General features: G+C 43.7%; 2 protein-coding genes across 5 annotated transcripts in view; one reads left to right on the top strand and one right to left on the bottom strand.

The window, feature by feature from the left end:
- Positions 1-5,789, top strand: part of ZBTB2 (zinc finger and BTB domain containing 2) — a 24,399-nt gene extending 18,610 nt beyond the window's left edge. For all 3 annotated transcript variants that reach the window (XM_046670693.1, XM_046670695.1, XM_046670694.1), the window contains one exon: positions 3,013-5,789. In XM_046670693.1, the coding sequence (XP_046526649.1) occupies positions 3,013-4,384 (1,372 nt within the window). In that variant the 3' untranslated portion in view covers positions 4,385-5,789. The remainder of the gene's footprint in view (positions 1-3,012) is intronic.
- A 10,010-nt stretch (positions 5,790-15,799) lies between these two features.
- AKAP12 (A-kinase anchoring protein 12) lies at positions 15,800-102,440 on the bottom strand. Of its 2 annotated transcripts, XM_046669927.1 has the most exons (4): positions 102,132-102,440; positions 51,063-51,180; positions 17,560-22,516; positions 15,800-16,855 (listed from the first exon to the last, which is right to left on the bottom strand). In XM_046669927.1, exons 1-3 carry the CDS (start codon positions 102,291-102,293, stop codon positions 17,568-17,570), a joined length of 5,229 nt encoding a protein of 1,742 aa, XP_046525883.1. In that variant the 5' UTR covers positions 102,294-102,440; the 3' UTR covers positions 15,800-16,855; positions 17,560-17,567. The 2 variants fall into 2 exon arrangements, with proteins under 2 accessions (XP_046525883.1, XP_046525884.1); XM_046669928.1 differs by lacking the exons at positions 51,063-51,180; positions 102,132-102,440 and adding an exon at positions 35,853-36,130.
- Positions 102,441-144,179: the final 41,739 nt, after the last annotated feature.

The raw sequence follows: 144,179 nt of genomic DNA on the forward strand, positions 1-144,179 counted from the left end.
TAAAAATCCTTATTTTCAAATTTCTTTAAGCCCATCTTTTGAGATCCTAGTAAAAGGAAAATTGAAAATTAAATGACTGGGAAAGTTGATGTGAAGGGCTTGTGGCTGTGCTAAACTATATTTTCCCTACATAAAAGTGTTATGTCACACAGACATCTGCAGGTCACACCACTTAGGTGTAATTACATCGTAGAGAGCTGTGTGCTTCCCAGAGGACTTGAAAGTGACCAAAGTCTGGCCCCCAGCGAGCTGAGTGATTAAGAAAGGAAGTCAGGCTGCCTGGGAGGGAAAGCAAAGGATGGAGACGGCTGGCATGTGCCATAAGGAACTTTCTTAAATAATTTTTTTAAGTGTCTGTGTGTGTATATGTGTATACATGTACTTCTGCTTTAAGAAAAAAACCTAAACAAATCAAGATAGATTGGTGTCTGGCAACCTCCCTGGGCCCTGGGCGCTGGCAGTAAAGCCCCGGGGACTCCGCATTCCTCCCCCTGGTGGTTTCTCCCCATCTCTGTGGGGGGGCGGGGGGACCTTGGAGTCCTTCCCTCAAGGCCTCGCTGGGCCTCCCCAGCTCCACCCTTCTTTTCCGTCAGAGACTACACAGAGCTCTTTAAAATTTGAGAGGTTAAATGTTGAGTGTCCATCCTTCACAGGTGGTAGACAATGGACAACCTATACAGTAACAAAAGAGGGGAAATTATGAAACTTACAACAGAGGTTTTTATGGAAGGGGACCCTGTGTCGTAGTAGTTACCTCTCCTGGATACTGAAAAACACAGCCCCATGTGGGATTTCTGCCTGTCCCTTTTCTTTTCTGGGGGCTGAGGGGCTCACTAACTATCCCCTCCTTCTGCCTGAAGGAACATTCCATCCGGGCAGAAGAAAAGGTGCCCTAGAGTCTCTTGGGGGTATTTGCATCTCTAAAGGCTGTCGTTTCCCAGTTTACTAGGCCTCTGCCTGGCCCTGGAAAGATCCCTCTAGCTGTCTTCCCTTTGGAGGGGATTGTTTACATTATTCTTCTTCTCCACACATCATCCCTGAAGTTTTGTGCTGAGTATTGAACTTCCTTAGAGCATCTAAATATGGGCTAGTGTACACCTAATATTGTGGGCACTCACCTCATGCTTAAAGGGAAGACCGCCTGTATTTGCATTCCTATTTAAAGGAAGATAAATAATTTAAAAGACTATAAAAAAAACTCCAAATAAAGATATGAATGATCTGTGTGTCTTTTTTAAAAATAGTCACATAAATTCTTCCCTTTATACTATCAAAGGAGTGCTAGTTTCTATGCTTGATCTTTATTCTTTGCTTCCATACTTTGTAGTTAAACATTTTGCATGATTATTTCTTTGTAGTCATCTTGAAATGTACACACATTGACACATTGATAGCAATTCAGTACTTATTCAAGTCTGTCCTGTCACAAATTGCTGCTAAAGTCACTTTTTCTTTTTTTTAAGAGAATAAAATATTAAATTTAGAAGAGCAGGGCACACTGCTCCTATTTTAGCATATTGGAAAATATTTGTTAATAAGATAAACAGCAAACGGAGCCAAAAAGAGTTATAGTAGTGAGAAGTAGTATAACAAAAAGTGATTATAAATTCTAAAGGCATTCAAGGAAGGTGACTTTGAAGTTGAAAATGCATTGTCTATAGAATACATTCACTCAGTAGATGATGGCACACACCTCGCAATAGGCACATACATATCTCACTGATTTCTCATGATGCGTTGGAATCCCTGTCATTGCCGATGTTCTAGGAAGAGTGCTCAGTGACCTCTTGATTATTGCTGCTTGATCAGGATGGTGTTTCTAGAATGATGCCAACACTAGAGTCTAAAAGTTAGAAAATCAGCAACACCCCAGCTGCTTTAGGTGCCTCGGATAAGTCACTTGACTTTTCGGGACCTCAGTTTCCATATCTGTCAAATGGGAATAATCAGATCTGCCTTAACTACTACACAGGATTGTTTTAATGCTCTAAAGAATCTTGACTTTGGAATTAGACCCAGATTTAAATCCCACTTCCACCAATTACTAACCCTGTGAAGTTGAGCAAAGTTTTAATGCCCTTGAGCCTCAATCCCTTATCTGTAAAATGAGAATGAATGGCAGTTAAATGAGATAATGCCTGCAAAGCTCCGCTGCGGTGGTGATGACGATGGCAATGATGTCGATGATGATGATGATGATGACAACGATGCTGCTCACATTTGATGAGGAGGGGAGCTGTCCAGAGCCGCCTTTTAATGCAGTCTAGCAACACTGGGAAGGTGATCTGACGCCGTCAGAGCTGCACTGCAGCTAGCCTCCCCTTTAGGGCACCTCCACCTTCACGGTGGAGCCAGATCAGAGCACCGAGCGAATTAGGTTTTATTTTTCTCTCATTTCCATTGTCTTGCTCTTAGGCACCTGTTCTTACTAGTCCAGCTCCCTCATGTCATTTACAAGTGAGGAAACTCTCTAATCAGGTAGATTGCCTTACCTTAAAAGACCTGCTCAGCTCTGCCGCCATTGGGTCAGTACAGAATCCTAGACTTTTAGCTAAAGATCTGCCAGGGCGGTGATTCCTAACCATTCCTAGGTCACAGGCCACTCTCAGACTGATAGAAAAGCAATGGATCCTCTCTGTGAAACACAGAATTTTTTGTAGAGAACTCTTGAAGTTCTCTATAAATGATACAATGTTACATAGATTAGTAGGAGAAAAACTGCTTCAAGAGTCTATGAGTAAAGATATCACATTTGTTTGACATGAACTTTTCCTTCTTAGTCCTTTAAACACATTTATTATATTTCTCCCTGTTTTTAATATAATTAAATTTAAACTTATATAGGTTCCAGTTATCTGTCTTGAGTATTCCATTCCATTTCATGAAACTTACAGTAAGAAATGGGGAATGTTCGTGTTTCATTTGCCTTTAAAAGCGCTGTTTTTTTCTTCAGGCTTATGTTATTGAAGACGTAGATTGACACTTAACAGACGTTTTCCTTGTTTCTTTCAGTGAGTGTGTCCGTTTGAAACCAACTGACATACAGCCTGACATCTTCAGCTATCTCTTACATTTGATGTACACTGGAAAGATGGCGCCCCAGCTGATTGATCCTGTTCGATTAGAACAGGGGATCAAGTTTCTACACGCTTACCCTCTGATCCAGGAAGCTAGCCTGGCCAGCCAAGGAGCCTTTTCTCATCCTGACCAAGTTTTCCCGCTGGCTTCTTCCTTGTATGGCATTCAGATTGCAGACCATCAGTTGAGACAAGCCACCAAGATTGCCTCCGCACCTGAAAAACTTGCCCGAGAACCACGGCCGCAGGCGTCGAGGATGAGCCAGGAGCCGGTCCCTGAGGCCTCCCAGCTCTCTCAGCTGACTTCAAATCTGACCCAGGTGAATCGGACACACATGACCCCCTCGGATCCCCTGCAGACCTCACTGTCTCCGGAACTCGTTTCCACTCCCGTTCCTCCCCCTCCTCCTGGGGAGGAGACCAACCTGGAAGCTTCTTCCTCTGATGAACAGCCTGCATCCCTCACCATAGCCCACGTCAAGCCCAGCATCATGAAGAGGAACGGCAGCTTTCCAAAGTACTACGCCTGCCACCTGTGTGGGCGGCGCTTTACCCTCCGGAGCAGCTTGCGGGAACACCTCCAGATCCACACGGGGGTGCCTTTTACATCAAGCCAAGCGGGAGAGAGCCGTGTGCCCCTGTCTCTTTGTAGCAATGCAGCTGACCTGGGAAAAGACGCCATGGAAGTGCCTGAAGCTGGGATGATAAGTGACAGTGAGCTGCAGCACATCTCAGACTCTCCAGTCATCGACGGACAGCAGCACTCAGAGACGCCGCCACCCTCTGACATCGCGGACATTGACAACCTGGAGCAGGCGGACCAAGAGAGGGAGGTAAAGAGGCGGAAGTACGAGTGCACGATATGCGGACGCAAGTTCATCCAGAAAAGCCACTGGCGGGAGCACATGTACATCCACACGGGGAAGCCTTTCAAGTGCAGCACTTGTGACAAGAGCTTTTGCAGGGCCAACCAGGCTGCCCGGCACGTGTGCCTCAACCAGAGCATCGACACGTACACCATGGTGGACAAACAGACTCTGGAGCTCTGCACCTTTGAGGAGGGCAGCCAGATGGACAACATGTTGGTCCAAACCAACAAACCCTACAAATGCAACTTGTGTGACAAAACGTTCTCCACCCCCAATGAGGTTGTTAAACATTCATGCCAAAACCAGAACTCGGACGTTTTTGCCCTAGACGAAGGGCGTTCCATTCTCCTGGGCGGTGGGGACTCGGAAGTAACGGAAACTGACCACCCAGTGTTAGCTTCCATCAAAAAGGAACAGGAAACAGTGTTGTTAGACTGAATGTTACTTACCTTTTTAAAAACTGTCATTTTTACAAAGACTATCTTCCTTCCCTTCCCCCAATTCAGAACTATAGTTCTCCATGGCATGATGCGAACAGGACCCCGGGCCCTCTCTCCTCGCCGCCTTCCGCCGTCCCCAGCCCCTCCTCCCTAAAGGTTTTGTGCATTATCAACCTGGAACATATTTACTTTAATTCAGGGGATATTGGAAAGATAATGGTCAGTAGTACTTATAAACTCAAATAGATTTTGAGAAGCTTAGATTATTTCAAAGCATACTTGGAACTAATGAAGGGTATATAACAAAACAACTAGAATGCAATTTGGTGAGCTAAAATTATGAGTGTCCCTGGGTAATAAGTCTTCCTTCTCAGAAAAACGATGTTCGAAAATACAGCATGCTTCTTAGACATACCGCTGGGCTCTGAACTATGCAAAATCTAGAAGGTGTGGGAAAACTTTAAACCCAAGAAAACGTTCTTAGGATTCATCCTCCAGGCGTCTTATTTCAGAATGCATCCTTTGAGATTATGTCCAGTCAAGAAAAATCATTAGTTAAGAAATCTACTTGAACAAAACACAAAAGAGAAAAAGTAATAATGTGATGGCAATCTTAATTTTTGGATAAAACATGACAAGCTGTGAGTTTGTGTGATTGTAAGAGAAAATGTGTGGGTACTTGGTGTAAACAGGTGAACTAATGCACATGCCTTATCCAGTTGCTGGCTTCTTTCAAAGTTGAACAACGACAAAGTACTGTATTTTAGTTTTTGACAAATTTGTTGGTTGTTTTAAACATCAGATTTGAAGGTACTATTCTATACGTTGTCTTTCTGATTAGAAAAGGACAGCCCATTCTCACAGTTGCCAATGGTAAACTTGTTTTAGCACCAACCATCTGCTCTTTATTCGGAGTTCATACTGCAGGAAGAAGGGTACCAGGATGTGTATCTTACAGGGGAGGTTGTGAGCAGAAGATGTAGTAACTTTAATGTCTTTAAAAGTTCATGCTAATAGTTTACTGGCAACGTTCATTGAAACATCAAAAATGGCAAACAGAAATCAGGACAAAAGAACTAACTGCTCTTGGGGAAAAAACTTGATTTTGATGTTTGGTCTCCAAATTTTTTTTTTTTTTTAACACCTGGAATTTTTTCCATTGGCCTGAAAGCAGTAAAATTTGTCCATTAATCTTCGCTTGGGCCAATAACAGAGTGGTCTCACAGGACAAAACAGGAGCCAGAAATAAGGACCGAAGGGGAAGGGGAAACAGGTCATAGCTGTGCTGTGCGTCTATGTTAAAAACTGAATATCCCGTCATCCTATTTCATGTATAGTTGAGTTCTCAGATTTGTAAGTTTTTATACATACTTTCATTGAATAAACATTTAATTAAATGGGAATATGATTTTGTCTGTGTATTACTTGGTCTACCCAAAAAGATGCAGGAAGGGGAAGTAGAAAGCATCACCAAGGCGTCACTTTCTCACTGGATCTCCTCTTTCTGTCTGCAGAACTTTGGGCAATTCCCCTGGGTGGCATTTTCCACCTTTTCAAAATGAAGACCTTGAAAACTGCGTTAGGGCATAAGATGGTGAGAATCAAATGAGTAAACTCCATATGAAGATGCTACAGTCTGAGTTTGACCAGGAATGGGTCTAGAGAAGGTCTTATCCAACTTTCTTTTACAAGAAGGGAAAGAGGCCAAGAGGTGTTTGCCCAAAGATGACACACATTCATGCTATATGAACCTAGATTATTAAATATTGAGAGGTTTCCACTGGTTTCATCTTTTGCTTTTTAAACTATATTCACACCTCCCAACTTAAATGAGAGTGTTGTGCCAAGTTAACTTCTCTGAATATCTGTGAAAGGGGAAATCTGGGTGATCCTACATAGCCTTTCTCATCACCCCCAGGCAACCTTGAAGGGACAGGAGGTGCAGCCAAAGGGTTCTGAAGACCAGAAAGTCGTGGGAATCACAGGTCCTTGGTTGAGGAAGGGAGAGAGGTGAGCTCCCACAACTTGGTGGAGAAGGAGGGGCTGACGTGTTCACCTCCTCATTTTATGTGGGGTGCAGGGGTCTTAGCACCAGCTTATGGCCACCACCTCCACTGTGACAGACCCCAACAAGGCCAGTTCCCTCCCAAAATGAAGAGCTGGGGACAGACAGGGAAGCCCACCCACCCTACCCTGGAATGCTCCATGCCTACGTAATCCCAAGAGTTTATAAATTTAAGTTTATTCTGAGTTTTTGATGGTACCAGTTTCAATAAGCTTTGGAAATTTCAGCTGATGGCATGAGCAACCTGAAGACGTAAGCTTCAGAATTAATTTGAGGGATCATTCTCCACGTTCTAGCCCCTATTAACACCGCTGGTTCTATTACTTTTCCTTTCATAGGGAAAACAAAAAATGAGTCACTCATTCAACAGATGTGGGGGAGAAGATCCAAGATGGCGGCGTGAGCAGACTTCTTTGTCTCTCCCCCTTCGAATCCACAACTAATTGGACATTCATCGCTTGACAAAGGATATCTATATAGCATCTCAGGACGTCGGAGAGACCCACACTGCTATACATCGGAAGGAGGACGGACTTCCCTCCAGGAGGAGGTGGAGATAGGTGAAAACTCTCCAATCCCGACCCCCGAACAGCCTAGAGCCTGCGGGCAGCTTTCTTCCAGCGGACGCCCCCAGAACATCGCTGCACGCCAAGGGCAGGAGGGAGCACACACCAGAGGAGCGACGGTGGAAACAGGTGAACAGAGCCCTACCTAAGCACCCCACAATTACACCTGAGCCCAGAGGGAAGTCCAGAGTTTCACACCGGAGGCCGTGGGGAAAACCCCTACCCACCATTAGCGGAGAGGTCCCGCCCAGCATCCACAACGCCTGGGGGCTCCCGGAGAGAATCCCAAATGGCGCGTCAGCCCGCCAGCTGTTGCGACAGGCTCCACTGACCGGGATTTCGCCCGGGAGGAGCTCGGGACTACGGGAAATCTCCTGGGAGAGGACCGGGGCTGGGTGGAGCTCCAGTGGCTGGCTATGCAGCCCGGGGGAGAAACTCTAGAGTTCCGTCCCGGCAGCAGGCAGAGTCTTTACCAGCCATTATCGGAGAGACCCCGCCCAGCCTCCACAATGCCGGGAGGGTCCCAAAGAGGAGAATCCCAGGCAGGGCAGCAGCCAACCAGCTGCCACTGAACTCAAGGTATCTGGCTATCCCCCAGACAGGGCAATGGGCTCCCCGAGATCCTAGGGGAGAGGACTGTGGCTGGGTGGAGTTCCAGCGACCCAGCTCTGTGGCCCAGGGGGAAACTCTACAGTCTCAGAGAAGCTTCAGCGATAGCCTCTGCACAGCACTAGTAGAGAGCACCCATCCAGCAACCACAAGGCTGGAAGACCCTGGGACAAAAGTAGCATAGCTAGGCGAGCTAACCACAGACTGTAGAAAATGCCCATAGCTCTGCTGTGACCCATAGTGGACAAGCGAGGTTTTGTGGGCGCCGACAGTGACAGAGCTGCAAATATAAGTGATCCTGCCCCTGGCCACTAGGAAAGCCCATAAAACCGCTGCAGACCCCAAGGAGGGAGCACGTCTAGGTGGTCTGCAACAGTAGGCACCAGCAGTCTGAAGCCCCCCTGTGATGGCCTCCACAGCTGAAGAGGGAACCCACAGGATCACTGTGACTGCGAGGAGGGGCCCAGGCCCAGTTAGCAACAGCTGATAGGGTTCCTGGTTGGAGCAGTATAAACAGCTGTCCCCCCACCACACCAGTAGAAACAAGTGGAAACAGTAACTAAACTCTTTCTCTATGCGGAGGCACAAATCTACACCATAAAGCAATATGAAAAAATATATTAAATCTCCAGAACAGAAGGAAAATGACAAACACACAGAAAACAATCCCAAAGACAATGAAATATACAACCTAAATGATGATGACTTCAAAACAGCCATCATTAAAAAATTCAATGAGTTAAAAGAGAATTCAGATAGACAATTCAACGAGTTCAGGAGCTATGTCACAAAAGAGTTTGATACGATAAAGAAGAACCAAACAGAAATACTGGAAATGAAGAACACAATAGAGGAGATTAAGAAAAATCTAGACGCACTGAACAGTAGGGCCAATAATATGGAGGAAAGAATTAGCAATTTGGAAGATAGGAATATAGAAATGCTGCAGGCAGAGGAGGACAGAGAGCTAAGACTAAAAAGAAACGAAGAAACTCTCCAAGAATTATCTGACGCAATTAGGAGATGCAACCTAACGATTATAGGTATACCAGAGGGAGAAGAGAGGGAGAAGGGGCCAGAAAGCCTATTCAAAGAAATAATGGCTGAGAACTTCCCAGACCTGGGGAGAGAGATGGAACTTCATGTGACAGAAGCCAATAGATCTCCAAACTTTATCAATGCAAGTAGACCAACCCCAAGACATATAGTAGTGAAGCTAGCAAAAGTCAACGACAAGGAGAGAATACTAAGGGCAGCCAGGCAGAAGAAATTAACCTACAAAGGAACCTCCATCAGGCTTTCAGCAGATTTCTCAGCAGAAACTTTACAGGCTAGAAGAGAGTGGAATGATATATTCAATAATCTGAAGGACAAAAATCTGCAGCCGAGAATTCTCTACCCAGCGAAAATATCCTTCAAATATGATGGAGAAATAAAAACTTTCCCAGATAAACGAAAATTAAGGGAGTTCATTGCCACCAAACCTCCTCTTCAAGAAATGCTCAGGAAAACCCTCATTCCTGAAAAATCAAAAAAAGGAAAGGGACTACAAAACCAAGAGCAAAGGAGATAAGTAGAAGGACAACAACAGAGAGTAGCAGCTCTCCATCATTCAACAGATGTGGCTTAAAAAGTAGATTTGTAAAGTACTGTAGGATTTTATTTTGCCATAGGAAATACGGTTTTCATGGGAAGAAAGCATTCCATTAAAACATATTTGTCAATTATTCTTCAATAAAGCTGAAAATAAACAAGGTAGCTTTGGATAGTGCTGTAAGAATGGAGAATAGAGTGGACCCCAAACCTTCTCCTTGTTAAGATTATAGGAACTAGCCACTACTGTTTTTTGTAATTTCACCCTACAAGAAAGGGAGAGCTGAGGCATTCAAAATGAACCCTTCAGTTCAAAATGGACTTCATTCACACATTTCAGGTAAAACACCGAATGGCAGTGTTCAAAAAGATTAGGCACTTAGAAGGCTGTTTGGAGAGGATGGTAGGTGCATGGTACCTCCCATAATGATGGGAGAGGGGGAGCCCTTGTCACTAAGTCACTAGGAATGAATTCTAAGAGAAATTATTTGTATGGGGCATGTAGTTAATTGTAATAGAATATGACTTGTTCTTCAGGTTGACTTTGCGTTTTTATGACAATTTTCAGAACCCTCAAAATAGCTAAATTGCATTTTGCTTTGTTTTAGTCTTCCATGTTGGTCTAGAACAAATTATTGCTAAACATCATTTGCAGGTAAGCAAGATTTAGGCTTAGAAATCTTTAAGCAAATAAAAAATTAATTATCTCAAGATACAATCAATTAATCTGCCTTTTCTAGAACTCGCTTCTTAAACAATCAGAAGAATAGCGACTAAACTGTTAACAGCTCTCTCAATAAAATAAAAATTAGCCTGAGAATCTTTAGTGTAAAAAAAATGGACCAGGATGAAATGATATTCTGGTGCTTTCAATCTCTTCAGGCAAATCAAAATATTTTTGGACACAAAGAATGGTTACTAAATTCTTAACTCAAGCTTGTGCTGTTTTCTGGAAAATGGACAGAAGCAGCCCCTGCTTGAAGTCCCTGGTTGCTGTGACGATGGCTCCTTGTGAAGAACGCATTGTCACCTGAAGGGCTGCATGGGGAAAAGGGGAGACCCCGTATTGGGTGTTCACATGCTACGTGCTTATCTTTACTCTTCCTGACACTCCTGTCAGACACGTGTCCTGTTTTTACAGATGGGGAAACTGAGGCCCAGAGACGTAACTTTTCTTAGGTTACCCAGCCAAAGAGAGACAGCCAGGATTCAAACCCCTATGTGGCTCAAATGATGTTTTCCCAAATGAGCAAACATTTCTATGGGCTAGAAACAACTGGAAGGGTAAAGCTTTTTCAGCTGTTAACCTGTTTGTTTTGCTGTTGCGGCAATTAACTTCAATCCGTTTTGTATATTACTACAGTGGTCTTAAAACTTCAGCACATCAACATCTTCTGGATGGCTTGATAAAACAGATGGCAGGCCCGCCCCCCGAGGGTCTGACTCATTTGGTCCCGGGTGGGGCCCAATAATCTGCATTTCAACTGGGTTCCCAAACGATGCTGCTGCTGCTGCCAGTAGCCGCATTTTCAGAACCACAGCACTGCTGTGTAATTTCTGCTATAGTATTGCTGTCCTTTCTTGGGTCTGCTTTCTTCTCAGAATTAAAATAGCCAGGGGAGCTAATAAAGGGCCAGAAAGCAATCTGTGCCACTTCCAGGATACTTTCTTTGAAGCAAGGTGCTCCTTAATGAGACAGTGCAGAGGAACTAGCGCAGGAGCCCTTGGAAGAATTGCGTGTTTGAGGGGCCCCGGGATTTATTCTAATCCTCTCTGTTCTCATCTAATGGCCTTTGTAATGTGCAAGCACAGAAAAGAATGCAGCCAAAGTAACAAAATGCCCTAAGGAGTTTTTGAGGAAGCCACCTAGACGACCCCTCTTACTGTATGAGAGGCAAGGATCCAGATGAGGAAACAAAATGGCGTCAGGGAATTAGCCAAGATCATCCAACGACATCCCGTTAATTACAGAGCCCAGGTCTGCTGATTCGGGGCCCTTTCAGCTACCAGGACACTGCCCAGGAAAACTTTCCTAGCCATTAGTTGTTTAAATTTGTTTCTATAAATTTTTTGTTAGCAAAAGAAAATGGACTAAAGAATTCTTTTATCTTTCCAGTTAGGCAGAGATGCCTGTCAGCAGACAAAGGTCACACGGGCAGCCAGCCAGAGAGAACCGATACATGGCCAGGGCAACCCTGGGAAGGACCCTGAAGAGACTGCAGGTTTGGCTTCCTCCCAACCAGAGTCCCCCACCCCATGTTGCACCCCCACCCCCTTCAAGTCTCCCTGGGGAGACGTGCCAGCAGGCCATAAATGATGAAAAGGCCACAGGAAGAGGAGGAAAGAAAAGAAAGGCACACGACACACAAAGTGGATGTTTTATCCTTAAAAAAGAGCATGTCTAAATAAGTTGTATATTTATGATATTTCAGGAAGACCAATATCATTCTTCTGGATCTACCAAAATATCCAAGGACACAGCAGCCATCAGCAGTCGCAACATTGCGGCTGGTGACCAGTTTTATTAAAGTCTCTCCCTCTCTTCTAATTCTTAATGGTCACGCATTATGGGGGCATTTTGCTTTCTAGGTTATAAAGCATTTTCACAAGAGGGAAATCTTGGGAAGTAGTTAGTTATGCATTCAGAAATGAGGAAACTGCTGTGACAGGGTGAGTGGCCCCAACAGCCTCAGCTTTCTTAGTCACCAAAGTTTGTGCATGAGATCTTAGGAAATGTTGCACAGACTTGTGTAGGTTATTTTTCCCTCCGCGTCTCCAAGGACACAGAGAGGACCAGAGACCCACTGCTGTCTCTTTGTCCTGTTTAGAAGACCCATATATCCAGCTGACAATTCTGCATTTACCCCTGGAGATCTCATAGGTCTTGCAACATTTTCAAAACTAGTATTACTCTTCCGCCCCCATCCATGTCAGGATGTGGCTCCATACCCAGGTTGGCAATCCAGAAACTTCATTCTTCACCCAACCCTGTTCCCATGACAGATAATTGGATATCACAACTTGTTAATTCTACCTCCTAATATCTCTTGATCTCACCCACATCTTTCCAGCCAAATAGCCACTACTTTATTAGAGACCATTATCAGCTCTTGCCTGGGTTATTATAACGTTAGCTAGTCCCTCCCAACCTCCAGCCTTTAATTCTCTAGAAGCCAGAAGCAACTGTCTAAATCCACTGGCATTTGAGGTAGAAACTCCTTTCTCAAAAAGGGCTAGCCTAAACTTTGTGGGATCTTAAGCATCTGAGGCCCCAACTCATTAAGTTCCAGTAACACCCTGGCTATAGTGATCACAAAAAGCTACAAGGGAGAAGGGTGGGACAGAGTCATAACCCCCAAGACTGCCTTGGGGATCACTAACACAGAAGGAGAGCATCACTTCCCTGCTCGACTATTTTAATGACTCCGCAAGATAAACCGCACTCCTTAAAATGGCCTGCTGGCCAACTCTGCAGTATCATTTCTGTAAACTCTTTAGAAAGAAGCCTAATTGTGTTCTGTTTCAAGTTCTAGAGGCAACCCCACCTGCTTTTCCCGGAATTAGGTGAGCTCCTGAGGCGACCAGGAATAAGTAGGATCAAGTACAACGTGGGTTTTAAATTAGCCTAATTTATAGCATTGGCTCTGTGCTCCTTGATTATACCAAGTTGTTTGAGATAATTTGAACAAATAGAAGGAAAAGCACGGGCTTGAGTTAAAGCTGGGCTTTAGCACTCAACATCCTGCTGTGGGAGAATGCTACACTGGGTCCTACCTTTGTCATTTAGGAAGTGACATTCTACCTCGTCTCCAAACATGAGTGTTATCGCAAAGCTTCTCTGAAGGGGTTAGGTAAATACTTCTCGTGTCAACATTTTTAATGTCAACAAGCAATGGAAGAACATGCAAAGTTACGAGAATACCTCGCTCCGAACCGTACGCCACTCTAAAAAAAGTCATAATTATCTTCACCACCAAGTCCTGGTCACCTGAGCCAAAACCTGTTATCACTTAAAAGCCGGTGATCTAAATCTCAACTTCCTCATGTAAAAAAGTAGGCCCTGGGTCATTTTCCTACTTGCGGTGGTACAGGCTGGAGATGGTAAGGAATTTGGTGGAGTTGAAACTTGCATTTGCACAAGAATTGTGCCACGCTGCCCAGCAGATCCGTTTTCAGAATCACAATCAAAATGAATAGTCGTGTAGACTTGAGGTTCCGTGACATTGGTTGTGTTGAGGTTCCAACCTCTTAGTGCCTGGGAATCCTTGGACCCTATCCATTTCCTTCTTGCGGAGTTAGATAAGGGGTCTCTAACTCTGGTCCTGATTATTGGTTGGGATTTCAGAGAAGGTCTGTGCAATTATCCAACAACTGTACACAAAACTGTGTTCACTTTTGGGAGCTGGAGGTTGGACAGACGCTTAATGAGATTCTAGTCAAAGGGGCCCAGACCCAAAAAGGTTAAGAATCAGCGACAGAGATTTTTCTGCTTTCACACGTATCCCGGATACATTCCAAACTCCCACAATGCTCTGTGGACAGCGTCACAAAAGATGGCTAAGCAGTTTTAAGTAGAAGTTGAACGTGTCATGAATAGCACAAGAGTCAAGAGAAAAGGAGTCAAAACTGGTGAAATTACGTAAAGGAAATCCATGGCATTTAACTAGGTTGCATTTATTTAGATAAATGAAAATTTGCTCCCAAACAGAACTAGTAACCTAATATTGTCTCAGATTCAAGGAAATTGCTAAACTTGAAGCTTACACCGAAAGCCAGAATTTCCAGCCCTTGCCTATCTGTAGCTCCGAACATGGAGGGAAAATATCGGAACAAAGCATCTGTGGACAGAGAGGCAACTCACGTGTACCGTCAGCAACACGACCCGGAGGCGAACATGTTATATTCCTCAATTACAAGAAGTGGCGACAGTTTACAAGTCTTGCATTGTGTTCTATTGTACATGGCTCCATAGAAATGCCGAAAACAGCAAAATTGAGGCACTTGCTCCAACTTCGGCAGTATACATTGGATTATTACATACTTCATAAATTAACAGCAGCTTTAGAACTATAACACAGAATTGTCTTTCAGCTACTGTTAATAGCATTGCTCTTGCTAATAAAACAGTGTTGCTTAACGGACATAGGAATAGAATTTGCACAGCAGGACTCCAGGGCAGATCCGGATATTGGTACCGAAAAGCACAGTCGTGAAGCAACTACCACCAGAAAACCAGCTGTGATGGCCAGAATGACCTGGCCACACATGGTATGAGAAGGCCAAATATGGATGGGGTGAAGTGGCAGGATGGAATTGAAACCAAAAAAAAACCAAAACACAAAACTACCCAAATCTTCAATCTGTTCAAAATAGCACAGTTTCTTCCTACCATAGAGAGGAAGTCAGTCAACATTTGAAACTACCATAAACTCCTTAACAAATTGCTGTCATCTCCAACACCTTTTAGTCAATCTTCAAAAACTGACACCAGCACGTGGATCTTTTTTTAAGTTCAAAGTTGGCTAAAGAAAGATATTTAGATCAAAGAGGTTTTTAATTTTGAGTTTAAAAAATTTTAATCATTAAGCACAGGTGGCTAGTTTATATATATGAATAACTCCTAAAATGATATTACATGTTTTCCAACCACAAGGCCATACACTGTGATCACGAGATGTTTGTTTTGTTTTGAGGAAGATTAGCCCTGAGCTCACATCTGCTACCAATCCTCCTTTTTGCTGAGGAAGACTGGCCCTGAGCTAACATCTGTGCCCATCTTCCTCCACTTTTTATATGTGGGACGCCTGCCACAGCACGGCTTGCCAAGCAGTGCCATGTCCGCACCTAGGATCTGAACTGGCAAACACCGGGCCACCGAAGCAGAACGTGCACACTTAACCACTGTGCCACCAGGCCAGCCTCACGAGATGTCTTTCTAATATGGCCAATTTTTTTTTATTGTAGTTGCGTTTGTTGGTGTAAGAGAAATTATTTTCCAGTTTTAACAGCAAATCTTCTTTCTGTTAAAAGACTATTCTAGTCTTTCTAGAATGTTATGCTTTAAAATCGTTAATGGGCCATCAAAATTTGAGTAAAATTAAAGCAGCATATACACCAGGCTAGTTCCACATGCAAAAAAGTGGAACTTCAGGTAGTCAGGTGACTGCTCTTTGTGTGGCAATTGTCTGACAGAATCCTTTCTATATTAGCACGAATCATAAATCATTTGGACATTTAAAAAAATTTGCCAAGATCATCTGTAAGGCAAGGCATTTTTACTATGAGGTCTTCTTAAAATTTCTTTCTAGAGACATTTGTCATTAACAAATATTAACACAGAAAATTGACCTTTTCAGAAAAGATGCCACCAGATGGTAGCATTGCATCAGTGCTGTCACTCTGAGAAGCTCTGGTTAATTTCAGCAGCTCCTCTGCCATGACTTCCTCTGAACATCAGCTCAATGTGGTGTGAAGCGGTGACATCATCTAGTGACTACATTGGAAAGTTCTAGCTTATCTGCTTTTAGATTGCAGTAAACATACATCCCCAGGCTTCCTCATATCTAATAAAACCAGCAAATCTAAATGAAGCAAATATTTTATTTAAATCAGTTGTCAAATCACAATTTATCCAAATGAACAGACTGCAACATTGTTCTTAGAAGAGTGGGCACAAATATGGCAGACAATCCAGCATCTATCAAAATACCATCTGTGAAGAGCCTGACTTCTTTCATGCTGTGCGTGAACGGGGTCCAGCATGTGAGAGTAGAATCAAAAACTTAAAACAGTCAATTCTTTTGATAACATGAGAAACATTTCACCGCTCGGCCTCGGGACTAAGCACACTCACCTGTCCCGACAACCATGACAATAGGAGAAAAGACTTAAAGTTAATCCATTACTGGAAAAAGCTTCCTTCCAACCTCCACTGGGCTAGAAAGGAAAATTTCACAGTAACAATGGAACATTCTGTGTGTTTCAAAAAAAAAAAAAAAAAAAAAGCTTTTTATTTTTAGCACACTGTGCATAATAGAAAGTGACCAATTTCAGAGTAATACTAAACACGGACCTAGTCCTTAGTGAATTTTTAAAATAAGAATTGTAGCTTCTGGTCAGGAATGTTATTTCTAGGAAGCTCTGTTTTCACAGGGTATAACCGAGGCTTAAGGCTTCCCCATGGCTGCCCGCCCCATCATATAGTGTGTGATACAAAGGAAATGTATACTACACTGCACACTGCCTGAAACATTCAGAAAAAATATACAATAGATACAGAAGGAGGAGTACTTAAAACATACATATAAATACATAAAGAATGATGCTCCAGTTTGTGAAGTAGGACCAGGTGTTGCCACGTCCAGTTCCAGGTTAAGAATTTAGGATGTTAAATCAGAAACATTATATTGTATCAAGGGACATTAACAGGGTGGTCTTGAAAAGAGGAAATGCTAAATGGCTCTCGCTCCTGATGCAGCCTCAGGATTGTCGGGGGTTCGAGACACGAGATCAGCTGATGTGCCTGCTCTTCGGGTCTCCGAGTTCTGAAATCTCGCGGTCTTGAGTCTTCTCAGCAGCATTCCTTTTTCTTCTACTACTTGTCTTCACATTCTGGTCTTGCAAATACACCATGTACCTATAAAAAGAAGCAAGAATCAAAAGTAAATAAAATCTCCCTTCCCTCCCTCATTTAGTTAACAGAATAGTTGAGAAAGTGAGCCGCAGTAACTGGAAACCGTAAGAGCATAATTTAATTCCGTAAGAAAGCAAGCTGGTCGGGGTCCGGAAAACATCATGCTGCGTGGCCACAGAGCTGAGGGCTGTGGTTGCCCCACACCCACAGTTAGGCTGGTCCCAGGCACTGGAAAATTTTTTAAATGCTTGTTACTACTGCTGGACAAAATCCATTTTTTCTAGAGAGCTATAAACTAAATTTCAAGCAGTATGACTGAAACTTCCTTTGGACTTTTAGTTATAAAAAATTCAATAAACTTGGTATGGTGCTCCGCGAGCACGACATACTGCTTATGTCTTTGAGCCAAACACACACACAAACGCACACTTGTGCACACACATTTCCCTTTATTTTCTTTGAAAGCAGTCACATTGGCAGTAAAATGAAGTTGTTATTTTCATGACACCAAGACTGAATGGCATTTCAATGAGGAAAAAAAGGGAAACTAACCTAGACTCCTAATCTAGTTGATGGCTATTTCCCCCAGTTGAAGGTTCTGCATAAATTCATAATTATTGGAACTCCTGCTTCCCTTATAACAAATTGGCCATCAAATGGCATAAAAGAGGGAAAAATACTTTTAGAAGACCTGGAAGCTTACTTACATGATGTTTTAGGATTCTGTAAGTTCTGATTTTGCTGGTTCTCTCTCTTCTTTCTGTGTTTCCTCCTGTGTTTGTGTTTTGCTCTCTTTTTCTGAATCGCTGTGCACTTTTCCTTCCTGAAATTCTCCTTCCCGGCCAGCTTCCTTCTCTTTTAGTTTTGGTCCATTTGCATCCGAGGACTCTCTGGTTAAGCCTCCTGAGGCCTCAGCATCTTCCAGGGCCGCGTTCTGGTCCTCAGGGTAATCAACAGCGCCACCCTTTCCATCTTCCTGGGATTCAAGCAGTGACTTCTCTGTTCTTTCTCCTAACCCGGCACCATCATCTTCTTCCGGCACAGACTTTGTTCCAGTTGCTTCTCTGTCTCCCTCTGATGGGACAGTTACCTCTTCAAGCTGCTGGTCATTTACCCTGGAGCTTTCTACTTCAAAGGTTGTGGTCTCTTCCGAAGCGTCCTTCCCATCTGTGGAAACATCTGAATGTGTGTGCTCCACAGTGGTGAGCACAGACTCCTCTTCGGCTGCCATGGTAGGTGTTTCCTCCTGCACAGAGGCCTGAAGTTCCCTCTCTCCTTCCTCAATTTTCTGCCCAGCTTCCTGGCTGTCAGCTATTACGGGTTGAGCCTGTGTCTGGAAGTCAGAGGCGGCTGCTTCTGCACTGGCTAACTGGTCAACAACCGTCTGAATTACATTTTGCACCAGTTTACCGCTCTCAGTCTCAAGTTTCGAAATCTCATTTTCAGCCTTTAAATCTGCCTCTCTTGTTTCCACCTTTCTGACTTCCAGACAGACAACCTGCTCACCATCTTCATCGAGCTTCTGTTTCTGCGACGTGGTTTTATCTTCTTCCAGGTCAGCATGGATGCCTCTGTCGGGGGTGGCAGATATTACTTCCGGTGTAGATTCTGCCTGAGTCTCAGTTCCTGTGGGTGCTGCCTCGTCCCCCGGCTGAGCACTCAAGTCTTCATCTTTCTCAGAGGATTTTTCTTCTGGTACTAAATGTGCGTCTGCAGATTCCAAAGTTTCAGCCTTTGCTAAAATCTTGACGGTTTCTCTTAAGACCTTCTCCTCCACCGCTGCCACTGTTAGAGCTAACGGTGCCTCAGAGCTCTGAACTTCAATTTCTGTGCACGCCACCTCCTCTTGAACTAGCAAAGACGAACTTTCTTCAAAACTGACAACTTTCTTTTCCCCATCTATGACGGTCACCTGAACTGTCTGAACTAGTTGCTCACTGAGCATTTCAGACATGGGAACAGCTGGTTTTTGCTCAAGTTTCTCTTCACTCATTTGGGTTGGCTTTGCTTCCATTTTCTCCTTTTCTTCTTGAACGACCATCTCACTCTCTACTGGGGTTGGAAGAGACTCAGCTTGACTCTGGATTTCAATATCATCCTTCTTTTGCAACTCAGCTTCTTCAGGAACTTCATCTTTCAGGGTAACGTCAGTTATCTTTTTCTGACTGGGTGTTATTTCCGTGTCTGTAGACACCTCAAGTCCTTCGACAAATGGGACGTCTTTGGTTTCCTCATCAGCACCTCGGGCAGCCTCTTGAATCACCTCAGTCTTTGAAAGAACGGGTACAGTTTCTGCTGATAGCTCTTCATCCGTATGTTCTAGAACGTCTTCCATTTTTGAATGTTCTTTATTTTCTTCCTGGGGCTGAAAAGTAGACGGTACTGGAGATATCTCTTTCGGTTCAGGAACTGCCTCATCTTCTCCGACCTGTGATCGTGTACCAGATGCCACCTCCTTATCTTCATGGATTTCCATGACCTTGTCTTGCTGTGTTACACTTAGAGCTTCAAAATCTGCCACTGGGGTGCTTCCATTGGTCTCACTGTCTGTAAGGGTTTCAGCTGAGTCTGGAGCAACAGCCTGTTCTGGTATAATCTCTGATTTTACCCCAACCAAGGTTTCAGCTTGACACGTGGTTACGAGCTCACTGGACTCGACACTCCCCGTGACTTGAGGAACTTCTTCCAAGCTTTCTTGGATGGGCTGTGCAATCTCCTTCTCTTGTGTCAAAGTCTCAGTTTTAGTTTCTTGTAGGTGTTCTTTCAACACTACGTCCATCTCTTCCTTCACTTCTACTGCCTGAGAATCTTGTGCTTCTTCCACCTTCTCTGGTGTTTTTGACTCTTCCCTCTGCGTCGTCTCCATGGTGTCTTCTGGCCTTCGGGCGTCAGGCAGCTGAGATTCTTCTCTCACTTTTTCTGCGACGGCTTGCAGGACCTCCTGAGTTCGCCTCTCTTGGTCTTCTGCGTCTGGCATGCCGCCTTCCTCCTCCTGAACTGGTGTCGCTTCCTCTGTGGTGTCTGGAGACTCAGTTAACTGGGAAACAGCCGAGACCATGTCCGTGGTCTCTTCGGCGCCAGAAGCTTCTGTTGTTTCTTCAGCACAAAATGCCTCAGTAGCTGTCACAGCTTCAGAGGTGAACTCCACCTCACTGGCATCTTGGCCCTCAGGCAGAGTTTTGGGAACAATGGGCGCTTCCTCGGCAATGACTTCTCTTTCAAATACCTCCCCAGTTTGCGGTTCAGCATCATCTTCGGCTTGTTCAAGAGGTTCTGTCACAGAGGCAGATATCCAAGAAGGCGACCTTTCCTCAATACTGGTGACAGCCCTTGTCCCATCGACGACAGCCACGGTCACCGCTTGAACCAGACTCTTACTGAGCTCCTCAGACACATGAACAGCCGCCTTTGGCTCAGGCGCCTCCTCTTTTTGGGCTTGCTGAGCTTCGATTTTCTCCCTTTCGACTGCATCGTACTCAGACAGAGGTACCACGGCCGGGACATCAGAATCATCTTCGTTGACCTCGGCTGGCCCCGTATCTTCAGTCGTGGCTTGTTCTTGCTTCCCATCTGCCCTTTTCTTCCTTCGTCCAGGAATAAACTTCTTAATGGAAACCCAAGACTCTTCTTTTCCGGGTTCAACATCCGAGGCGGAATGTTCTAGACCAGACCCAGTTCCAGAGTCTTCACTTCTCTCTTCCAGTTTCGCCTTGGGTTTTTTCCTGGAGGTGACTAATCTCTTAAATGACTCCCAGGTGGAAACGCCCTCCCCTTCGGAGGGGCTCCCAGGCTGCTCAGGCGAGGAGCTTCCTGGCCCTTGATCGTGTTCCTGGGAACCAGCAGGCACAGTGTCTGCTCCTGTTTCTTCTGGCTTTTGGCTGTCTCCTCCCACTGTTTTTGGTCCCCCTTCCTCGTCGGAAGAGGATGCTTTTCTTGCTCTTTTCTTGGAAGATCCCACACAAATTAGAGCTTCCCAGGACACCGACGTGTCCACCTTGCGCTTCGGTTCTTCGGGCTTCTGCTCCTCTCCGTTGCCTTTGCCTTCCTCCTGCATCTCGGAGGCGGCGCTCTCAGTGGACGACAAGGTGGCACTCTTCATCTTCTCCAGTTCCTCCTCTTTATCACTTTCAGAAAGCCTCCGCACACGTTTCTTGGGCGTCACCATCTTTTTGAAGGATGCCCAGGGAGTAACACCCTCTCTCTTTTTTTCTCCGTCCGAAGTCGTTCCCTCTTCAACGTCGGCATCCTGGTGGACATCGGCGACGCCCTTGTCCAGACACGTGATCTCCTCGGGCTCTTCAGGGGACGAGGCAGAGCTCTCGCCCTTCTGCTCGTCTGTACTATCTGGAGAGTCTGCTGAACCTGGGTGTTCCCCTGACTCTTCATCTTCTCTTTTCCCTTTCTGTTTCTTTCCAGAAAGCTTTTTTAAGCCAGTGCTGGTAAACAGTTTCTTTAGAGGACTTCCTTGCACCTTTATTCTCTCTTGTGACGACAGCATTTCCGCCTCGCTTACAACGCCTTCGGGCTGTGTAGACACTGGTTTTTCATGAAGACTTAGTTCGCTGGGCTTGGTCTGTTCCCCTCCGGGGGCACACGCGTCCTCGGCCTTCAGATCCTCAGCAGGTTCAGCTGCCTCAAGTTCCACATCTGCTTCCACCAATTTCTCAGGCGGCAAAGACTCTCCTCTTTCCTCAGCCTCAGCCGTCTGCTCCTCTGTTTTCTTCTCTGTAGTGCTCACGTGGACTTCTGCAACAATCTCTACTTTCTCATCAAATATTTCTGTGGCTAACGGGGCAGTTTTCTCTTCAGGAGGTCCCTGCACTTGATCGCCAGAGGGCACCGCCGCTTTTTCATAGTCAGTTAACAATCCGGCGTCTTTAGGGCCCTCTGTGGGCTCCTGCGGGTGGGGTTGTTCAGAAGTAGCCAGTTTCTCCGAAGCATCTTCTGTCTTCCCATTCTCTTCTGTGTCTACTTTTTCTGCCTCTTGTTCCTTCTTCTTCTCTGACGCTTCCAGCTCCTCCTCCTTAGGCTTCCTGAAACTCGTCTTTTTTCGCCAGCCAGCCCACCCTTGAGTGAAGAATTTCTTGAAGGGGGATGCTGTTTCACTGGCCACCGGGCTGGTCGGGGACTCTGGAGATTTGGCGGGTTCTGTTTCTTGTTTCTCTTCTCCTTCCTCTTTGCCCTCCCCAGCTGCTGGACCAGACTCAGCCGGAAGAGGAATTTCTGGGCTGCTCTGCTCGTGTTTGAGAGTCTCTTCAGGCTTCTCCGTGGACTGTCTCAGTTCGCTTTCCTTCGGTGTTGCTTCTCCGGTCTCCCGGCTGGGCTCCGGGTGGTCACCAGCCCCATCGGATCCTCCGGCGCCTTCGCCTTCATCTTTTTTGACGGTGAGTAGCTGGACACTGTCAGACTTCTCGGCCTTATCCTTTTTCACAGTGAACTTGAAGCCGACAAACTTGAACACCTTCTTAAATCCAACATCATTAGCCTGGGACTCGGCAGCTTGTGTCAGCTCTTCCAGATTACTCTCTGAAGAAGGAATCTGTTCCATCATTTCAGGCATTTCCTCCTGCCCATCCTTTGTGATGTCCTGAACAACTGCCGCGTTAGCAGCCATCTCTTTATCTGAGTCCCTTTCACTCACATCTTCAGATTCTCTCTGTCCAACTATTGACAGAAAAAAAGAGAGGGGAGGGGGACAAGGGAGAAAATCATTACAATTCAAGAAAAGTAAACATTTTTAAAACATGACCAAGGAATACTTTTTTTTTTTTTTAAGGAAGATTAGCCCTGAGCTAACATCTGCTGCCAATCCTCCTCTTTTTGCTGAGGAAGACGGGCCCTGAGCTAACATCCATGCCTGTCTTCCTCTACTTTATATGTGGGATGCCTGCCACAGCATGGCTTGCCAAGCGGTGCATAGGTCCACACCCAGGATCCAAACTGGTGATCTGGGCTGCTGAAGCAGAACGTGGGAACTTAACCACTGCACCACCGGGCCAGCCCCTGAATACTCTCTTTAATGTCAGGCAATTCCAGGATAGGGTAAGGGTCTTATCAGTATTTGTAAATCTCAATAGATTAGGCAGCATCTCCTTCTTTCAAATGACATTTAAAAATTCAGGTTCATTGGGCCAGCCCCATGGATGAGTGGTTAAGTTCGCACACTCCACTTTGGCAGCCCAGGGTTCATGGCTTGGGTCCTGGGCACAGACCTACACACCAGTCATCAAGCCATGCTGAGGTGGGGTCGCACAGAGCAGAACTAGAAGGACTTACAACTAGAATATGCAAACTACATACTGGGGCTTTGGGGAAGAAAAACTAAAAGAGGAAGATTGGCAACAGATGTTAGCTCAGGGCCACACAGAGGCAAACTGGTATGGATGTCAAATTCAGGGCTAATCTTCCTCAACAAAAAAAGAGGAAGATTGGCAGTGGATGTTAGCTCACGGCTAATCTTCCTCGCCAAAAAAAAAGAGACAGAGAGAGACAAATCAATGTGATTTAATAAAAGGAGAAGCACCATGCTAAATTAAGAAATTTAAGTAATATTAACCACCAGAGATGGCAGGCATAGTTCTGGATTGGATATTCGTTTGGGCAAACCAGCTAAAGGACACTTTTGGGTCTTCTTGGGAAAATGTAAATATAATTTGGGATTAGATGAGATAAATTTTTACTGAAATGAAAGAGTAGAAATTTTGACTGAGAAAAGCAGGTTACCAAACAGTATATATAGTATGACCTCATTTTGCTTTAAAGAATCTGTCTCTTTCACATGCACACATTCCCATCACATATGATCTCCAGGGGGTGGGAATGTGACATATTTTAGTTTTGATTGTCTGAATTTTCTAATTTCCTACATAGGATATGTATTACTTTCTGCGGTAAACTAAAAGGTCAATTAAAATTGACACAAAGAAAGGTCTTAATAAACATATTCTAACAACATACTTAATGTTGCAGCACAAAATGAAGCTTAACAACTATAACTAGTCTCTATACCAATAGGGAACCATTAGAACACAGCAATTAATATTTGAAATACAATATTTGGAAATATAGAACCACACGCTTCCCAAAATCCATAAATTCCTTCAGTCTATATAATCCTATTTCCCCACAGATAATTTTATTTACTTATATATTGTAAATATGTAAAACATATTTATAAATCTATGTTTACAAATTTCCATCGTACTATTTATTGGGTTTTCTCTGGAAACTGAAGCGTAGAAATTAACTAAAGAACTGTTGAAGGTGCTACACCAAGTTAAGACTAGAGCCCTGTTTCAGTGTGCCTTGGATGGTGCTGTAAGTTAACCGAATGTCCTTTTTTTCCCACTTGCTTTTTCTTTTCAAACATCACCAGATGTATGGATATTCATACATGAAAACGGTAGATTATCTGGGCCTGTTATTCCACAGAGAGTAAGGAAGGGTACTGAGGACAAGTGCTAATTCTCCCCAGAGTGGCTGTGGGGGGCGGGCCTTTGCCCTGGTGACAGGGCCACAGTCGTCTCTGTCAAGAGTTTTGGGAATGAGCCAATCCTCACTTATTAGAACTGATATCACCATCTAAGGGAGCCTTAAAAAAATAAAAATTTGAAAATACTGAGAACTGAACATTTCAGATACCAAAGGAAGTTGGAAGGAAAACCAAAAATCTCATTATATGGACCTGAAGTACCCTTCCTAAGAGATTTTCTTTTTTTAAAAAAATCACTATGGGGGCCAGCCCCGTGACCGAGTGGTTAAGTTCGTGAGCTCCACTTTGGCAGCCTCGGGTTCACCAGTTCAGATCCTGGGCACAGACCTAGCACCACGCAACAAGCCATGCTGAGTCAGTGTCCCACATAGCACAACCAGAAGGACCCACAGCTAGAATATACAACTATGTACTGGAAGGCTTTGGGAAGAAGAAGAAAAACAAAAAGATGAAGATGAAGATGTCAGCTTAGGTGCCAATCTTAAAAAAGAAAAATTGCTATGGAATACACACGTTAGTGACCAACTTTAGATTTCATAAACAAGAAAGAAACAAAGATCATCCACATTAAACATGGAGGCAAATATTCCAAGAGAGAGAAAGAGCCAGACATCTATGTCCCACCCCCAACAGTGTTGTTTTTAGGTCAGAGTCTTCCAGGGAACATTATCTTTCCATTATTTTTTTTTAAACCATGTATAATCTTCAGAAATGAGAAGACAATGCTGTCAGTTTCCATTTTTTCCCATTATAGACCTCCTTGTAGTTAAATCTCAAGATTTCTTTAAGTGCATTTCAATGAACTACTTCTTACAAATTTCCCCAATTATTAAAGCATACCCACCACAGAACTTTCTACAAACACTTCTAATGCAACACAAGAGACGTGACAGTCTTTTTTAAAAGGTGGATGATATTGGAAATACACTAGAGAAAAAAGTCAAACCCCAATAATAAACTGTGTTCCAGTACAGTATTATTAGTAATGAACACAAACATAAGTTTCCTGCCACATGTACGAGTTAAAAACACTCATTAACTAACTTCTAGAATTCATTGGAAAAGGCAGACGTTTTGCTAACATACTGGGAGAAAACAGGTATTAAACACACCATATTCCCCCCAATTTTCCCTCCATGTTCCTAAATCTGTGTTTCCATTTGTAACACTTTTTTTAAAATTCTGGGATGATTGGAATGTTTACAGTCAAATCTAAGGAAACAAGGAGGAACAGCTGCCAACTGGCAAAACAAAACAGCTATTGATAGCCCTGGAACAGCTTAGCAATATTCAGATCTTCTCTTTAGATAGAATGTTCTACGAGCTGAACACATAAAAAAAGAAAAGTATAGAAAACATCACAGGAAAGTTTTAAATCCTAACTGGTCAACTGGTCTGTAGTCCCTTTTGACCTAAGTAATCCTGGGAGCTACTGTGGTCAGAGGAACCTTGCAGCCAGAGCCCCTGCTGGCCCAGATGACGCCTTTGTGCCTTGTGCACAGAGTGGGCAACCCAGCTCAGCCCTGAATGCAGCTCCCACTTGCGTTCTGCACAAGGCCAGGCCCCCGTAGAGACCTTACAGGGCCCAAGGCCGTTTAAATTAGGTTTCAACAGAAAAATCGAACTCTGATCGCACACTTGCACATTAGAGGTATGTATCCTGCCCCAAAACACGTGCGATCACGAGGCGACCCACTCGGAGGCTTGCAACCCGCACTGAAACCCACATCTTATTTTTCCTGTTACTCGCTACACATTCCCCAGGTTGCAGCCCCAGCAGCGAGGCCTGTCCATCCTGCCTCCACCCCACATTTCGCTCGTTTCCAGACTCTCTAATGAAAGCAATTTCTGGCCTTTGTGATTTTTTGAGACCTCATCAAATTATCATTTGAAAATGATAATTTTCTACCTCTTCTCCTGCCCAAAGCCCTTCCCAGCTGACTCCAGCCCGCACAGTCACTATTCCAACCCCGACACCCCTTCCAAATCAGTGTCTTCCAGGCTGCGCGCTCTTCCGGCAAGAAGCACCGAGCGGCCCGGGGCATCGCCTGCACTGCGGTCCTGTCCTCAAATCTCCGGGTTGGATGAAGGCTACAAGGATGGAGAGTTTGGGCAAACCCTGCCGAGGGCAGGACAAGGTCCAGGGCAGCAGGGTCTTGTGTTCGAGCCGGGAGGGTCTCTCCACAGCCCCGGGCATCGCCTGGTCCCCTCCCAACACCTCCCTGCGTGCGTCCAAGGATGGAAGCCCACACGCCCGTCTTTGGCCGGTGCTAACGGACACCAGGCGTCCCGCCCGCCACGTCCCCGGGGCGAACCGCCGCGGGGGGACGCGCCACTCACAGCAAAGGTGGCTCCACCAGGGCATGGCGCGCGCCCTACAGAGGCCCGGGAGACCCAGCCTTCCTCTCCCGGCTGCCCCATCGCTGGATGGACACTGGCGGCGGAGGGCAGGCCGGGCCGCTGACGAGGGCGTCCCCTGCGGGCCACCGCGCGCGTCACAGAGGGCGCAGCCGCCTCGCGCCTGCCGTCCCCAACGCTTCAGGCCTCCCAACCTGCAAGGAAAAGCCCCCGGAGACCCCGTGCTTCCCCCAATTGGGGACTCTCATCAAATCCCAGCACACTCGAGGCCGAAAACCAGTCCTAAATGGTTAAATGACCGCCAACATGCCGCTCAACCTCACTGCTGTTGCGTTCCACTGCCGCTCTGTCATACGCACTGCAATCCAGTAAGTGGCACCTTCCAAAAGCCACACAGCACGGCAATGGCCGCGGGCACGCAGGGACCGGGGCATGGGGGTGCCTGGTTGCCACGGCTTTAATGTCTGGGGACCTCGCACATGTTCACATGACAAAGCATCATTTGGTGTCATAGAGAGCCCTAGAATTTGAAGCTAGAGGTCACCTGGTCCCTCCAAACCGGTTTACCGGGAAGGAAACTGACTTCAAAAAGGGTTATACGTGGGAAATGCAAAATAGAGCAGTCACTGCAGAAGACAGTCTGGCAGTTTCTTACAAAACCAAACACACTCAACATTGGATCCAGCCATCATGCTCCTTGGTATTTACCCAAGTGAGTTGAAAACAGGTCCATACAAAAAGCTGCGCATGGATGTTCACAGCAGCTTTATTCTTAATTGCAAAAACTCAGAAGCAAGCAAGATGTTCTTCATTAGGTGAATGGATAAATAAACTATGGTACGTCCAAACAATGGAATATTAGCGCTAAAAAGAAATGAGCTATCAAGTCATGAAGAGATATGGAGGAACCTTAAATGCATATTATTAAGTGAAAGAAGCTGATCCTAAAAGGCTACATACTGAAGGATTCCAACTATATGACATTCTGGAAAAGGCTAACAATGGAGACAGTGAAAAAGATCAGTGTTGCCAGGGGTAGGGCGGGGGAGAGAGGGACCCACAGGCAGAGCAGAGGAAGTCAAGGGCCGTGAAACTACTCTGTATGATACTATAATGGTAAACGGATGTCATTATACACTTGGTCAAACCCATGCAATGACACCACCAAGAGTGAACCCTAATGTAAACTATGAGGTTGGGGTGATAATGATGTGTCACTGTAGGCTCATCAAATGTAACAAACGGACCGCTCTGGTGGGGATGTTGATAGAGACACTATGCATGTGTAGGGGCAGGGGGCATATAGGAATTCTCCATATTTTCCACTCATTTTTGCTGTGAACCTAAAACTGCTCTGAAAGATAAACTCTATTTGTTTAAACTGGTCATATGACTTGGCCAGTGTCATATAGTAGGTGTGTGGCATCTCTGGTGGGCCAAAGGCTGGCACCAGGGCACGTCGAGTCAATGCATTAAATAGGAGCAAAACACAAAGTTTGTCTTTTTAAAAGAACAATTAATTCTATATACTTTCAAAGCATTAAAATTCTTGTTTTCCGTAAATCGTTAAAACTTTTTAAAATTTGTAACTTTCACGTATGACAAGAAAAGGTATTTAGGCATGTCAACTCCCACATTTAGATGGAAAAATTGCTATATGTCTGGTGTGAACAGCAATTTAAATTCTATTTCAGCGTAAAAAGTGTTTTTTTCATGGTTACAGTCATGCTTTAAAAACAAGAAAGAATGGATATACCCTACCCACCCACTCACGGACAGTGATTCAAATGATGACCTGACCATCCTTTTGCAGCCATCAAGGTAAAGACTGGATAAAGCCAAGAATCAGTGGGTTCTTAATTGGGGGAGTGGGCAGGATATTTACATGCTTGATAGTCAAAAGAGTGAGGAAACCCCACTTATGCAGTGGAGAAGTCCGGCAACAGCTTAACATCGACCCATGAGGGACAGCTGGACACTGTGTGCAATACCCTGAGAAGGACACAGTAGCATCTGTGGCTAAGAATGCACAACCCAAATTGAATTAGGAGAAAACAAACAAAAAATAAAGAATTCGGTGGAAATGGAGAGAGGAGAACTATATGCTTCGAACATGTCAACGTCTACAAAGGCTACAGAAATGTTCCAGGTTGAAAGAAAGTAAAGAATATGGCATGTAGGGGCCAGCCCTGGTGGCACAGTGGTTGAGTCTGGCGTGCTCTGCTTCGGCGTCCCAGGTTCAGTACCCAGGCACAGACATACACCACTCATCTATCAGTGGCCATGCTGCGATGTCAGCTCACATACAAAACAGAGGAAGACTGGCAACAGACGTTAGTTCAAGGTGAATCTTCCTCAGCAATAAAATAAAATAAAATAAAATAAAGCCTCTTACCACCCCCCAAAAGCATATGGCATGTAATACCCAATCCAAAGATGGATCCTATAATGCAAGGGGAAAATGCTAAAGGAAATTATTAGATTAACTGATAAAACTGGAATAAGGATGGTGGATTAGTATAATAATAATGTAAACATATGGCATTGATAAGGGTACTAAGGTTATAAAGGGAATGCCTCTATTCTTAGGAAATACACACTCAAGTATTTAGGAGTAAAGGAACATGCTGTATGTAGCTTACCCTCAAATGGTTCAGAAACTTTTCTATCTCATGCCTACATAAGACACGACACAAACCTCCAAGCTGGTTTTTGTTTTCGTTTTGTTTTCCAACAGAAGAGATCAAATGAGGTAAAACGCTAACAGTGGGTAAATCTAGGTGAAGGGTGTATATATAAGGATGTTCTCTATACTATTTTTATTTTTGCAACTTTCTGTAAGCTTGAAGTTATTGTTTTAAAAAAATCACTCAGATGAATAAACAAGTGCGGATAACTAACAAAAATAGAGAAAACAGCAAAAATAGAAGAGAGTGAAGAGTCACCCTACCTGATTTTAGAGGAGGACACTGGATCTTTGCCTCACATCATATACCATAACAGAAATTTTATGCATGTAGTAAATCATCGAAAAACTGCCCTCCTTCTCCCTCCAAAAAGAGAGAGAATTCAGATAGAGGGGAAGAAGAATGAAGAGCAGAAATTCTGGAGACAATCTGTTGTTCAAATTTCAGCGGCGCCACTTAAGCACTGGGCCCTTGGGCAAATTTCCTGAAGCTTCTTAGTGACGTCACCTGTAACAGGTCACCTCCAGAACTTCCTGCAAAGGCTGGTTAGGTGGAGGAAGTCCCAGTTGGCCATCTTTAATGATAATACAACAAAAACTCTAATGATTCCTTTGTTTGCTTCTTGTTTTCTTCAGAACAGAACTACTTATTTTTAATTACTTTTTACCGATTCCAAAAGTAATCAATATAAATTGTAGTAGACTTTACAATATGGAAAATTGGGAATAACATCCATAAAGATAATGTCCAGAGATAATCACTATTAATATCTCTGAGTGTTTTCTTCTGGATTCAATAGTCTTCAAAACTACAACATAATGGCTGCATAATTAATTTTCACGTCTCCCTCATGTTAGACAATTTATGTTGGTCCAAGTCTTCACTATCGCACTACGTCACAAACATTCACGTGCACAAAATCACTGTCCAAACCCCAGAATGTGTCTCTGAACAGCAGAGGGCAGCATTGAGCAGCTTTCAGATCTTCCACGCTGGACCTCTTGAGACTTTCCCAGACCTTCAGGACCAGAAGATGCTGCAGAAATCCACCAATACATCAAGTGTAGGTGCCCTTTCAGATTCTGTAAAGTCAAACATCATATTGCACCTATTCTTACCTCTTTGACTTCCAACATAAACACTTCACAGGGAAAAAAACAGGGCACAGACATCTTGAGTTAGCTCCCTGTCCTCTCTCTTTATTTGTGAAGATCTAGACCCTTTCCTCATTTTGGGCCAAGAGCAAGTCCAATGTGGCCACAGCAGTTCTTTCTGTGAACTCCCTTCCTCACTTTTCCTTCTCTCCCAAACCAAACCGTATACAGTTCATCAAAATCACCCCACATTTCCCAGGGTCTGGCTGAAGGAGGAGATCCCCAGGCAAGATCATCGTCATTCCCACTCGTGTTCTAGTTTGTGGTTAGTTTTTTAAAGGTATTTCTATGTGCTGTCTGCATATGGTTCTGAATGAGTGAAAGATCACAGGTTGGTGAGCAAAAGGGAGGCTGCTAAATGCATACAAGAACAGCCTAAAGGATGTGGTGGCACAGACGAGAGGACCAAGCCAGCAGGTTTGGCTGTTGGGAATGAAGGGAGTACGTGAGTGACAGGAGGCTGATATTAATATCTTCCAGGTATCTTAAAGATGGCCCAATGTTCACCTGTTCAGACTCAGCATAACAGAATCCATTCACAACCATACTCACAAACATTCATTAATAAATTTGCTCTTAAGCAAGAATCTCAGACGCCCATAAAGTCAAAATACGACGCTCACTTATTCACTGATGCCACCATTCAGCTAGAAACTCCACATTCTCCCCAGGCATCAAAAATGGCCCAAAGGTTTGGAAAGAGAGTCAATCCATGAGTCAACCAGAAATGCTGTAGGAGGCAGGATTGGCTGACACTTCCAGCTTCATACTGTCCTGCTAGTCCCTGGTCCTCTCTCCCCACCCTACAGACACTGAAAAGGGCAGAAAAGACTACAGACCTTGCAAAGGTCCACACATTCTTTGGCACCACCCAGCACAGTCTTGCCTGGTATACAGCTTGTGTCGACATGTTTTTCCACATCCACCATTAGTGGAAGCAGCATCATCCAAGTCTTGTTTCTTACATGAACCCTACCACAGAAACCATGTCTTTCTGGTCTCTTCTTCTGGGAGGAGATTCTAATCATACGCCTGTCTGAGTGTCCGTATCTTGAAAACATTACTTGAAAAAGAAAAGAATGACTTCAACAGTGACCTAATTTTCTGAACATGCCCTCGCAGGAGGTTCCTTAGGATGAAGGTATGGCACAGAGATGCAGGAAGGGTACAGGCTGGACACGCACAAAGTCGCTAGTGCAGCTTCTTGAAGCTGCCTTATCTCAGCAAGGCTTTGGTATGCTTTTTGTTTGTCTTCTGCTTTTCTAAGGGAGATGAAAGATATCCTCAAATAAACAGTGAAAGGGAGAAGAAAAACGACAACCAGCAGTGCACACTTTCTGGAGTGAACATTTGTCACTATATTTTCATCATTAGAAGTATGAACTACTGTCAATTACATTACAGGAAAACTTACAACACAGTGTTAATAATGATCTCTTATGCGTTTTTTAATATTTTGAACAGCTTTGTCATCGCAAGTCCCTTCCAGGCTTAAAAAAAACAACTCTGGACTGAGGAATATTCATGAAGTCGAATGAACGTGGTATTACATGAAAAGTTGTATCTTTAATGGTGTCTCAAGACATCAATGCTTGAAATCATTTCACGTACAGAAACCCCACTTTGGCAGAACTGTTAAAGCTTTTCCCATTTAGGTGTTATCTTCTACTAAACTAAACTATGGTTATCTGTAGACAAATGTCCAGTGAATCTCAATGTATAAAATCAATCACAATGAATACAGGAAAATATACATTCTCCTTGTGAAAATATCATAATTCTCCTGCCTCCCCAGTCTCAAAGGGTCCATGATCCCAAAAAAGCAAAAGTTGCTTTCAGCATGGACACCCTGCCCTCAAGTTCCACAAAATGCAATAATCAGTTGTTCCAAAAGCTGCAAGATTGCCTTTCTTTTCCAAAAACTCAGAGATTAAGAGATGAAAGTATAACTTGTTTTCTTTCATTTTACAGGTATAAAAGAAAAAACAACACTTTGAAGGAATATTTCATATTCTGTATTACAAAATTTTAACTTTTTTTAATCCAAACTTAGCTATCATATTTCGATGAGACAACTATCATTTTTGTTAGAGAAAAAGTGCAATACCGCAAAAAGCTACAAGGCTGATTGTTTAAGTTTGGCGTAACCGAGTGTTCCCCACTCCCCACGCACATCGGGGCCGTTTGCTTCCACATCTGGAACTGGTTAGCTTTCCCCCACGATTTGCAGGGTTGTCCTGGAATTTTTCCAGGAATTCTCTGCATTCTAAATTCATCCCTTATATCCTACACACCCAACGTTCCTTGTTCTAACCTTCATTAACCACAAAACCTCCAAGGGGAGATGTTTCACTGAGATTAAAACTCAGAGAAGCGAAACCCCATACAGGAGCTCACAGGAGATGGTCATCATCGGCCCTGGTCTTGACAGTGGTGTTCAGTGATCCCTTAGACATCTGGGCAGGCTTGTAAAAATGTGGGTACCACTAGCCAATATCAGCATCCTTCACACCACGAGAAAGATTCTCACCAAGGCGCTCTGCAAGGGTGCTTCTTGTAGCTGCGGAGGGAGCACCAAGAGAAACTTCGTTTTCATGATGAAAAGGGGGTTCTGCAACCACTTTTTGCAGGATTATCGTGGGGAACAATAATGGCCACAGAGAATGAGCACTCAGTAAGCGGCAGTCATTACTCAATACTCAGACAGTCTATTTGCATAGAAAAGTGAGTTATAAATAAACTAGAATGTTAGGGAAATCAAGAAAGATAGTTTCCCAATTCAAAAAGCTTTCTTTTTTTTTTTGCTGGCATGCCATGGATATATGGGTGGGGGAGGGGACGTGTCCATCATCATCGGGTCAAATTGCTTATTTCCTAGTTTGTAAACTAAGTTATTGCTACCATGATGTGAGGGAAAGGCTTCAGGGAAGGCAATACTATGGAATGTGAAAAATCAATCATTTCACAATTCATGTTCTGCTGCATCCCTATCAGCAGTTTGTGTGTATGGGGCCCCGGGCGGGGGGGGGGGGGGGGGGGGACGACAGTCAGTCTTAAGTGTCAGCTTTCCCCTCCTTTCGGAAATGAAAACTCGTTCCTAAGAAGCTCTACAAAAATATCAATAGTCTTGTTTCTTTCCCATTAATTATAAACTTTAGGCACACTCCTCAAAGAAGGTAACACTACAACAAGGACGAGAATAACTTTCTTCCACATTTTAAATCAGTAATCCCAAAGTTAAAGACATCTTTGATTTTTAATTAATCTTTAATGCCAATTTTAAAACCTTCACTGCTTTTCAAGATTCTAACCAACGATTTCAAGACTACTGACTATAAATCTTCTTTATCTGGTAACTTGTCAGAGGGGAAACAAAAGCAGTTGAAACTCTTTGATTTTTTACTTCTTCCACTAAGAAACGTTTGCTCTTAAATTTTTGGAGTTAAGATTTGCTGTGCGTTTTCTTATCACCAGGAAAAAGTACCAAAATTTTGCTACATCCTCCATACCCACACTGTAATGAAAGTAAACCTCAAACAGCAACAGATCCAATTACATGAAATTGCCTTAAAAATTAGACAGTCTTTCCTACTGTTTCTGTTCATTAATCATTCCACTGGGATTATCTGAACCAATTTTTTAAAGCCCCAAGTACCCCAAGTTTAGCTCTTACTTACTGTTAAAATGGACCACATTAGGGGCCAGCCTGGCGCAGCGGTTAAGTGCGCATGTTCTGCTTCGGGGGCCCCGGGTTCCCTGGTTTGGATCCCGGGTGTGGACAAGGCACCGCTTGGCAAGCCGTGCTGTGCTAGGTGTCCCACATATAAAGTAGAGGAAGATGGGCACAGATGTTAGCACAGGGCCAGTCTTCCTCAGTGAAAAGAGGAGGATTGAGCAGCTAGCTCAGGGCTAATCCTCCTCCTCAAAAAAAAAAAAAAAAAAAAAAAAAAGGACCACCTTCCTTTCCCACAGGAAACTCAGCAAGTGATAAATTAAATAGTGTGCTACGGATGGAACTGCACACAAAAAGCACCCAGGAAAGAGCTGGGGTGGTAGAAGCCCCATGGGGTGGTAGAAGCCCCAGGACACCCCACAAACCACACTCCCAGGCAAACTTTCTCTGCATTGGGCGTTTGTATGTTTCATTCACAGAAAAATAGATAATCTGGAAAAATGGAGAATTTGGGTTTTTTTTATTTTGTAGAGTCTATTTAATAATAATTTCTAGGGATCATATGAACTTTCAAACTGAGTAAATGGTAGAAAGGCTGGTGAAATTAACTTGGGAAAGGAATTTTAAGGAAATCTCAAAATAAACAAGCTAATCTATAGGAAGTGTGAGATATTTTTAGTTTTGCTAAACTTTCACATCATTTAAAATTCCAAAGAAGGACAAAGCTTTGACGAAGCACTTATAGTGAGAAAAATTTTCAGTCCTAGAAATTCTATACTGTGCTTTTAAGAAAACGTAGATTTGGTGCGTAATGATCTCAAATATTTAGAGAAGAACAGGTTTTATAAATCTAAACCAGCAAATGGAGGTTAATTTTTCTTGATGGGGGAAAGGCAGAGAGAGGAAGAGGAAACAGGCAGATTCTTAAAGAGTCAGGCCACGGCACGAAGTGCACAAAACAATCAAAGTTTTGTTTTGTTAACAGAACGGCAAGGGAATTCTGCAAGTTTGATATATGTAACTTATTTGCTAGAAGGAAGTATTAAACATTATACTTCATACAGCCACACTTGTAGAAAGCAAGCTTATGAGGAAACACACATTTTTGTTTATTCATTGCCTAAATGCTATTGCCTGCCAGCCACCAATTTTGCGGTAACTATGGCCTTCTTAAAACCATCATTTAGACCTGAGTTGAAAGTTGAGTCTCATAAATCGCCAAGTGGCCCTTTACTGAAAGTTCCTAACAAGCAGGTCACAATGCCAAATATTGCAATTTCTCAAAAACAGGAATGTACTTTCTTTAGGACTACAGCAAATAGTTAGGCTGGCTTTCACAATCTATTTTCAAATTCATCCCAATTTAACATGGATCTCTTGGAAAAGTCATTCGAGGTTCCCCCAGGCACAGTGGAGAAGATTCCTTCACGGGTCGAAGGAAAACGTTAGGTTTCTCTGGTTCTTGCTAAGCCAGAGAGAAGGCTCTTCTGATGAGCACAGTGAGAGGAACAAATGCCAACCGCGCGTCCAGTCCCTGGCCTGGAGGCCCCCATCCAAACGCAGGTCGGAGGGAGGGAAGCACTTCCTCCACCTGCCGCCGCCCAGGGAGAACCCAGCAGACTGCCTTCTGCCTTACCTGTGATAGCAATGATCCCCAGCATATTTACTAGCACGCCTCCAGATGAGCGGAACAGCCCTGCCCTCCTTCGGCAGGTGGCTGAAGCGGCACGGGGTCTCCCCAAACCCGTGCAATCTTGCTGTGATCAGAAAGAACGCCGCGCCAAGCCCCCTTCAAGGATTCCGGAGAACTGGAGGTGCCTTCGGAGCTGCAGCAAAAGGCGGACTGAGGATGCATTTCCCTGGCTAATTATAGGAGGACCCAGCCCCCCGGGGCCGGGCGGGGGTCCGGCCCCGCCCCCGCCGCGCTCCAGGACTTGGCAGAGCGCTCCGCAGTCATGTGTTTCATTTTAAAGGAGGGGAGCCCTCCTTGTAGCTGAGCTCTTCGTGGTCACTAGGGCTCGGCAGAGAGACCCAGGGAGGGTTTAAAAGTTGCTGGGATGAATAAGACCGGAGTCAGCAGCATTTTTATCTAAACCATTACTTCATTCCTGGCACCAATCTACTCCTGTATCTCAGCTTTTCATATTACTTAAAGGAAATAGCCGCACAGATATTAAATTCTACTGCCTTTTTTGCATACTGTCTTTTTGTATCCTTATTTTGGTCTAAAGGCTGATGAGGCGCAAAACACAGTTTCCTTTTTAGCACCTATAGTATTTTATATTTTCACCATGTTTCACACACACGTTGCACTGATGTGAGGGGCTAGCAGCTAGCTCTCCGTTCCAGGACTCTTTGAGAAGGGCTGTCACGAGGGAACATTGTGTCTTTAACACTTGATCAAGGCAACTTGTAAAAGGCTCGAATATTTGAGCATTAAATCTCTTATTTTTGTTTTATGGCAGAAATTAGCTAAACTTTTAGACGAAACTATGCCATGTTCCAATACACAGACACGATCACACCTCTCATATCCAAGCACACGGCATGAAAACCCGTCAGAACCTAGTTTTTAAAATTCTGAAAATTTCAGGCAGCCCCTAAATTCTTAAGTTCTTTTCACGGAAACTTCAGATTTGCTGTCTATGTTGATACATAGTGTGATAAACAAGTTGGTGTGTTCCTACAATTTTGGCACACTCTTTGGTATGTCAATTTCCTGTTTCTTCCTTTTCCTATTTATCACTTCACGCTTTGCCTGTCTGACCCCATTAGAGCCAGCCCTTCCCCTACGCAAACAAAAGAACGGTTTTATTATTGCTCTTTCCTCCAGACGGTGAGGATCTTACTCATTAATTCTTAGGGCCAGGGAGGAGGTGGGGGCCTGGGGTGGCCCAGAGTGGGCACAGGAAAGAGAACAGTGGAGGAGAAGGGAGTTATCAAGAAAAAGCTGATAAGCGTGTAAATTTCAGGTGTACATCATTATATTTCAGCTTCTGTAGAGATCGCATCGTGTTCACCACCAACAGTCTAGTTTTTATCCGTCACCATATATATGTGCCCCTTTATCCATTTCTCACTCCCCCCGTCTTTTGTCATAAGCCAGTATGACTTCAATAAAATAAGAAAAAAGGAAAGGAAAAAGCTGGGAACCGCGAGCGGGCGGGTTGGGGGCATGGCACGTAGTTGCTCCTTCCGGCCACTGGGGGGCGCGGCGCACCACATTCGGGCCCAGACAGAGCAGAGCTAAGGCGGTGTTGCCGGCAATCAGACCGTGTTATAAAAATCAGCTTCAGCCTCTCCACAGACCGGGCTTCCCCCTTATATTCCGGCAAACACCCAACCTGATCCAAAGTATACGTGGGAACAGGGACTGATGTGCCTTATCCTGATGCCTGGGACTGATTTCCAGAGCGAGCCAGTTAGCAGCTTCCTAACCTTTTATCTTCCTGGAGGAGTCTTGACTTTGGTTCACAAAGTGCTTCAATTATAATGAGATTCTGGAGTGTGTGAAATGCTGCTGGTGCTAATGGTGTCTCTGCAGTCAGTCCACACAGCTAAAGGGTCAGAGCAGCTCCACATTCCTCTCCTCCCCAACGCACGTCCCCAGGCCCGGCCCTGGGGCATCCTGGCTGTGCAGATCATGGATAGAGCCCCCTCTGGCTGCTGTGCTGGTGGTCTGCATTAAATGAGCAGTCTACAGTCTTCCCAAGCCTGATGATCAGCCCAGACACTATGCCCTCAGGTGAAGCCCAAGCCCCTTCTCTAGAGGTTTCCCCACACCTGGGGCTACCTTGGGGATCTGAGGTCTCAGTTCTGCATGATGTCTCAGCACCAGCTGCTGGGGACAGCACATGGCCATCCGCTGGTGCCACCTCTGAAATACACGTCCTCATCTTCTGGGTGCATCTGTTCATTCTGACCTTGCTTAGCTGTGGCACCACTCCTTTCCTTCCTATAAGTCGAAATTCTAAAAATAGGACAAGCAACAGCTGTTGCCCTGAGCTGGACAGGAAGAAACTTCACTAGTTATGAATTTAAGGCCCCAAACAACATTTTAAAAGGTATATATATTGCTGTTTGGTTTTGTCACAAACTTTTTATTCCCTTTTATGGTGTCGGTAAAGATGCTAACACAGCTTTGATATTCTCAAAGAAGTAGTTAAAGCCACGAGGCAGAGCAGCAGATCATGTGGCAAGTTGCTGACCCTCAGCAGCCAGTTCTGCTTTGATCTCACCTCTAGGAGTGATCAAGGACGGGCGTGTAGCACAGCGGCCCCGTCAGCCTCTGCGTGTCTGGATTTACAAAGAAAAGTCATCAATCAGGAGAAAAGCAGGAGGAAAGATCAGACCTCCGGTCAGTGTACAACGCAGGCATCTTTCTTTTGTTGTCACTTCTATTCCAACTTCGCTTGTTTTTGTTAAATCCGAATTTTTAGATGAAGGCCTCATCACCCAAAGCATAAATTATGGGGAAATGTTTACCATATCATAAATGAGTGCATGGTAAAAAAAAAAAGTATTTTCCCAAATCTTCATAGTTCATTCACATTTACTGAGTTCTGGCTCCATGTTAATTGTACCAAGCGCTCAGAGAGACAAGTGGATATGGTCCTTGGCCTCAGGGAGCTCAGTCTTGGGTTGCAGACCACCTGAGGGAGAAGTGGGCACACCCCACTGCAGCTTGCTTCAGTAAGGATGGGGGGCAGGTGGGGGACAACCCTACCTGGGCACAGAGGAAGGCAGAGGGACCAGCATGGGCAAAGGCATGAAGAACATGACATTTAGGGAATCATAAGTGAGTTTCTTACAGCCACAAGCTCAGAGTCTACAGGGGAGGGGAAGGGAGGCACACCAGGGATAACTAGAAATGAGATTAGAAATATTACATGTGAGACCAGATTATAAAGGGTTTTGAAGGACATCTAACAAATAACCCAATTAAAAAAAGGGCCAAGGATCTGAGTAGACGTTTCATTAAAGCAGATACACAATGGCCAATGAGCACATGAAAAGATGCTCAACATCATAAGCCATTAGGAAAATGCAAATCAAAACCACAATGAGTTGCCAATTCACATCCACTAGGATGACTATAATCAAAAAGACAGACAATAGCAAGGAATGGAGACAGTGGAACCCTCATAAGTTGCTGGTGGGAATGGAAAATGGTGCACCTGCTTTGGGAAACAGTCTGGAAGCTCCTCGAAATCTTAAACATAGCTTTACAAGATGACTCAGCAACTCTACTCCTCGACATAGACCCAAGAGAAATGAAGACGACGTCCACACAAAAACTTGTACAGGAATATTGACAGCAGCATTATTCACAGTGGCCAAAAGGCAGAAGTGTATCTATACACTGGGATATTATTCAATAATAAAATGAAGCATTTATACATATATATAATATGGATAAATATTGAAAAATTTTGCTAAGGGAAGCAGCTAGTCACGAAAGAGCACATATTGACATACTGCTTAATCCTGTTTATATGAAATGTCCAGAATAGGCAAATCTATAAGACATAAAATAGATTACTGGTTACCTCCACCTGGGGCGCTGGGGCAAGAGAGGGAGTGACTGCTAACAGGTATGGGGGGCGTTCTTTATGGGGGACGAAAATGTTCTAAAATTGATCATGGTGATGGTGTACAACTCTGTGAATATACTAAAACCCAGTGAAATGCATACTTTCAATGGGCCAATTGCATGGTATGTGAATTACATCTCATTAAAGCTTTTGTTAAAGCTAATCTGATATTAGTTCTGAAGGCTGCATGGAACCACTGGAGGCTTTGGAGCAGAGTTAGTGGCACGTAACTCGAACTTGATTTAGAAAAAGATAGCTGGGCCATAATGACCAGGAGGAAGGTACTCCCGAAATAAAAGGGATAGAAACTGTGGTGATCAAGGTGAGGACGGAGTCAAAAGTGCCATCACCCACTAACTGAGAGATGCCTGTGGGGCCAGGGGAAGGCAGCTGAACGCACGCAAATCGATGAGATCACCTAAATGGGGTGATGCGTGTGAAATAACAAATACGACGCACACCTGAAATTTATGTTATCAGCTGACGTTAGCTCAAAAAAGAGAGAGAGAGAAAAAGGGTTAGGACCCTGAGGAAGAGGAAGCTGAAAAAGGACTCTGACAACGGACAGAGATTAGAGGCGAGCAGGGAGGAGGTGGCATCGGAAGGCAAAGGCACAGAGGATTGCAAGATGGAAATGGTGGTCAACAGCCTGGTGACACAGGCAGAGAGCTGAAGAGGCCTCACGGTCTGAGGAGGCGGGACCAGGACACAAATAGCTGCCATAAAGACAGATCCTTTACTCTCTTTCCTGAAAGGGAGGGGACAAGGGCCAATACACCAGAATTAGCACCCACACTAGGTTCATTCATTTCCTCCAAGCTTGAGTGTTTGACCCAAATATGGGAACTGGAGAAACTAGAGAAATGGATTCACCCACCAAATCCAGCCCTCCCGTCACCTCTCCTTTCATTCTCTTTTCAACCTGGCATTATTATATACTTGGAGGGAGATAAACCAGAACCCAGTGAGGTCTCTTTTCCTCTGGCCACTGTTACTTCTTTAAAATGCTTCAAAGATAACCTAAGGTTGAGTCAAGAGCTGTGGCAGACTGGGTAACCGACAGAGGAGATGAATACAGACACTGAATCTAAAGGACACTGGCAAGTTATACACAAGATGAGCAGGTTCTCCTGGACTCGTGTGTTTTCACGCAGGTCTCCGCCTCCTCTGATATGAACACAAGGACCGGCTGATTGAATGTTACGGTCCAGCTGAATTGGACATGTTTATATAACCACGGTCAGTGCCATTCAAAATCCAACGCAAATAATCCAAAGGCTAGTTCCTCAAAGGGACTGTTCGAAAATAACAGCTAATGGAAAACCTCAGGAGGATTTAAAAATCACTTAACAGGACAATTTACAAAGCAAAGGGAAATTAAAAAACCCAATCCAAATAATAAAAGTGATGTAAAAAGTATTATTTCTCCTCTTATTAAGTTCATGTATTTTTATATTCTTTGATTTGGCAATTCTACCGAATGAGAGGTATAGATTTATGTATGAAAATGTTTACTGCTTGAGATGTATAATATTTAGAAAGTAAAAAAATCCTGACACATGTAAGATTCTACTTAGAGGAGGCACCTAGAGTTGTCAAATTCAGAGACAGAAAGTAGACGGGTGGCTGCAGTGGCTGGGGGAGGGGAAGGGAATTGCTATTTAATGAGTTTCAGTTTTGCAAGATGAAAGCGTTCTGGAGATGGATGGGGGTGACGATTGCACAATGTGACTGTACTTAATGGCACTGATCTGTGCGCTTAAAAATGGTTAAGATGGTAAGTTTTATGTTATGTGTATTTTGCCATAATTTTAAAAATTTTACTTTTTTAAAAAAAGGACCCCCTAGGTCATCCCTCCCACATTGTATAGCCATGCGCTCTTCAGTCACCTGTCCTGGGATGTGATGGGAGGTTTATATTCTAAACAGGGTTAAACTGAGTCTCCAGGCGCAGGGGGGGGGGGGGGGGGGGCAGGCACACCCAAGGACACCACCATGAAACGCCCCTTGAGTTTATGCATCCTACTCCCACGCTCCCCCCCACACTAGGCTCCAGAATGTCAGCAGTCAGGCATATGCATTCCAAGAAGAAAGAGTCTTCTTGGGGGAATTGGAGTAGCCAGAGAAGAGTTGTTGAAAACAATCAGATCAGCCTCCAGAATGTCTACCACTGCCCCAGTACACACGGCTTCCAGTCAACTTTTGAGTATGACAAATTAGCCCCAAATCAGACATGGAACGAAAACCCCAACTATGAAAGACAAAAAACAAAACAAAAAAAAGCAATTTGGAAAAGACAGAGGCTATGCAGAGAAATAAACTTTTAAAGAAATCCTCAGAGAGATCAAAGATATTGCAGCCAAGAACAAACAGGATACTTCAAAACGGAGTCTTTAGACCAATAAGATCAGTTCTTAGAAATTAAAAATATAGTAATATGAAAGCTAGCCTTGAAAATGTTTTCCCAGAATCTAGAGCCAAATACTAAGAGATAGAAAACAGAGGAAAAAAGAAGAGTTTTAATTAGGACCATTCTAGAAGTTCTAAAATCTGAATAATAGTAATTCCAAAAAGAACAAAGAAAAAGAGGAAAACGGAAGAAATTTCCCAGAAATGAAGTGCGTGAGATTCTAGGCTGAACGAGGTCATGAGAACCCAGCCTGTTGAAGAAATGGATCCGCATGGAGATGCACCATCATCAGATCTTCAGAAGGCTGAGGACAAAAAGGACTCTGAGCTATACAAGCGATTAAGAATCAGATTCCAACAGAAATGCGTCTATCATGATGACACTGATGGAATCCGAATGTGCGTGAACGCTGAATGGAAATTAACCCAACTGGAGGACCGTTCAGGGCCAAGATTGACAAGCCTGAGGAAAACGTCGTACTTTTGTAAAAAGGTCATCACTGAGCTTACAAGGTTGAGGCCACAGACCTTGAGGTTAACCAGAGAGACTCTGCAGAGGACGCTGAGCCCCAAACCTGGCTCTGCCGAGGCCATTCCGCTGGAGAATAGATCTTCCACTTTATTAACAACTAACGATTATTTGGAAATTGGGAATTCTCTTAGTCTTATCTCTAGCTACTGTATCATGTAAGGCTGTATGTTTATGATCGTACTGAGTGAAGTACCAAGAGGGTGACATGATCCAGGGTAAGAAATACAAATCAACGTATATTACGTTTTTCTTTCTATCTCGCTTTAGAGCATTCAGCAACATCTTTCATTAAGGGACTCCTTTATATCCTTCTGTATCAATTTACTTATCTCCTCTAATCAGTTCTTTAGTACATAATACTTGGTTTAAAGCAAACTAAGTTATGTTTCAAAGAGTTTGAGAAATAAACTATTTTTTAAACGCGGGACTATCAAAATGGAAACCCAGTTGTACTTGGCAAGCTTCCATCAAACACATTCATATCTGAAATATATATAGAAGCCCTGGCATTTTTCTTTTAATGTGAGACAGCTTGTTTTCCCTGGAGATGTTTTGCCTAGAGAAGAAGATGAAAGGAAAGACATGATAAATGTTTTCAAATACCTAGAGGGCTACAGTGTGGAAAAAGGAGGTGAGTCTGTCCTAGGTGATTCCAGAAGGCAGCGCTCGGAACAGAGGCGAGCAGTGGTACGGAGGCATACTTTTGCTCCAGTGGCATAACAGGCTTCCTTTTATGGAGAAACTCCCCAGACCTCCCAGAGCTTAAGCAGAAGAGCCTCCTGCATGGGGGCGGGACCCTGGTTTAGCCAGCCTCGAAGTTCCCTTCCACTGGGGCTTCTTGGTCTCAAACCTGACTTTCCATCCGGTCAATCATGAAGGTGGCAGGTGTGGTGGGCGGAACTGTGTGCTCCCCAAATCCACATATTGAAGCCCCAAGCCCCGCACATCAGAATGTAACTGTATTTGCAGTGAAAGCTTTTAAAGAGGTGATGAAGCTAAAATGAGACCTTTAGGGTGGCCCGAATCCCATCTGACTGATGCCCTTATAAAAGGAGATGGGGACCCAAAGAGACACCAGGGATGTGTGCGTGGGGACACGGCAAGAAGGAAATCATCTGCGAGCCAAGGAGAGGCGTCGGAGAAACTAAACCTGATGACACCTTGATCTTGGACTTGCCAGCCTCCAGAACTGGTAAATTTCTGTTGTTTAAACCACCCTGTCTGTGATATTTTATTATGGCAGACCGAGCAGACTGATAGAGCAGGACAATGGCCTGGTGCTTGGTGGCAGTTGAAACATTGCATGTCCTGTTAAGACACATTAAAGCAACAGTCCGTTCAATTGATTAACTCTAGCATATGCCGCTTCTCCCCAAAATAACTAATGCGTGTGCCATTAACACTGAGGGGTCTGGCGGACTACTTGATATCCAACTGTCCAGACACATCACTACAAAAGCAGTGTGTGAAAATTTGAAGTATGGCACTCAGGAACAGACTCAACTGAGAGGCTAAAAAGTTGCAGAATTGAAGCCCAGAGAATGTATCTTCCGGAAGTTATCAGAGCATCCTTTATCTCACATAGGGACATGTGCTCTAGAACACCCCATTGTCAGAACCATTTGGGGGTTGCTATATTGGGTGAAACTGGATGTCTTTGAGAAAACACCTAAAGGATTTTCATAAATAAATAAAATGGCTGAAATAATTTAATGTTTCTGTTAGCAGCTTAGTCACGATTAGAGAACCGTTAGTGGTGGACCAGCCCAGTCCTGCAAGGGAAAGGGGATGGATCTTGGCATGTTACTCGGACAAGCCTATAGGCCATGTGAACTATGCTCCTCCTCCAGTGGGCCAGAACAGCAACCCTAGTCACAAACGGACTGCAGCACCCTCAGAACTACAGCCATTTATAGATAAGTCTTTGCAGTAATTTAAGATTGACTGACGGTCTTCAGTGCAAGTAGATAAGGCATTATTCAACATCTATCCGCCATCTTGTACCACAACCAATCCCTATGACAGAATTCAATCTTCTCCATCTAGGGAGAGAGAGGGTACCTTGTGGCACATTTATGAGGCAATTTCTCTTTCTTTCATACTTAAATGACTCTATATCGAGACATTCTTGAATAAATTTTCCCCTCTTGAACTTTTTGTTCATTAAACTAAAACTTCAAATCTAGAAGATGGCTTTTCAGATCAGACTAAAAGAAAAAGCATAAAAATGTTTTTATAAAAAGGCATAAGGAAATTGCCAAGTAGATGCCCGCCTGCCCAAGGTCACTTGGAGGTCCCTCAACGGCCAATCCATCATTGGGTTTTTAATGCCTCTATTACTAGCAATACTGATATCACTCAGTCATAGAATTTCAGAGATGGAAGAGAAGGCTCATTTTACCGATGAAAACACGCTCGGTGAGATAAAGGAATGTATCCAAGGTCACACAGAAAAATAGCAATTAAAGCAACCTTACACGTGTTTTAGTTCCCTGGAATGAACTGATTATAAAAGGGAGGGAAGAGGAATAGAAGTCTTGCTCCCCCTCCCCCCATTTTTCAAGTTCAAAGGAAAAAGAAAGGTTCGTTGCACAGTCAGACTTGAATACAGTTCAGAGGAAAAAGGTCTTCTCTATACAGCTTGGCTGTTAATTACTAAAAAATAAATCTGTGTTTCTTTAAAGATGAAAGCAGCGGAGTGTGTGGACTGGCCATTTGTCAATGATAAGTAATTTCAGAGAGGCACGCTAAAAATACTGCTGCGGAGCAGAGGAGGGAATTAAAAGCAATTCCCAGAAACTGGATACTATAGTCCTTTCGCCTAAGTTCAAGGCCTATTTTGTGAGTGTTCTCCCTAGTTTTCAAAACATTGCAAAACAGGATACAGCTTGAGAAAACGTCATGCAATAATATTGCATTCGAAATGCCAAACCGTTGCGGGGGTTGGGGACCCCTCTCTTTGTTGAGCACTCATGTTTAATAGCATTGCTAGGAGTCCTCACTTAATCACGAGCCGGCCAGGATCTGATTTCACATTTGCAGGCAACACTCAGATAACCAAGAGTGAGCACCCGTGAGAATCCAGCACAGTGGACTGAGAAGTACCTAGCTTTGTTGGGGCTGGTGCAACCAAGGAAAGGGAGCTGTGGATGAATCTGTAAAGCTGCGGTATTTAACTGTGCAGGAAATGAACTGATGTAACGTGAAAAGCCAACAGACCATCCTCTCCCGTATGAGTAAAAATGTAGTATTGCTAAGTCAAACTTAAAACTGGGTCTTCATTTATTCGACTATTTGTTGAGCACTTCTTCTGTGTCAGACGCTGTTCTAGGCTCGGGGAATCCAGCACTGAACCAGTTAGACCCCGTCCGTCGTCCCAAGAAATCTCTGCCTTCATGGTTCTTCTATTTTAGCAGAGGTGGGGGTAAGAGAGGGGCATATTGAACGCCATATGTTGACAGCTAATGTGGAGAAAAATTAACCAGGAACAGAGGGTAGTAATTGGGGTGTCGGGCATGTCTTCACGAGAATACTAACAAGATACCTGTTACATCACAAATTGAAACAGAAAGGGGACTGAATCATGAAAATGTTTCTTCCCAATGGAGAAGGCAGCCTCTCACAGAAAAACAAGTATTTTGCAGGGGTCATCTTTTAAGAGAGACCTGGAACAGCTCAAGGAACTCGCCATCCAGATGAAGTTATTAAATGATCAAAAAGCAACGAAGAACTACTGGTAAGTCCAGAATGGATTTTCTCTAAGTTCCCAAGGCCCGCGAGGAATGGGGCTGTGATCGCGTGGCGGTAACCTCCGGGCCCATCTACATCCCAAAGGGTACACCAGGAGTGGCGGATTCAAACAGCAAATTTAATAAAAGCAAAGACAGTGACAGTAAGCACCATTAGAAAAATGAAATTCTCCAGTGTTGCAAATTAAGCTTCTAGATAAGTGATGCAGTTTTGTTACTGTATCTGGGGGGAAATATCCAGATGTAGAAAAAGTGGAATCCTGTGAGGTGTAAGAAACACTCTCTAAAAGACTTCTGCTTTAAGCAATAAGATTTTGGGGCTTTTTTGGGTTTTACTCTTCTTATGGGGATGAGGGGTTGTTTTCTGGGACTGCCTCCCCGATCAGAGGATACGAGCAGATATAACAGCAGTGGTCCACGAGCATGTAACCCTAAGTAGCTTCCTCCTCATTCTGACCACATGACGAAGCCTGTTTATCTGCTTAGCTGGCTAATACTTTTAATGCAGTTGGCCTCAAAGTGCCAAGGCCAAGCGCAGAGAACCAACTGATGCTCCATTGCTGCTGGTGTTATGTGTGAGTATGCAGAGAGGATAAAGCATAGGCGAACAAAAATTTAAAAACCAACAAGAGGACCGCCATTGTTTGTTTCCTCACACAAACAAGTGTGACCTGTAGAGGATGCAGAAAACATGGCATATTCATACGCTTTACGATGTTTGCTGGGCTACCCTACAGAAAGGCAAATCTCCAAAAGAAAACAGAAATCACTGCCTTGTAAATGATAAATTCAAATGTATTAAGATCTGAGACATCCCTCGATTACCTGCATAAGGCAATGAGTTTTAGGAGGCACTTTATTTAACAAATATGTTATTATCAAAATAAAGACGTTTTTGTTTTATAATATTGAATTTTTCCATCTGTTGGGAATGGTCTGCCTAACCAATACTAAGATTGAATTTAAAAAAAAAATCTAAGAGTTCTAATTTGCAAAAGTTTTAAATCTGAAATTGGACCTGGACCAAAATGTTTCTAAAATCATTCTTGTTCAGGCATTAACTCATGGAAACCCAAATAAGGCAAAGACTACAGAACAAATGACAATTTGGTTTGGGAGGGGTCTTTTAATTTTTTTAAAATCTTTTCAGCAGAACCAGACTTTGCACAAAATTAATGGCACTTGTGCAGCCCTTGTGAATGCTGCGTGGCATGGCATGACAGAACTTTCTAGAAGGAAAAGGGCTGCACTTCTATAAGCAGTTTTGATAAATGAGAAATCATCTAAAAAGAATTCAGAAGAAAGGGACTAAATGTCCAAAGCTAATTTTTTGTGAATTCTTTTTCTTTTTTTCATTTTAATAGCTATTTGTTTTCATGCCTGATTGTGTACCCTCTAAAAGATGACTCCCAAAACTACATAATCTTCAAGTCCCCCCCCAAAACATATATGTATGCTGCACAGCTTAGAAAATATTTAGTAGGCAGTTCCCTTTATCCATCATTTAAAGAAAGTTTTACAAGGAAACAGGATTCCATTTTCCTTATAGTGAAAGGATTGGTTCTGAATTACCAGTATTTCTGGTTTCAGAAAGCGAGCAAGCAAGTCAGGATGGGAAAATATTTTCACTTTTGACTTTGTCTACATATTGTCTATCATTTTAAATTAAAAACCCTCTGGCAGGACCACCTCCTGTTCATAGTTTTCGTCTATCCATTGATCAATGTGGCAGGACCAAATTCCACTGCTGGTTAATCCTCCCAGGGACCAAGATGGGTCAGATCGTCTTACTGACGGGACAGTAGTAGAAACCAAGGTCCCCAGAATCCTACAATGGTTCCATACCAAAGTATGCCATAACCATAAAACCTAACCATCGATTTTAGGCTATCACTGATGTCAAAAGAAAAGCATGAAAAAATATTGTTTAATAACTTAGAATACAGACGCTGTATTTACATTGCCAGGCAGACAAAAATGGGGCAAGAAAAAACAGAGCAAGTATTCCAGGCTGCCTCAGAGACCATGATAAGCCAAATGAATAAAAGTTCTGCCTAAAACAGTCTAAGTTCATCCCAAAGCCAGGGCCTCCGGAAATGCCTCTGGTGGTGGCCTCTGCGGCCCTGGCCCCAGGGGGTCCTTTCCTAGGCAAGAGGGCCTTTGTGGACCTTTTGAAGGACGAGCTATATTAATTACTGGTCTTCCTGCAGCAGACATTTGGTATTTGCTCAGCCCCCCCAAGGCCATGTTCAGAAGCCTGAGTCGGCTCAGGGAGACAATGGAATAATCAGAGGGTGGGGACAGAATCACTTTCTATAAAAATCTGTGTTTTCCCACATGGTTGAAATGTGAAAGAAATCACATCTGGACGAAAGCAAGATAGCCAGCCAACCTCCAGTAAACATGCCACAGGTTAAAAAGGATTTCCAGGAGGCCTGCCCAGTGGTGGAGCGGTTACGTTCGAGCGCTCCACTTCGGGGACCCAGGGTTCACAGGTTTGGATCCCAGGCACGAACCTACACACCACTTGTCAAGCCATGCTGTGGCACCATCCCACATACAGAATAGAGGAAGACTGGTACAGATGGCGGCTAAGCAACAATCTTCCTCACCAAAAGAAATAAGTAAAAAAATAAATCAATCAATAAAAAGGATTTCCATGTTATCTGGTATTATATGGAAATTTGGGCATCTGCTAATGCCTGTCCTCACCTGTTCTCTCAGTCCTCTTATCAATCCTACACATCAGATAAGATGCCGGCCTGACCCTGACACACCCTTGTGGCATATTTCAGTGACCCCACCTTGCCTACTACTTACTTTCTGAGCTCCATCCACTCTGCTTTCAGAGCCCTATGACTCAGCCTGTTTTCCTTTCTGGGTTTTCATTGAACTCTCTGCTCAGGCTACGCTGTTCCTATAGACAAGCCTGAGGATGCGCCCTGCACAGTAGCAGCGCAGCGGTGAAGAGCTCGTGCTTGGGAATCTGCTGGTCTGGGTTCGAATCTTGAGAACAACAGGGTAGCCAGCTGTAGCCAGTACAGGCCATGTGCACTAAAGGCGCAATGCCAGGACCCATAATAATTAAAGATGGAGAAGTGTGGGCTGTTACTCTCCTCACTATGGCTGGTGTCCCTTGTCTCACGTCTCAACAAATCTAAATGCCATCTCCCCTCAGTCCTCAGATCTTACTCCGCCTCTCAGAGTTCAAAGGATTGCTACACCTGAACACTGAGCAGCTCTCATCTCTTGCAAAATTCATTAGATGACCACCACGTTGCCTTGTCTTAACCTTATTTCTATCTTCTGTATCCTTCCATAGACTAGCTTCTCGCCTCGTAAGTGATGGACCATTTCTTAGCTCTCTTCATCTTCTCTGCCCCCAGAGGCTTAACCACGGAAGGCTCAAAACTGCCGTGGTTTGATTGGATTCAAAAGTCACCACGGGAAGAACAAAGCATGGGACTTGAGATTTTAGTTGGGGCCATTCCAATTATTTTGGTAGAAATTATTTGGAACTCTCACACTAGGTCATGAAAATCCTCTTCTGTGAAAACGTGTGTATTTCTGACTTTAGATCGTGCCTGTGGTGCTATATAAAGATCAGTGTTCCCACCAACTTCAAAAGCAGCTCTCCGCTCGAAGCAGCTCCATGGGGGCCGGTGGACAAGAAGAGAAACAGGTTCCACATGTTGGAGGAATCTCATCTAACCAAGGCCACGGCCAGCCTCCTTTCGCAGGACTTTCCCCCTCATTTGTCTTATTCACGTTACCGAAGAGTCAGATTGCCGTATGCCAGATCATCTTATATATCTTTCACCGTGCTTGTTAAATTATCCCTTTATGATCAAATGGAACGATGAGACAAGAACTCAAGAACAGAGGAAGGTTCTTCTCCAACACGGGGCCCTTCACACGAGACCTGCTGGTCAAGGAGCTTGATTCTGCCTCCACGGTGTGATTCCCCCGCCCCACGTGGGCTGAAATCAAACCAGTGATAGTGTGCTGAAAGATTCGCTTGCCAAATGCCCACGCCTCTAGGATCTCCAGGCTCAAGAGCTACAAAACATGCAGCATATCGTAGTTTCGGCAGAGAGAGGTGTGCATTTTGAAATGTGCACTACCAGAAAAATCCAGGCACCGTAGCAGGCTGCTCTCTAGAGTGAGAGAAAATGACTCTCAGAGCAAGCACAATTCCAGTGTCTCCAAAAAGAAGTCACATTCGACACCAGACAAGTAGTTGGGGCAAGACAATCATAATGAATAATAGTAATAAAGTTCCAGGTAAGGCTGTCTAAGAAAGAGAAAGCACGACTTTACTTTCTGTACCCAAGTATAGGTATAACTTCCTATACCTGAGTATAAGGGTTACTCCAATGATCAGATAAATACTTCCTTTTGTAACCAATGGATTGCTTTTGTTGTTAACATCATCCACCCCCAGTAGGGTGACAATACATATCCTGCCCAGGCCTGTGTTTACTGTTCTCCATGGATTTGTTTCAAGTGCTACCCGCCCTCCGGCCCCTGATTCTGCACTGGAGCCTGGAACAGTGGCTTACCATCATCTGTGACAATGACTTCCTCCTCCTGGCCATTCAGGGCTCCCTCCTGGAGGCTGAGCTCTTCTTGCTCGGCTAAGCCGTTGACAGTGGACAGCTGACCATTCTTCTGGAGGAGCTGTGGGGAAGACAAAACCATGTCAACTTAATTTCAATCTTCACTGCCAAGTGAGAAGCAATACCATTTAAAGGAGAAATCCCAAGAAATGGAGGTTCGAGGACAATGAAGATTTGTCTTTTATTGTCCGAAGGCTCCCACCACCTTACCACATGTACCGGGAGCAATTACCAGGCAGACAGGGCTTTCCTTCTGGATAAATGTGCGCACCATTCGTTCATTTCAACACCATGCACGCTATCCACACCCACCATTCCAGGCCTACTTGAGATCTAACAATGAGTCAGTCAGGTGTGGTCCCCATCACACTGAGCTCACAAACTACTATGGAAGGCAAACTTTTAAAAAATGTTTTTGAGGGGCCGGCTCCGTGGCCGAGTGGTTAAGTTCGCGCACTCCGCTGCCGTGGCCCAGGGTTTGGATCCCGGGTGCAGACATGGCACCGCACGTCAGGCCACGTTGAGGCAGTGCCCCACATCCCAGAACTAGAAGGACGTGCAACTACGATATGCAACTGTTGTACACAGGGGGCAGTTTGGGGAGATAACGCAGAAAAAAAAAAAAACAAGATTGGTAACAGTTGTTAGCCCAGGTGCCGATCTTTAAATAAATAAATAAATAAAAATATTTTTGACTTAAAAGTTAAAAGAAACATTTCCTTGTGATTAGACGCAGGCCATGCCTATTTGACACAAACATACAGAAATGACCATGTGCCCTTCTCAGGGTAGAGGGCAGACATTTAAACAAATAATTAAAATTGCAGCTATGGAAACAGTCCTGGGAGAAATGCACAGAGCAAACGACAATTAGCAGAGGGCCCTGACCTAGGCGGGGATGTCCAGAGGGCTTCTCCAAGGAAGTCACGGTCGAACTGAGACCTAAGCTCCCAGGCGACGGGCATGTGAGAAAGGGGTGCAGGGGTGCAGAGAAGGGAGGCACGTTAGAAGGCGCCGTGGTTCCAAGGCCAGTGCACCCAGCGTGAACAAAGACGAGATACGTAACACACGCTTTCATGAGTCATTGTTTTTTTCCTTAAAAATATTACTAAAATGGTCATTTGCAATCTTCCCCATAGAATGGCCTGTGCAATTGATGTCGTCAGTTCCAAAAACAGTAGACATATAGAGATGTCCCTATGTCATTTTTTTAATCCTGAGACTATAGGTAAAAAATTTTAAGCCACATAAAAATAGCACAATGACCATTATGAGTCTAAAGATTTCAACAATGCTTTATAGGTCATAACATTGCTCATTTGTCTTAAAACCAACTTGGACAGGTGCTATGGTTTCCATTTTATAGATGAGGACACTGAGACCCACAGTGATCACAGAGGGTAGGGTTGCTTGGCCACAGATCCCACAGCTCAGCAATGGAGGTCCCAGGGCTCAAAGGCCAGGACTCATCAACTAGTTCCAGGGTTTTTCCACAACACGATGAACTGCTGAAGGACCTGTTACTACACACAATAATAAAATGCCTTCAAGAATATTCCACAGTACCTCCCTACTCCCAGGTCTCAAAGCTCAACCCTCCATTTGGCATCATTCCATCCTGCTCATAGGCCAACGGAGCACGCTGGCCAAACCACTGACTTCCATCAGGGCCTTGAAAGGATAGCGGGTTCAAGACCATCAATCCCGAAGGCTGGAATAGTGCTAAATTGATTTCACCTGGCCGTTCCCTGCTCCCAGCAAAGCCGTCCTTCCACCGCACGAGCTGCCTCCTGAAATAATACCGCAGTACTTGAATACTTACACTACAGATGGAATAGTTGGCTTCAAAATGCCCATGCTGGGGCTGGCCCCGTGGCCGAGTGGTTAAGTTTGCGCGCTCCGCTGCAGGCGGCCCAGTGTTTCGTCGGTTCGAATCCTGGGCGCGGACATGGCACTGCTTGTCAGACCACGCTGAGGCAGCGTCCCACATGCCACAACTAGAGGAACCCACAACGAAGAATACACAACTATGTACCGGGGGGCTTTGGGGAGAAAAAGGAAAAAATAAAAATAAAAAAAAAAAAAAGAATTATTTAAAAAAAAAAAAAAAGTGCCCATGCTGAGTCCATTTATTAGAATACTCGGATCATGTTTCCATTTACAGTCTTCTCTTACCAAAATATGAAAGATAGGAATTTTAAATGAAACCTAAAGACAAAAGCAGGGGGAGAGAGGGAAGGTCCTCACAGTGACTATCAGTAAAAATGCTGGCATTTAAGGGAATTTTAACTAAATATCACTAGTTACGTACGTAAGTTAGACTTAGAATTGATTGGTAACATGAAAAAGAGCCAGAGGAGAAAAGCAGGAAACATTATTGTGGGCTACAGGGTAACCCAATGAATCTTACACCTAAAAAATGTGGACATACACACCACGATATGGCAAACTAGATGGGCAACACGACACGGCCGTTCTAATACCTCAGTTTCAATGCAGTAAACTTTTGGTCAAGTGCGTCCTTGCTTAGGAACAAGAACTCTGAAGTTCTATAGAGGTTAGAGTTCCACAGAGTTTCTACAATTCTTGAAAGAGTACTCCTAATTCTTTGTGAATTGTGAAATCCAAGAAATCGCTAACCGTAGCCAAACTGAGTATCTTTAAATGTGAAGGGTCCATAGGACACAGGCACGAACTTCTGTCTACTCTTGTAGAAACGTTACCCGTTTATAAAGAAGTACATTAGATGATAGAAAATGGGTCTGAAGAACTGCCGTCACCTGCCACGCCTCCGTCTATCTGAAGTGTGACAGGTAAATTACGGATTAGTCATTCCCAGTGACCACAGGGCAACTGTCTCTACTTCAGAGAGGCACTTGATAAATTATTAACTTTGGTGACAATTTGGGACAGTGACATTATGGAAACTGAGTTTTGAGTCTATTTTATTATATTCACAGCTCAAGTCCAGCAAGGGTACCCAAGCTTTGACACCACGGGAGATGTCTCGAGTGAGTATTCAGAACCCATGACACACCAACACTCCACACAAAAACAGGACTTCCTTCCTCGCCATATTCAGACATTTCCACATTCCGTGTGTCACTCAAAGATGCTTTTTACAAAATCTCATGGGTTTTTGTAGATGGATAATTCACTTTTTTCCATGCCAAAAAAAAGTTTGTTTTCCTTTTCTCCCATCCTGAACCATCAAAATAATTCAAACTATTAAGGGTTCAGGTGCTTCTGAGAGTTATCAATACGTTAAAGTCACCTGAAAGCATAAGAAACCTAACCCACAGTTCTTTAACATTTGTTTAAGGGCTTCCTGTCTTTTCCACGTGTGACATATGCACATAAGCATTCTTTTTTTTTAAAAAAAAGAAAAAGAGAATACATGCTGTTTTATAACCTGGTTGCTTCATACACTGTGGATGCTTTCTTATCAATAAACACATTATCTGGCTCATCCTCGTTCTTTTTTTCTCTGTAACTCAAATGCCCCCCAAAAGACAACAATTTATCCGTTATGCCCAGATAGACCTTGAAAGACCCAAGGACACAACCTAGTGACAAAGGGGCTAGGAAGTGTTGGAGCCAGATGAGATGCAAGGGCCATGTAATTCAGAGAGAAAGTAGTATCAGGACTGAAGCTTTCAAACAAGAAGAAAAAGGAAATTTCTATTCCACTTTTTCCCTCCAAAGTTTCCTCGCATAGCTTTATCCATACATCTTGTACTTGCTTTTATGAAAACAATTATGTCTTTTGAGATGAGAACTAGACACGCTCCTTGCACTTACACATAGTAAGCACCAGAAAACCTCTTTTCTCACTGGATTTGTGCTTCAAAAAGCGTAAATGCCTCCTTTGAGCACATCAAAACCCTGAGTGTTTTCAAGCTTATATCCTTTGAGTGGGTCAGCCAGAGTTTATTCCCGTAAAGTATTACCACATTACAACTAAACAAGCTTTAAAAAAAAAATCTCAAATGCTTCCAGCAACAGTGTTTTCCTCTCATTCCTCTAAGAATAACTGAGAATATCCAAAATGGTGGCCAAGGCATTGTGGAAAAACTACCAGCCGTCTCCGTTCCCCTTTCTTCTCCACAGGACTGCCCACAACTTGCTCTGAACCCCTCTGTAGGGTACGCAGCAGGAATGTCAAGATCTTTAATGAATGTGTTAAACAATGAACAAAACAGATGAGCTCTTGACATTGTCGGGATGTTGGGGTAGAGGAGACGAGCCTGCTACAGTGACTACTCTCGCCACACAAACGATGCTCCTGGCTCTGCATCCTCACTGGATGACCAGCACAGGTGGGCCCCTCGGCCCAGAGTCCTGCCCCCCAGCTGGTAGATGAGGCCCCGGCCAGGGCATTTCACCCCAACTATTGCAGCAAACCCAAAGAGCAGAACTGTTAAGTGGCTGTAACCAGGAAGGAACCAGAAGTGGATCAATCTGACAAGGATACATGCACAAATGATCAGAATAAAAAGATAATCTGGAAGGAATTGTAAATCCATGACAAAACTTGTCAAGAAAACTCTTCAATGTGTTTTTTCCTTCATTCTAATAGAAAGTGTTTTGAAAGGAAACCTTTAAAAATGTCAACCAGAAGAAAATAGAAATCAGAATATAATTAGTAAACAATATCTCTGGAGAAAAGGTTTAAAACAGCTATAAATATTTTAAACGTACATACCCACTGGCTCCACCATCCCATTCTGATAGACATGGCTTTGCCTACTTATGCAGGTATAGGTACAATGATGTGCAATGCACAATAATTTATAAAAGCAAAACCCTCAAGTATCTATCAGTAGAGGGGGAGAATTAAATAAATTATGAGACATCCAAATAATAGATGGCATCAAAATGAATGAGGTATTCCAGACACACAGATGTGGGTGGATGTCTCCGATTTGAGTGGAAAAAGGCAAGTTTGCTGAGAATATTTGCTCAAAATAAAACAAAAATAACTCACTAATAGGGGTGGGGAGGGCTGGCTCCAATGTTTGCGTAAGCATTTAAAAATAAGTCTGGGGGGCCGGCCCCGTAGCTGAGTGGTTAAGTTCACGTGCTCTGCTTCAGTGGCCCAGGGTTTCACTGGTTCGGATCCTGGGGACGACGGACATGGCACCGCTCATCAGGCCATGCTGAGGTGGCGTCCCACATGCCACAACCAGAGGTACTCACAACTACAACACACAACTATGTACTGGGGGGCTTTGGGGAGAAGAATTAAAAAAAAAAAGAAGATTGGCAACAGTTATTAGCTCAGGTGCCAGTCTTTTAAAAAAAAAAAAAAAAGTCTGGAATAATATATACCAAATCTTGAACATGACAACCTCTGTGGATTTCTGTTTTTTCATTTTATCCTTTGCAGAGGGGTTGGGGGAAGACACGTAGTTTTCTTTTTATTCACTTTATCATTATAAAGGTGAAACTACATTGAACCCTAAAGTCCATCAATTCTTAGGCACTTAGCATGCTACTAACCTGGCTTTCCAGGGTTCATAAATCTTTCAGACCATCTGAACCAAGGGACCAGGCTGCCCAGATGCAGCTTTAACTCCTCTGTTCACATTATCTCCAAACGAGATTAGCATATTAATGTCCTCAGCCAAACCATTACTCAAAAACAATGACCAAGACACAGACAAGAATATCACGGTTCAGAGGCTCCTGATGCAGTGATGTATGCGTGATGTACCTACGGCACAAACATGTTTTACACACATTTGCTCATTTAATCCTCCACCTTAAGGAAGCTATTGATCAAGCCTGCTTGACAGCTGAGGAAGCAGAAGCACCAAAGGAAAGAGCGGGTGTGGGGAAGCCAGGACCCAACCCAGGGCTAAGCTGTGTGCACAGCCTCAGGACTGAGTCTGCTAGTCCCTAAGTCAGGAAACAACGGCCAACCCACTTCACAAGAACGGTACAGGACCTAAGAATGTAAGTCTGAGTCATCGTCCTGACGATACTGACCAGCCTAGGTTGTTTCATGCTGAAAGTTTCCCCTCTAATTTAGGTGTCATTTACAGCACACTAACAGAATTACAGGTGTCAAAGGTTTGCTTTTGTTTTGAAAAGTAACCATTTTTATTTCAAACTGATCCAAAGAGAAAGCTTTGTAAAATCCAAGTCTAAACACAGTTGGAAACCTTTAGGACAGAGGGTGAGGCACAGGAGAGAAGATGCTTGAATCACTTCAACAAAATTGATCCAACTCTCACAGTGAAGGTCACTGTGAAAAACAAAAACCACAAAACCACACAGAGCTCCGAAGGGGGCCGGCCCAGTGGCGCAGCGGTTAAGTGCGCACGTTCCGATTCGGCGGCCTGGGGTTTGCTGGTTCAGATCCCGGGTGCGTACATGGCACCGCTCATCAAGCCATGCTGAGGCAGGCGTCCAACATATAAAGTAGAGGAAGACGGGCACGGATGTGAGCTCAGGGCCAGTCTTCCTCAGCAAAAAGAGGAGGACTGGCGCAGATGTTAGCTCAGGGCTAACCTTTCTCAAAGAAAAAAAGCTCCGAAGAAGGAAAGCAAAAGATAAACAAAAAATTAAAATAGGAAACAATTCTAAATACCCCAAATTTGAAGCATGCTTATAGCATACCTTCTAGGTATTAAAAGTGAGACCTACAAGGCATATCTAATAGTGTGGAGATTTTATGTTCTAGTATTAAATTTAAAAAGCAAACTAAACAGTTATAGATACAACATGATTACAAATATATATAAGAAAACACTGCAAAATAGCGACAATATTGCCAAATTGTTAACATCACAATATACCAAGTTATCATTGGGGAGGGAACGAGGCATATTTGATATTCTTTGTTTTTCTACTTTTCTGTGTTCTGCTCTTTATCTAATTAACATTATTCTTTTTACACTTGTGTGGTGGACGAGCTTTTCCTTCAAAAGTTGTTTTGTCTTGGTTTATTTATTTTTAGTATGGGCAGGAGACAGTCAAGAAAATGCTACTTGCCAGGGGTTGGCCAGTGGCCAAGTGGTTAAGTTCACGTGCTCCACTTCGGCAGCCTGGGTTTGTGGGTTCAGATCCCAGGTGTGGACCTACACACCACTCATCAAGCTATGCTGTGGTGGCATCCCACATACAAAATAGAGGAAGACTGGCACAGATGTTAGCTCAGGGACAATCTTCCTCACCAAAAAAAAAGAAACGAAAATGTTGCTTTCCAGTAAAGCATTTTAATTCTAACTTCTACCAGCCACATGAATTTTCATGGGAAAATAGAATTGGTTTAAGATAGAACCTTAACAGTGAAATCATATGTCAAGAGCTTTTTCATGCAAACTAATCCACGTGCACTCCTCAACCTTGAGGACACAGTGGGCTCAGAAGCAGAGCAGACGGCCAGGTACTCTGGGACAACATTATATACATCAAATCTGGTATTTATAATTGTTCCATCATTGTCACAGGCTGAAACTTGGGAACTCCAGGCTAGCAAACAGTCAAGAAAACTTCAACACAATCAACGGAATTTCAAAATGTATGTTTTAAATAGCAAAATGTTTCATTCCTTGGTAATGATCTAATTTCTAACTAGCTCAAGATACACAGTAAGGAGTGCTAAGGCAAGCCTTATATAGTAAGGACGATACGGTAATATTCCACAAATTTAACAAAGATTTAAGGCAATCCACAAAAGAAAACCATGAGGCGATCTCTTAACTTGCAAGGCTTTTCAAAGAGAGAGAATATGATCGGCTTATCAAGTTTCAGGGGTATTGTCAAAACGTTGAGCCAAAAGCTCTCTCAAACCACACGAAATTGAGAAGAGCATCCACCCAAGGTCAAGGGCGACTCTAGTGACCTCTGAAAATGTGTTTATCTTTGAGAAACTGACCTTTCGAGATCTCTTTCTGATCCCAATTCCCCCCTAAAACATATGAAGGACCCCCCTGTAAGTGTGGCCACAGTCCCACCTCTTAAAACACTGGTGCCCTGAAGCCTCATTACCTTTAAATAAAACCTCTGCTTGTTTTTAATTTCATGCTCCTTCTTTCTACCCTTACATTCAGCAAAACAAAACCAACAAACAAAAATAGCCCTTACTGACGGGTGACATTACTTTAAACATGACCAAGTTAATTCAAAGGACCCAGAAAAGGGGGTGGGTAACTCACCACCATCATCCAGAGCCAATGAGGCTCCCTTGCCTCCAGCCCCACATGATGAAAAAGCACGGTCCAGCTCTCTGGACCCTATACATACTATCATTTTATCTAGCAAGTCTTTACTTCTGAGATCTGACTTAGAGCCCACAGTGCTGTTCAACCAGACCACATCCTTCAACAAACTGCCAAAAGTAAAAAATACTCACCAAAAAGCAACTTTTTTTTTTTTTTTTTTTTTTTTTGCTGAGGAAGATTTGCCCTGAGCTAACATCCACTGCCAATCTTCCCCTCTTTTTGTATGTGAGCCGCCACCACTGCATGGCCACTGACAGATGAATGATGTAGGTCCAGATCCAGGAACTGAACCCAGGCTGCTGCCAAAGTGGAGAGTGCCAAACCTAACCAAGAGGCCACTGGGGCAGGCCCAAAAAGCAACATTTAACCAAGTTCAAACTTGACTGGCTTTGAACGGTTTTGTTGTGCTCCATTAATTTAATTAAATCCTACTGGAAAAAATTCTAATGTTCAGAATACAAGGATTGATCTTATTTTGCTTTTGAAATTGCAATGCTCACTATTTAAGGGACGTTTCTAGAATACTATCTGTACAGCACATGAGCTTGTGGGTCCTTAAACGCCCCTGGTGAAGGCTGGATACACCAGACAGAGCATCTCTGGTCACTGCCTACAAATCCGCCGTCTCCTGTTTCTCGTCATTTTCAGTAAAATTCATGAAAATTACTTAACATAGTATCAGGAGGAATAACTCTGGACGTGAGAAAGAATGAAAGCTAAGAGAGAGCCACGCAAATCACTAGTTGGCTCTCAACATGTAAAATTAATTTTCAATTCAATCGAATGTTAATATTCAAGCTGTTGAATGTCTTAGAAAATATCTCATCTTGTTTACTTAAATCCCAAAGGACTTGACCACTACAGCGAACTCATTTTATTAAGAATGTTGTCTACAAATTGGGCCTCTAAATCTCAAAGATCAGCTTTTTTCAAACTGGTATCCAAGAACGTCAGTATACCGGGTGTATCAATGCCATTATAGAGACGCTACTGTGCATTCCGAACCCCTACAGAGGAAATCATTGCAGCACCACAGAACCCTTCTCGAGCCATCTATTCGCATCCCCCATCACTAAAGACACCACAGTAAATGTAGTATGTCTTAACACACAACATTTCAGTCAAATATTCCCCTCCTTTAAAAAGTTATAGTTGTTTTAAAAAGTACTAAAACTCCCGGGTTCTCTGGGAAAGAATGTAAAAGAAAACAAAACTCTAAATCTGGTGAGGTGGGAGATCAAGCACGCTGATTTCAGGCAAAGGGAATTTACAAGAACTCTGCTTGAGAGAAGGAAATAAAAAGCACTGCCGCCAAAGACAGCATGGAGATGGTCCACCATGCAGAAGTCCGTGACATGGCACGCCTACCTTGCAAGGTTTGGAGCGCCCACCATATTTAGGTCTTAGCACAGAGAGAGGGCTCCATAAATACAACTGAATAAATCTGACTCTTAGGCCAAGCCTCTGGCACCACCAGCATACTCGTCTGTGTGTGAAAACGATGCACAGGAATTGTAGGGCACGAGGCATCGTGGTGGTCTCCACCCTAAAATGTGCCACCTCTCCTGGGGCGGTGGTCTCAACGTTCCTGGGTAAGAACCACTCCTGAGCCTCACAGAATCAGAAAACAATTCTAAGAGCTGAACCTGAACTGTATTCTTTTTTTGCCCAATTTGCCTTAAACCTAGAAAATGCATCCAACTTACATTGTCTTGGATCAATGATACAATCCATCTAATGCAGATCTTATTCAAATGAACCATGGTGGAACTGGGGTGCCCACTCGGGGGGAAAAACTAAGCAACCCAACCATTTGAATGGTCCTTGTGTCAGGGACAGGGAGCAAGCCCCAGTCTCAGGTTACTTAGTGTCTTCTTAAACTTCAAGGCAACGCCGAAGTTCCATGTTTAACAGACAACAAAGCACGTAATGTCCTTGGTTAGTGATTTGACTTTGGGCCCCAGTGGGATGGCTCCTCTTACAGATCTTGTCAAGTCAGACACTCAGGATCCAGACCCCGAAAGCCTGTATTCTAGCATTATGACACAGATGATGAATATCCAAGACAAGCTATTTTTCCCCTTCTGAGCTGTACCTACAAGATGGACAAGACAAATCAATTTGCCATCTTGACTTCACAGGCCTCCACAGATCCCAACGCAAAATAAGCGAGATATTACTGTGAAGAGAACGTGAAAACGAGTAGCTTAAAAGCACCAGATGGATGCTCCAAAACATTTCGGACAATTCTCATGCCTAGTTTCTTTTGAGTCCCTGCGCCTGCAAGTTCACGCTAGTTTCATTCATGGTAGATATAGAAGTCAAGATTCTGATTCCCACATCATCCCTATACCCGGCATCGTATTCAAGAAATTACTCTCTTGTTAGGCGGCTGCTTTTGTCAGAGGCACCTGTATTTGGTAGCAAAATAATTACATTACATCTTTGCTTAGGAATTTGATAATATAAAATGTTTTGAAATCCACTGCAGGCCAGACAAAGGCTACACAGTTTCTTAGTCTGACAGATAAACAACTTGACAAAGGAGGAAACCAACACCATCTCAAGAAAAGTTTAGATTTTAAGGTTCAAAAAATTTTAGATGCTAATTACTTCTTCTAATCAAACACACACCCCTAAGGCACAATATCAGAAACTTAATCACGGAGGGAGTCAGTAACGAAAAATATACAGTGCAAGACTCTGCATAATAAACTCCAATATCCAAAACAAGATACAGATCTGGGATTGAATGAGAGTCCAGGGGTAGAGGCCCGAAATCACCTGCTTACAGGAGAGAAGCAAGGGGTGGGAAGGGGACACAGCAGAGTCTCTAAGTGAAGGCAACTGCTTTATACTTTTTTTTTTTGGTGAGGAAGGTTGGCCCTGAGCTAATATCTGTTGCCAATCTTCTTCCTTTTGCTTGAGGAAGATTGTCCCTGAGCTAACATCTGTGCCAGTCTTCCCCTACTTTGTATGTGGGAAGCTGCCATAGCATGGCTTGATGACCGGTGTGTGGGTCCATGCATGGGTTCCAAACACACGAAGCCCAGGCTGCTGAAGTGGAGGGCACAAACTTAGCTACTGGGCTGGCCCAAGAGAGTCTCTCATAAGAAGTTTTACTTCCTACTTTATTTGTTTTAAGCAGCCCAAAGAAGCATGCATCACCACCTCTTGCCAGTTCTAAACCATCTTGATGACTGCAATACAGGGAGATGCCAACAGAAGTTTACTCCAAACTGCCCAACAAAGGCAACATACTAATATTTAATCAGGAGGATAACTGAGATCACTCTCAAAGTTCAATAACATAATTATCAGTCTGCAAGTTTAGTGGCTGTCCTGCCTTTGAACCACATTGCTTAACTGATTGCTGATTTTTTAAAAATCCAGTTAGACAGAATTTATCGATCACTCTGTTTCTACTTCAGTTCGAAGTCTGTGCTCCACTGGATTGAACCAGAAAATGAACAAGCGGATTTGCTTGTCATTCAACAGAATGAACTGCATTTGCAAAGATGGCCCATCTAAGCTAATGTGATTTAACCAAGAATCAACAATTGCCATCCTGTAATGTTCTGCTCCAAATATTTCTAGCACAATCACTGAGAAAGGAAGACACAGAGCAGAAAAGCAGCAAACTGCTCACCCACAAAGAGCCAACTCGTGGTTGCTGAAGAGCATCATTGCCTCCGAGGCTGAATTCTAAACTGCTTCTCCGTTGATTGTCAGCCTCACAGCTGCTTCTTTGTGAAGACAGCTGAGACTCTCTCCCGCCTGGAATGTTCAGGACTGAGGGCGCTCAGCAAGGAAGGAACCGGAGGGGGCCAGCCAATGGGCAGCAGGCACTACATGAAGGATCCCGAGGGACTCTGAGAAACGCCTCTTTCTATGTGAAAATCTCAAGAAAGTTTCCTATGCACTGCGGCCCGGATTACTCAATAAAGTTCTTGAACATTTAGCTCTGAGAGTGGACTCATAGATGCCGTTTTGCAGAATCCATTTAGGGTCTGGGGATGAATCAAAACGATGAACTAAAGTGGGTTTCTCTGACGTGTGCGCTTGGCCCTTACACCCCAGAATTTAAATGGCATGCTGCATGGCAAAACAAAGGTGACGTGAAGCCAGTCACTTGAGCACAGCCCGTGTTTAGCAGGAAGTCTGGTGGGAGTGACACAAGGACTCTGTCTAGGCCCACTGTCTCACAAAAGACAGGTGGCGGCAGGACCCTTCCCCTGACCAGTAAAAATGCTACGAGGCGTCTCTGGATGCAGCACAGCACAGCACAGCACAGCACAGGGCAGTAATGCAGAAAGAGCCCGTTACAACGAGACACATGGGAGGGAACCCCAGCTGAGCAGCTCAGCAGCCGCGAGACATCTGATCTGAGCACGTTTCTCGTCCCGAGCCCACATTTCTTCACCTAGAAAATGGGGATAATACTTTGCCAAGTTGTTCTTGCGGCCACATCCCATGGAGTCAGGACCTCTGGAAATGGGACCCAGGAGTTAGCGGTTTCTCGAGCTCCCCACGTGAGTCCAATGGTCAGCCATGTCCCAGAGGCATGATACTGCCCAGAGGAACCTGAGGACTGGTAAATGGGGACATGGGATTTGGTCCTTTGCAGACACTGGAAACCAACTCTCAAAAGGAAAATCAACCGGAATGCAGGTAAGGTTATAAGAGGTAGGTTTACACGCACAGGGAAGGAGCTTTTATGCAAGTAAATTGATGGGCGGGACCTGGTGGGAGTAACTTCTAAGGAAGGGGAGGGGCAGTTACGTGCTGGGGCGGGAGAGGAGGCAAAAACGAGGAACTGGTGAAGGTTGGGAGTCACCACTGAGAAGAGGAGAGGAACGTGCATCTGATAAGAAGATGGTGGGGAGTCCTGACTGAACTCTGAGCCCTGGGGCCAGGGATCACCTGGGCTTGACGTGTTCCTCGAGGAGCACTCAACAGTGTGGATGTAGAAATGAAGGGATTTGAGAATTGGAAAAGGGATGCAGTGGAAGAAATGAGATGGGGGCTGGCCCAGTGGCCCAGTGGTTAAGCTCATGTGCTCCGCTTCGGTAGTCTGGGGTTGGTGGGTTCCGACCCCGGATCCCAGGTGCAGACCTACACACTGCTCATCAAGCCATGCTGTGGTGGCATCCCACATACAACACAGAGGAAGACTGGCATGGATGTTAGCTCTGCAACAATCTTCCTCACCAAAAAAAAAAGAAATGAGATGGCAGTGAGTGCTGCTTCTCCATTATGTGCAGCCAGTCCAGCCCGAGACTCGGCACAGCTATGGCCTGTTGAACGGACCTCCCACCCAGCCCTCCTTGGGGGTTTTCAGCAAAGATGGCATTCTGACCTCTGCCCCGTGTTCCTGTCACCTAAATAGCCCATCAGGCTGCCTGAACTCAGTGGAGAAGGAACACCCTAATACTAGTTCCTGTAAACAGTAATGGGCGCTAAAATAATTTTTCCAGAATGAAATAGCGACTATTCTAAGAACAGGTTTGTGGTGGTCAATCCATTGCTTCAGCCTCAGCAGTAAGCTTCTAAAACGTCTTGATCAGATGCCCTTCCCAAGTCACGCCTTCTGGACCAGTGACAAGACACTAAAACAAGGCAAAGCGAACTGACGCGAGCCCTAAACATGCTAGGGATCGTGTGACCTAAAGAGCAGAGAATCCCAATCCAGGTTACACACAGAAGCGTCTGCCATGCAGCATCTCTCAGCCTCTGCGTCGAAAGATCTAGAGTCAGGCCAACTGCTAAAACCGCTGGAGGGAGAGTGACACCTGGGTGGCCCCTCCGCCCTCTCCTTACAAGATCAGCGCAGCCACGGCATCTGTACTCAACAGTCCTGTGCTTCCGTCCTCTTCCAGGCCAGCCAGATTAGATTAAGTCATTCTAAGGGAGACAACACCTGGATAGAAAAACGGCGGCTCTGCTTTCCTTTTACTTTCTTACTTTCTTGGTTTTAAAAAATTACTCAATAAATTTGCAAGTTATTTAATAAGTTATACTGCACATATACCACACATATCTTCTAATTAGGATCTAACCCTACTCAAGGGAATGGGGGGCTGGCCCAGTGGTGCAGCGGTTAAGTTCGCACATTCCACTTCCATGGCCCGGGGTTCACTGGTTCGGATCCCGGGTGTGGACCTATGCACTGCTCATCAAGCCATGCTGTGGCAGGCGTCCCGCACATAAAGTAGAGGAAGATGGGAACGGACGTGAGCTCAGGGCCAGTCTTCCTCAGCAGAAAGAGGATTGGTGGCAGATGTTAGCTCAGGGCTAATCTTCCTCCAAAAAAAAAAAAAAAAGGAAAGGGGAGGGTGTTTCTAAAGAAGAAGAAGTTGGACAAAGCCTTTTCAATGGCAAAGCCCTACGAAAACCACAGCAACTTCAAGGTTTTAGGGCAGACATTTTTGTTTGGTTTTTGCTACCAAATCTAGACCCTCATACTTTGGCTTCCAACACATAAAGGGGGGTCAGGATATTCACTAAAATAGAAGCAGACGCTCTAAGAAGCCCAATTAAAAATACATTCAGTCTAGCCAGGCCTCACGGTGAGTTTGCAGAGAACTGCAAAGCCGGTAACCATCCCGCTCAGCCGACACAGTGGAGAATCTTCGCTTCAAGCTTAGTCTGCACGCAAAGAAAAGAAAAAATACGTATGTCCCATTTGTCAGTTTTTCAAAATCCTCCAGAAAAATACAAGCGTAAGAGAGGAAAGCACTTCCAGTAGGAATTTAATTATTACTTGAATGTAAATGATCTCATACCAGTGAAGTTTCAATTTAAAAAAAGAATCCATTAACCTACCTTATAAATCACGTTATACCTGTCCAAATAGCTTTTAGCGTTGCCAGCTCCTTTAGAGACCGTGTAGGAATGCCATCAATACCGTAATTTTTAGCTTCCTCAGGAATACAGGGCAACGCAGAGGAGGGCTCGTTCTCCACCTCAACGCGCTCCAAGGAGGCCTGTCCATTTAGGAGGCAGAAAGCATCGATCCGGGAGAAACCCACTCCGTCCTCCAAATGCAGAAGGTTTTACTTCTGAATAAGGGTGGGAGCAGTGAGGGGCAACTCAGATATATCCCAAACACCCCGAAATATGAATGCTACCTTCCGGGAGGTCTCTGTCATCCTGAGTTAGAGCTTCCAACTTCAGAACAGCACCTACTGTTTGAAAAGTCAGCCTGAATCGTGTGCCCCAACTCTTTAACCTAATGAACTGCATCTGCCTCCAGCTCAGCTGGCCCTGCCACCCCAGCGACTGTGGGATCTTGAGCAAGTCAACAGTGGCAGCTCTGGTTCCTGTTCGTCTTGTTCTATAAAATGTAAGCCCTGAGCTCTGAGGTCTGACCTTCTTTGAATAAGATCACATTCAGGACTTTCAGTCAAGAGGAACATGTCACTGTGCTCTGACAGCTGCAGAGACAAAGACCCGAAAATGGCTCGTTTAGTCCACAACGGTTTCAATAAATAATAATGGACATCTAAATGGAGGTGCTCTATTCCTGAGCCACTTGGCAAAGTAAATGATTTCCAGAAGTGGAGCCTTTAACTGCGAGCGAGATAGTCTCCCATTCTCCCATCTGAGTGACTACCAAGAGGAAGCTTCTTTTGTTTCTGTTTTTTAAGAATGCAAGCCAACGCCCGGTCTAGCTACAGGTGGTGGTCCCTCAAGAAGCAGTGTGGGCTTCTGGAAAATGCCTCCCCCATGCTGCCCTTGACCTTGAACCTTGAGAGCAACCAGGGAGAAACTAAGTGGATATCAGAACTCAGAGCTGGGCAGGCAGGTGCCAGCCTCGCTTGCTGACTTTACTGGAAATACGAACAGAATCCTTTCAACCTGAGGCTATTCCTAGAGCAAGCCTGTTTCTCCAGGGAAAAAGGCTGTGCCCTAAGAAGTGTCCTATCAATGAGCCACTCTCAAAATGGCTATTGCCTTCATCTCTTTTTATTTTAATTTATTTTTTCTTGTGAGGAAGGTTGGCCCTAAGCTAACATCTGTTGCCAAACTTCCTCCTTGCTTACGGAAGAGTGTCACTGAGCTAACATCTGTGCCAATCTTTTTCTATTTTATGTGGGATGCCACCACAGCACAGCTTGAGGAATGATGCCAGGTCCGTGCCCGGGATCCGAACCTATGGAGCTCGTGAACTCAACCACTCCACCACCAGGCGGCCCCCATCTCTTTTTAAATTACAACCTCCAAAAGATGATTATTTTATAGATGGGAATGGCGACAAAGCCTTTGCTTTTTTTTCAGGAAGATTAGCCCTGAGCTAAGCTAACATCCGCTGCCAATCCTCCTCTTTTTTTGCTGAGGAAGACTGGCCCTGAGCTAACATCTGTGCCCATCTTCCCCTACTTTATATGTGGGACGCCTGCCACGGCATGGCTTGACAAGCATTGTGTAGGTCTGCACCTGGGATCTGAACCAGCGAACCCTGGGCTGCCAAAGCTGAGCGTGCAAACTTAACCACTGCGCCACCTGGCTGGCCCCAGCCTTTGCTCTTTTTGGACCAAATGCTGACTTACAAGAAATGATTTGCTTTAAACTCACAGCATAGAAAAATTATCTTAGAAACTGGGAAATAGACTTGGGATTCATGACACAGACGGTACAAACGATTTCCCCTCCCCCTACAACCCACCCAGATGGTAAACTGTAATACATTTAATGTCTTTTGTTTTCTTTACATAATCTACTCCCCCCATTTTTTGCATGAAACTGATTTTTTTCTAAACAATAGTAGATTATGACTGGAGAAGTTACTGCAAAAAGCCTTTCATTGTTTTAAGACTCATTTTTTCTCAATTTTGTGTCTTATTCTTCCAAAAAACATGTTCTTTCTATCTTTCCCTAAACTCTCCATTGAGGACGGTAAGCTCTCTGGCAATCAGTAGTTTTGAAAGTCACACAGAAAATGAACTGCGGTCTCTCTGATGTGTACGGTCACCTCTGGCAGGAAAAAACAGCTCAATGGCAAACTCAACAACGTGAATCCTTACCAAGACAGAAAGATATCATTTGTATCCATTCATATAATAAAGGGGAAAATGGTTTTTGAGATTGAAAAATTTTTACATGAATTAGGTTAGCAGATGCTCTATAAAACTGTTTCCAGTCATTGCCTCTGGGGGGAAGGGGACAACATTTTCCTTTAAATGCAAGTTTTTATGATGGAATTGGTCTTACTCAATCCCAATATACTCCCCACTCTCTTGCTTCGTAAATTATGTTCTTCGCACTAACTGTTCTTAAAATAAAGTCACAGAATCTTGCAACCTAGACCCATACTCACTCATACTGCATCTTGTATTTCATTCTCTTTACTGACCTCGGTTCTAGCTTCACTCTCCAAAGCCACTCTATTGGTCTGCTCCAGCTGCTGTAACAAAATACCGGACCGGATGGTTTAAACAACAGAAGTTTATGTCTCACGGCTCTGGAGGCTGGGAAGTCAAGATCAAGGTGTCAGTCGATTTGATTTTGGTGAGTGCCTGCTTCTTAGTGTAAGATGGCGACCTCCCTACTGCGCGCTCATACGGCGAACGGAAAGATGAGAGAGTGGGGCCCTCTCTGGCGTGTCTTCTTAGAAGGACGCACTCTGACCTCGTTTAAACTTAACTACCTCCTATTTATGGGCCCTATCTGCAAATACAGTCACTGGGGGTTAGGTCTCCAACATGTGAATTTCGGGGGACACGATTCACCCATAACAGGCGGTGATCACTGCAAGGGGCCACAAAGGAGGCTTCTGGGCGCTGGAAAAGCTCTACAAAGTGACCCAGGAGGTCCTTACACACACGTATGCATTTTGTAGGAATCCACCAAGCTATACAACTTAAGATCTGTGTGCTTACCGGGTGCAAGGTGACCATAAGCAAACAAACTTAAAAACCCCAAACCATCCATCTGGCTGCAAAGCTGTTTTCTAAACTCAGACAATGGAATGAAGGAGGCCAAGGGCGGAGGCAGAGAGGCGGCTCTTCACCCAGTTCCGAGCCCGAACCAGGGAGGAGATGCTGCTGGGGACGGGAAGGGACAGGAAGGAGCGACCTGAGAGATGTTTTGGAGATGAAGCCAACACAACCTGCCAATGGAAAAAGAAGGACTCCCAGGTTTGAGGCTTGCTTATGTCAGTAACAGTTTCTGAGTTTAGAAAAAACACATCCCGTTCATTGCTTTTAATCCTGAGCTTTCTGTTTTAATATTGAATTCTCTCTCTCCCTCTCTCTCTCCTTTCTCTCTCTCTCTTGCATTCTCTGAGCAGAATGCCGGGTCCCAACAAGAGGCCCTGGTCGCATGGTTCCTTAATCTCCAGGGACCTGTTTCCTCATTGGTAGAAAGAGGATTTACAGGTTTATTCGTACAAAGTGCTTAGGACAGCGCCTGACGCTTAGTAAGCACTCAATTCATGTTAGCTGTTAGGAAAGAACACATCCTTGCTTCAGGTACCCTTCACCTCCGTTGTGCCAGCCAACACTTGAGCTACGTCTTTTCTTGATACTACTTCTTTCTAGCAAAGGAATGATGTCCTAGGGGCAAGAGCCTAGAACCTGGGGATCACCTTGGGCTTTTCTGCTCCTCGTTCATCCCCATGTTGATGTTCCCTCGGATCCTGTCGTTTCTTAGGTTTTCAGTGCTGTCTCTATCCATTCCTTGACTTCTGCCTTAGCTCAGGCTTCAACATTTCACGTTTGATTAATGCAATTCAGAGCTCATGTCTCTGCCTGTTTTGTTCTCTAACTCTCCGTCTGTCACGCTAGTCTCCTTTATTCCTAAAGTGGGACTCCCCACCGTCTACTACACGAGGCCCAGGCTCCTTATAAAAGAGCCTCCCTTTTCCATCATCTCCCCCTACCCTCTTTCCCACAGGTCAATCCTGGGCTGATCAGGAAGAAATCCTCCACGTTCTTCATCAGTCGCCTCCGCATTTTTACACAAGTGCAGGCTGGGCTGCAGCGAAGCCAGGATGAAAGCTCTAAATTCCATGAAGCTGGGGGCAGCATCTCTCTTACACATCCAGCACCTCACACATAATATACTTTAAGTGAAGAATCACTGAACTCAAGTTGGACTAGCCTGGCCTCTAGAGTAACGACATAAACTAGGGGCAGACAGCAGGGAATGGATCAAGTCAACAGACAAGAGGCATCAGAGGAAAAGCAATTGCTTCCAGGAATCTCTAAGAGCAACAGCACCATTAGACCCAGGCCAAAGAGCCCCCACTTCAGAGAGTGCCATCCTGGCCTCCTCTGACCCTTCCCCACAGGAACCAAGGGGACAAACCCATCCGCAATCAACATCCCACCTGCCCCGGGACCCAAGACTGCCGAGTTCTCAGGGACCCCTAGACCAGAGGGCCAGCTAAAGGGTGTTTGTTATGGTGGAGGATGGGGGTGGGGACAGAGCCTGGACAGTGGGCTGGACAATGATGTCCATGTGCTGGAGACCCCTGAAGGTGCAGGGCAGCCAGGAGTGGGAAGTGGACGGGCTGGGGGCTGGTGGCCCCAGCATCACCACGTTCGGGCGTGGAAGGTCTAGGGTCCAAGAATTCTAAACTGAGATCTGGCCTTCTAGGTCATTATGCGGGTTTAATCATCAGGATGAGAGGGTACGACATTTCATTTAACAGTTGATTAGCTTGATTAATAGTTTTTAACTATTCCAATATGTGGTGTGTGGGTCTTCGTTTGTATTCCCGCCCTGGGCCCTGCAAATGTTAGGAGTGAGTCTACACAAGAGCCAAAGCCGGGCTCGGATCAGTCCAAGGCCTGAAGGGAGAGACTCAGCATGCTCCACAGAGGAAGCCCAGGGGTGCAGAGTCCAGTCTCGGGGCCGGACCTCTAGGATTCCAACCCAGGCTCCACTTACCAGAGCTCCGTGACCTTAGGCAAGCTGCTTCACCAGTCAGGCTGTGCCTCAGTTTCCTCATCTGTAAAGTGGGATTAATAGGATCTATACCTCATAAGGCAGTTGAGAGGATTACACAAGTTAATATTTGTAAAGTGCCTGAAACAACCCCTCAAACACAGTAAGCACCTGCAACAAAGAAAGGAGAAAGACAGGAGTCACAGGAAATTGGGTCCCAACTCCACACAGAACGCTTTACCCACCAAACGCCAAATCTTAAAGTTCTGTGGTACCGTCAGGATACGACGGGTTAAGTCAGGACTCCAGCTTTGCCTGGAAACCCAATCCCTGTGGGTAGGAAACTTCGAAGGAAAGACATTTCCAGCAACAACTCGCTAAAAAAAATTTGGAAAAAACTGTTAGCCGAGTGACTGCCTGCAGATGTGAAAATATAAGCCTTGAGCTTTGAAGCATATAATAAGACCCCAATAGGTAAAGCGGGCAATAAATACTGTTTATAACATGAAGTTAAATTACTGATTCAACACACGGAAATATATTTATCTGCTCCAAGAAACTAAAGGAACACAAAACTCAGAGGAGGCGTAAGATGCCATCCTCCACCTGTCAAGGTCAACGCTGCCAGTATCAGTAATACGGCAGCGAAATCCACACACGTCCCAGTGGCATCAAAATTGTCTCCAGAGGCATCAAAGTTAGCCAAACTTATGCAAGCATACCCTTTAGTAAGCTTCTCCCCAATTTGTAGAGGGAAGCTCAGAAGTTAAGCCACTGATCTTAGGTAAGTGGCCAACTGAGGATTCAAATCCACATCTTGACTACAAACCACCCACTCTTTCTACTTTGTCATGAAGCCTGGAAGCTGACCCTACAGAAATACCAGGAGGAGAGCACAGAAACAAAGCCGCTCCCTACAGAATGGAAACAGGTGCACGGGCAAAGAAAAAGAATGGCTTAGGTAACTATCTTTTAAATGACATGGAAACAAGGGAAGACTATTTTTTTTTTCCCTTCTCCTTCCTGAAGCCCCCCACCACACAGCTGTATATTCTAATTGTGGGTCCTTCTGGTTGTGCTAAGTGGGACACCGCCTCAGCATGGTCTGATGAGTGGTGCCATGTCGGTGCCCAGGATCTGAACCAATGAAACCCTGGGCTGCTGAAGCAGAGCGCGCGAACTTAACCACTCGGCCACCGGGCCGGCCCCAGCGAAGACTATTCTATAAATGAGAGCTAAATGGGAGTGTTTCAGGCCAGCCCCAGTGGCCTAGCGGTTAAGTTCAGACCACTCTGCTTTGATGGCCCAGGTTCGGCTCCCAGTCACAGACCTACACCACTTGTCTCACGTCAGTGGCTCACATACAAAAAAAAAGAAGAAGATCGGCAGCGGATGTTAGCAAATCTTCCTCAGCAAAAAAAGAGAGTGTTTCAAGTTAAGTGCAACTCAATAAAAATTCACATGCTTATGAATTCATAAATTATGAGTTAAGTATATTGAATTAAATATAAATTAAAAATTCATGTCAAAATGAGGGGGTTGTTCAGAGTGTTTTGTAAAGTATCTAATATTATAATATTTTAAAAAAGGAAAGAGACATAGAGTAAAATTATGAAACATGAGAGCTTTGGGGCCAGCCTGGTGGCTTACCCGTTAAGTTTGCACATTCTACTTTGGTGGCCTGGGGTTCGCTGGTTCAGATCCCGGATGCAGACATGGCACCGCTTGTCAAGCCATGCTGTGGCAAGTGTCCCACATATAAAGTAGCCGAAGATGGGCACGGATGTTAGCTCAGGGCCAGTCTTCCTCAGCCAAAAAAAAAAAAAAAAAGATTGGCAGTAGATGTTAGCCAGAGCTAATCTCCCTCAAAAAAAAAAAGTAGCGCTTTAAGCGTTCCATGTCAAGATCATCTAGAACAGTCCTCCATTATGCTGCTGAGAACAAAGCCCTGAAAGAATGTCCTGTGTCCAAGGTCACAGTCCTTGTTAGGAATAGAAACCACACTAAAGAATTCTCAGCTTCCAGGCCACTGTTCCCATCTCCTTCTCTCTCTATCTCTATTTTTTCTTAAAAAAAAAAGAAAAAAGATAACATTGTAATAAGATAATACCAGTGAATACAATCTTATAGAACACTAGAACCATAACCAGGTGCCTTCTGAAGAGTTAACGTGACCTTCTAAGTGTGGACACCAAATATTACAGGTAGTAATGACTCTCAATGTTTGTTGTTCTCAATTGGAAATCCACTATAACTTTGTTTAAAAATTTGTTCAAGGAATTGTAGACAATAAGAATGAGGTAAGTTCTGATGAAGAACGCTTCTAAACTCATTGTCCTAGCTAAGTCATGAACTACACACTATCTTTTAATAACTACAGCACCAAAACATCATGGCAGACAGAAAGTGACCCCCAACACAACTGTGTTTAAGGAATGGACCTTTCCAAAACCCACAGTCCAACCGGATTTACAAGGCTTCTCTCCCAACAATCAACTACTTGGATTCTCCTTCATTGGGCATTTATCCACATTCATATATTATAGACCCAAAGATTATCTTCAACATAGAAATTAATTCACGGGGCTGGCTCCGTGGCCGAGGGGTTAAGTTCATGGGCTCCACTGTGGCGGCCCAGGGTTTCGCCGGTTTGGATCCTGGCCGCGGACATGGCACCGCTTGTCAGGCCACGTTGAGGCGGCGTCCCACATCCCACAACTAGAAGGACCTGCAACTAAGATATACAACTATGCACAGGGCGGGTTTGGGGAGATAAAGCAGGAAAAAAAAAAAAAAGAAGAAGATTGGCAACAGTTGTTAGCTCAGGTGCCAATCTTTAAAAAAAAAAAAAGAAATTAATTCACGAACTTTTCAAATACTATCTAAAGTGATAAAGTTTCATCATTGTAGATTTTAACTAAAATGTGAAAGATGGGCAAATTCTACTATCCCCCTGCCACAGCGTAAGAGAAAAGAAACGTTTCCTCTCTGCCAGAAACACACACACAGGCGCACACACGCGCACGCGCATACATGCGCAGAAACCTATTAGCTATTCCCTAAGGATCTGGAAAGGGAAGGCTTAACATGTCTCATATATGTCAGTGATTAATGCTTTATTTAATCTTAGGAAAAACACCAGTGCTCGGGGAGCCCAGACAGTTGAAGAGTAAACTCTTACAAAATCCACACGTCACTCCTAAAATCTCTTCCTACGTATATTCTTATTAGCATTTAAAAATGCCTTTTATATTTGTTCACAAAGAACCAAGGTGAAAAGCTAGAAAAGAAGCGTTCATAGGTTGTTAAAATAGAGTACACCAAAAAAAATGGTTAAATAAGAAGAAATAGACTACTCTCAGGTTGAAGTCTTATTGTTAAGGAAACTGGTTACTTTTAAGACCTAAGAGTTAACCCAATCAGTAAATATCTATTGAGCGTCTATTATTTACTAAGCATCAAATTTTGAGTTAAAAGAATTTAAAAGGTATTGTTTCAAAGTATTTCACTTCTACAGAGTTCTCCGGTTGTAAACATCTAGATGTTTAGAAACAATATGCCAGGTGTCCTCTTTCCATCCATTTTGCATTTTAAACTCTTTAAAGAGGAGTAGATCCAGAAAATGAGTTTTATCTGTATGGATGTGGCTATTATGTGTTTCCCACACCCAAAAAGATAAAATCCAGGCTTTCTTTTAAATTAGGAGCACACATATTGCTTAGTGAAGCATTCTAGTCTATGTAACATTTATAACTGACAAACATTTCTTGCAGCCCCATCAATTAATAATAACCATGCTCAGACAGCTCCACATCTTCTCCTGCTTTGATGAAATCTGGAGCCCCAGTGCCCAGCCCCAGCTGTAAACAGCTGCAGAAGTAATTACCCCTAGGAAAGGACAGACTCATTTTCTTCTGTATCTTCAAGGTTTCATAAGCCACTGTATTTGTTTTCAGGTTTGTTTTCCTGTTAACTAAATGACCATGAGCAAGATTTGTTTAAGTTGCTTAAATTGCGTATGTGCCTATGGAAACACACATACAAGGAATTCCACCTCGAAACTGCCAAGAAAAAGTCAATCCTTCCATATCAATCCATCAAGGATAGTCTTTGTATTCTTATTAAATAGATAAATCAATAAAAGGGGACAAACTGCAGAAAGTGATGCGTAATACACCTGAAATTACACAATGTTGTAAACCAGTATGACCTCAATAAAATAAAAAGTAAATAAAAAATAAAAAGGCACAAACATATCAATGGGTTATCTAAATCTTCCATGAAAACATACGACTGTGATAAAGCACAATCGGCGACTTTCTTGGGGGAAAAGGTGAAATAAATGATAATAAAGTTCCCCCAAATCTTGATCTCCCGGTGTATTGTGCTCCTGGAGCCACTCCCAGCCCTGCTGGCTTCCCTTTGTGCGAGGCTCCGGGAGGCTGTGTCCACAGGGAGATGCGCTGCAGTGCCTGCAGAGCACATTCCGAGCTGGGAGCAAACCGCATCCCTTCCATGCCTGATAGGATGAGAAGCTAACTGGGTTTCATCAGCCATCCTTGCTCTTTTCCACTAAAGCAAAACAGCAAAAACAGAAACATGCACTCAAATGTTTTCGCTCCTATGAAAATGTCTTAATCGCTTTCAAACGTGAAACAAACACCTGGAGGGGAAAACCTACATTCTCAACTCCTTCCTGGTTCTTTACTAACAAATCTTCTGCAACAATGACTCCAACTACCAGAACACAGGCCCCAAAAAATTAACTTCACAGTTTTAGCTTTGCTACATTTCAATTTTGTTCAAGATTTAAAAAGCTGTCCAGGAACATGGAAGGATTAAAAAAAACACAAGATTTACCGTTCTACACTGAAAATTGTACTGCAAGGTCTCTTTAGGCTCAACACTACCATAGTTTGCGTTTACACACAAAATTTCAGTCACTGGTGTCATCAATTAATTATCATGTTCAATCTAATTTTTATTGTTTACTAGCTATTTCCTTCCTGCAAAGATGAATGCTAAACAATTAAAACCAGTCTGTCTAGAGAATTGGAACAAGTCATTCTATTGGTTTAATCTGCATAAAGTCATTTAACAAAATAAGAATAAAAACAGTCCTGCAGTCCCACACTGGAGTGGAAAATACAGATGCATAACTTGATGGTTATAACATGACATGCAGGTGGTCCTGCTGAGACAGACGGCAGGAATACAATCCCATAAAACCCTACGCCTTCCAGGGATGGTGGCATAGTCTAAGATTTCTTGTTTTTAACATTCACACTACTAAATTAATACAGGGTGTATTAAGCATTCTGATAAACAGGACGATGATTCATTCACATGTCTTCCACAGCAGCATATGAACTTTAGAAATGTGAGGTCTCCTGTAATCGGGTTTCTCAGGGAACGTCTTAGTCAAGGTCTTTGGTATTTTGGAGGGTAGATTCGTTTTTCAACAATTCATTCTTCAACAGGTTTTTTCCCTTTTCTGGATGTGCAATGTACACGCCTTCATAAAGGGTTTACTCTGACAGCTCAATACCCTGAATGCCAGGATCACAGGAAACCTCCAACTTTCAACTACCCAGCGCTAGGTTCTCTCACACGCAAAGCCTCCGGCCGCAAGCTAAGAGCCGGCAAAAGGAGATGGAGGCATCGTTGCTGTGAACGTAAGATGGTGGTTAGCATAACGCGATCAGCATCGTCGCTGGACCACGTGTGGGCCAAACCGGTTTGTTAGAAGTTGCTTGGAATTCTTATCTCCATTTTCATACCATTGTTTCTGTGAGTCTGAGTTTGTTTTTTTTAATGCTTTCGAACTTAGCAACTATCTACGAAATTGTGAAACGGCACCAAGTCACAAGCATTCCTTTTTTTCTAGGAATATACAAATGAGATGGTGGTTGTGTTAAACTGAAACATCTATTTTTTTTTTTTCTGCGACTTTTTAATCTTTCTACAGTTTCTAATTTCCATCTTTGTAACACTTAAAGACCTCTACCTGGTCAGGGGCAGCACTTTTTTTGTCTTGCTTTATCATATAATTCACAACTTCCTTCAGGAACAAAAAAAAGGGCATTTCTTTCTTTCTTTTTTTTTTTTTTTTTGAGGAAGATTAGCCCTGAGCTAACATCTGTTGCCAATCGTCCTCTTTTTGCTGAGGAAGACTGGCCCTAAGCTAACATCTGTACCCATCTTCCTCTACTTTATATGTAGGACGCCTACCACAGCATGGCTTGTCAAGCGGTGCCATGTCCACACCCGGGATCCGAACCAGTGAAGCCCGGGCTGCTGAAGCAGAGTGTGCACACTCAACCGCTGTGCCATCGGGCAGGCCCTGAGCATTTCTGACAAAACGTTTCTGATACACTTGAATGAAATTAAGATCTATTATTCCAGTGAACTTCTTCCCTGTCACTCTACCCTTCCTCCTCCAGCATCACCACTCATACCACGTGATCCTCAGGAACTGAGGGTAACCATCTTGGTCCCATCCTTTTAACCAGTCTAACAATAATTATTTAACCATTCTCTTGTTCTGTTCAATGTCCCAAAGATCTTCTATACAACGAAAGCCAGGCGTAGAAATGTACAAAGACTGATGCATGAGAATGTCACCATTTTGCAACCCCCAGTGTGATTCGGGCGAGGATCATCGTGGATGCAACACATTGGCAACAGAATAGTTGGCATCGAACGATCATATACCCCACAGAGGAAAGTACAGCTCTAACGAAGGGATGTGGTGGGTGCCCTTAATCAAATCAGCAAACTCAGCATCCCCTATAACGGGGCAACCAGGACTTTCTAGGACTCCTGGTGTGATGTGACAGTAAGTACTCAGTATCAGGTAGGCATAGTCTTGCTAAAAATGTTCAGCCTGATCTAATCATAGAAAAACAAATCTGACAAATCCACTATGCAAGAAACTGGCCTGGGCTCTCCATAAAAATAAATCCTGTGAAAAACAAAAAGGCAGGAGAAGTATTCTAGTTTGAGACTAAAAGAAACTTAACTAACTGAATGCAATTCGGGGACCTTGATTAGATTTTTTTTTAATGTAAATGTAAAAGACACTTAAGAAATGAAAAGGGAAGTTTGAATACGGACTATATATTAGATATCATTAAATTAATGTTAAATTTCTCAAGTGTCATAATGGCGCTGTGGTTAAGCGGAATAGGAATTTATTCTTAGGAGACAGTACTAAACTCCGCAGAAGTGAAGTATTTTGATGTCTCAGAGTTCAGTTAAGAACAAAAGCTTACAAGAAAGAAGGAACGCACATCTGGGGAAGCGTCTGTGACTGGTGCATCTTATAGAAGAAACCGCTTCTGTGTATTTGGTGAGAAACATATTTAACAGAACTTCTCGCCACCATCATTTGTGCCTGCCATGGGAACATTTTATTATTCGAGCAACTCCCCCATCTAGAAACAGTACTTCTTATCTAAGTCAGGACTGTAAGAACCATTTTTTCAGAAGCCAGAAAATCATGTGCTTTAATTGCACATGACATGATGCAGAATGTTCACTTGGACTCATCATGGTGTCTGTCATACACACGTTCATTTCAGAAGACATCTTTAGTTTTTAGCTTTACCTGGGCGTATAGAAAGAATACCAGAAATTTAGTTCACTAAAGACAAGGTGGATCAATACCATTAGCCATCAAAGAAATGCAAATCAAAACCACGATGAAATACCTCTTCACCCCTACTAGGATGATGATATAGTCATGTGCCGCATAAGGACATTTTGGTCAACGATGGACCACATCTATGATGATAGTCTCATAGCATTAGTACCACATAGCCTAGGTGTGTAGTAGGACCATGCAGCGTTGTATAAATACACTCTATGATGTTCACACAACGACGAAATTGCCTAACGATGCTTTCTCAAAACATCCCATTGTCAAGCGATGCATGGCTTTAATCAAAAAGGCAGATTAACAAGTACTGGGGAGGATGTGGCAAAACCAGAACTCTTACACTGATGATGGGAAAGTAAAATGGTACAGCTGCTTTGGAAAACCACCTGCTAGTTCCTCAAAAGGTTAAACAGAGTTAACACGTAACCCAGCAATCCTGCTGGTTGGTAAATACCCAAGAGAAATGAAAACATATGTGCACATAAAAACTTGTACACTAATGTTCATAGCAGCATTATTCATAATAGCCAAAAAGCGGAAACAACCCAAACATCCACCAACTGATGCAAGAATAAATTAAACGTGGGGTATATCCATATAATACATTATTATTTGGCAATAAAAGAAATGAAGTACTGATATGTGCTACGACATGGATGAACCTTGTAAACATCGCATTAAGTGAAAAAAGTCAGACACAAAAGGCTGCATGCCATGCAATTCCATTTATATGAAATGTCCAGAATAGGCAGATCTTTAGAGACAGAAAGTAGATTAGTGGTTAGCAGGGACTGGGGGGAGAGGGAAAATGGGAGGTGACTGTTAATGGATATAGGGTTGCTTTGGGGGGATTCAAAATGTATAATAGATTATCATGATGATTAAACAACTCTGTGAATGTACTAAAATCCACTGAATTGTACACTTTAAATGGTATGTTAATTATATCTTAATAAAGCTGTTATTTAAAAGACCTAGAACAATTAATACTCTTCCAGCTATTGAGACTAGGAAATAGCTCAAGGGAAAGTCACCCATCAATAACTTCCTGGTGGAAATACATCTGGCTCTAGTGTTCATTTCCGATTAATTACAAACAAGATCTACAGTGCTTCTTGAGCAACAATAAAATGTCGTGACAAATCAGATTTAAATGGTATTGACTCCTGAAGTAAACAAAATACACCCTTTGATTATGAAAACCCTCCCCAGATGCCTTGGCAAATTCTTGATAGAAATAATCTCCTTTTCTACTAAATTTGGAGGGGAAGACTGAATAGCATGACAGGTCTAAAAAGTTATCGAGAGAAATTCTTCACTAAATTAAAAAAATTTAGGAAGGATTTAGGACATGAAACTTAAAAAATCTTAAAACTCAGATGACATTTTGGGATTATCATCCACTCTAGAATGGGCAGGGCACGGTTACTGATAAGCCACAACTCCTTTTAGAAAGACAGCTAAATCTAAGGAGAGCCATTCATATGTCTGCAGAAATCTTTTATGAAAAAGATTTCACCTAAGATTCAACATCTTTCATCTTGACCATGAGATTGAGTCATTAGACATTAAATGTTTCCCATACCTGGTACTAGGGAGCTTCCTTCCAACATTCTTAACACAGAATTCATATTACACTAAACTTTGATATGCCTCAAATTTTAATTCTTTCCATAATACTAAAGCAAAGTTTTAGGGGCCAGCCCCGTGGCACAGCAGTTAAGTGCACACGTTCCACTTCGGTGGCCCAGGGTTCGCTGGTTCAGATCCCGGGTGCAGACATGGCACTGCTTGGCAAGCCATGATGTGGCAGGCATCCCACATATAAAGTAGAGGAAGATGGGCATGGATGTTAGCTCAGGGCCAGTCTTCCTCAGCAAAGAGAGGAGGATTGGCAGATGTTAGCTCAGGGCTAATCTTCCTCAAGAAAAAAAAAAAGTTTTGCAAGTTGATCAAATACACTGAAAATTATAAACCCAAGTCTGTGTCAATATTGACAGATTCAACCCAAACTTAGATATAGATAGCTGCCAAAGTTTTATTTTTGTTTTAAATACACATATTTCAGAACATGTTCCATTGTTTTAACAATGGTGACTTGCTTGGTCCCATGAGGGTTCCTGGGTGAAAGCTTAGTAGGAAATCAAAGGATAAAATGGGGTCTTTCAGGGCTGGCATCTGTCAGGCAGGAAGGTGATGCCCAACAAGCATGTGTGGGAATCAGAACTGGGGCAGGCTACAAAATCACTTGGCTCTCTCCAACAGCAACGCCTAAAGAGAAAGGTTCGGAGGGCCCGAAGCACGGATGTCTCCCTATTGGACACGGAAAAAACTGGGAGCCTGGAGACCCTGCTTTGAACCATCTCAGCTACCACTAAAAGGAAACTGCATCCTACGCTTTCCATGGAGCCTTTCTTTTCCACTGTAATTTCCCGTCATTATCCCTGTTACTTTAAGCCTATGAAAAACCTCATTAATTAACAGCGAGAGCTTGCCAACCTGTGAGAACAGCTACGGTGTCTTTTTACAGTTGCATTCTAGAAATTTAATAAAACTTGATAACAGAGATCAAAAATGGTATACAGGGGCTGGCCCAGTGGTGTAGTGGTTAAGTTCATGCACTCTGCTTTGGCGGCGTGGAGTTCCCGGAACTACACACCACTCATCAAGCCACGCTGTGGTGGTGTCCCATATACCAAATAGAGGAAGACTGGCACAGATGTTAGCTCAGCGACAATCTTCCTCAAGTAAAAAAAGGGAGATTGGCAACAGATATTAGCTCAGGGCCAATCTTCCTCATACACACACACACACACAAAATGGTATGTGATGACTACAGACACAAAATCTGGTCCTTTGTTCTATAAATCTATAACTCACCTTGCAAAATTTGTGATAAGAAATGGGGTTGGCGCTATGAAGACCACCCTATTCCAAATAACTCTACTCCAAACCCCACATTCTCTGTCCTCCAGGATTTGGCATTTTGTGGACTCTGTTATGACAATTAAAATACCCAGCTTTTTGGGGCCAACCATGGTGCAGCGGTTAAGTGCACACGTTCCGATTGAGTGGCCCAGGGTTTACCGGTTTGGATCCCACGTGTGGACATGGCACCACTTGGCAAGCCATGCTGTGGCAGGCATCCCACGTATATAAAGTAGAGGAAGATGGGCACGGATGTTAGCTCAGGGCCAGTCTTCCTCAAAAAAAAAAAAAAAATACCCAGCTTTTTACTTCCCTCCTGCTTTTAACCCAGATCCTCTTTTATCCTCAATTCTGTCCCATATTGATCTATCTGTTGCTTCTTCCATAATCCTAAAAATGGAAAATGTTAAAGAAAGTTTTGAAAAGTTGAAATGATCTAAGACACTGTCATTCTAACACCTCTTCATTTTCATGTACTCCTTTTAAATTTAGCCACATACATACAATTTTTATAGAATGGCTGTTGTGGAGTACAGTTCTGCATATTTCCCCCATTTTGAAACCATAAACATATCCCCAAGTTGTTACAAATTCTTCTCATGTGTCCTTTAAATGACAAGGACCAGGTGTATGTACCACACGTAATTCACTTAACTGAGCTTTTTTTTAACGATTGGCACCTGAGCTAACATCTGTTGCCCATCTTCTGGTTTTGTTTTTTCTTCTTCTCCCCAAAGCCCCCCAGCACATAGTTGTCTATTCTAGTTCTACGTCTTTCTGGTTGTGGCACGCGGGACGCCACCTCAGCGTGGCTTGATGGGCAGTGCTAGGTCCACGCCCAGGATCCAAACCGGTGAAGCCCTGGGCCCCCGAAGCAGAGCCCAAGAACTTAACCACTCGGCCATGGGGCCGGCCCCTTAGCTAATCTTTCACTATCTTAAGACAATGATAAACACTTGTAATAAACATTTTATGGAATATAGTTTTCCTTCCCTTGTATTATTTATCTGTTGAATTTCCAGAACTAGGAGCAACAGAACAAAGAATGAGAACATGCATATGGTTCAATGCATTGCCAAATTGCTTTATATTTGATTTTTGTTAAGCACAGGAATTTATGCATTTCAACGGGATGTTTATCTTCCGTCTCCTTAGATGCAGTCTTCTCTCCCTCTCCTCCAGAGATCCAGGGCCTCCCTCTGTCGTCTACTGCGTGCCTCCAGTCTGTCTGCTCTGGCGCACTGAGAGCTAAACCCCTCTTTATCCCAAAACACTGTCACCATCCCTAAGTTTGGAAAAAAAGACCAATCCATCATTCACTTTCTATTCTAACTTTTCAATCATTTGTCACTTTGAATGTCTGCCTTCACTTCTTATGCAAGTTCATAAAATATTAACTCAGTCAAGGCCAAGAAGTGTTTTATACCAGGCAAATTTTCCTAGAATTATCAGTCAATTACGTTTATTCAACCGTACATTTGGCCAGCCTAGATTTAAGGAGAGTTGCTGAATTGCTCAATTTTGTCAAATCTCTGGTGAAATCCCGAATCATCATTAGTATATTCTAAAAAATCTTATAGTACGGGAAACTGAATAACAAAAAAGACTAGGAAAAGAAGAAAAAACAAAAAGGAAAATTAAATAAATTTGATTATTGGGTTTATTTTTAGTGACCAAGCTGACTCTTAGTGATCACCAATTTCTCCTCACCTATCTGCTGAGCAATCCATTCTAGGCCAGGAAAGATGTTATAATCACCATTAACTGTGGTTCCTTCTGATGCAAAAGACTGTTGGAGGATGGATAAGGAGAAAGAACAGCTTTTACATATGTATGTATGTTAGATTTTTTAATAAGCCTTATTATTCTTGAACCCGTTAAAACTTTTTTTTTGCTGAGGAAGATTAGCCCTGAGCCAACGTCTGTTGCCAATCTTTTTCCACTTTATATGTGGGTCACTGCCACAGCGTGGCTGACAACTGGTGTAGGTCCACGCCTGGGATCTGAACCCCAAACCTTGGCTGCCAAAGTGGAGTGCACCAAACTTTACCACTAAGCCACGGGGCCAGGCTCTATTCTTGAATTTTAAAAACCTGAATTTAAACGAAGTGTTCCTTTCTTCCAGAAGGTTAATATATTCAGGTTCATTTTCTTCTGCTATATTTTTTCAAGTTCATTTTCTTCTGCTATATTTTAAATCTACTGGATTGAAGTTGGTTGAGCGAACTGATTTAATGGGTCATGAAATCCCTGCAGTGACTATTTAAAGTTCAAATAGCAACAGGAGCCCTTTTCTATACTTCTGATTTTCAAAACTTTTTAGAAAGAGCCAGCTGGATTCCTATGAAGGAAAAGTTTTAAGCAGCCATAAGAACCTAAGTCAGATCAGTTAACAAATATCACCTGCCCTCAGTTATTCAATGGCGACATTTTTCAGCTAAGAATATTTTGGGAGTTGGCCCCGTGGCCTAGTGGTTTAAGTTCAGCGCACTCCGCTTCAGTGGCCTAGATTCCATTCCTGGGCGCGGACCTACACCACTCATTTCTGGCCATGCTGTGGTGGCAACCTACATGCAGAGTGGAGGAGGACTGGCACAGATGTTAGCTCTGGGTGAATCTTTCTCAGCAAAAAAAAAAAAAAAAAAAAAAATTTTGATTACTAAAAACCAGTGAACCATACACTTTAAATAGGTGAACTGTATGTTAGGTGAATTTTATCTCAATAAAACTGTTGCAACAAAGAAAAGAATGCTTTAATTTACATGTATAAATTTAACTTTGTCCTTAAAACATAAGCTTTTAGACAAATTCTATTTCCCCAGATTTAAGCTTCAGTCTATATCATCCTCTGCAAATGAGATTTTTGAAGGTAAAGTCATTATTTAACCAGAAATATTACATATATGTTTATATTACCTAAAACTGTATCTTTAACATGCATTTGGGTATCATGCTACTTTGATGCAGAATTTACTAGAAAGGAACCATTTATGACTTTTCATTAAATATTGATCTTATTCTTTTCTGATGTTAACAAGGAAAACTAATCAATTACTTTAAATATATAACATTTTAGAGCTAATAGGCTTTTGTCTGTTGTCCTCAAGGCGTGTCAGCAATTCATTCAAGGCCCCTTTCAGGGCCACACCCTGCTCCAGCTGACATCTTGGCACACACAGACTGCCGGGCCATCCTCCAAGCTCCTGGTCTCCATTCCCTGCCTTTCTTTCGTTCAATCCCTTCCGTACACCACTCGCTTTTCTCACAGAACAGTCCTTCTCCCGATCCCAAACTGGAGTCTGCACTGACAGGGGAAGAAAACAAAAGGCAGAGATTTGAAGTGGGTGGGCTCAGCTTCAAGAAGCAAGAGACAGGGGCCGGCCCCATGGCTGAGTGGTTAAGTTCGTGCGCTCCACTTTGGCGGCCCAGGATTTCACTGGTTCGGATCCTGGGCACAGACATGGCACCGCTCATCAGGCCATGCTGAGGCGGTGTCCCACATGCCACAACTAGAAGGATCTACAACTAGAATACACAACTATGAACTGGGGGGCTTTGGGGAGAAGAAAAAAAAGGAAGCTTTGGGGCCGGCCCGGTGGCACAGTGATTAAGTGCGCATGTTCTGGCTCTCGGCGGCCTGGGGTTCCCCAGTTTGGATCCCGGAGACGGACATGGCACTGCTTGGCACGCCATGCTGTAGTAGGCGTCCCACATATAAAGCAGAGGAAGATGGGCATGGATGTGAGCTCAGGGCCAGTCTTCCTCAGCAAAAAGAGGAGGATTGGCAGCAGTTAGCTCAGGGCTAATCTTCCTCAAAAAAAGGAAGCTTGGCAATAGATGTTAGCTCAGGTGCCAATCTTTAAAAAAAAAAAAAACCACAATGAAATAAACATGTCCCAGGGAAAGAGATGGACAGTTTCGGACTCAACATCCGTAGATGTAATGGTAGCCAGGGCAGTGGACCAAGATGTCTTCAGAGAGCTCGTGGAGTAAAATGAAGAAACAGCAACAGGAGGAATTGACTGTTTGTTGAATGGATGCCTCAATGACCAGTTTTGCAGGAATATAACTAAGAGAGTTGTGAGTTAGAGAAAGCCCAAAGCTACTAGCTCAGGAAGTAGGTAGTAATTCTAGTTCAAAAAGCAGTAATTCGCCGGCCATTAAGTACTAATTCGCCTGCCAGATTCTCAGAGAATCACCCGTGAGTCAAAAAGAAAATTTAAGTTTAAGAGAAGAAAGGACTCTGAAAAAGTCACATGAACACATTTTTTCACATATAAGTCTAAAAGGCTGACAATTTCAGCTAATAAACCATCTTTTATATACAAGCAAAGAAAATGGGCTTAAACTCTGAAGTATACTTAAACTCTGCCCAAGGTGGTGGAAAATTGACTTCAGTTATGTAAACGCTTCTTGGAGGCCACGCTACCCTACACTACATGGAAAAGCATTTAAAAGTAAACAGAGGCCATGAAAAGAGCTTCACTTTGTCACCACACTCACTCACTGAATGGAAGAATATATAGAAGATGAAAAGAAAACACCCAACAAACCATTGGTTTTTGTCTTCTCTCCTAACCCTCAAGAGACACTTGGGGAATGAAGGATAAGGAGGCAAAAGAGGGAAGTCGAGTGGGATATATACACCGGCAGGCAGAGGGCCTCTCAGACCACAGGCTTCCTTCCACTTTCTGTCTCTATCTATAAAGCCATCATGTGCAGAGAAAAATGGCCAGAAGCAGGAAGACCAATTTGAAGATGGATGCTGCATATATTACACTGGATAATTAAAACTGGAGAATGAGGAGAAGATCTGAGGAAGCAGAAGTAGGACCAACAGAACTTCACGATGGGCTGGATGTTGGTGAGTGAAAAGAAGAGCAAGAGAAAGACGGTGATACCATTCTGCAAGATGGGGAAGATACCAGAAGAGAGTTCTCTTTACTGGGGGAGGAGGTCAGCAAAGGGGACAGAAGAAACGCCGTTCTTGAGGTAAACTTGTCCAACGCATAGATACGTGGGACCGAAACTTGGCGGCTATAACCGATTGTTAAAACCCTGAGAGAGGGCCAGCCCCAGCGGCCTGGCGGTTAAGTTTGGCATGCTCCACTTTGGCTGCCAGGGTTCAGTTCCTGGGCATGGACCTACACCACTCATCTGTCAGTGGCCATGCTGTGGTGGTGGCTCACATACCAAAAGAGGGAGATTGGCAGCAGATGTTAGCTCAGGGCCAATTTTCCTCAGCAAATAAATAAATAAAATACAACCCCAGGAAGAGGACAAAATCCTCCAAGGACAGTGCCTCCATCTGGGCTGGCCAATCAGCTGGGGGATGATCCGAAGGGAGGAAATGTGTTTAAATGGAATGGGGGGACCAGCCCCAAGGCCCAAGTGGTTCAAGTTCCACACACTCTACTTCGGTGGCCCCAGGTTCACGGGTTCAGATCCTGGGAGCGGATGTACTCCACTCACCAGCCAGGCTGTGGCCACATCTCATACACAAAATAGAGGAAGACTGGCACAGATGTTAGCTCAGGGCTAATCTTCGTCAAGCAAAATTTAAAAAGAGGAAGACCGTCAATGGATGTTAGCTCAGGGTGAATCTTCCTCATGAGAAATAAAATAAAATGCAATGGAATGGGGTTCAACAGGGTAAAGCAGGATGGATGAACTAGGTCGTCAGGAGGGCAGAGCAGGGAGGGAGAAGACGGTCACCGTATGGGCCTGGCAGTCAGTGACGCCCAAATTAAAGAGAAAAATGAGCGATACTGATTGTTATTTAGGTCTCCAACGGCCTCCACACCCAGAGAACTCTGATCATGGCCTGGCATCAGCTGTCTCCAGGCCATGATAGGGTGGAAGAGTGGGGACACGATCTGAATAACTAGCTGGCCAATAAAGACGAATCGTTTGCCGTTTACTTGATATCTTGCCATTCCTTGCTACCTTAGCAGATATTGTAATACATCCTGAAATCCTAGAAAGGCAGAGAGCATCAGGATCTTAGGAGCTGTCTAGTATTCCAGATCTTGACAGTATAAGAGACATCTTCTCGGCATCATAGCCAAGGCCCATGTCACATTGCAGTGGTACCCACCTGACCCAGACAAACAGGGGAAACCTCGAATATTGAACTCAAGAGCTGGTGAATCAAAAGCTCCACTTCCTAGTTAAATTTTCACTTTGTTGACTCTTTTCTTTTTTTTTTTTTTTGAGGAAGATTAGCCCTGAGCAAACATCTGCCACCAATCGTCCTCTGTTTTGCTGAGGAAGACTGGCCCTGAGCTAACATCCATGCCCATGTTCCTCCACTTTACATGTGGGACGCCTACCACAGCACAGCTTGCCAAGCGGTGCCATGTCTGCACCCGGGATCTGAACTGGCGAACCCTGGGCCACCGAAGTGGAGCGTGCAAACTTTAACCGCTGCACCACCGGGCCGGCCCCGACTCCTTTTTTAAAATGATCCCAGACCTCATAGAAGCTATCAGCTCTTGGTCAGATAGGAAAAGGCAAGTCCAAGTGCCCAAAAAACGGCCTGGTGCCGAACAGGTCCACAAATGCAACAAACTTTAGTGAACGACAGTCACTAGGAGAAGAGATTCTGTTTTTTGTATTTCTCCATGCACCTGATCATTAAGGTTTATGCATTTATTAGTTTCCTCTCTCCAGATTCCAGCCTTGTAATCACCACAGAAGCGCTCAGTCAAACAAGTGTGTTAGGAGCCCTCAGACGTGGGCAGAGCACACAAACTGGCAGACCCCGTCTCTCATTCACATCAAGTTACAGCTTTGTGTGAGAATAAACACACGAAGTGACACTGAAGCAAAGGGCCAGTAAGTGGATATATTAAACTTATTTATATGTATAAGCTAATTTTTAAAATAAACAGTTTTAGTAAATATTTATTATGGAGGAGGAGTCAGTATTTTATGCCTAAATTGACTTGTTCCTGCTTATATGGCCTAAAGCAATCTTACAAGAATAGCCCCTACATTAATTTTTAGGTTTCACAAACCAGTAACTTTCTTAAAAATTTAGCTTAGTTACAATCCCAGAATACAGTTATTTGCTTTGATTTGCTTTGATCAGACTCAAGGAAAAAATATATCAGTGTCTTTCTCAACTTATCCGAGGCCGAAAGAAGCCAGCTGGTCAGCTCATACCAAAGGAATCATAAGCTTTGGGGATTTTTCCTTCTTCATGACCATAAAAAGCAACAAACGGGTGACATTTCCTTTACTCCTCTTTGCCAGAGGAAGAATTTGCAACTCCATTCAAGAAGGCTCTGTTTTGACCTCCCGTGATCTTTGTTCAAGTTCACAAACGGTTACAATACCTCCAGTATTCACGGCAGGAGCTGGAAAGGGTTTGAAGAACACAATAATTTACAGCATTTAACTCCACAGTAGTCCAATTGTCTCTGGCCCCAGAAAATACAGTTAAGAGAAAGTTTAAAGGAATAATGTGGCTTGCACTGGGATGTTTAGCTCTAAGCACAATTAATTAAGTGCCACAGAAACTGAGTCTATAGGATTATTAGATTCAATGCAGACTGAAAATAAAAATCAAATCTGATGCGATTATCTGGATTATCTGAACAGTGAAATTAATCCAAAGTGTACTCAAATCCCAAAATTTTAATTTTCTACTCCTTTCTCAACTTTCTACTTCTTTCTCTCTCAACTCCCAAAAATGTATCAGCAAATCTTGGGGCCCGCCCTGTGGCACAGCGGTAAGCTCAGCACACTATGCTTTGGCGGCCTAGGTTCGCGGGTTCAGATCCCAGGCGTGGACCTACACTACTGTCAGCCATGCTGTGGCAGTGACCCACATAGCAAGTGGAAGAAGATTGGCACAGAAGTTAGCTCAGGGCTAATCTTCCTCAAGAAAAGAAAAACTGTAACCCAAATTTCCTAGACTATTTTCCACTCAGTTGTTTTCCCAACATGAGGTTCTGTCTTGCCTCATCATTTTATTATTTTTATATTTTTATTATTTTATTATTTTCTTGCCTCCTTCTCTGAAGCATCTCCATTCTTCAACACTTGACCATAAATTCCATTTTCTCTGTCCTAGCTCAGGCCGCTATGAGAAATTACCACAGACCGTGTGGCTTAGACAACAAACACTTATTTCTTGCAGTTTTGGAGGCTGGACGTCCAAGATCATGGTGCGGGACAATCTGGCTCCCGGTCTGGAGAGTCTCTTCCTGCTTTGCAGAGGGCTCTCTCTCCTTGCACCCTCATTCGGCCGAAAGCAAGAAAAGGAAGCGGGCTGTCTCATGTCTCTTCTTCTAAGGGCACTGATCCCATAGTGAGGGCTCCCTCTCCACGACCTAATCACCTCCCAAAGGCTCTATCTCCTAACACCATCACATTAGGGTTTAGAGTTCCAACATATGAATGTGGGGGGGACACAAACATTCAGTCTGCAACATCCTCCACATCCCCTCTCCTGGTACCCCAGTGTGTATATGCTCTCTCCTGCCTTTGGGACTTGTCATGTTTGTGCCTCTTGCCCAGCACTCAGCTACAATTCAAGGCAAATATGGTTTCCCAGATCTTGCGAAGTCCACTACAGACGGTGGGCACTGCGGTCAGACATAGTTATGGGGACTCAGCTGGCCCACTGTGGCGCTTCACGCTGGCAGCAAAGAAAGACCCCCAGCTGATTTAACAAGAACTCCCCGATTTTCCTTTTCTCCCTAAATATACTTACACATCGTCTATTTTCATTTGCCATTTAGTCTTTACATAATTTTTTTCCAAGATCATGCAATTAAGAAAAAACACATCAATCACCTCCATGATTTTTTAGTCACGAATCTATAGGCCTAGCTTTTTATTTTTGGTATTGGGAGCGCAAGCACACGTGGCCAAGCTGCTACTTTTAGTCCAGGCTTCCTAGAAAGGGAGAAGTTAATTTAGCCATCTAATTTGCCTAAGACTAAAGCACCTTGGGTAAGAAATAAGCAGGAATCCAAGGACCCTAGAGACTGCTTGAGAAACTTTCCCTGACAAATGTACTCTCTAAACCATGACCTACTTCCCTGAATACTCCAGCATTCTTCGAATTCCTCCCTGTCATGGAAGACTGTTTATCGGGCACAGTTCCAGGCGGGACTTGAACTCTCCCGTCACTGGTGCAATTCCAGATAACAGTGTAGGTCCCTTTTTGGTCACCACAGAATCTCCATATAGGACAAAAACATTTGGGGCATTCAAAAGACCTTAGTGTGTCTTTCATTAGTATCAAACGAATAACCAATCTTCATTTTAATCAAACGGAACAAATTTTCTGTACTGTAAACAAAAGACAGATCTAAAACTTTCATCAAATTGAGTTTTAAGTAAACTTAAACTCTCGAAGGTGGGCTGACCCGGCGGTATAGTGGTTAAGTTTATGCGCTCTGCTTCAGCAGCCCAGGGTTCAGATCCCGGGCACAGACTGACACACCATCAGCCATGCTGTGACGGCATCCCACACACAAAAGAGAGGAAGACGGGCACAGATGTTAGCTCAGGGACAATCTTCCTCAGGCAAAAAGAGGAAGACTGGCAACAGATGTCAGCTCAGGGCCAATCTTCCTCACAAAAGAAAACCACAAAAACCTCTTGAAGGTTTTACAAAGAAAAACTCAGATATGAAATGAAATCAACTGGGGTTTTGCCCCCATTACTGTCAACTATTTCTTGTTTAAATTTTATATACTAGCTTTTATCCCAATTAAAGAAAAGATCTCAATCAGGACTGATTTAGTAAATTTTAGCCGTGACGTGTTCCACTGCTTTTCAATAACTTACTTCATATAAAATGAAGCAGAACAAGCATAAAAATTTCCATTCAAATATTTGGATTAACATAAAGGAGTTAAGAACTCATGTCTAAATATTGGTTTTCTGAAATAATTGAGAAAAATTCATCATAGAGAGGCTGGCTAATTCTAAGCATTTGCCTCTGGATTCTAATCCTATCCCCACCCCTAACCCCACCCCCAGCCCCAGTTGGTACTGCAGTGTATATCAATCATAAATTCAAAGCAGATCGACCACATCTAAGGTTGAACTTTGCATGGCATTCAATGTGACTGGTGTGGAATAAGCCTTTTTACATATAGAGCCAAGTGGAGGATAATTTCAAACAAAAGTTTCTTAAGAGGCATGCGACAAGAGTTTGGTAATTTAGTGAAAAATTATCCCCCAGAACTGAAAATGTACAAAAAGGTTAAGACCTCCATAATACATGAACAATCTTGTTTTCTGCATCACAACAATATGTATTTACAAGGAAAACTATCAAGGATGCATTGAAGCATGACAAATAAGGATGGTCAATACAGAAAATTGATCATCGCACCAGACAAAACCCAGAGCCTGGAACGGCTCAATTCACTAAGAAATCATACGCTCAGACAGGAAGAAAAATAGCAAACCATAAATCGTCCTCTGAACAACAAACCAAAGGGCAGACACTGGAGATGGAAAAAATGACAAAGAAGAAATATCTTCTTTAAAAGTAAGGATAAACATTCCTCAGGCTACCTAGTGTCTTTGCCTACAAATGGAGGGAATACAAGTCAACCACCAGGCTCTTTGATTTGTAGGTGGCCCCAGATGCTCAGGGGTGGAATAGTCTCAGTGGCAAGATGAAGCGGTGATCCAACAGCTGTTCAGTCCAGCGGCATCTATTTCATCCAGTCTTCTCTTCTAATAATACTCACTTTTGGTTCCACCTTTCCCATAGCGGCCACCACCAGTTCCTTCCACGTTATCATCTCTCATCCTGGGCCATCGGCTGTTCCTCCCAGGGCCACCCCTCGGCAAGCCTAGATTGCCCAAATGCTCCTGGTCTCCGCTCTGAAACAGACCACTCTTAGAGAAGTGATACTGATCACGTGGATGCCCTCTGTCATTCCCTACAGAGTCTGCCGCAAACCCCTTCCTTACTTTCGACGTCCCAAGCTGTTCCCATCATGCGACATTCTCCCTTCTAAAGACACTTTCCATTTAAATCCTTGTTTGGCATGGTGGGTCACACAGCAATAGGCAACTGAAACAGACGTCATGGGAAGATGTTTTTGTCTGACTACTGAAGAAAGTAAGTTATTTAGAATTCCAAGTCTTGAAACCTCGGTCATATATATATATATTTTTAAAGATTTTATTTTTCCTTTTTCTCCCCCAAAGACCCGCAGTACACAGTTGTATATTTTTAGTTGTGGGTCCTAACAGTTGTGGCATGTGGGACGCTGCCTCAGCATGGCCCAATGAGTGGTGCCATGTCCGCACCCAGGATTCGAACTAGTGAAACCCTGGGCCGCCGAAGCGGAGCCCGCGAACTTCACCACTCAGACGGGGCCAGCTCAAAATCTCGGTCATTTTTGACTGCCCCTATGCCCATACCCTGCGCCCAGTCCCACTGCCCCCTGCTAATATCTGATACATCATCACAGCGTGGAAACGTCTGCCGACACAGCCTCCCCAAGTCACCCCTTCCAGTCTCACTTCGCCCCACTCTCCTATAGATGTCGTCTCTGCCGTGTAGGAGACAGTCTCCCAGGAGTCCATCATCCACTCATGGGGCGTTTCTGCATCTTTGTTCTTCATCAGAAGCCTTCACTGGCTCTCTGTTGCCTGTACTGCTCCTAAAATGACTGGCCATGACCCTATTCACCATCCTCTTTCCATATTTCCTTCCGAACCTTCAGCTCCCCAATATGCCCTGCACTTTCTGGTCTCCCAGCCAAGAGCCTTTTATCCGCCTGCAACACTTTCTTTCTACAGGACTTATCTGGACAATTCAGTGAGCAGATATATACCAACTAATGACAATTCTTTTTTTTCTTTTGAGGAAGACTAGCCCAGAGCTAATATCTGCTGCCAATCCTCCTCTTTTTTTGCTGAGGAAGATTGGCCCTGAGCTCACATCCATGCCCATATTCCTCTACTTAATATGTGGGACACCTACCACAGCATGGCTTGCCACATGGTGCCATGTCGGCACCTGGGATCCGAACCGGCGAACCCCAGGCCACTGAAAGCAGAACATGCACACTTAACCACTGTGCCACTGGCCCGGCCCTGGCAATTCTTCTACTGTCCATCCAACTTATTTGAATGATTGTTACTGAATACTTCCTCTAGGGGAACCCCAGCCCCACACCTAGATGATGAGGTGCTCAAGAATAACACTGTGTGTTCTTATTTCTTAATCTCCCAAAGCACCTACACCAGTGTCTTCCACACGGTAAGTGGTTAGGAAATACCTGACTATCTTTAATGCATAATGTTATTACACACCAGGAAAACAAGCTAAGTTTAGAAGATAACATCTGCTCCCCATTTGTTAACATTTCGGTAAACTCACCACAACCACGAGACCAGGGCAACACCTGAGATGTAGGATAGAGAAGTATTTTAAACCATGGGCTTGCTCTCATAATGGACGCTCCCTTAATGCTTTTAATTTACTATACAAAACACAGCAGGAAATTTTTTAAAGTAAAAAGAAATCAATCTAGGGCTGGCTGGTGGCGCAGTGGTTAAGTGCACACGTTCTGCTTCAGCGGCCTGGGGTTTGCCGGTTCGAATCCCAGGTGCAGACATGGCACCACTTGGCACGCCATGCTGTGGTTGGTGTCCCACATATAAAGCAGAGGAAGATGTGCATGCATGTTAGCTCAGGGCCAGTCTTCCTCAGGAGAAAAAGAAAAAAGGAGAAGGATTGGCAGATGTTAGCTCAGGGCTAGTCTTCCTCCAAAAAAAAAAAAGAGAAAGAAATGTTCATGGAGTCAAGATGGAACAGTAAAGATGTGGTGGGGAAAGCCAGACCCCTATTCTGATTTTCAACGACTTGGCTGGGTTTTAAGCTTTCTTCACAGATTTATGGACCAGCCAATTGCCATAAATTGAGCCCTCAGCCACTGTCTTACCTTCCTAAAACAAGGGAAGTTTTAAATTGATAAATGAGGAAAGAGGTTTAAGAGGCAATCCTTTGGAAACAGAAAACATAACATAAATAACGCCTCCTTCCTCAGAAAGGATAAGGGCACTGGATTCAACACCTATTGACCCCGAATAGCACGTTCTATTTCGAAGGCCTCTACTGGCAGCACACTTGTTTTCGATACAGTAGAACAAAGGAATGAAATTATGTAGGAGAAATATTTCCCTTTATTTTCCCCTCAAGACGTGTGGAGGGGAATACGTACTGTTCCAGCATCATCTGAAACCCTATCTCCCACCCACACAAGCTCCAACCCCAGTCAGCCTGGGCTCTCCATCGGCTCCTACACCCCACAGCCCTTCCTCAAGCCGATGGTGGCTACACCGGCAAATCAGAATACCTGATGAGCATGAGACTGCGGACTCTCAGACCCTTCCATGCCCAGGATGCTGAGTCAGTGCATCTAGGATGGGACCCGGGGGGCCTTTAAAAAGCTCCCACAGTGACTGAATTGTACAGCCACGTTCCAGAGCCCGGGCGAAATTTAATCTCTCAATACTCCGCAATTTGCAATGTCTGCATATAATAAGCAGACCAGCCAATGAGTCGTCGTAATCTCCCTTTCTTAAATTTTGGCTTATCTCATTTTCAAATCAAACATAACATTGACATTTTACTAAAACTGGGATTAAGGTGAGGCAGAACGAAACTCCTGGGTCCTCCCCTCACCCCACCTTTTTTAAACATCAGAGAAACGGTGGGGAGGACGACCACCTTTGACCTTGAAGGAACTCTTGTATGAAGAGAAGCCTACCGGCGTCTGGAAGACCCTGTCATTGCCCGTGCTTTGAGTTTTTCTGGGAAAACACACTGATTCCAGTTAACAGAGCCAGACTGTCGTTTGCTGTGAGAATGAGAAGGAGCCCAGGGGAGGGCCTGCAGCCGACTGCTCCCCCAGGAAAGGATTCCTGCTGCCCCCAATCCCTGAGTCCAACATTTCAGGGATCAGAGGAATGAAGAAATTTCTGGCAACCAGATGATTCTAGATTGTCCCCAGAGGAGAAATTTTAAAATTGATAGCTCAAGAAGTAGGTCATTGTCCAAGAAAATAAAATGAAAGACAGTTTACTAATTTGGGAAGGAAAATGAGTAAACAAGAGCAGTCCTTCAGCCACCATTTTACTCTTAAACTTGCCTTTTCCCTATTTTAAGTAATTCCTGGGTAAAAAAAGAAAAAAAGTCTTTACAAATTAATTAATAGTAAAATAAACCAGAGCGTTTAATGCTGAGAGTCAGTGCAGTTCACGATCAGGCGGAGCACAGAAGATAAAGCATATACATATACTATACATGACAAGGCGCTCAACTTCGCAATTAAAAATGTGTCAAGGAATTTGAGGTGCCAACTGAGGTGCAGATTGGCAAATATCAGAAAATCTGATAGCCAGTGAGGCAAAGGCATCGGGAAGCCAGTGCTGACCTCCACAGAGCAGGGAGGCAAAGTGGCAGAATCTCTCTGGAAGGTCATTTTGGCAAGAACTATCAAAATTCTAAATGCATATAAATCCTGTGATCCAACAATTCCACTTGCAGAAATCTATCCTAGAGATGCACTTGCACACATACAAAGAGATCTGTGCTAGAGTATTCCCTGCATCAATTTATTACAGCAAAACTCTAGGACTTTTAAAACATCAATGCACAGGACTGGTAACATCATTATGGTACTTCAACCCGTAAAGGAGAAGTTTACATAGCCACTAATTATAAGCCATTCTTACTAATAATAAGAATGGGGGTAGATCTTCATGTCCTGATATGAAAAGACATCCAACATCTAAAGTAACAGAAGGTAAGGGATATGATCTTATTTGTTCAAAGGAAAACCTGGGGCTATTCTCATCTATGTCCTTGCACATACAAAAAGTTTGTGAAAGAACATTCGAGAAACCAACACTGATTTCAAACTATTGTTAACAGTGAATACTTGGAGGGTGAGAGGAATGAAAGACTTTCACTTTCACCATACTCCACAAATGAAGGTTCTCAAAGTTGACCGTCTTAGAAAAACAAACAAGAAATGCATCCTGTTATGCAATCACTTTAAATAAAAATCCTTTAATAAGAGTAAACAAGTGCTTTTGATCATCTTACAAGGCCTGTATGATTCGAGAATGATGATGTCAGATCTACAGTCAGTTTTAAATAAGTAAACTCAAGTACTCACAAGAAACACAAAGACTGAAATTATTACAGGTTATTAATATCTTCACCCCAATCTTTTTTTAATTAACATTTTTTTCCATTTATCTGTTTATTTTCAGATGGACATCATAATATATTTCGAGGGGCTGTCTCCGTGGCCGAGTGGTTAAGTTCGTGCGCTCCACTGCGCCACCCAGGGTTCGGATCCTGGGCTCAGACATGGCGCCACTCGTCAGGCCACCTTGAGGTGGCATCCCACATCCCACAACTAGAAGGACCTGCAACTAAGATATACAACTGTGTACAGTGGGGTTTGGGGAGATAAAGCAGAGAAAAAAAAAAGACTGACAACAACTGTTAGCCCAGGTGCCAATCTTCCAAAAAAAAAAAAAAATCTCAAATTCTGTGTAGATTGCATCATGTGACAACATGGATGGACCTCGAGGGTATTATGCTCAGTGAAATAAGTCAGAGGGAGAAAGTCAAATACCATATGATCTCACTCATAAGTAGAAGATAAAAACAACGACAAACACATAGCAATGAAGAGTGGATTGGTGGTCACCCCAATCCTTTTCTTAGATGTACTAACGAGTAGAGAACAAAAGGATGGTCATAGGTACAAAACCTTACCCTTATATTCTCTAATAAGGTGCTGATTTGCCAGAAAATGATCCCAAATCGAAATAGACAAGTCAAATAATTATAATTATAGATTTGACAGAATTTTTTAAAAGAATTTATTGAAAATAAGCTTACACATTTATAAAATATAGTGCTACTTCCAAGCCCAGCTTTTTTCCTATTTTCCCACTGTATTATTTTAAAATGAAACCCTCTAAACTGTAATTTTTTGAGGTTACAAGAGAACTAAGAATTGGGTTCAAGGATATTTAGTTTTGTTTTCTTCATAAGCTAAAAGTCCTGATAGATTTTTCTCAGCACGCAGACTGCTGTAAATTCTAATTTCTCCCTTTATGAATGACTACGGCATGCAGAATGACAGGGGCCAAGGATGAGTGCCATTTAGCGTGATTTTCCTTTCACTAGTATTCTATCACACTGAGTATGTGCTAAAACTGATGAAGAAAAAGAAAAAAAATTCCTAGGACCTTGTAAAACAAAACATTTTATTTCCATTTTATTAATTATCCTATAAGATACCAAACGAGAATAATCTTTATAACATCACTTTACAGTCATCAAGGCAGAGATCTGTCGATGCAAAATGAATTCAAAGAGGATGACATTTGGGGCCTGTTCTTCACAGAGGGAAGTATTTCAACTGGAAATTTCCACTCATCTCATACATCTAAGAGCCTAAAAGGCTATTAATGGATTAAAAGGGAGGCCCTGCCATCCTCACAGGCTATCATTATCCTAAATGACCATCCTCACACCCACTTCTCCAATTTCTGGACTGTATTCTCATCAGAAAACAGCGTCTCTTCTAATCTGGGGGAAATGCATAGGAATACAGGTAGCCACGCACAAAAACACCATTCTATTAACAAACACAGAATTCTCTACTAATCTTCTTAAACTTTGGTCCTTTTAGTGTAAAACTGGTGACATAATCACATTATAGGCATCTTCATTCTCCATTCCCGTTGTGGAAACAGAGGGCAAGTGGGAGAAAGCATCCTACTTTAGGGTGGGAGAGGAATTATGAAATGCAGCTGGCCAACTCAGTTGTCTGTTTTCATGCACGAAAGGTAAAAACATCCTTAACTCTACTAACAAGACAATGGATTCTTCTAGTTGAGTACATCTTGATGTTTGGCTGCTTCTCAGCTCTTGTAACCAAATGGAACCAGAGCTGAAGGACTGTCAAGAGTCCCCATCTCCCCAGCTACCAGGTGCATTGTCTCTCAAATCATCGACTGAGCAGGAAAGACAGAAAGGCTAATTCAGAGCGTTATGATTGTCCAGATGGTCTAGAGATTGGCTCCAGAAATCAAGATTTGCCAAAAACACATTAGTAAATGTGTCATTGGTCACCCCACCCTTGACTGCTACCTGAATGAAAATACTCTTTTGGAGATAAATTTCTGAAACACAGTTGATGGATAATGAGGCTTCATTCACCATCTGTGTTCAGGCAAGCTAATCTTCCTACCCCTGCAGTAAGCAAAATGGCCAAGTCTCAAAAAGCACACCTGGAAAATTCCTGATCGAGCCATTCCCCGCCCCAGAAGTAACACATAGAGACTGACTGGAAGATAAGACTCCTTCCATTTTATTGAACTACATCACAGATAAAACCGGGACTTTTGCCTCAGTGCATCTAAATGTTAAGCTTGAGTACTCAAATCTGTATAACTTTCCATTTGACCTGATAGGGCTGATAATTCAATTAGTGTAATGTCTTTTGAGGTGCAAGCACTTACTCATTGAGTAACTGGTAACTAAAATTAGCAGAAAAAAGGAAAAGTAAACTGAGTTGCTAAGAGGCAGCACGCATATGATGTAAATATCATTTAGATGGAAAAAAATCTGCTAATAGCCTTGAATTAATAATCAGCATTCTGGGGGTGGGGGAGATGTATTAGTCTAAACCTCCCAAATGTCCACAAATGCAATCAAGAAAGCTTAAGATGTAATTCATAACTAATTCAATGTATAAAGTGGTCTCACTTGAGCCATTCGTATTTGTCTGAGACTAAAGGCAACTCAGAATTGCAATGCCAACAAGCCATTCTATTTCTAAAGAAATAGAAACCAAGGTCCCCAAATCTGAGGGTTTTTCTGCCAAAATATTCCCTTGGTCTTTGGTGAAAAGCGGATGTGGTCATAATGAAAATATTCACTTTGGTTAATAACCCAACAGAATGACTTGACTTAGTCACTATCTGATACATGAGACAGACCGTGATGATGAGAAGGTCAAAGGATAAACTGTAGAAAAAGCAGATGAGCCAAGGTGTTCCCCAGCTTGACATCCTCCAATCACAATCCAGGAGTCAGCAGCACCCTCCATGCCAGGTAGCATGTCACATGGAGATGCCTCACATGGGGGAACATCTGTTATGAGCAAAACCAGATATGGTCCTTGGCCTTGTGCTGCGCTTAGAACAGCCAAGATAACACTTATTAGTCAACTCACTAAACCCACAAATGTGGGAACTGCTGAGAAGGGCCCGTGGTACCATGGGAGCCTAGAACGGCAGATGTGATTATTCAGAGGTTAGGAACTGGGGCTTAACAGGGAGAGGAGGGGAGGCAAGAGCTGTGTGCTGAGTCATTCTTCATTAAGGAGTCCTTTTGAGAAGTCTTAGGTCTTCAAAACCTGAGTAATAAATTTTGCTAGTGGAAATGAAAAACTACACATTTTCCAAGGATACACGTAAGTGTATTGATTTATCTCCAAATTGATAACTGGGCAGTATGCCAAAAAGTTCAGCGATATTCTGGATGTCATTTAAGTAATTTTTTAAAGGAGGTCGTCTGGCTATTTCAAGATGGTGGTGACCAGGAAAGAGGGAGAAAGATAAGGTTATGGAAGAAGGATGAAGAGAAGACAATGGAAGGAATATTTTCTAAATGAACAAACTCAAGTTTCTTGGGAAGGGAATAAGTACCATATTTCAGTGTGAACTGTTAAGAAAACTTGAAGGACTAGTAAAAGCCAAGGGAAAAATGTCCCCTGATTGCAAGCTTTAGCAATTACACCTTAAAATTTCTTCCATTACTGGGCTCTAAATGCTGTTTATGCAGCCATTTTGACGGTAGTGGGCATCAATCAGTGATGTACAGTTAAATATTAAAATGTGACTTAGACCTCAAAAGGATGGTACATTCCTTAGGCCCAAGGTTTGGGCATCTCTTAGAAAATCTGGGTATTCCAAGCACGGTTAGTACTTGTTAGTATCTATAGCTCTAGGGACCATGGGTATTACTAGTTGTAAGTCAAAGACTGGAGGTGATCTAGTTACTAAGAGCAGTCTCTTGGCCCAAACTAGACTAGGACAGCTAATGAGGTCAAGGCAATGAGACTAGTTCTGTGAAATTTACCTGGACTTCAGCCTTTTTTTTTTTTTCACACTGTAAACACCTACGCCTCCTGAGGCAACTCTTAAAGGTCCTCAACTATACTGTATCCTCAAATTCGACACATGGGTTTTTTCTTAAATATTAAGCGTGGTTGTCCACATCCTCCTATAAGGATATCACAAAACGGGTTAGGGGAAGCCTTGCTAATGAACACACGCGCTGGAAAATAGATCTAAAATACAGCGATGGGAACAAGTCCCAATCTTGGCGCCTGTAGTGGCCAAGAACAAATATTTCAGCCTTGAAGACTAAGACCATAAAATGCAAAATTTCTAAGAGGTTCAGACTGCCTCCATAGACCGGCGTACTGCAGGGAACGCTCGCTTACGCCTCTGACCGCATCCTCGGAGAACTTCTAACTACTGCTCCAGTATTTGTTTATCCAACTGAGTCCACAGGCAATGCACGGAGCCAAAAGGAGGACGCTGCCTTTTTGCTAAACCTGTCATTCCCTTTGGAAGTGCAGCGTCTGCCCAGGTTTTCTTTGGCTCCGAGCGAGCTACACCCCAGGTTTTCTCTGCATCAAGAAAGCAGTGTCTGCTGGAGCCGCTGCCGCAGGAGGACAGGGTACCAAACCCGGGTTGCTCCAGCCACAGCTAGTACCAAAGGCGGTACGCGGCGGGAACCCATGGGTGGCCCGTTCGCCAGGCTGCAACACGGGTCATGGCCCAACAGCTGACTTTCCGCATCCGGGAGAGGGGGGGGGCTGGGGGCTCGACACGCTCCGCCCGTGGTCAATTCTCCACGGACTCCCCCAGGCAGCCCATCCGTCTCGGGCTGGGTGGTTCCCACCGGAAGAGTGTGGAAAAAAGGCTCCGTGAGCGGCGGGCAGGACGCGGATTTTATTACTGCGGATGGCGCAGTCGCCTCCCCTGGAGACCCACGACAAAGATGCGAGCCCCCGCCGCGCGCGCTGTGGCTGCTCTAGTCCCGCCCCGGCGCAAAAGACCCTGAAAAGCCCAGAAAGAGGAGTTGGTGCTCCCGAGTTGGCAGATGGGCTGAATGGGTGGGAAGTTGTCGCAGGCAGGAATCGGAGAGACCACCAGCCTCCCCACCCCCGCCTCCCCGGGGCAGGTGGCCCGGCGCGCCCGTACCTTGCTGGCGGGGTCCGGGGCGGCGAGGGCCGGGTCCCCCGAGGCGCCGGGCGCCGCCTCCGCCGCGGGGCCGCCGCTGCTGGGCTCGGGCTCGGCCGGCGTCGCGCTCCCCGCCTCCGGCTGCTCCGGGCTCCGCTGCTCGGTGGAGCTCCCGGCGCCCATGGCTTCTCCGCGGTTCTCCCGCGCCCGGCAACCCGGTTACGCCTTCCCCAGCCGCAGGGACGCGGGCAAGAGCAGAAGCCGCGAGGTCCCAAGAGCGCCCTCCTCTCGCGTCCTCCTCCGAACGCGCCCAGGCTGCGAATGAAGGAGACGCGCTCGCGGCAAACTCCTTAAAAGAAAAAAAAAAAAAAAAAGCCACCTCTTTGCCGCCTCCTCCTCCTCCCCCTTGTTTTTCCCCTGCTTCATCACATGAGCACAGCCCCAGACACGCCTTGCAGCAGCATCTCCCCCCAGGCTGCTGGGACCCGAGGCGCAGTCAAAGCCTCGAGCCAGGGTCCCGGCCAGCAGCCCACCCCGACCCCAAGGCACCACCCGACCATAAACCGCCACTAGGGCTGGGGGGCGACCCGGGGCTGCCGAAGGTGAGGGTAGGGCCGAAAGCCCCCCGGGAGATTGGCTTAGCTGGGGTTTATTAAATGAGTGCTAACCCAAGGCAGGGCTTCTGCCGCAGCTGACTTGCAACTTGCCCAGAAGCGAACCCAAATCACCATTTGCTTTCCTTTACATTGTGTTTGCCTCCGAAGAACCTTCGTTCCTGCCTCCTCCTCGTTAGCAGGAGACAGCGCTCCTTGGCTGGTCCGGAGTCTGACCATATTAGGACACCTCACGTGGCAGGAGCAGGGAACCGAGAGGTTAATGCAGTCAGGCCACAGATGAGGTGGGCCAGGCGGCCCCGCGCTCTCCTATCATCCGAACCAGTGATGTCAGGCGATGCCATCAGCGACAGTGGCCGCCCTCCTTCCCTGGGGAATTCAGGGAAATGAGACTGTTACTGGAAGTGTGCCTGTGCTTTGAGGGCCTGATGCTGGCGGTCCAGGCCACGTCTCCCTAGGCCATGCTGAAACCTGACGACGTAGATCTGTTCATTTGCCATCAGTATTTCTCCATGATAATGGCTTTAAATAACGTCAGCCAAGTGGCTTGCATTCTTTCCCTTCATCCTCTTGAGTATAATACACGGTATAGGACTATAGCAGGCAGGCAATAAATATTTGAACCAAATTAAATTTGTTGCTGGATTATTTTGCACACAAGCCTAAAGGTGATGGGGCTGGAAGAAAAAATACCCCAGTTCTAACTGGCAACTAAGTGCCTTACCTTTTGCAAACAGTTGGAATCGTCATTAAAAATGAAGAAACTTTCGGAAGAGCGGAGCTAGATACCAGATAAATATCCCATACTCAGATTTGGTGCAATTAGTATAATTTAGTACAATTGATGTGAGCAGTAGTTGAGCACTAGGATATTTGGGGCCTAATTAATTCCATGTAGTATAACAGCACCCTGAGAACCATAGGTTAGTTTCCGGCAGAAAATTTTTCTGAATTTACCATTTTTATTTGAAGAAGTCAGAAAGGGCAGTCTTTCTGGAGTTTATCCCATAAGAAGCAGTATACTTGCAAAATGGTTGGTTTTCAGGGTTTTAAGCATCGCACCCATTTGGACTTAAATTTGGACTACCTGGGAAACAGAGTATTTATTTGTACCAGGCACTGTTCAAATCACTTTGCATACAGAATCACACTTAAGCAGTACAAGGACCCGATGACGTCATAGATCTTACTATTCTCATTTTACCAGTGGATGGGGGAAAGTAGGCCAAAAAATTAAATCAGGCGCTCAAGGCTTCACAGCTGGTAGATGGAAGAGCAAGAAGGCCCCCCACACTGAACGGCAGCCCAAGCTTCCAATGTGTTCTCTGTTCTTGGGATCGTTAGTGAAAAAGGGCGTGTAGACCTGGTGGAGGACGCTAAGAGCCAGAAATGCTGGAAAAGCCCATTTGAGAATGATGAACGTCAGCACACAGGAAAATGTATCAGTAAGTAGTACAAATGCTATCAAAATTTCCCATTCTGTGAGATTATATTTATTCAGTCCGTGGGAAATTCTTAACAAAGCTTTTCACATCTACTGGCCTTTAAATTTTCAGAAAAGATCGCAAGGTCAAACATTTCAACAGTGCACAACCCACATGCTTTGGAAGACATTGCTCGTGTCTGCTTAGATTAGCAGCTACTTGCTTTCTGGTTCTTTTTCAGGCTATGAAAATGTTCATAGTCTTTTTTTTTTTTTTTTTTGAGGAAGACTAGCCCTGAGCTAACATCTGTTGCCAATCCCCCTCTTTTTTGCTGAGGAATACGCCCTCAGCTAACATCTGTGCCCATCTTCCTCTACTTTATATGTGGGACACCTACCACAGCATGGCTTGCCAAGCGGTGCTATGTCCGCACCGGGAATCCAAACTGGGCAACCCTGGGCTGCCAAAGCGGAACGTGTGCACTTAACCACTGTGCCACCTGGCCGGCCCTTGTTGAGTTATTTTTGTTAAGAAGAGTAGCTATGTTATTTATTATCCCTAGCAGAGATATGGCCCAACCTTCTGGATATGCTACTTAGTGCTCAGAACATTACAAGCCTCATTCATTCTTTCATTCATTCACTCAACACATATTTATTGAGTGCCTGTTGTGTGCCAAGCACAGAGTTCCTCTGTCTCCCACTCAAGGCTCTAAATCAAGTCGCCAAGGGTTTTGGAGACCCCTTCAGAATTGCTCGCGTTCGTGGCGGTGATGAAGAGGAAAGCAGCTGTCCTCTGTTTTCCACTTCTCAGCCCAAGGCTGTCAGTTACCCTGAATTCGGTCCAGCAGCCTTTTCGCCTCCAAACAGCAGGACGCAGGTGTCCCCTCACATCCTCTCCCATGGGGCAGTCGGTGGCAGAGTTGTTTCCCCGAGAGAGTTAATGCTCATATAAAGACAGTTTGAGAATTCTCAACAACAAATACCCGTTGTCCACACTGCCAGCTGAACTTGTCTGTTTACTTGTATGTTATGTTTGCTTCTGCAGAAAGACAGGTCACACGAGATTTTCCAATACAATTGAAAGTCATAGCTGGGCGTCTGGTACACCTAAACATTTCCAAATATGTTTTAAATGAATTCACAAATGTGAAACATTTTACAACTGAGTTACTACAACCCCTGAAAGCACAGTAATAATTAGAATGATTAAAACAGAATTTAAAACCAACACTTGACTCGACCCCACAGATTCATTCTCTAGCTACAAACCCTTCAGGCAATTCCACTTGGAACTGGCAACTCCTCAGCCGTGAAGACTTCCCGCTTCTTTGCTTTCCCTAAATAAAAAGCCGACTTTTTTCTGAACCAATTACTTACATCCAGATATCTAAGAATCTAACTCCGACTCTTCTCTCTTTCTAATTAGAAACTAGAAAACTAGAAGAATGATTCATTTTATTCCATTCATGAGAAACTAAAAATCCAACATTCGTATAGAAACTATAGAAAAAGTTCAATCTACAGACGAAGTTCAAAGGTCAACCACCTGCAGATACACGTCACAAAAATAGGCGAATGTTATTTTTCTAACTTTTCAGGAATGTCTTGCTTTGGGGTAAAGTATAATGCCAGCTATTTGTATATCAGTTTCATTTACTAAGATTTAAGATTGGGCTCCTGACTCAAATCTAAGATTACTCTAAAATAACAAAGGTGGGCAGGTAATCCTTTCATTTATATTATTTATATATATGTGTGTGTGTATATATATATATATATATATATATATATATATATATATAATTTTTTTCCGGTCACTGTGGAAGGCTTTATGGAAGCAATTATTGTGGGCTGGTCCCATGGCCAAGTGGTTAAGTTTGTGCACTCCACTTCAGTGGGCCAGGGTTCACCAGTTTGGATCCTGGGTGTGGAACTACACACCACTCATCAAGCCATGCTGGGGCAGCATCCCACATAAAAGAACTATAACGGCTTACGACTAGGATATACAACTATGTACTGGAGCTTTGGGGGGAAAAGAGGAAATCTACTAGAAGCACTGATTTACAGAGAATTAATCTGACATACCTGCCACCACTTTGTTAAAGATGTGGCTAAATATAAACAAATAAATGAATGTAATTGCAATGCAGTCACCAATAAGCCAGTATAGCTTTGGCTCCTCATTTTTCTAGAGTTGGGCTGCTCTCCACCCCCTTATGACTGGAACCAAAATATAGTAAATAATTTGTCCAATATGGAGAGAGAATTTCTTAGGACACGTTTTTGGAGGGTATCTGAAGGTGTCCAGGGCAGACCAAGACCAGAATCCTCATGACTTCAAAATCCTTCACAAATTCTACAAAGGATGCTGTAAGTATCCAGCATTTTAAAAAAATATATTTTATCACACTAATTCCACAAACTTTTATTGAGTTAAGTGCCAGGCAAAATGCTTGGGACCTTTCAAAGCTGGAAAGTTTGTTTTCATAAGTCAAAATTGCTTACTCAGAAAAGACATTATAAAGACATACATTGTAAACTATCGAGAGATTTTTATGTTCCTCTATTAACTTCAATCCCTTTGTGAATTTTTAGTCTCAGATCTGCTATGTGTTGTCTTTGACATCAGAAAATAGTTCAGTTATGGGGCTGGCCTGGTGGTGTAGAGGTTAAGTTTGCACGCTTTGCTTGGGTGGCCCAGGGTTCGAGATTTGGATCCTGGATGTGGACCTACACACTGCTCATCAAGCCATGCCGTGGCAGCATCCCACATACAAAAGAGAGGAAGGCTGGCAACAGATGTTAGCTCAGGGGCAATCTTCCTCACCAAAAAAAAAAAGCTTCAATTATTTTTTGCATGTGATTAAGAACCCAATGAAAAGACCAATACCTGACCTAAAGAAGAATTACTGGGCCGTCCTGGTGGCACAGCCATTAAGTTCTGCTTCAGCGGCCTGGGGTTCACGGGTTCAGATCCTGGGTGCTGACATGGCACCACTTGTCAAGCCATGCTGTGGCAGGCATCCCACATATAAAGTAGAGGAAGATGAGCATGGATGTTAGCTCAGGGCCAATCTTCCTCAAAAAATAAAAAAACCACAATTACTAAAATAGTATATAAGAGAGGTTGACTATTTCTTTCCATTTTATAGTGTTCCCATCCAAATCTCAGCTGATGTCCTGATGAGATTCTGTATTCCTAGGGATTGATCTCAATTCTATCAGCTGCTTTTTTTTTTCTTTTTTAATGACTTCTTATCACTCCTACAAATGCATTATCTATAGGAGGGGTAGCTGTGACAAATCAGAAGAAAAGATAGATAGACAATCAGTAGTGAAACTAGATACACTCCTTCCTTCCGGCCCCCTGCATGTTACTTCATTACAACTTCACCAGGAGCATAATCAATTACATGAAAAAGATTCCAAAATCTGCAGCTGCTTATGCTGCTAAATCAATGAAAACTCTGAAAAGTGAAACAATCGTTTGAATATGTTGTTTTGAATATTATCGTGCTCTTGAGAATTCTATGGAAGAGGTTATGAGTAAAATATTTGAATTTTACTTTCTATGAAAGAATTTGAAACACTGATTACTTCAGAATGTGAAATTATGGAGTGTTTTCCTGAGTAAAAACAATGGATTATTGAAAATAATATCCAGTAAGTGATTGCAATATCCACTGTTTCAAGTAAAGCTTTACAGAAGAAATTCCATGATTGGAAGTTGCCAACAGTCCCCTTAGAATATTTTTTTGACAGCTTCATTGAGGTATAATTGGCATAGAAGGAGCTGCATACATTTAAAGTGTACAATTTGGGGCTGGCCCAGCGGCGCAGTGGTTAAGTTCAAGTGCTCTGCTTTGGCGGCCTGGGGTTCACCGGTTTGGATCCTGGGCACAGACCTACACACCGCTTATCAAGCCATGCTGTGGCAGGCATCATCCCACATATAAAGTAGAGGAAGATGGGCACGTATGTTAGCTCAGGGCCAGTCTTCTTCAGCAAAAAGATGAGGATTGGTGGTGGATGTTAGTTCAGGGCTACTCTTCCTCAAAAAAAAAAAAAGGGGGCTGGCCCCATGGCTGAGTAGTTAATTTCGGGCACTTGCTTCGGCAGCCCAGGGTTTCGCTGGTTTGGATCCTGGGCACGGACATGGCACTGCTTGTCAGCCCATGCTGAGGCGGCGTCCCACACAGCGCAACCAGAGACACTCACAACTAGAATATACAACTATGTACTGGGGGGCTTTGGGGAGAAGAAAAAGGAAAAGAAAAAAAGGTTGGCAACAGTTGTTAGCTCAGGTGCCAATCTTTAAAAAAAAAAATAAAAAGATGACGGGCATAACTATTTACCCAAAAATCTTGACATGTGCCCTTGTAATCCCTTTATCCAGCCCTGCCCAGTCCACCCAGCTGCCTCAGGCAGTCACTAATCTGCTTTCTGTCACTGTAGGCTAGTTTGCATTTTCTAGAACTTTATAGAAATTCATAAAAATGGAATCACTTACTATATACTTCTCTTCATCTGACTTCTTTTACTCAGCACAATTATATTGAGATGCATCCATGATTGTATTGAGTTGTTGCATTTAACAATAGTAATAGGTGATTTTTATTTAAAAAAAATAATTGGGGGGCCGGCCCAGTGGTACAGCAGTTAAGTGTACACGTTCCACTTCAGCAGCCCAGGGTTTGCCAGTTCGGATCCCGGGTGCGGACATGGCACCACGTGGCAAGCCATGCTGTGGTAGGCGTCCCACATATAAAGTAGAGGAAGATGGGCATGGATGTTAGCTTAGGGCCAGGCTTCCTCAGCAAAAAGAGGAGGATTGGGAGCTGGCTCCATGGCTGAGTGGTTAAGTTCGCGCGCTCCGCTGCAGGCGGCCCAGTGTTTCGTTGGTTGGAATCCTGGGTGCGGACATGGCACTGCTCATCAAACCACGCTGAGGCAGCGTCCCACATGCCACAACCAGAAGGACCCATAATGAAGAATATACAACTATGTACTGGGGGGCTTTGGGGAGAAAAAGGAAAAAAATAAAATCTTTGAAAAAAGAAAAAGGAGGAGGATTGGCAGCAGTTAGCTCAGGGCTAATCTTCCTCAAAACAAAACACACACACACACAAATAAAAAAAAATTTTTTTAATTTTTTGCTTATGTGACTTTTGTAAATATTCTATAGTGAATATGTATTGGGTTTTTTCTCTATAATGAAAAGATTTAAGCATATATGCATAATAAATGCATACATAGCACAGAGATATCCTCCTACTGAAATCCAGAAAATGAGAAGTCAGTTGGTGCATGAGTCTGAATTAGAGAGAAATGCAGCTCCATTCGGGGTGTTTAATAAATCTGTATTCACTTTATGTGTTTTTCCTGGATCATATCCTCATTATAGTCTGAGTAGTCAAAGGATTTAGAAAAAAAATGATAATTTTATTATCTTTACATAATAGCTATTAGTTTGGCTGGGAATGATGCATTTTTGGCCATAATTCCAAATGTGTATATATGTTAGCAAAGGTATCAGGAGTAATTTGTCAATTTAGGGGGAAAATATTTTGGCAAGTATAGTCATGTGTCTTAAATGTTGTTTTACAGCAATGTAAAATGACTTTTTAAAAACTATGTCTTAACTGCTTATACCTACAACCCAGATCAAAGTATGTGAAACTGTAAAAATTATGACAATTGCAAACCAATATTAATTCCACACTTTCTGCTATTGATACTAATTTTTGCATTTATTTATCATATATCTAAAATAACTTAAAACTATATTTAAAATATTACTTCAACTTCTAAAGGATAAAAGCTGAAAACATATATATGCATATATACATTTTTTTGCATATATGTGTGTATGCCTAGAAAAAAGACCAGAATGTTACAATAATTCTTTCTTTCTGTGTTTTATTTTTAGAAGACTGGCCCTGAGCTAAGATCTGTTGCCAATCTTCCTCTTTCTTTTCCTTCTTCTCCCCAAAGCCCCAGCACATAGTTGTATATCCCAGATGTCGATCCCTCTGGTTGTGCTGTGTGGGACACAACCTCAGAATGGCTTGATGAGCAGTGCTAGGCCTGCGCCCAGGATCTGAACCCGTGAAATCCTTAACCACTCAGCCATGGGGCCAGCCCCACAATAGTTCTTTCTTAATGATAGAATTTAAAATGATTTTTGCCCTTCATTATGCTTGCCTGTATTTCCCCAAACCTTCTACATTGAACATGGGTTACTCTTGCCAACAGAATGAAAAGAATGTTAGAAATTTTTTAATTATCCAAGGAAGACGACAACCCGAAAGATATAAGTTCATACAGTATATTATGACAACCCAGGACACTGTGTTCACAGTACTGAGTGATAAATTATAGCAACGTTAAGTTCCATAGAGAAATAAACAGAAGAGGAGAGAGACCTCAACCATTGAGCAGTAGTTCTCAAACTTGGCTGCATCCTGGAATAACGGGGGAGTTTCAACAATTCTAATAATGCCTGTGGCCCAGCCCCAGAGATTCTGATCTAATTGGTCCAGGGTGCAGTTGGGTACTGGGATTGTAAAAAGCTCCCTAGGTGATGCTAATGCACAGCCCAGGATGAGAACCACTGCACTGGGACCGAGAGATTGAACTGACTTTCTTGATGCTGCCTGGCTTCCTGAGGGGAATGAAAAGTCAACTGAGTAAGGATATAGGAACAAAGAAATTTCCTTTTAGCATAGTTTCTTAATGATATTAGAGGAGGGGCAAGTCTATGCTCTGGAATCATCATAATTACATATATTCAATCTGGTCCTTCCAAGGAGATTTATCAACCTACTTGGAAAGGGCCCAGCGTAGGGCCTTATGGCGTAATGAATTTTACAGTGGGAATATCTTATAGTAAGACTGTATTTTTTTAAATCATGCCAAAGAAGATGGTTATTGCAGTATATAGTTACAGATAAGTATAAAGTTACCCATATGCGATTATACACTACTTATCATATTCTTAGGCAGAAAACCTTCAAGTTTATGAAATAATGAATACTTGCCCCTAAATATAGAATTTAATCACTATAGAAAATATTGGGTCAGCCAAAACCCACATACCTTCAGTCATGAAAATAATCAGTGTGAACTGATAAACATCTTAAGCAGGAATAAATTGAAAGCAGATAAGTTGATCTAACATTTCTTTTGCATTGCTCTAAACTGACTTGCTAAATGCTTTTAAAATAAACGTAAAATAATTTTATAACACTTTCAATAAGCCCATACAAATAGGCACAATTGATTTTTCACAAAGGTGCAAGAGCAATTCAATGGAGGGATGACAGCCTTACTCAACAAATGTGCTGGAACTGTTGGACGTCCACAGGCAAAAAAAGTAACATTGACCTAAATCTCACATCTTATAAAAAAATTAAATCAAAATGGATCATGGACTTAAATGTAAGACATAATGCTATACAACTTTTAGAGAAGAACATAGGAGACAATCTTAGGGTTCTAGACCTGGGCAGAGTTCTTAGGCTTGACACAAACAGCACCATCCATAAGGGGAAAACCTGATAAATTAGACTTTCTCCAAATTAAAAACTTTTGCTGTACCTAAGACCCAGTTAAGAGAATGAAAAGACAAACTACAGACTAGGAGAAAATATTTGCAAACCATCTATCCTATAAAGGACTCGTATCTGATATATAAGGAATTCTCGAAACTCAACAGTAAAAAAACAAGGAATCCGAATAGAAAATGGGCAGAAGTCCCGAAGAGACATTTCACTCAACAATAAAAGGAAACAAACTACTGAGACAGGCAATAACCTGGATGAATTTCCAGAGAATTATGCTGAAAGAACATCACCAATCTCCAAAAGTTAGGTACTGTATGATTCCATTTATGTAACATTTTTGAGATGGCAACATTATAGAGTAGAGAAGGGATTAGTGGTAGGCAAGGGTTAAGGACTTTGGGGGAGGAGGGGGTGGGTATGGCTATAAAACAGCAACAAGAGGAATCCTTGTGGGATGAGAACGTTCTGTACCTTGACTATCACTGCATGGATGTCAGTATCCTGGTTGTGATATGTGCTATAGTTTTACAAGATGTTGCCATAGGGAAAACTGGCTAAAAGGCATATGGGATCTTTCTGTATTATTTCTTACAACAGCATGTGAATCTACAATTAACTAAAAAAAAGTTTAATTAAAAAAATATATATTCTCAGATGGACTGAAATGAAGATCCAAGATACCTATTTTTATTCAGTTTACAGTTTCAACTTTCCATCATCCTTGAAACACCCTTTAAAATGAAAACTAAGCCAAATTAGTTGTCAACACAGTGTTAATAGGTTGGTATTTTGTTTTGCTTCTAAGCTCGTTAACTCTGAAACAATCAGACTTGATAAAATACAGGAACAATAGATTTTCTGGCCCTGCCCGACTGGGTGAAGACACTCTTTTAACTCCGTGGTGTCATCTCGCCAATGAAGTAGGGGACCCTCCAGTAATCATCCTGGCCAAAATCATTTCCCAGTTCCCCTGCTTTTGAAGGGCTTCAGAGGAACCAGCTCAAACAAGAAATGAAGCAAGAGGAGCTGTCAGGGCGAGATCAGCTAAGAGGAATATCTCCCACTCAAGGACAGTTTCTACAAAGCTCCCTCCTTTCTCTGCTTATCTCGTCACCAATGTTTAGCATGGCTTTAGTTTGCAAAAACCATATTGGAATCCAGCAGTGTCATATTCAGATATTAGATAAAGAAAGATCAAAAAAATCAGATAAAGAAAGAATGAGAGGGGGGACTTTGGTGTTTAAAAATGTTCATTTCCTAGGGTAAATTTAAATTGAACAAAATTGAGCATGGTTTATATTTTCTGGAGTTAAAAAACACATATCTGGGGCTGGCCCCGTGGCCGAGTGGTTAAGTTCACGCGCTCCATTGCAGGCGGCCCAGGGTTTCGTTGGTTGGAATCCTGGGCGCGGACATGGCACTGCTCATCAGACCACGCTGAGGCAGCGTCCCACATGCCACAACTAGAAGGACCCACAACGAAGAATATACAACTATGTACCAGGGGGCTTTGGGGAGAAAAAGGAAAAAAATAAAATCTTAAAAAAAATCCTTCTTTGGCTTATATCTAATAATAACTATTATATATTTGCTTGTCTATAGATCTTTGCAATATTCAAGGCAATGCAGCAAGGCATTCTTGAAGAGCAACACATTAATAACCTTTTATGGGGCCCCCAGGCTTCCTCAGCAAAAAGAGGAAGACTGGCAGTAGTTAGGTGAGGGCTAATCTTCCTCAAAACAAAAAAAATAATAAGCTTTTATAATTGTATTTTTAAAAAGCTCTGAAAATGACAAAGCTCTCAGCCAGCGAGCACAAAGCAGCCACCAATATTAGAAGCTGATTTTTGACCAGAGTAAGACTCAGGCCCTGGCGGTCACCCCAAAAATGTCCACATGAGAGGAGTTATTTCCCACATTTCACTGTATTCAGGTAAAATGGTTTCTAGACACTTTGGAGATATGCAGAGAAAAGTTCTATCTTAGCGTCTCTTCAGAATAATGGTGTGCCTAAGTTTGCGGGGAGAGGAAGGGGTAAGAGGACTTTTAGAGATTTGAATGGTTTAAATAGCTCATTTGCCAATCAGAGACGAAGACAGTGAACTTCCTCCATTCCTGAAAGAAATGGCTCAAGAGGCTAATTCCCCATTTGTCTCTGGCCCCAATGTTTCTTTGGTATCCATGAGATGGGCTTGGTATGAACACAGTAGCAACCGAGTTGAAGGATGCTTTTATTTCTTATATTTATTTATTTGTTTATCTATTATTTTGGTGAGGAATGTTGTCCCTGAGCTAGCATCTGTGCCAATCTTCCTCTATTTTGTATGTGGGACCCCACCACAGCATGGCTTGACAAGTAGTGTGTAGGTCTGCACCTGGGACTCGAACCCAGGAACCCTGGGTGGCCAAATTGGAGCGCATGAGCTTGACCACTACACCATTGGGCTGGCCCCATGATTGCTTTTCTTGTGGAATAGTTTCCCCCTTGCTGATGAGATTTTTCTCAGCACAAGTTGTTTTGCAACTGCAAACTTCCTTTAAATGCATTATCATGCAGAAACTCAAAACCACTTAGATCATTTAATGGGAGTCTCTTCTCTCCCACCCAAGCCACACTTGGGATTCAGGAATGTGTTTGGAGCTGGTAAAAAGGTTTGGCCTTGGCCTTCATTTGAGTTTTTCTGTCCTAAAGCTGCAAAGTTTCACTTTGCTTCCCGTCACTGCATCTTTTTTTATTTATGTTGTTCTGGTTCATACATTCATTGTGGAAAGTGCTGTCCTGATCTGAAGTCCTTTATCTGTCCCCATCCTACCCCACCCACCCACTTCCGGCTCCCTCTCTCTTGTATTCTCTTCTGGCATCCACATCCCTGTACCAGCCAGGGGAATCCCGGGGAAGAGGGAGGGAGTTTGCTGTGGGGGAAGCTCACCTGGGGCTTCCTTGCTGTTCCTGGAGCCTCTAGCAGCCTGAGCCAAGGGTCCTGGAACCCCTAGACTGTTGGAGAAACAGCACAATTATGGGTGTCTTGGGGGCATAGGGGCGGGAGAGGCGATAGAGAGGAGAGGCTGGCCTGGGGCAGGGCCAAGGACAGTGAAATTACTCTCTTGATAAGCCAGATACATTTTTAACTGGCACATTTGTATGTTTTCTTTTTTTATTTTGGACTATGAAGTAGGAAAATTTAAAATGTAATTTATTTCACCATCCATTATGTGGTCAAAAAATTATGTCTAGACCACTTGTGGATGAGAATGTTATCTGGGGAGCAATCGCTGACAAGCAAGAGATGAAATCAGTGAATATTACAGGCTTAGCCACTGGGGGAATTTATTTTCTAGAGGAAGCATTGGTGAAAACAATAGGAATTACAACCCGTTCAATCTGTCCATAAGACCAAGAAAATGAGGAGAACTGCTTATCCTGAAAATAATCATTTAGCTATGATAATTAAAGCAGCTTTATTTCAGATTATTCCTTCAGGTTGCACTCTAGGCCTATCATAATTTCCCACTAACACAAGGATTCTGAGACTAAGATTCTCTCAGAATTTTCCATGAGCGGGCCCAAAGGTGCGTCTTGGAAGGCTGCCCCCAGCCAGCAGGTTCTGAGATGCAGGAAGAAAACAGGAAAACACCTATTTATGAGGATTTAATCTCATCCTATCCAAATGACTAAGTTGAGTATATTACACAATATTACCTAACACATTAGTGCTATGAGAATACAAGTGCAGCATTTAAAAAATATATATATATGTAAGTATATTGGATCTGAATGTTCAATTTTTAAAAAAATCAGTGGAGTATGCAATCAAAAAGGCTGGAGACCGCTTTGCTCAGGGCAAAGAAAATCAGTCTTCTTCAATCAAGTCCATAGAAAATGACCTGTGCTCTATAACGAGAAGCTCGTAAGTGGCATTAGTGACTGACTATTAATTTCTTCATACATCACACAGTGCCTCAAGGATGGGACCACGTTCGGTAAAGGTTTGTTTTCCTATGGCCTAGTATAGTCTTTGATCGTGTAAGAGAATTGCTAATGGAGGGAAACTGGATTGTGAAAGGGAGTTGAGAGGAAGGGAGAAGGGCTCGTCTTAAGGTAGTTTATCTGGATTTGAGCCGTGGCCGGCCACTTGGCTGTGTGACTTTGGACAAACCTCTCTGTGCTTTGTTTTGCTCACTGTACAGTAAGAATAATATTAATACCCTCCTCATAAGGTTTTGAGGAGTGAATGTGAGGATGTACTTAAAGGACTGAGAACAAGTGCCCAGTGCCCAGGAAATATTTCAACAACCGTGAGAGTGAGCTGGGAAGCGGAGTCCTCGCTCCCTGCGAGCCTTGAGGTGACGACAACCCTGACTGACAGCTTGAATGCAACCTCGCGAGAGACCCTGAGCCAGAATCACGCAGCTAAGCCATTTCCCAGTTCCTGCTCCTCAGAAACCATGTGAAATAATAAATGGTCGTTGTTTCAAGGTGTTTGAAAATGCTCCGTGTCTGTGTTTAAAGGACAAATAAACTACATTTGAATTTGCAAGCCCAAGGCTTTTCAGATGTCTATAAAAGAAGAAGGTGGTCGATTCTTACGAGTTTTAGGAAATGCCTATTCCTCGGGGTCACTAGATCTCTGTCAGCTGAGGCCTCCGTGTTTCTCGTGTCGCAGTTTGGCGACAGCGGTGCTCTGCAAGGCTGCAGCACTGTTTAGTTTCTAGACAGGATCTGGATCGAATTCTTCGAGCTCAGGAAATGGCAGGCAGAGCCACAGAACAATTTCACAACACTGACATTGCTGTAAAGAGGACCAGTGTAGTGACCACAGAGGCAGCATCAGCTGTGATAATTTCATGTGCAGATAAAAACCCAGGAGGGGCTCCATTCAAAGCAATTGAAATACGACTGGAGGTATAATGGCCTTTTTATCATACTTGGGGCTGTCTGAGTGGCTTCAGAATTTTATAAGATGACCCTAAAACAATACCTATTTTCAGATCTAATCGTGGAGTGCAAATATATCTAAAGTTGAATACTGAATTTTCATGTGGCAGAGTCTTAGGGATCTGGAAGTTTCAGGCGGGTGCAGAAGGCATTTGGACAAGTAACCAGGAAATATAAACAGCTCATGTGGAAGGAGTGATGTCTCGAGGGAGGCCAAGCAGAAGTCAACAGTTTCTGCCACGCAAATAGAACTGCAAAGCACTCTAAAGTGTAGTAACTAAAATCAATATTTGTAAAAGACACAATAGCTTGGCTTAAAGACGGTAAAAATAGATATTAGATCTCCCTGGAAATTTGCAACACGCTAAGAATTTGAGGAGCCAAATTTTTAGAACCTGAGACCCTGTCTTTTCATTCAAAGGAGTGCTTTAGGGGCCGGCCCAGTGGTGTAGCAGTTAAGTGGGCGTGTTCTGATTCTCGGTGGCCCGGGGTTCGCTGGTTTGGATCCTGGGTGTGGATGTGGCACCACTTGGTAGGCCATGCTGTGGCTTCCTCTACTATAAAGTAGAGGAAGATGGGCATGGATGCTAGCTCAGGGCCAGTCTTCCTCGGCAAAAAGCGGAGGATTGGCAGTAGTTAGCTCAGGGCTAATCTTCCTTTAAAAAAAAAAAAGGGGGTGCTTTAAAACACCTCCAGGGGTTGGCCCTGTGGCCCAGTGGTTGGGTTCACATGCGCTCTGCTTTGGTGGGCCAGGGTTTCACTGGTTCCGATCCTGGGCGTGGACCCAGCACCACTCATCAAGCCATGCTGAGGTGGCGTCCCACACAGTATAACCAGAAGAACCTACAACTAGAATATACAAGTATGTACTGGAGAGCTTTGGGGAGAAGAAGAAAAATTTAAAAATAAACAAGAAATTAAATAGAACGCCTCTAGCTTTTTTTTTTTTTGCTATCTTTTATTTTTTTATTTTTTTGAGGAAGATTAGCCCTGAGCTAACATCTACTGCCAATCCTCCTCTTTTTGCTGAGGAAGACTGGCCCTGAGCTAACATCCGTGCCCATCTTCTTCTACTTTATATGTGAGACGCCTGCCACTGCGTGGCTTGCTGAGCAGTGCCATGTCCGCACCTGGGATCTGAACCAGCGAACCCAGGGCCACTGAAGCGGAACGTGCAGTTAACTGCTGCGCCACAGGCCAGTCCCCATCTCTAGCTTTTGAATGTGAGATTTCAATCATCTTCAGCTCTAATTTAATAAAGACGATGACTTGAAGATATGACTTTTTTTGGCACTGTGCTCTTTAAGAATGGGAGGCCCGCTTTTTCATTCCCATAGCAAAATTAAATGGTAGATCTTTCACATTAAACTGTCCATTTGTAAATGCTGGGCCTTGCATTTTTGTCTCAAGTTTCATTATTGTGTCCTCCACAGTAGAGAAGCACAATGAAGAGGCCATTGTCCCCGTTGTCCCCTGTGCACTGCATTTGGGCCACCCTGGTCATCCATCCGCCACAGGAGGCTTGTGCCTCTGTGTGTGTGTCCGGGTGGCATCTCCCCAGGTGGGGACTATTAATACACTGGAAAATAATCACTTTGGGTTTTCCAAAATTTTTTGGCCCAAAACAGAGCATCTCCTGCTCTTCCTTGCCACCGAGCTCTCATTAATTCTCCAACTCATCAGTTCCGGCAACTTCCTCATCTTTACTCCAGCATCCTAGCAGATGGCAATGACAGAGGCTACAGTCTGAACACTGGGCAATTGCCACTCCGCGGGGCCACTCCCCCTGCCCCAGGCATATCTTAATTCCCTTCCTCTGTTGACTTTTTCTTTTATACAAACATTGAAATCTATTTTAGATTTAAAAATAAACAACCACTAAACTTTGCTCAATGTCCTTAGAGACTGGCCTCCTTTCACAATCAAGTTTCTTAGAAGAACAGTCTACAGAGCATTGGTCTTCACCTTACCCTCCACCCCTCCTCAACTCTCTGCCACCTGGCATGTGTCCCCACCACTCCAGCGGGCTGCTTTTGTCCTGGTCACCACCAGCAGAGAACACGCCTTAGCCTCCATCTTTGTTCTCATCCAGCAATTCGACACCGTGGACTGCTCGCCTTTGAAAATCTTTCTGTGGCTTCCCAGCTTGAACTTTTTCTCAGGCCCCTGCCCTTTGGTCTCCTGCAAGCGTGTTTTGCTCTCCTTCAATGTGGCAGCCCCTCAAGGCCTGTCCCAGGCCCTCCCCTGGCCTCTTCTCATCTTATCTCTTACTCTATCTCCTTCCTGAGTGAGCTCGGCCGGATCACAGCTCCAGTAGCCACTAACTTGCACAGGATGCCCACACGTGCCCCTTAGCTCTGTCTCTTTCTGTGATCCAGAACAGACTACTCAACTGCCCTTTTTGTACATCAACAAGTACTTCAAAACGAACTCGACTCCCTTTGCTAAAAACGTCTCCTTCTCTTGGATTTTCTATCTTACTAGTTCATCCAGCCAGGAAGCTGCGAGTCACGCAGAATTCCATCACCTCCCCCCTCCCCTCAGCCAGTAGCCAAACTTGATTAATTTTGTCTCCTGAGGGTTTTTGTACTTGTACCCCTCCATTCATTTTTACTGCTGCAGAGCCTTATGATTTAAGGCTTATTATTTTCCCTAGCTACTCTGTCCTAATTTACCTCTGCAGCACAGACACACGCAGGTTGACGTGTGTATGTTTGTGCACGTTAACTTTAATCTACGTGCTGGGAGGGGTTCGTTGACTTTTAAAAGACCCCAATCGTGGGGCTGGCCCTGTGGCCGAGTGGTTAAGTTCGCGCACTCCACAGCAGGCGGCCCAGTGTTTCGTTGGTTCGAATCCTGGGCGCGGACATGGCACTGCTCATCAGACCACGCTGAGGCAGCGTCCCACATGCCACAACTAGAAGAACCCACAACGAAGAATACACAACTATGTACCGGGGGTCTTTGGGGAGAAAAAGGGAAAAAAAAAAAATCTTTAAAAGACCCCAATCGTCATATTATTCAGGCTTAAAAAGGAATAAAATTCAGATACATGCTACATCATGGAGGAAGCTCGAAAACATTATCCTAAGTGAAATAAGCCCGACACAAAAGGACAAATACTGTAGGAATCCACTTACATAAAGTACCTAGAGTCATCAAATTCATAGAGACAGAAATTAGAATGGTGGCTGCCAGGGACCGGCATTCTGGAAATGGATAGTAGTGGTGGCTGCACAATGTCTGAATGATTTAAAATGGTTTAAAAATGGTTAAAATGGTTCATTATATTTGTATATTTTACCATAATTTTAAAAAGTGAAAAAAAGACCCTAATCAGAAGTCCACTCCCAGAAGGCACTTTAAATATCTCACTTAATCTGCACTAGAGCATTTGTTGATTAAAATAAGGGATGTTAAAGATAATTTTGGGAAATGAGGTGATCAAGACAAGTGGCTGCTATAAAGGCTCACACAGGCATTTCCTCCTCCTGTATGAGCGAGTGCAAGAATCAGTGAGCCTTTGGGGCCGGCCTGGTGGTGAAGTACTTGTGTTCGCGTGCTCCATTCCAGTGGCCCGGGGTTCATAGGTTCCAGTTCCGGGCGTGAACCCAGCACCGCTCATCAAGCCATGCTGTGGCAGCATCCCACATACAATGGACCAAGATTGCCAGGGATGTTGGCTCAGTGACAGTCTTCCTCAGGCGAAGGGAAAAGGATTAGCAACAGATGTTAGCTCAGGGACAATCTTCCTCACCAAAAAAAAAAAAAAAAAACCAGAATCAGTGAGCCCTGAAGGCTAACACCTTCAGAGTGGCTCCTTAAGTCTAGGGATTCTAGAAATCTATTGGTGTGGCTCCCTAGCTCCCCTCCACTAATGGAGGATTCCTCCTTTAAGGAGGGCCTGATGCCCTCCCGCCCTCAGAACATTGCTGCATTTGCCATGGATTGGCTCCCTCCTGCGAGGTGTCTTGGCCCCAAAAGGGCAGAGAACTAGGATTGCATCCTGCTCATGCAACAGGTTGTGTGACTGCTTTCCTATCTGCTCGCTCCTAGCTATTTGCTAGGAGCAATGCTGCTTTTATTGTAATCTAGAGCTGGAAGTGAGCTCGTATGGGAGACGATAGCTCTGGCTGCCCGATTTCTCCAGTCATCGTCCTAAAATGCAAATCAGGCCATGTCAGTGTCTCACTCCACGTTCTTCAGTGGACCCCTCCCCTCCCCCTGACCCCCTGGTTGCAGAGTGAAATCGCAGTGCCTAGCCAGGCACACAGGCCTTTCCAGACCTGCCCCTGCCTTCTTTTCCCTTCTCTTCCCCCCTCTCGCTCTCAGACACCATCATGCAAACTCCGACCCCAGCACACCAGCCCTTGACCCTGCCCCTGTCTCTCCTACCTTCATACTGCTGCACGTACCTTTGATTCTGCCCAAAAGGCTCCTCCTTCTGCTGCGCTCTGGCTCATGTTTCAGGGAACACAGCCGGATCAGGGACACCAAGTCCTGGCCCAGGATGACAGCATCTGTGCCTGGCATTTACATTTTCATGATACTTTCAGCAGCAATGAAATCACCCAATTTGCATAGAGAGAAGGATGAGGTAGACACAACAGAGAGAAACAGAGATGACTGCAGCCTTGAAGAGAGAGAGAGAGAGAGAGACCCAGGGAGCAGTTTCTTTCTTCTCCGACAGGACCAGCTCCCTTTCCTCCTGAGAAGCAAGGAAGCAGCCTGTCCTTGATCTGGGAGTTCATTTTAAAGCTCTTCTGTAGTCAGTTGAGTCTTTTTTGTTTTTTTTTTTTGGAGGAAGATTAGCCCTGAGCTAACATCTGCCACCAAACCTCCTCTTTTTTGCTGAGGAAGACTGGCTCTGAGCTAACATCCATGCCCATCTTCCTCTATTTTATATGTGGGATGCCTACCACAGCATGGCTTGATGAGCAGTGCGTAGGTCCGCACTCGGGATCCGAACCGGTGAACCCCAGGCCACAAACATTCATACAAGACTTGTGTTTGTGGCTGATTTCCAATGAGCAACCAAGGGACTTTTTGCTCTAAACCTGCACCTGAGGACAAGAGGTGCCTTATCTGATGAACATCTCCCAGCCGTGCTGAGTGGAGGCATCCGCACTTGGTCCTCCAGAGACAAGACCTGTGGCCTGCAAGCTGATTTGCTGATGACACAGAGAGTGCCGAGCAGAAAGGAGGGTGGAGTGGGCCCCAGGTGGGGGAAAAACTCATCGACGACAAGGACAGGATACAGGGAACGAGCGAAAAATAAACCTGAACTCAGTCTCAGTTACAGTTAAGTGTCAGCCACCAGAAAGCAACAGAAAACAGAAGGCCAGCACCTCCTCTGCCAGTGCCTGCGACTCTCATGAGCAAGCCCGCTGTGCAGCCATTCTTACCCGCGGTTTCTCCCAGCCCAATCTGGAGTAGAATTTAGAAGAATCTTCTACCTATAATAAAGAGCCATCCTTTCCCCCTTCACTTCTTGATTTTTCATCTTTGTGCTGCAGTCTCTGTTAGTGCATGTTCTGGACATAATAAATGTATCTAATTCATGCAGCAAAAGCCTGTGGGGAGGTGGCCAAGCATCGGGATTATACTAGCAGAGGGTAAACGGAGGTCACAACTGGCTTTCTTTGTTTTAGAAAGTCTAACTCCTTCTTTTCCTATCAATTATACTAGCTTACAATGAGTTTGCTCTATTTTTTTTTTTTTTTTGGAGGAAGATTAGCCCTGAGCAAACATCTGCCGCCAATCCTCCTCATTTTGCTGAGGAAGACTCGCCCCGAGCTAACATCCGTGCCCATCTTCCTCTACTTTATGTGTGGGACGCCTGCCACAGCATGGCTTGTCAAGCGGTGCCATGTCTGCACCCAGGATCCAAACTGGTGAACCGCGGGCCACCGAAGTGGAACGTGCGAATTTAACCGCTGCGCCACCGGGCCGGCCCCTGCTCTTTTTTTAAAAGCCTGTTCAATTCAAACTGGGTAAAGCTTTATTTCTTTCAAATGTGTTCCATACGTGGGACACACGTCTATCAACATGCACAAGGCCTCCCTGTATGGTTTCAGTGCCTATGGATGCTGCCCTTCAATTAGTGTAATTTCTAAACGAAAATGTTCTCAAACCAGCAGGAATGTTCATCCCAAGGTGAATTAACTCTGGCCCCATCAACCTTATTTGTGCCTTCATTTGTGGAAGAGATTCTTTCTTGCTCAGCAACGTTGGCTGGGTTGTGTTGTTATAAAAGCCGCAATGTGAATCTGAGAGATTTTCCGAGACCCTCCTCATCGGGTTGGGTATGTCTCCCTAAGGCTAGTTGGAGGGCAGAGAGAGGAGTCCCTGTGTGAGGGCAGAGCACCTGAGTCTCGGGGTTTGGCGTGGGTGATGGGTGTACAATGAGCGTAGATTTTGTGGGAGACAGATAAGGAGGAAACACACTGGGGCCAAGAACACAACCTTTGCTGTCAGACACACTCAGCTCTACCACTCTGTGACTCTGGAGGAATTGCTTAAAGTGTTCATTTTCTGTTTTCTCATGTGTGAAGTAGGCGTATAAAACTCAATTTACACACGATCGTTAGAAGGATTTCATAAGATGAAGGATGCAAGGGATTAAACCCGGGAGACAGAAACACTAGCTATGGTTATTGTTCCAACACTAGCTCCAGCACTTGCTGACTCTGGAAGGTTGGGCAAAGCCCCGTGAAACCTGGCTCCTCATTTGTAAAATGGGGCTGTTAACCTCTGCTTCGCGGGGTTACCTTGACCATGAACGGACGGGATGGTGCATGCGCAGGGAGCCTGACACGTACACACTGTCAATCAATCTCAGCGCCTCCTTTCCCCTCCTAACCCCTTCCTGGGCTCAGAATTCGATGGAAGTCTGCCTACTAATTACTTAGATTTATCTTAGATAGGTAGCCATTGTATTTGGAGCCAGAGAAGGACTAGCATGGAATAATTTAAAACACCATTTTCGCCTTCCCTTATAATGGGTTTTGGTCACATCCATGAAGTTAGAACCTCATTTACTTAGCCATTCCTCAAACTGTGACAGTCTGCTGGACCTGTTGAGATAAGCAACAGCGTCTGCCCCCTGGGAGTTTGCAATCTGTGGGGAGACTGCAACGTGAGCAGGGGATTACAATACAGAGAGCTGGAGGCGGGGCTGAGATCCAAGGGGTTTCTGAGGAAGAGCCTTTCACAGAGGCCAGGGACAGCGGGTCAGGGGAGGTGGACCTGCGCAGGTTACAGACTGAAAGCAGAGTGGTGGCGGGGTGAAGGGTGAGGCATGGACGAGCCATGTGGGCATCAGGGAGAATAGGATGCGAAAGGCGTCCTCACAGGGCAGAGCATGTCCAGAGGCCCCAGGGAACAAGGGAGAGCTCCGTGCGTCCGGGCAGCTTTGCGCAGTTCGGCAGGACTGGAGCACACAGTGTGTGTTCTGGGGGTGTTTGGGGCGAGGACTAAATATAGTTTATAGGGGTGGCCCCCAGAGGCAAGCTAGGGTCGGATCATAACAGATCTTATCAGGCACCAGGATATTTTCAGTTGGCCTTTAGGGAGTCATTGAAGAGGTTTTTTTTTTTTTTGCATCTGTAAGATTTATTAATGTGTATATTCTATTCATCAAATTTAGAAACAATTAGGATTTTCATTTTGTTTGTTTAATTCTATTTTTAAAAATTATCATATCTAAAATTGACCTTTTTGGGGGCATATAGTGCCATGAATTCCAACATATGTAGAGTTTTGTGTAACTATCACCACAATCACTATACAGAGCAGTTCTGTCACACCCCCCACAAGTCCCTAATGCTACCCGTTTGTGGTCACACCTATCCCCTACCCCAACTACCGGCAACTACTGATCTGTTCTCCTTCACTACGGTTTTGTCCTTTTTTTTTCTTTTTTGGTGAAGAAGATTGGCCCTGAGCTAACATCTGTTGCCCATCTTCCTCTTTTTGCTTGAGGAAGATTGTCCCTGAGCTAACATCTGTGCTAATCTTCCTCTATTTCGTAGGCAGGATGCTGCCACAGCATGGCTTGATGAGCAGTATGTATGTCCATGCCAGGAATCCAGACCTGCAAACCCCAGGCTGCTGAAGCGGAGCACACAAACTTAACCACTATGCCACCGAGCCAGGTCCAATTTTGTCTTTTTGAGAAAGTCATATAAATGGAATCATATAGTACATAGACTTTTGAGACTGGCTTCCTTTCTTCAGCCCAATGCCTTTGAGATTCCTCCAAGGTGTTGTATGTATCCATACTTTTTCCTGTTTATTACTGGGCAGTATTCCACTGTATGGACATACCACAGTCTGTTTATCCATCCCCCATGGAAGGACGTTTTATTGAAGAGTTTTTCAGATGTCAGAAGAAGAGATGGGAAGAAAGCTGGTTGGAGGAGAGGGGGCGAGATGGACATCTATTTCAGGAAACTGAGACAGTGGCTGTGAGGCCAGGACAAAAGGGGACAGATAGAGAGAGTTCCAGGAGGAAGAATGGACAGGACGTGGACTCATTGGACAAGAGCTGGAGGGAGAAAGAAGAGTGTAGGATGAAGCCCACGTTTCTGGTTTGGAAGGAAGGGGAATTACAATATAGGGAATTCAGAAAGAAGGGCATGATGCAAAGCGTGTCAGAGGCCCAGATTTGCCCTTGCTGTGAAAGCCCTTCATGGAAGGATGAAAACATGTAAAGCATCCGGCACACAGCAGTGACTCAGTAAAGGTCAGATAATTGGGAACCTGGTGTGTCCCAGGCACTGGGCTAGTGCTTCAGGCACAAAGATGAAAAAGACACAGTCACTGGCCCTGAAGACTCAGCTCTGGAAGCAGCTGTTCTAAGATAACTGTGAGAAGCGCTGAACTGGAGGGGTGCGCTGGGTGTTTCCAAAGTACCTAGAAAGGGCCCTTAGCCGAGCCTGGGCTATCAGAGATGGCTTCCTGGAGGAGGAAGTGGCTTGATGCAACATCTTTCCTTTGAGGAAAACACTGTCCTCCAGATGGGACCACTCACAATACAAATATTAACTGGGAGGGACAACAGTTTAACTCTTTGGCATCAGTAGCGTGCTGGTCTGTATTACATAACCAGTTCATCTAAGCTAAGAACGAGAGGCCAGCCCAGTGGCGTAGTGGCTAGGTTCATGCACACCACTTTGGCAGCCCAGGGTGCGCGGGTTCAGATCCTGGGTGCAGACCTACACACTGCTCACCAAGCCATGCTGTGGCAGCATCTCACATAGAATAGAGGAAGACTGGCACAGATGTTAGCTCAGCGAAAATCTTCCTCAAGCCAAAAGAGGAAGATTGGCGGCAGGTATTAGCTCAGGGCCAATCTTCCTCACCAAAAAATGAAATAAAAAAAATAAAGCTAAGAATGGGAATGGAAAAGTTTAATTGGAGGATGCGATGAAAACCTGCCACCTGGGAGTAGAAGATGCTGTTATCTAATTTGGGAAAACTGACTCAGCAACGAGAATCACCCAGGAGGCTTTTGAAAATTCAGATAATTAGCCTTACCACTGACCAAAATAAAAATTCTCTGGGTGTGAGATATTAAAAAAAAAACAACAACAACTCCCAAGACGATTCTACTGTGAAGTTAGCCGGACCCCAGACAGTGTGGACAGTTTGACAGCAGAGCCTGGGGACACTGAGCGCTACCTGCCCGGATTTTTGCCACAGACATAGTCCAGCTCCTCTTCCTCACTCATGCTGGCCAACGGTTATGAGGGAAATGGAGCCTGTGAATGATTCAGTCCAGCTCATCCTTAGTCTTGAAAAACCAACTCCAAGAATGGGCCCCACTGACTAGGAGTGAGTTGTCCTTATTTTATGGCCAAGTAACCCTACTGCATCCAATAAAAAAAATAGACAAATTTAATGCATGAGTTTTGTTTTTGGGTGGGGGGTGGGGGGAAGATTAGCCCTGAGCTACCTGCTGCCAATCCTCCTCTTTTTTGCTGAGGAAGACTGGTCTCTTCCTCTACTTTATATGTGGGACGCCTACCACAGGTTGGCTTGCCAAGTGGTGCCATGTCCACACCTGGGATCCGAACCAGCAAACCCCAGGCTGCCAAAGTGGAACATGGGCACTTAACCGCTGCACCACCGGGCCAGCCCCTAAATGCAGGAGTTTTGTAAAACAGCAGTAATAGCTCTAATTTTTTGAGTTATCACTATGTTCCAATTTTGCGTATGCATAAAAATTTCTCATCTTTTTAACAGCTCAGGGAGGTAATTGTGAAATAGGCCCGTTGTTACTCCTTCAAGGTTGTGCATCTCCCAGTGGCTGAGCTGTCAGCTTCCAAATTTCATTCTTTCCATTATATCAAATAAACGACCTCGAAAGCCCTGTAATGAGGACAAACGTGACCCCTCAGTAAACTGCCAAGCAAACCAGTAAGAAAAAGGAATAGGACAATGAAGTGCGTAATAAATCGAGTAGAAGAGATAACGGAAAATAAATGAAGGAAGAGCGAATGAATAGAATTTAGGGCAAACGGCTGTTAGCAAAAGAGATTGAAACGTCTGAGGGAAACTTTTGTGAAAAATAATGAAATAAGCGCAGCATTTCCTGATCCGTGTTTTATGTGTGTGCAAGGCTGGTGTTTATAGTTATTTCTGAACATTCCCCACCCTGCCCCATCTCTTGAGTTTTTTGACCTCAAGAAAATAGGTCTAAAGAGATTGTGTCTGTCATCTCCAGTCGTCCTGGTTGTCCATCAGATCCAGGCTTTGTGTCTCTTGCAGCCTCTCTGCCTCTCAGAGCAGCTTCAGCCCCGTCTCGAATTGTCTTAGAAGCTGAGGGAAGCCTGACAGCTGAATCCGAGTCCCAGAGACACAGACCTTGACCTTAATAGCACAGTGACCTACAAAAGACATCAATTAATACACATAGGAAGAGAGAAGAAAGAGAAGCGCAAAAGAGGACAAGGGACCATCACAGGAGGAATAAAGGGACTGAGAGTCAAGCAGGCCAGTCAAAGTAATCTCGATTAATGATAACGGAGCCAGGAGATGGCTCTAAAACTGCTGTGAAGGGTCACAGTAACGTAAGTGAGTTCATAGCCACTTCTTTTCGTTTCCAACCAGGGCCAAAACAAAGGAGTTAAATATAGTCTGGAATTTAGGTTGGATGTAAGGAGAACTTTCAGGGAATAAGGTGGGTTTAATAAAGGAAAAAATTATAGACGAGGCTATAAGGATAACTTGGAGGCATAGTTATTGTTTTCAAGCACCAACCATATGCTCAGCATGTAGTTATAATGATCATGATCATTGTCAAGCACCAGCTTTGTGCATGGCAGTATACTGGGCACTTCAAACACATTTGTTTCTTAGTTTAATCTTTTTAAGACTCCCAAGGTGAATATCATTGCCCACGTCTTACAGAAAAGTAAACTGAGGCTCAGTACTGTTGAGGAACTTTCCGGGGACACCTGTAGAGAGTGGCATCACTGTGACCAAGTTATCTGTGACCCTGAAATCGATGTTCTTGCCACCATGTCAGCAGGACCCATGATTTTGAATTGCTTCAGACGTGGGGATGACCAAGTCAACTCAGGTGGGTCCCAACCCTGCCTTATCTTAGGGGCAGGGTGGAGGAAAAGAGAAAGGAGGAGAGAGGAGCTAGAGTGAGCTCACAGCGGGCAAGTCTCCTGATACTGCCTCCAGCACAAAGCCAGGGGAAACCATCACCTACTTCCTTCGGAGTAAATCTGTTTAGATTTAATGGCCGATGTTAGCACTGCAATGTATGCTTTACGGCACTGTCCAGAGCTGCATCCATACTCTGAGAGAGAGAAGGGCGAGGGTCAGAGAAAGAGGCAGGGGCCTTGCCCCAAGCCATGAAGACCACATTGAGTAGAGGGAACAAAGCTCGGCCCAGGTTCCAGATGCAATAACGAAGGATACCAGCAAGATGGCAGAGAAAGGACCTCTGAAAATTCTCTCCTCCCTAAGAGTGATGAGAAAATTGGCCTATGTTCTAGGGTACCATTTCAATTTCCTAGGATAATCCTAAAGGATATCTTTTAAAAAATTGTAAGGCAGGTTGAAATGAAAGGAACTAGACAGTAACTCGAATCCACATGGAGAAATAAAGGACATTGGTAAAAGGAACTACATAGGTAAATATAAAATACAGCATAACTTTATTTTTTGTTTGTGATGCTTTTTTTCTTCTGTCTGATTTAAAGAAGAACACCATGCAGCGACGCTTATAAATCTGTGTTGCTGGGCACACAATTTATAAAAATGTAACCTGTGTGACAATAACAGCACAAAGGAGGGAGAGGGAACAGATCTATACAGGAGCAATGTTTTCGTGTATGATTGAAATTAAGTTGGTGTGAATCTAAACGAGGTTGTTATAAATTAGGATGTTAATTTTAATCTCCTGGGAAACCACTAAGAAAATTGCTAAACAACACTGGTATAAGAAACAGCCAGGGAATAGAAATGGTAGACTACAAAATATCTAACAAAGAAAATATTTATATTTAACAAACATAATATTTATATATTATAATTAACAAAATATCTACCAATACAAAATATTTAACACACAAGAAGATAGTATGGAGGAATAGAGGAACAAAAAGACATAAGACATAGAAAATAAATGGCAAAATTACAGAATAAATCCTACTTTATCAGTAATTACATTAAATATAAATGGATTAAATACTCAAATTAAAAGGTACATATTGGCAGAATGGATTAAAAAATAAACTCATGATTCAACTATTTGCTGTCTGCAGGAGACACAGTTCAGGTTCAAAAGACACAAGTAGCTTGAAAGTAAAACTCTGAAAAAAGATAAACTATGCAAACAGTGACCAAAAAAGAGCTGAAGTGGGTATACTAATATCAGAGAAAAATAGGCTTTAAAACAAGAAATGTTGGGGCTGGCCCCGTGGCATAGTGGTTAAGTTTGGCATGCACTCTGCTTTGGTGACCTGGGTTCGTGGGATCAGGTCCTGGGTGTGGACTCACACCACTTGTCAACCAGGCTGTGTCAGTGACCCGTGTGTAAAGTGGAGGAAGATTGGCACAGATGTTAGCTCAGGGCTAATCTTCCTCAGGGGAAAAAAAAGACAAAAAATGTTAATAGAGAGAAAGGAAGCTGTCTATCAAGAAGATATAACAATTATAAACTGTTATGGATTGAATTATGTCCCTGCCAAAAGTTATATTTTGAAGCTCTAACTCCCAGTATCTCAGAATATGACTATATTAAGAGATAGGGTCTTTAAAGAGGTAATTAATTAAAACAAGGCCTGTAGAGTAGGTCCTAATCCTATGGACCGGTGTCCTTATAAGAAAACGAGATTAGGATACATAGACACAAGGGATGCACAGAAGGACAACCACATGAAGAGGCAGCAAGAGGTGGCCACCAGCAGGCCAAGAACAAAGGTCTCAGAAGAAACCAAGCCTGAGGGCACCTTGATCCTGGACTTCCAGCATCCAGAATTGTGAGAAAATAAATTTCTGTTGTTTGAGCCACCCCATCTGTGGTGTTGTGTTCTGGCCACTCTAGCTAACTAATACACAAACATGGATGCAGTAAACAACAGAGTCTCAAATCAGTGAAGCAGAAACTGACTGAAATGAAGGGAGAAAGAGACAGCTCAACAATAATAGTCAGAGATTCGATACCCCGCTTTCAATAATAGAACAACTAGACAAGAGATCAATAAGGGACTAGAATAAACAGTACTATAAACTGTTTAGAACTAATAGTCAGGGCCGGCCCAATGGGGCAGCAGTTAAGTTTACACGTTCCGCTTTGGCAGCTTGGGGTTTGCCAGTTTGGATCCCAGGTGTGGACCTACACACTGCTTGTCAAGCCATATTGTGGCGGCGTCCCACTGATAAAAGAGAGGAAGATTGGCATAGATGTTAGCTCAGGGCCAATCTTCCTCACACACACACAAAATGATAAAAAAAATACATAACGTAAAACTTACCGTCTTAAACATTTTAAAGCATATGGTTCAGTAGTGTTAAGTATATTCACAGTGTAGTGAAACAGATCTCCAGAAAGTTTTCATCTTGCAAATCTGGAACTTCATAGACATTACACAACAACTCTCTTTTCCCCTCCCCCCAGCCCCAGGCAACCACCATCCTACTTCCCGTTTCTGTGGATTTGACTACGTTAGATACCTCACATAAGTGGAATTCTACAGTATTTGCCTTTTTGTGACTGGCTTATTTCATTTGGCACAATGTCCTCAAGCTTCATCCATATTGTGATAGGATTTCCTACATTTTTTTTTTTTTTTGAGGAAGATTAGCCCTGAGCTAACATTGGCTGCCAATCCTCCTCATTTTGCTGAGGAACACTGGCCCTCAGCTAACATCCATGCCCATCTTCCTCTACTTTATATGTGGGATGCCTGCCACAGCATGGCGTGCCAAGCGGTGCCATGTCCCCACCCAGGATCCAAACGGGTGAACCCCAGGCAGCCGAGAAGCGGAATGTGCTCACTTAACCACTATGCCACCAGGTCGGCCCCTGGATTTTCTACATTTTTAAGGCTGAACAATACTCCATTGTATGGATATGCACATTTGTTTATCCGTTCATACGTCAAGGGACACTTGGGCTGCTTCTGCCTCTTGGCTGTCGTGAACAGTGCTGCAATGAACACGGGTGTGCAAATATCTCTGTGAGACCTGCCTTCAATCCTTCTGGATACATACCCACAAGTGGGGTTGCTGAATCCTATGGCACTTCTATTTTTAACTTTTTGAGAAACATTCATACTGTTTCTCATAGGGGCTACACATTTTATAATCCCACCAGCAGTGCCCAAGGGTTCTGATTTCTCCACATCCTCAACAACACTTATTTTCTTTGTTTTGACAGCAGCCATCCTAATGGGTGTGAGGTGATGTCTCATTGTGATTTTGACTTGCATTTCTCTGATAATTACTAGTGTTGAGCATCTTTTCACATACTCGTTGGTCATTTATATATCATCTTTGGAAAAATTCCCATTCAAGTCCTTTGGCCATTTTAATTAATTATTTTTTTTTGGAAGATTAGCCCTGAGCTAACTACTGCCAATCCTCTTCTTTTTGCTGAGGAAGACTGGCCCTGAGCTAACATCCGTGCCCATCTTCCTTTACTTTATATGTGGGATGCCTACCACAGCATGGCTTGACGAGCGGTGCCATGTCCTCACCCAGGATCTGAACCGGTGAACCCCAGGCCACTGAAGTGGAACGTGGGAACTTAACCACTGCGCCACCAGGCTGGCCCCCCTTTGGCCATTTTTCAATCAAGTTATTTGATTTGTTGTTGTTGTTGAGTTGTAGAAATCCTTTATCTATTCTGGTTAACACCCTTTATCAGATATATGATTTGCAAATCTTTTCTCCCATTCCATAGGTTGCCTTTTCACTCAGTTGATTGTGTCCTTCGATGTGCAAAAGTTTTTAAGTTGGATGTACTCCCATTTTTCCAACCTTTCATTTAAAGTCTGATTTTCTTTTGTTTATTCCAATATTATTTTTAAAGCTGCTTTCCTGCCCCATGTACCCCAATATGCCATATAACTTTACTCAGTGACTCTCAAATTTGGATATGCATCAGAATCTCCTGGAGAGCTTGTTACACCATAGACTGCAGAGTCCCGCTAAGGAGGTGTGTTTTTTTTTTTTTTTTTGGTGAGGAAGATTGGGCCTGAGCTAACATGTGTGCCAACCTTCCTCTACGTTGTATATGGAACACCACCACAGCATGGCTTGATGAGCAGTGTCTAGGTCTTCACCCAGGATCTGAACCTGTGAACCACCACACCACTGGGCAGGCCCCTCACCATGGAGTTTTTGATTCAGTAGATCTGGGGTGGGGCTTGATGATTGACGTCTCTAACACTTGTTAGAAGGTTCTCAGGCAGTGCTGATGCTCATGGTCTGGGGACCACACCTTGAGAACTGCTGCTCTAGACAAACTCAGTCCCACCCCGTTTTTCAGAGATAACTGTCATGCCCGCCTGCCTCTGCTCCTGCCGTTTTCCCCGCCGAGCATATCCTTTCTCCACACACCTCCTCTGTGAACTTTCACTGAACCCTCAAGCTGGAATGAATCTCTCTCCTTCCGAGCTTCTGTGTCACTCTCTATTTACTTTGTCCCTTACTACCTTTCACTTTCCTTTATCCTTACTAATGTACCAGTCATATCTTCTAGTGGGATAATAAGCTTTTTGATGCCGGTGCGCATGTTTAGTTTATCTTTCTACGGTCCCACAGAGCCTAGCACTTCACCTGTACTAAGCACGCAATGGATATCTGTTAAATGAATGAAAAAAATTTTAAAATGCCCAGCGAATAAAAAGATAGCAGCATTCAGGAAAGAAAAAATAAATAAAAGATATAGGAAAAGGCAGGGGATAAACGTAGTGGAGTCAAGTGGAGTGGGTGGGGGGAAAATTCTTTCCAAAAGGGAATTTTGTTTTGCCAACTAAATGGAAGGCAAAAATAGACCGTCTTCCCAGCTGTTCTGTTTGTCTGTTTTCTGGCAGCTGTGCTAAAATTCTTTTTTTTTAAGGCTAATATTGCTAATCACCATGCCTGTAGGGCCCTTGTGATTTAAAAAGAAAAAAAGAAAGAAAGAGATTAATGACTTTAATTCCCAGACACTTAGGGAATTGAAGTGTGGAGGGGTGCAATGTTCTGGTGTATTGACTGGAAATCTACGACGGCTGTGCTTTTCATCTCGCAAAAGACCAGGACACCTTTCCCCACGGGGAATCAGACAGGTGCCACTACAGTAAAAAACAAGTGTTGAGGAAGCCGTAATGAACTCTAGAATTAGTTCTCTATGAATGAAATTTTAAAGCGATGTTTATAACGATGATCCCAATACATAATTCTTTGTCACATTTACGGTCCCGCTTCTCCAGCACGTTGGACTGGGCATGATTCCTAACTTTTGCTTATTAGTTTGTTTATTAGGATGGCCTTCATTTAAAACGAGCAGAGTGCGATGGGGTGTTTTCTCTGCCGTACTTGCCCTGTGGCCTGGCAGAGAGCTTGGCCTGTGCGTTTCTGAAAAAACCCTTGAGCCTGGGGATGCAGGCTCCTTGCAAACACCAGGCGCCAAGGAAAGAAACAAACCACGGGGAGCCCAAGGGTTCCCGCTGGAACCTGTGCCCTGAGCATTCTAGAAGTTTCTGTGATTTCTGTCCTCATTGCAGTGGTGTACTTGGGGTCAGAGCTGCTACCCTGGGATTACTCTATTTGGCTGTTTGCTATTCCCACTTCTGTCTCCTTGCTACTGGAACAGTTCAGGAAGCTCCTATTGTATCATAAGTCATTTCTGTCCCCTGGTGCACCATGAGCGCCTGCTAACCACTGGACAGGTTTTGCTCCTTAAAATTGAGAGAATCTTGAGAGCTGGACTGAAAAACTTATTAGGCTCTCACTAAATCTTCATCTTTTAAAATCATTTCTCCATGGCGTGGTTGTACCTACAAGAACTGGAAATCAGATTCTGAGCTTCAGATTCTGTGAAATTAAACACGACCAGAAATCAATCATTTTTTCTCATCTCTTCTGTGAATATCTCGGCAGTCAAATTATCTCCTGGTACCAGGGGATATTCAAGAGTAAGAATTTGGAAGCTATTTCTAAAACTCTTTACACAAGACCTTGAAATAGATTCTTTGCATTTGTATGCAAATTTATCTTTAAAAAATTTATCTACATATGTTGAGGGAAAAGATGAAGATGTCTAGCTGTGTCTATATGTCAAAGCGGAGGTCTGTTTTTTTCTGGTTGGTGCTTGGGGAGATTAAACGTGGGTATAACAGTGAATCAAATTCAACCCAAATGCTCAAAATCTTGGAGGAAATTGGACACATCAAATATGATGTATAACACCAAACAAATGAACTATTTTGATGCTCAACCAAGAGAGAGCCACAGGTGACATTAAGCTGGACATCAATCACCCCGTTTCCGTGAGGACTCCCAATACATGGTGAACACGTTGAACCATAAATTGGACAGATAAGCTGCAGGTCATTCGAATTAAGACAGAGTAGAAATAAAATTGAGAAAGATGATTTTCACCACCCAAAATTTTTTCTTTTTTTTTAAAGTGATCATATTTTAACATTTTGGAAAAGAAAAGCCGTAACTACACATATAGTAGGTATGTGGTTTTTAAAAATTTTTATCTATTTATTTATTTGTGGAAGATTAGCCCTGGGCTAACTGCTGCCAATCCTCCTCTTTTTGCTGAGGAAGCCTGGCCCTGAGCTAACATCCGTGCCCATCTTCCTCTACTTTATATGTGGGATGCCTACCACAGCATGGCTTGCCAAGCTGTGCCATGTCCGCACCCGGGATCCAAACCAGCGAACCCTGGACCACTGACGTGGAATGTGTGCACTTAACCGCTGCACCACTGGGCCGGCCCCTAATTTTTATTTTTTATTGGGGTCACATCAGTTTATAACATTGTATAAATTTCAGGTGTGCATCATTGTATTTCGACTTCTGTATACATCACATCATGTTCACCAGCAAGAGTCTAGTTTCCATCCATCACCACACATATGCCCCCTTTACCCCTTTCACCCTCCCCCCGCCCCCTTCCCCTCTGGTAACCACCCATCTGTTCTCTGTATCTGGGTGTTTGTTTGTTCATCTTCCGCATATGAGTGAACTCATAAAGAGTTTGTCTTTCTCCATCTGACTTATTTCGCTTGGCATAACACCCTCAAGGTCCATCCATGTTGCAAAGGGCAAGATTTCATCTTTTTGTTTTTGTTGTTGACATTGTTTGGCTTATAACGTTGTGTAATTTCAGGTGTACATTATTATATATCAGTTTCTGCATAGACTGCATTGCACTCACCACCAATAGTCTAGTTTTTATCCGTCACTGTACATATGTGTCCCTTAACCTCTTTCCCCCACCCTCCCACCCCCTTTTCCTCTGGTAACCACCAATCTGTTCTCTTTGTCCATGTGTTTGTTTATCTTCCATATATGAGTGAAATCATATGGAGTTTGTCTTTCTCTATCTGGCTTATTTCACTTAGCATAATACCCTCAGGGTCCATCCATGTTGTTGCAAATGGGATGATTTTGTATTTTTTATGGCTAAGTACTATTCCACTGTATATGTATATACCACATCTTTATCCATTCATCTGTTGATGGGCCCTTAGGTTGCTTGTAAGTCTTGGCTATTATGAATAATGCTGCAATGAACATACAGGTGCATATTAGATATGCTTGGTTTTATTTTGAGGAAGATTAGCCCTGAGCTAACATCTGCCACCAATCCCCCTCTTTTTGCTGAGGAAGACTGGTCCGGAGCTAACATCCATGCCCATCTTCCTGTACTTTATGTATGGGATGCCTGTCACAGCATGGCTTGCCAAGCCGTGTGTGGGTCTGCACTCAGAATCCAAACCAGTGAACTCCAGGCCGCCAAAGCGGAATGTGTGAACTTAACTGCTGCGCCACCTGGGGGGCCCCAGATATGTATTTTTCTGATGTGTCCAGTACCAACCCTCGTTCTTGGGAACTGCTCCTTCCATCGCTTCAAGCCTACGATTCATGCGGGAGGGGGAATGCTCTTATGTGCCCTGGCCCCTTGCCTATGGCTGATTGAACAAAAAGTAATGCCAATGGTTCCCTTCTCTGGGCTATTTGAACCTGACTCCAGGCTGATCGTCAGTATCCATTACCAGCGCATGCGGACTGAACAGCAGCCTTGCTGCTCAGCGTGCAACGAGTCCCTCTCTGGGGGCAGAAGCTGTTAAGTGTGACTGGGGGAGGCCGTGTTTTCTGCATGGAGACGAAGCCAACTGCAGTCAGTAGGAATGAGGCCAACAGCAGGAACTAGAGAAGGAAAGAGACTCTCAAAGATGTTGAAACTCCTGGGCGCAGTTGTTCCAAGGGGCCAGCTGGATTCCTGCTCTTCCGTGGCTCCATTGCTCAACCCCGCCTTGGGATCTGGGAGCAAACAAATTCCAATTTTGGCCTTAGTTAGTTCAAGTTTAGTTTTCTTTCCCCCTGTAGTAAAGAGTCCTAACTGATTCCACATTAAACAACTATATTCTTACTTACATATTGCCTTTTAATCTTGTCAACAAGTATGGATAATTTTTTATGTAGTAACTAGCAGAGTTTTGTATAATTTTGGTTTCGCTTTCTCTTATTTAATAGTATATTCTTAATTTTTAATATAATATTTAAATTTTTCTTGTATTTGATACATTAAATATCTTAAATTATATATTAATAATAATCATTAAAAGTATCATATTTAATATGATATATAACAAGACATGCTGCTGCATGGTCTTCAGAGTATTCATTTTAATGCTTGTATAATATTCCATCTCATTGCTATGAGAGTTAAGAGTGGGCTGGCCCAGTGGTGCAGCAGTTAAGTGCGCATGTTCCACTTCGGTGGCCTGGGGTTCACCGGTTCAGATCCCGGGTGCAGACATGGCACCACTTGGCAGGCCATGCTGTAGTAAGTGTCCCACATATAAAGTAGAAGAAGATGGGCACGGATGTTAGCTCAGGGCCAGTCTTCCTCAGCAAAAAGAGGAAGATTGACAGCAGATGTTAGCTCAGGGCTAATCTTCCTCAAAAAAAGAAAAAAAGAGTTGCCTTTATTGAGTGCTACTTCTGGTTCTGGTGTTACATGTATATCGTACATATTCCTCATAACAGCCATAGAGGGATGACTGTCTCCCTTGTAGTGATGCGAGAACTGGCTTGGAGAGGCAGTTTTACTTGCTGAAAATCACACAGAAAGTAATAGACTAAGTCTTGGTCTGTCCCACTGCAAACCATCGCTTCTTTAGCACTCATGTGGCTCCTTACTACCATGGTGTAGTAGTCACTTGGGTGCCATAACAAAATGTCCCAGAATCTGGAAGTCCCAGATCAAGGTGCTGGCAGGGTGGGCCTCCTCTGAGGCCTCTCTCGTTGGCTGGCAGGGGACTATCCTCTTGCTGCCTCTTCACATGGCCGTGCCTCTGGTCACACACACTCCCGGTGTCTCTTCCTCTTCTTATAAGGACTCCAATCAGATTGGACTAGGGCCCATCCATATGACCTCGTGTTGACTTAATTACCTCTTTAAAGGGCCTGTCTCCAAATACTGTCATTGTCTGAGGTACTGGGGTTAGAGCTTCAGCTTTAACACAAGTTTTAAGGGGACACAATTTAGCCCGTAACGTGTGATTTACTGTAGCAGTTCCACCCTTGGCTGGCGTTTACATTACTTCCTGGATTTGGGATACTTTGGCTCAGTTTAGGTGTTTAGCGTTTAACTCTTTGCTTCTGCTGACTTCAAAATTCCTGTTTTTGGGGGGCTGCCCTGTGGTCGAGTGGTTAAGTTCGCACGCTCTGCTTTAGCGGCCCAGGGTTTCGCCGGTTTGGATCCTGGGCACGGACATGGCACCGCTCATCAAGCCATGCTGTGACGGTGTCCCACACACCACAACTAGAAGGACCTGCAACCAGAATATACAAGTATGTAGTGGAGGGCTTTGGGGAGAAGAAAAAAACGAGAGAAAGAAGATTGGCAACAGATGTCAGCTCAGGTGCCAATCTTTAAAAAAAAAAATTCCTGTTTTCATTTGCAAAGAGCATTTAATCGAAGATATGCACATTGTGTCAGATGGCTGGACTCTATTTTATTGTTATCCTGTTGGGTCCAGTTAGTCTCCCTTTATTAATTTACTAAACAAATATTTATGGAACAGCCAGCATGTATTAAATATTAATATCTAATGTAAATGTGAAGAAATATGAGACCCTTGGGAATATCAAGGTGGATCAGCCATGTCTGAAGCTTTTAGTCTAGTAGAGAAGAAAAGACAGAAAACACCAATAATTATAATAAAAAGAATAAAGTTTTAAAGCAAAGCATACTTTAAGAGCTGTACAGGCGCCAGCCCAGTGGCACAGTGGTTAAGTTTGCATGCTCCACTTCGGCAGCCTGGGGTTTGCCAGTTTGGATCCCAGGTCCGGACATGACATGACTTGGCAAGCCATGCTGTGGTAGGCATCCCACATATAAAGTAGAGGAAGATAGGCATGGATGTTAGCTCAGGGCCAGTCTTCCTCGGCAAAAAAGAGGAGGATTGGCAGCAGTTAGCTCAGGGCTAATCATCATCAAAAAAAAAAAAAAAAAAAAAAGAGCTGTTCAGATAAATACTGTAGAAATTCAGAGGAGGGAAGCTAACTTGCAGCTAGGAAGACTGGAGAAGACTTTCAGGAGGAGACAGCACATGAGCCAGGATTTGAGCCATGGGCAGCCTTTGAGTCCATGAAGGAGAAGGGCATTTCAGGAGCAGAGATCAGCATCAGTTCTGCGCTTGTTAGACAGACCTGGAAGGCCAGCATTCTCCGAAGGAAGCGCTAAATGAGAGCCCAGACATCCCCAAACAGGAGGACGGGAAAATAGGTCAGTACTGTGGTTAATCAACCTGAAACGTGTTATTACGCCAGAAGATGGAGCTTATTTTCCTTGCAGATAATGTTACCCTACTCACTCACTTCCCATTCCTCGCATCCACTGCAATCTGACTTCTAAAGTCAACAAAAACCTGCTAATTACCACATCCAGGGGTCCCTGTGCAGTCTGCCTTCCTCTTCCCTTTCTGCGGCATCGCACTTTTCTCCTCTTGAAGTTTTTCTCCGCTGGCTCTCTGGCACTCTGTTCTCCCGGCCGTCCTCTGCGCTCCTCCCAGGCCCGCTCCCAAGTCATTTCCTAGCTCCTTACCCGCCATGTGAACACTGGCCTTTCCAAGTCGTCACTTCCATCTTTTAGCTACTGCCTGTTTGCTAGTGCCTTCCAAATCTGTGTTTTCAGGCAGATTGCTCTTCTAGTATTTTTAGTCTCCACCCGGATGTGTCCCGGGTCTCTCAAACTCAGGATTCAGATTCATTTTCCTTTTTTTTTCTTCTTCTCCCCAAAGTCCCCCAGTACTTAGTTGTATATTCTAGTTGTAGGTCCTTCTGATTGTTATGTGGGATGCGACCGCATGGCCTGATGAGCGGTGCTAGGTCTGCGCCCAGGATCTGAACCAGAAAAGCCCTGGGCTGCTGAAGTGCAGCGTGCAAACTTAACCACTCGATCAGGGGGCCGGCCTCTCGTTATCTTTTTTCTCTTTTGAGGAAGATTCTGGCCTCCAGAATTGTAAGACAGCAAATTTCCGCTTTTCTGAGCCATCCAGTTTGTGGTACTTGTTACAGCAGCCACAGGAAGCTAATACATCATTTGAAAAATACAAACCTTTATAGATATGTGATTAATTTTCTTGTTTAGGCTTTGTCTAACCTGAAGTTAGGCACTGAAGTATCTTTGGATAAACGAATTCATTAAGAAGAGTATTCTTCTCATTAGGTAGTCCATTTTTAAAATGGAAGGAAAGTTAACATCCACCATAGCTTCAAATCGATGCTTATTGATTTGAAATAAATTACTGAAAAGTAACCTGTGATTATGCAAAATTATAGGCATTTAAGGATATTTATTGCAGCATTATTTACAAGAGCAAAAGACTGGCAACAACCTAAATGTCCACCAATAGGGGAATTAGTCAACTGTTTGATGATTGTATATCTGCTCAGCTATTAAAAATTATGACTTTGCTTCAGGTGTGAGAAAAGCAAGTACAGACCCATATGTATAGTTTGCTATCATTCATGCAAAAAAAAGAAAAAATTATATATATATGTATACACACACACACACACACACACAATGTGATAGAAAAGTCTCTGAAAGGAAATACAGGAAAATGGTAACAATGCAATACTTGCTTCTGGGGAGAAGAAACTGATGCTCTTCAAATAAATAAATAAATAAATAAATAAATACAATTGAAAAGTAGAGTGTGTGAAAGTGTAAACATTTAAATTCATTCAGTGTACCATGATGTTTGGTGGCATTTCACTGGATTTTTCTATTCTCCCGCCTAAGAGGAATATTCCGTGATGAAAAATCAGAGGATAGGCAAAAAGTAAATGAGAGAGAACAGATAACTATTATAAAATGGTCTTTAGTTTAAATTTTTAAAAAGTTTAATAATCCAAATAGATAGACCACTTTTTTTTTTTTTTTGGAAGACTGGCCCTGAGCTAACACTGGTTGCCAGTCTTCCTCTTTTTCTTTTTTTTTCCCCCCAAAGCCCCAGTGCATAGTTGTATATCCTAGTTGTAGGTCCTTCTAGTTCTTCTATGTGGGACGCTGCCACAGCATGGCTTGGTGAGTGGTGTGTAGGTCCACACCCAGGATCCGAACCAGTGAACCCTGGGCCACTGAAGGAGGGTGTGCGAACTTAACCACTAGGCCACAGGGCCAGCCTCCAGACCACTTCTTCTTATGTGGACTTTTTACTTGAAGTATAACATGCAGGCAGGAAAACACACCAGTCATCTGAGTAAACACATCCTTGGAAACACCGCTCAGATCAAGATACAGAATGTTTCCAGCACCCCCAAAACCCCTTTGTGCCTCTTCTCAGTCTTTCCTCCCACAAAGACAACCACCGTTCTGCCCTCCATCAGTGGAGCATGGTTCCGCCTGTTTGAACTTTACTGATATGGAACCACACAGTCTGTCCCCATCATGCTGTGAGACTCACACGGGGCTGCCACCACCCTCTGTTCTCCGTGCTCTCCTGCCCCATTGTATGCCCAGGCCAGTTCATCCGCCAATCCTGTTAGTGGCCACATGGGATATTGCCCACGCTGGGGCTCTTACAAATGACACTGCTATGAACATCACTGTACACATTGCTGTTGGGTATTGTATTAGTTTCCTATCACTGCTTTGACAAATTACCATGAAGTTCTCAGCTTAAAACAACACACATTAAGTATCTCACAGCTCTGTAGGTCAGAATCTGGCCTGGTTCTCACCAGCCTCAAATCAAGAGGTCAGCCGGATGGCTTCCTTTCTGGAGGATCTAGGGAAAATCTGTTTCCTGGTTCATTTGGGTTGTTGGCTGAGTTCAGTTTCTTGCTGCTTTAGGATGGAGGTTCCCATTTTCTTGCTGGCTTTCAGCTGAGGGCATTCCCAGCTTCTGGAGGATTCTGCATTCCTTGGCTCATGACTCTTCTTCTCTATCTTCAAAGCAGGCAAGAGCAACTTCGACTCCATCTCCCATAACTTATCTCTGACTATTCCTTCATAGTACCATCTCTCACTGACCACAGTGGGAATGGTTCTTGGCTTTTAAGAATTGATGTTATTAGATTGAGTCCACCCATTTAATTCAGGGTAATTCTCCCCATTTCAAGGTCTGTACGCTCAGTCAATCTGCAATGTACCATTTGCCAGGTAAGGTAACATGGCCACAGGTTCCCAAGATTAGCACATGAACATCTTTGGGGGAGGGGCACAGTCTTTATTCTGTCTATGGCAGGTGTATACCTGGGAGTGTTGGCTCCTAAGGTGCATAATTCAACTATAGTAGATACAGTCAATAGTTTGTCAAAATGCTCCAATTTGTATTCCCATCAACAGTGTGTGAGAGTCCAGTTGCTCCATGTCCTTGCCAGTTCTCAGTATTGGTAGCTTTTATTGATGTTAGCCAAACTGTTGGGCACATAGTGGTAAATAAATGTGGCTTTAATTTATATTTCCGTGGTGATTAATCATTGGTACTTTTCCATATGTCAATTGGCCATTGGTATGATATGTTTTGTGGAATGCCTGTTCAAATCTTTTGCCTATTAAAAAAAATTGAAAGCAGACTACTTTTTGAATTGTGAAAATGTTCATCAAGGTGCGATTTTCCATCTAAACATGTTAAAATACCTAGAAGATAAAATGGATCATTCTAATGCATTTATAGTGCCAGCAAAGGAAGGAAACGAGCTAACTTACACAGTTCTTTTCTTATCTTTTTTCTTCTAAGTACAGCTTAACAAACAGTGAATTCAATAACAATAAGTCACATCTGTATAGCGCTTTACGATTAACACAGGGCTTTCAGATCCATTTTCTCGTTCTGCTTTTGTTAGAAGGAACAAATGAAACGTTGCTTGCTAGTCCTGTTTTCATACCATATTTTATTTTCACCAAATGCAAAAAGCAAGGCAAGTGCATATATTAAAAATAATTGTAGTTGGGCTAATCAGTGGCATAATGTGTGAATTTGATAATTTTTCTCCTTTGCTCACAATTATCTCTGATTTGGTGATAAATATGATGTATGCTTGCAGAATGTCTAAAAACCCTCCATCGTGTGATGCTGAAGGGCACTGCCTTCCGGGAGCTGCTGTTTAAATCAGGAAGAGGGCATAAATCCACAGAAGCCTGGTGAGGGAAAATGCGTCTGTTGCAGCGAGGGAAGCAAACCTCTATTGTCCAGAGCCGCAGAAAGATACAAATCAAGTAGACATTTTTTCAAGCAGCAGATCACAAATAACCTTTCTACACTATAGATGCTTTCTTTCATTCCTTCCAGACTACACGCTAATTAAATTAGCCTTTTGGACTCCAATGCTTTAATAAAGAATTGTGCTTCTTACCTGATACCACATCTTTTCCAGGACTAAATGTGTGTGTCTAGGAGACTACTAGCTATCTGTATGTATGAAGTGAGAGAAACTGTTGAAGAAAAGCAATGAACACATGTTAAAATTCTCTGGCTAAATGGTACCCTGATTTTTTTTTTTCTTCTTCTCCCCAAAGCCCCCCGGTACATAGTTGCATATTCCAGCCGCCAGTGCCTCTGGTTGTGGCACATGGGACGCCGCCCCAACGTGACCCGATGAGCAGTGCCATGTCTGCACCCAGGATCCGAACCGGCAAAACCCTGGGCCGCCTCAGCGGAGTGCACAAACTCAACCACTAGGACATGGGGCCAGCACCCCCTTGAACGGACCCCAGGATTTTTTTGGTTCTTGAAATTTTAAGTACTACCATGCTATAAAAATATATGACCTCTTTTCCCATCAAGTTTACAACCTTAAAAGACAAGACAGGCAAATGTATAATAGAAATTGAAAATATAAATTTAATGACTGTTTAGACAGCCATCTGAAAATCAGAATCATAGCTCATAAGAAGTGAAGTTGTCTCCTTCTAATTGTAGTAAAACCCACCAAGGATAGAAGGTTTTATCTGCAAACGTGGTAGCTACAGCAACTATGTGTGGGGGTTCTATTCCCTCTTGTTCTTCTGTTTTTGCTGAGGAAGTTTAGCCCTGAGCTAACACCTGTGCCCATCTTCCTCTGCTTGTATGTGGGTCGCCACCACAGCATGGCTGATGAGTGGTAGGTCCATGCCCGGGATCGGAATCCAGAAATCTGGGCTGCCGAAGTGAAGCATGCTGAACTTAACGACTATGCTCAAGGGCCTGCCCCTATTCCAGCTTCTTAAACCACTACCTATCTAACACCGATTATTGTCTTGTGCCACCTCTTTATCTTTTGTATTTCTCTTGCTGTTGTATCACTCATTGAACATCATGGTACCTCAACATGCAC

Source organism: Equus quagga, chromosome 8 (assembly GCF_021613505.1).
Source record: "Equus quagga isolate Etosha38 chromosome 8, UCLA_HA_Equagga_1.0, whole genome shotgun sequence".
NCBI classification, from domain to species: domain Eukaryota; kingdom Metazoa; phylum Chordata; class Mammalia; order Perissodactyla; family Equidae; genus Equus; species Equus quagga.

Coding starts and splice junctions, on each gene's coding strand:
- AKAP12 (XM_046669927.1), bottom strand. CDS start 102,293: ATGGGCGCCGGGAGCTCCACCGAGCAGCGGAGCCCGGAGCAGCCGGAG. Junction 51,181..102,131: donor CCCCGGACCCCGCCAGCAAG/GTACGGGCGCGC, acceptor TCTTCCCCACAG/CTCCTCCAGAAGAATGGTCA. Junction 22,517..51,062: donor AGTCATTGTCACAGATGATG/GTAAGCCACTGT, acceptor TTCTGTCAATAG/TTGGACAGAGAGAATCTGAA.